The sequence below is a fragment of the Toxorhynchites rutilus genome, chromosome 3, assembly GCF_029784135.1.
Source record: "Toxorhynchites rutilus septentrionalis strain SRP chromosome 3, ASM2978413v1, whole genome shotgun sequence".
Lineage (NCBI taxonomy): Eukaryota > Metazoa > Arthropoda > Insecta > Diptera > Culicidae > Toxorhynchites > Toxorhynchites rutilus.
Window position 1 is genome coordinate 192,641,874 of NC_073746.1, and position 144,179 is coordinate 192,786,052.

Consider the following 144,179-nt stretch of genomic DNA (forward strand, 5'->3'; position numbering starts at 1 on the left):
CTAAAGAAATTTCTTCGACGAAAAATCCTCCGCCAAAACGGGAATCGAACCCGAACATCCGGCATGATAATGTGAGACCACTCGGTCACGGGTTCTCATCAAATATATTTGATACAAAAAACGACAAGCAAATATTCAGTTATTGAATGTCCAACATTTCTTCGATCGCTTCTTTATTTATTTTACTTTATCTGTCAAAACGTGTCAAATATTTGACCTCCAGGCAAACAGTGTATATCCACCTTAAGGGATGTTGTTTTTCTCCGGTACCTATTAAGAATCGAGCCCGGATTCCCTATTATTTGCTTGAGTGCAAAAAATTTTGTTTTGTACAAGCTGACTGGTACCAAAACGGGTCTGTGGTACTATGGGTCTACGAGCTTGGGCACAAGCGTATTGTGTTTTGTTTACAAACAAAACACAGTAGATTTCCAATATGGCTGAAGAGTGATTTTAGCAAGTTGGCCCACCTTAGGATATACTTCTACGCGCCTTGACTGGTACGTCAGCGTAGGCAAAAGTAACGCGATAACAGTTTTGCGATCACCCGTGATATAACCGCTTGTATTGCTTTCAGTTTTGAGCTTGTTGGTTTGATCGTACAATTAGTTTATTTTTCATACTTAGTCTAGTGAAAATTCAAATATCGGCAGCAGGTTAGTTATTCTATTGAGTTAATGTATAATAAATATTCGGTCAGATACCATCGAAAATTAAAAAATCGATTAGGCATACAGTTTAATAATACAAGAAAGGTTTGGTAGTTGAATTTGAAGCTGATGCGAATAGTTGAGAGACATGATGTAAATATTGGTGTGTGTGGCAGTTGTTTACACGCGGAAAGAAATAAAAATGGAAGTGCATAGAAGCGAATGGTATACTGCCTTTTTAGAACTACTGTATTGTAAATGATTCTGATGTGCTAGAAACAGCCGGAATAAATTGTAGCAAAACAAGCGAAATATAACACATTTACTTAATGATCAAAATGTCTAACAATTCATGCGGAGTCCTTTCGATTATGTTCCTATCCAAACTCTCATCACGGACTGTTCCAAGTGAGCATCGGCTGGGAAGATTCTATAATGATATTCACATTCTCCAAGTGTATTTTCCTTATATAAATTCTATTTTGAAATATAACCGATTTGAGAAATGTAAAAAAGTTACATTGAATTTTGTAATGACAATCTTTGTTGTGCAGCTGTTTTACTCATGACTGCATTGATCTTCGTGTTCTGTTGGCATGAAGCAAAAATGACAATGGATTTTTAGAAGTTCTCTATATCAAATATGTTTTTGTCTATGTAATAAACCAGTGTATTTTTTGCAGGTTTCGTCATTCGAACCGCCGCAAAAAATCTCCGTGGCATACAGTTCAATAGTTGTTCCATATTTGTTTTGCCGCAAATTTCCTATTGGGTTTACATACAACCTCTATAATTCTATAATCCCTTAAATATGATATACAATCAATCGCAAAATTAAGTATACACCCCGTGTTGGTTTGTGATTTTTGAGGTTAAAGAGTAAATAATTAAAAACGACTCATGTTCATAGTAAAATTAATCCTTTTCACACGTAATGACAGAGGCGACGCGTGACCAACTGAGCTACCTGTTCAAATCATTTACAACATTAAAACAACAGTATTGCGATGACAGATTTTAACATTTTTATATCTCAACATCTATCTATACAGTAAAACCAGTTTTTTGTGCGGTTTTTATGTGATTTTTGACGTAGAACTACGTCTTTCATTAAGGTTTTTTATGAAATAAAATTAACGTTAATAACTATTTTTGCCGCGAACGGACTTTAGCGATTTACATACCAAACGAATCGGAAATTCCCTAAGATTTGTTTGATATGCTATACATTACAATCCCATGGTGTGTGGTTGAAATTCATGAAATCTTTAAGCGTTCCCATTTTCTCATACGTTCGTTCTGTCCATTTGTGTGCTTTCCCGAACACAGCTATCTATAACGGGCAACTTATCAACGAGCAACGAAGGGGAAATCTACTAGAGGCGAATGAACTGAAAAGTTTAAACCCTCTTAAAGCCAAAAAGAAGAAGAAGGGGAAATCGTAAGATTTAATGTTTCCGTGAACAAAGGAAAAGAAGAAGAACGATGGAGAATATTTGCCTACAGTATAAACAGTGGATCTTGCTGAGGCAAACTTCATTCTTTGTGAAGACACCGACTGGACAACACTGTTGCTGGGCGAGCTGGACGGCGATGGATCGAATGGTTTTCACAAGGCGGGTGGGGTGGAGGAGTAATACGAGGAAAAAGTAACCAAATTACTGACTCGCTGACGTCTCTAGCATTGCAATCATTGCATCAAACTGACGCCACTCCCCTAAGGTTCTGAGCTACACAATTGTGTGGGAAATCATCAAACTAGGCTATCGTCAGCTCACCAAGAAAATAAATGTTCTGGAATTTTGTTTGGTTTCGCATGACGGTATCAAAACTCTCTCCACAAAGGATGGCAGCTACGCTGATCTAGACCGGCAATATTAACAAATACGGCTTCTGTTGAGAAGAGCGCAAAACGGAGATAAGTGTGTGTATATGTAATTGCTTCAAGCCATCGATATATGGATATTTGTGTACGTACGTGCGTGCGTTTTAACATATTGCGCTGTTGCGGGTGAACATGTCGATCTGAACGTGGTGACAAGGAAGGAAGATAGCGAGAGGGAAATATTTGCGCTAGGGTATTAGTAATGAATCTCTGGTGAGGCAAATATTCTGCATTTTTCGAAGCAATTGACATTGTTTGTTTTCCGTCATCATAAAGGCTTCGTTGGTGCCTTTGACATTTCATCAATGCATTGAACTGGCGCTATGGTGAAGCAGGTGTTAAGGTTGTGCACCAAAAAATTATTTGAGGAATACCAAGTTGTATAAGTTATAATAAGTTATTAATTTATTTGGGTTCGCGTGCCAGTTGCATAACTGCCATCAACTAGGATTGCATTTGCGCTAATCTTGATCATAAGAGCGGTGCTACTAATTTCGAGGTTGTTGAAATTAACAGAAAGAGTTTATTTCGTTTATTTAGTCACCAAGAAAGTAAATGTCGTCGAATTAGAAATTTTGTATGTGATTTGGTTTCGCTTGTCAGTAGCAAAACTTTTTCCACTAAGGATGATAACTGCGTTTACAAGAATGAATCATCAAACAATAATCGTCAATTGATTCCATAAGAAAAAAAAATATTTCAGGGCGACCAAACTGGTAGAATGAATTTCTATAATTTCGTAGTATTATAAAATAACATTCGCAGTTATAAACAAGCGACTTGAATTAAGCTACAGCGTAGATCTACGTCAACCATGCGATCGTGTCTTGGACACAACCTCCTATAATTTTCATCCCATCAGTTTTATTTCATTAGGCTCATTTAGCAATTCAGCTGTAACAGTACCGAATTAATTCGTGTACATTTTTTATCTTAACCCTCCTGTGCTCGCGTGCAAAATCATAGCACGTATACTCGCGCACGGTGTCACAGACCGAAAATTGAACTTCTCTGTAATGTTGCCATTGTATATTTTCCAGGCTTTATTGGCATTTATTTGACGGAGAGGATATGATTGAATGAAAAAACTCAAAAAAAATGTTTTCTTCGTCTTTATTATGTTTTAATAGTCATCCAATTCAGCCTCCTCAAGATAGAGTAGTTTTTGATACTCCAACACAAATAATGAAATTCGAATTTTTCACTGTTATTAATTAAAAGTAAGCAACTGAATATAATTCATGGAAGTATAAAGAGCTATAAAATAACATAAAAACGTATTAATCGATTATGGTTTCATTGAAGTAAGAATCTGAACATAGCATAACTGCATGCTCGAAACAAACAATTTGTTTTTCATTTCATGCAGTTGTTGCGTGTTTTTTGGGTCTTTTTCGAAGATAAGAATGTATAACGACCTTCTAGATAATTACCAGATGATAAAGGTTCTGGAATTTAAAGTTTGCATATTTCAATATTCTTGGTAATATTCTTGGTCTCTGTTTTCTTGGTAAACTAAGAATTAATGCCTTTTTTAGATGGGGCATGAAAAGATGATATAAAAGAAACTCTAGGAACTCTAGGAACTTCCTTTTCTTTTTCTTGTTTTCATGTCGATATTGTCCATTATAAAAAAATATCCCCGAAACTGTAACTGTTAAAAATTACCATAAGCTACCAGTTAGTATACAGTTTACAAGTGAATTTCTTTCACAAGTGTGTGTATATGTATGACCATTATATTTAGCGAATAACTATACGAAAGTCAAACATTTATATTTTGCTTTTGAACGTATGAATCTAACAATGAATATATCGACGAATAGTTAATATTAGGCTGTCAAAAAAGTCCTACGGTATTTTTTTTTTAATTTTCATTTGTTCATAAAATTAGTTACAATCATCTGTTTTATGTCAAATATGCCCCGTTTTGTTCGATGACTTGTTCCCAACGAGATGCCAACTTCATAATACCCCTGTTATAGAAGCTCGCTTCCTTATTTCGACGACAGGTCTTACGGAGCGTGGCGCATCTTCGACGACCTCTACACCAGAACGAAAACGTTGAAACCATCGTTGTGCGGTGGAAATGGAAACTGTATCGGGTCCATAAACTGCACAAATTTTATTGGCAGCTTGAGATGCATTTTTGCCTTTTTCATAGTAGTACTGTAAAATATGTCGGATTTTCTCTTTATTTTGCTCCATATTTGCGACACTATAACTCACGAACGACTTAACCAAACAAAACACTGTCAAGGACTATATTATAGCGCACAAATACCTTTCCAACAAGCTGTAGTATGACTCGATACAATGAATACAACTAGAACTACGCGCTTACAACGACACCTCGCGGAAATACCGCAGGACTTTTTTGACAGCCTAATATATAGATCCGTTCAATCCAGTTGCAAAAGGGACTGAAATCAAATATAAATAGTCCGGTAATGATCTTATGCATGATATTCAATTAATATTCCACACCACTAACGTTAATTTATACATTTCATTCAACAATATTCTAGAATATGAAAAAAGGTGCTTGTCCAAAAAAGTTACTCCTATACTCGCGTTGGTGTGTCAGACCGAAAGTGTTAAAAAAGTGGCACACGTCCCCTTTATACCAACACATGCGATACGCTAAACGATGACGATCGACAAATAACGAAGCTAGAGAGAATCGCAAAGTCGTAGTGTTGATATTTTCAGTGTTCTGATACACTGTTACCATTTTTAGGCGTAAGAGTATTCATATCCATCGATAAACATTTGTTTTATGATGATGATGATGTTGAATTAAAGAGGCTTTAAAATTTGTTTTATCTATTACACATTAGCCGTTCAGGCGGAAGAGAATTCCTATTCTATCGATACACAACACATGTCGCCTTTTCAGCGTAACAATATTTCTATTATTCGAATGTTCACAGTTGGACTGTTCACCGCGGGACTGTTGTGCCAATAACCGATGCAGCAGACCGAAAATGATGATGGTCAGTTGAGGAGCTCTGAGTTCACTTAGTAGCGGGCACGCAACCATTTAGGCTACTTCTGCACCCGCAAGTTTTTGACGTAGGACTACGTCTAACCGGAAGATATAGGGGGTGAAATGGAAATCTAGGCACTGAACAAGTAGGAAAAAATGCAAGATTTGGAACGCTTATAACTCGAGCATTTCTCAATAGATCGCAAAGGTTTTTGCATCAATTGATAGGAAATATATCTACGCATCTATCATAATGAATAACATTTCATTTTTCTTGAGATAAATAATTGAATAATTGTGAAATATCAAGCATTGTCAAAATGCACTATGTGCCCATTTTTGATTGGTCCATTTTGTGCTCCTCAAATCGTACCGACCAAAACGGGCAACCAGAGCAGCAGCGAAATAGAATGAAGCACGATTGGAAAGGAAAAAGAAAAAAAATGAACGAAACATTGGTCGCAGTCTCACACATGCGTAATTCTCGAGCCAGCCAGTCAGCTTAAAAATCCCCGCTCCGCTGCCGTAACGGTCATTCTCATTCAAACCGTACACCACATCGGTTCGCATCACAACACATCAACAAACCAACCCTAGCAGCCATGTCTGGACATGGTAAAGGAGGAAAATGAAGGGAAAGGCAAAATCCCGCTCGAACCTTGATCTGGAGTTCCCGCTCGTGTTGATCTGGAGTTCCCCGCAAGGGTAGCTAGGCCGAGCGCGTTAGTACCAGTGCACCAATCCACCTAGAAAAACCGCATTCAGAACAGAACACATTCAGTTCGGTGGACATCAAGACAACAACAGGCAGTTGCAGCGAGTGGCGAATGGCAAACGCAATCGCAAAACGGCAGCAGGTAGCAGAAGAACAAAGTTTGTTCTTTGTGTTTGTGTTTGTTCTGCTTTGGTGGCAAATCCAGAACAAGGCGGCATCGAGGGCGTTCGAAATGGTTTTTTTTCAAAATCACGAGTACAAAGTTTTCTAAATTGGAACCATTCCATAAAACAAGGCGCTTTTCAGGGCCATTAAACCTTCCAAAAAAGAGTTTAGGAAATACAGTTCAATGCTTTCTAAAACATTATCCAAAATAATAATAAAACACAAATTGATTTTTTCATAATTTGTTTGCCAGGATCTGATGAGTATGTGAATTTGGCATTTGTTCTGAGCTTATTGATAGTTGGGGACATTTAGTTCGATAGTTCGACATTTAGCTAATTGGACGGACATGTAATGCGACTTATTTAGTTGGACATTTTTGTAAACATAGAGATCCAAATTATGACCCCACATTGAAAGTCGACACTGTACCACTGTTATCGCAAATGTTCAATTACAGGTTAAAATCGCCTCCAATACGACACTGAGTGGCGCTTCGGCACGTCGCATTGAATGTAATTTACTGTACAACATGTCACAAAGCTGGATGGGAAGAAATTTTCCAACTGTGAAAGCTGTGGCGAGTGGCAACAAATCGCTAAACAGCAAGGTTTAGCCGAACAAGATGGGGATATCGAGTGATAACAAAACAATAAACTCTTTAGATTGAAAATAATTTTGTGATCCTGAAAAGGACCCTTTTTAGCCTGCATGTGAATCCAACGAGCGAACAAATCGTAATGAATGTATTTTTGACGTAGGACTACGTCTAACCGGAAGATATAGGGGGTGAAATGAAAATCTAGGCACTGAACAAGTAGGAAAAAATGCAAGATTTGGAACGCTTATAACTCGAGCATTTCTCAATAAATCGTAAAGGTGTTTGCATCAATTGATAGGAAATATATCTACGCATCTATCATAACGAATAACATTTCATTTTTCTTGAGATAAACAATTGAATAATTGTGAAATATCAAGCATTGTCCAAATGCACTATGTGCCCATTTTTGATTGGTCCATTTTGTGCTCCTCAAATCGTACCGACCAAAACGGGCAACCAGAGCAGCAGCGAAATAGAATGAAGCACGATTGGGAAGGAAAAAGAAAAAAAATGAACGAAACATTGGTCGCAGTCTCACACATGCGTAATTCTCGAGCCAGCCAGCTTCAAAATCCCCGCTCCGCTGCCGTAACGATCATTCTCATCCAAACCGTACACCACATCGTTTCGCATCACATCACATCAACAAACTAACACAAGCAGCCATGTCTGGACATGAGAAAGGAGGAAAAGTGAAGGGAAAGATAAAATCCCGCTCGAAACGTGTTGGTCTTTAGTTCCGCGTAGGTGTATTCGCCAATTGCTCCGCAAGGGTAGCTAGGCCGAGCGCGTTAGTACCAGTGCACCAGTCCACCTAGCCGCCGTTATATAGTTTCGGCCGCCGAAGTGATCGAGTTGGGTGGCAAAACAGTGAATGAGCTGATGACCACCTATGCATTCCCTATCACAGCCATCATTTTGATTGTACGATATGTACATACGCCAAAAGATGCCTGGCGTTGAACATTTAATAAGTACAAAGCCTTCAGAAAAAAAAAATCAAGAATCAACTATGAGATAGTGAGAAAAAATTGAGAAAGTTTGTAAAAAAAAGCAAAAACACAACAAAGGTTCTTTTCAGAACCCCCAACATGTTCATAAAGAGTAAACAGTAAACTAATCCATTTTTCAGGTAGATAGGTAGGTATTTACGTAGGAGAAGAAAAGAATACAATATATTTAAAATATATATTTAGCAAAAGCTGTCCCCTTTGTATAGTCCTACGTCACTCCGGTTATGTCCCCGACATTACCCACCTATCTTTTTTTGCACTCCGGAAAGTGTTTTCCTAACACGAATTACGAAGGCGGATACGAACGCTCGATTATTCAATATTGCATTGAAGGATATGCCTTCATATCTTCTGCTCACTGAATTTCTACGCGAACCATTTGATGATTAGGCAAAATGTTGATAACCATTGCTCGACGTACATGTTGCGATAACACCTATTTATTAAACAATATAAGTTCGACGTACATGTCAAAATCGAAACTGAGTGCCTGAAGTTCATCAAATCAAGAAAATTCGCGATTCGAGAAGTACGTTCATTTGAGAGATGCAAACTTTAGAGGGAAATGTGAAATACAATAATCGTTTGATAATTCTTCCGATCACATATTTTGTAAGTCCTAGGCATCATACCAAACGTAAATGGACAGTAAGATGGCAGCGGAAATGGTCATGTCAAATTTCAAAAACCGACCATGTACATTTTGTTCATTGGCCCAAAAAAATGATCTGTGCAAAGTTTCAGCTCAATCGGACATGATTTAGGGGTGCCTCAAAGCGCTCAAAGTTTTGATTTTTTGATCCTTGGAAATCTTCCAAGAAAATCGAAATTTTTTGACGTGGGACTACGTCTAACCGGAATATATGGAGGGTAAAATGAAAACCTAAACACAGAACATGCAGGAAAAAATGAAAGATTTCGAATGCTTATAGCTCGAACATTTCGTACTGGATAGGAGAGATGTTTGCATCACTTGATAGGGAATATTTCTACGCATCTATCGCAACTAACAAAATGTTGTTGACGTAGGACTACGTCTAACCGGAAGATATAGGGGGTGAAATGGAAATCTAGGCACTGAACAAGTAGGAAAAAATGCAAGATTTGGAACGCTTATAACTCGAGCATTTCTCAATAGATCGCAAAGGTTTTTGCATCAATTGATAGGAAATATATCTACGCATCTATCATAACGAATAACATTTCATTTTTCTTGAGATAAATAATTGAATAATTGTGAAATATCAAGCATTGTCCAAATACACTATGTGCCCATTTTTGATTGGTCCATTTTGTGCTCCTCAAATCGTTCCGACTAAAACGGGCAACCAGAGCAGCAGCGAAATAGAATGAAGCACGATTGGAAAGGAAAAAGAAAAAAATGAACAAAACATCGGTCGCAGTCTCACACATGCGTAATTCTCGAGCCAGCCAGTCAGCTTAAAAATCCCCGCTCCGCTGCCGTAACGATCATTCTCATCCGAACCGTACACCACATCGTTTCGCATCACCTCACATCAACAAACCAACACAAGCAGCCATGGTTGGATATGGCAAAGGAGGAAAAGTGAAGGGAAAGGCAAAATCCCGCTCGAACCTTGATCTGGAGTTCCCGCTCGTGTTGATCTGGAGTTCCCCGCAAGGGTAGCTGATCGAGCGCGTTAGTACCTGTGTACCAGTCCACCTAGCCGGCGTTATATAGTTTCGGCCGCCGGAGTGATCGAGTTAGCTGGCAAAGCTGCTCGCGACGATAAGAAAACCTGCATTCGGAACAGAACACATTCGGTTCGGCGGACATCAAGACAACAGGCAGTTGCAGCGAATGGCGAGTGGCAAACGCAATCGCAAAACGGCATCAGGTAGCAGAAGAAAAAAGTTTGTTCTTTATACAAACTGCTTTGGCGGCAAATCCAGAACAACGCGGCATCGAGGGCGTTCGAAATGGTTTTTTTCAAAACCACGAGTACTAAGTTTTCTAAATTGGAACCATTCCATAAAACAAGGCGCTTTTCAGGGCCATTAAACCTTCCAAAAAAGAGTTTAGGAAATAAAGTTCAATGCTTTCTAAAACATTATCCAAAATAATAATAAAACACAAATTGATGTTTTCATAATTTGTTTGCCAGGATTTGATGAGTATGTGAATTTAGCAGTTGTTCTGAGCTTATTGATAGTTGGGGACTTTCCTGATTATTCAATTTTCACCAATTCTTAAATTGTTTCCAGATTTAAAGTACAGTAATCTACAATTAGTTCGACATTTAGCTAATTGGACGGACATGTAATGTGACTTATTTAGTTGGACATTTTTGTAAACATAGAGATCCAAATTATGACCCCACATTGAAAGTCGACACTGTACCACTGTCATCGCAAATGTTCAATTACAGGTTAAAATTACCTCCAATCCGGCACTGAGTGGTGGTAATGCGACGTGCCATTGAATGTAATTTACTGTAAAATATGTCACAAGCTGGATGGGAAGAAATTTTCCAACTGTGAAAGTTGTGGCGAGTGACAACAAATCGCTAAACAGGAAGGTTTAGCCGAACAAGATGGGAATATCGAGTGATAACAAAAACACAACACCAAAGTTTCTTTTCAGAACCATCAACATATTCATAAAGAGTAAACAGTAAACAAATCCATTTTTCAGGTAGATAGGTAGGTATTCACGTAGGTGAAGAAAATAAAACAATATATTTAAAATATATATTTAACAAAAGCTGTCCCCTTTGTATAGTCCTACGTCACTCCGGTTATGTCCCCGACATTACCCACCCGTCTTTTTTTTTCATTAGATAAACAATTGAATAACTGTAAAATATTAGGCGTTATCTAAACGCCCTAACTGCATCGTTTTGATTGGCCCGATTTACGGTTTCCCTAACACAGCCATCAAAACCAAGCAGCCTTGGGGAAATCGGCATTGCAAATACATGAAAGTAGGGGGACTTTTGTTCTCATCGAAAAATGTTCCCTAACACAGACTTTAAAACCAAGCAGCGAAATCGGCATTGCAAGCACACGAAAGAGCCTAGAGGCGAGTGAACTGAAAAGTTTAAACCCTCTTAAAGCCAAAAAGAAGAAAAAGAACACACGAAAGTAGGCGGAGCTTTTGTTCCCACCGAAATGTGTTCCCTAATAGAGATTTCTAAAGCAAGGTGCCTGGAGAAATCGGTATTTCAAATTCATGCAAGTATTTTTGTTCCGACTGGAATGTGTTTCCCTAACACAGACTTCAAATCCATGAAGCGTGGGGAAATCGGCATTGCGAATTCATACAAATCGGGGGTATTTTTGTTCCGATTGAAATGTGTTTCCCTAACACAGACTTCAAAACCGAGGTTTCTGGGGAAATCGGCTCTGCAAATAAATGCAAACTGCGAGTACTTTTGTCCTCGCTTGCCTTTGTGCAGAGTGGAATATGTCTGTCCTAACATGATCTTCTAAACTTAGGAACCTGGGAAAATCGTGCAGCCACTAGAAGCGAATGAACTTCCCAGTTTCAAGCAAATTCGAGATTCGAGAAGTATGTACACTTTTGGGATGTAAACTTCAGAGGGAAATGTAAAATAAAATAATCGTTTGATAATTTTTTTTTTGTCTTTATTGGAAAGATTTTCAGCCTTAGGCTGGTTCATCAAACGTTTGATAATTCTTCCGTACATATATTTTGTTCTAGTCATCATACCAAACGTAAAAGGTCCGTCATTAAATTTACTTGTAACGAAGAACAATCAATCACAATAAATGAATTGACTTTACACGGCATTTGTTCATTATTTTCACTCACAGAGCAAATATATTGAACTCAATTGAATTTGGAAACTGTTTCATTCAATCAAGAATTTAATCAATACAAACGAATGATTGCTAAGCTAAGGTAGTTCCACGTGAACCTTGCGGTTATATCATAGATATAACCCACTATTTTTTTTTCAATGCTAAATGACTTAAAAATGCATGAAACGTCGAGATCTGGTGTCATATGGAAAAAAAATTTGACCGAAAATCGACCTTTTGGGACTTAACCTGAGAGGCAATGAAGTCCTGACAAAAAGACGGGTGGGTAATGTCGGGGACATAACCGGAGTGACGTAGGACTATACAAAGGGGACAGCTTTTGTTAAATATATATTTTAAATATATTGTTTTATTTTCTTCTCCTACGTGAATACCTACCTATCTACCTGAAAAATGGATTAGTTTACTGTTTACTCTTTATGAATATGTTGATGGTTCTGAAAAGAACCTTTGGTGTTGTGTTTTTGTTATCACTCGATATTCCCATCTTGTTCGGTTAAACCTTCCTGTTTAGCTATTGCGTTTGCCACTCGCCACTGCTTTCACAGTTGGAAAATTTCTTCCCATCCAGCTTGTGACATGTTGTTCAGTAAATTACATTTAATGCGACGTGCCGGAGAAACACTTTGTCACTCACTGAAACTAATTGTTGCCTTGATGAGCGCCGAACCGATGCTGCTCTGTTCTTGATGCGGGTTTTCTGATTGTCGTGAGCAGCTTTGTAAGCCAACTCGAGCACTCCGACTGCCGAAACTCTATAATCACTGTTTTTTTTTTTATAAATGATGATGGTCCCACCTCTTTCCCCTACATAGGTTTGAGCTGGACGAGTTATCTTGTGGATAATTATATGGAGGAGTTTCTTTGTAATATCAAATCAACCAGTAAGCTAGTTAAAAACAAAAAAAGACGGGTGGGTAATGTCGGGGACATAACCGGAGTGACGTAGGACTATACAAAGGGGACAGCTTTTATACTCTAGCAGTACACACTCACAGGATAGAGACAAATCGGCAGACTCAGCCAAAGGGGCGGGTCCAACGAGACGAACGAATGAGCGTTAAAAGGGAGCGATGGCAAAAAAAATACATTCATTACGATTTGTTCGCTCGTTGGATTCACATACAGACTAAAAAGGGTCCTTTTCAGGATCACAAAAAGTCTAAAGAGTTTATTGTTTTGTTATCACTCGATATCCCCATCTTGTTCGGCTAAACCTTCCTGTTTAGCGATTTGTTGTCACTCGCCACAGCTTTCACAGTTGGAAAATTTCTTCCCATCCAGCTTGTGACATATTTTACAGTAAATTACATTCAATGGCACGTCGCATTACCACCACTCAGTGCCGGATTGGAGGTAATTTTAACCTGTAATTGAACATTTGCGATGACAGTGGTACAGTGTCGACTTTCAATGTGGGGTCATAATTTGGATCTCTATGTTTACAAAAATGTCCAACTAAATAAGTCGCATTACATGTCCGTCCAATTAGCTAAATGTCGAACTAATTATAGATTACTGTACTTTAAATCTGGAAACAATTTAAGAATTGGTGAAAATTGAATAATCAGGAAAGTCCCTAACTATCAATTAGCTCAGAACAACTGCCAAATTCACATACTCATCAAATCCTGGCAAACAAATTATGAAAACATCAATTTGTGTTTTATTATTATTTTGGATAATGTTTTAGAAAGCATTGAACTTTATTTCCTAAACTCTTTTTTGGAAGGTTTAATGGCCCTGAAAAGCGCCTTGTTTTATGGAATGGTTCCAATTTAGAAAACTTAGCACTCGTGGTTTTGAAAAAAAACCATTTCGAACGCCCTCGATGCCGCCTTGTTCTGGATTTGCCGCCAAAGCAGTTTGTATAAAGAACAAACTTTTTTCTTCTGCTACCTGATGCCGTTTTGCGATTGCGTTTGCCACTCGCCATTCGCTGCAACTGCCTGTTGTCTTGATGTCCGCCGAACCGAATGTGTTCTGTTCCGAATGCAGGTTTTCTTATCGTCGCGAGCACCTAAGCCAGCTAACTCGATCACTCCGGCGGCCGAAACTATATAACGCCGGCTAGGTGGACTGGTACACAGGTACTAACGCGCTCGACCTAGCAACCTTTTCCGGTGCAATTGGCGGATACACCTACGGGAAATTGCAGACCACCACGGTTCGAGCGGGATTTTGCCTTTCCCTTCTCTTTTCCTCCTTTGTTGAGTACACGATGCCGATGCCGTACAACCACACGGGTTTACGGTTTGAAAGAAAAAAGATAGGTGGGTAATGTCGGGGACATAACTGGAGTGACGTAGGACTATACAAAGGGGACAGCTTTTGCTAAATATATATTTTAAATATATTGTATTCTTTTCTTCTCCTACGTAAATACCTACCTATCTACCTGAAAAATGGATTAGTTTACTGTTTACTCTTTATGAACATGTTGGGGGTTCTGAAAAGAACCTTTGTTGTGTTTTTGCTTTTTTTTACAAACTTTCTCAATTTTTTCTCACTATCTCATAGTTGATTCTTGATTTTTTTTTTCTGAAGGCTTTGTACTTATTAAATGTTCAACGCCAGGCATCTTTTGGCGTATGTACATATCGTACAATCAAAATGATGGCTGTGATAGGGAATGCATAGGTGGTCATCAGCTCATTCACTGTTTTGCCACCCAACTCGATCACTTCGGCGGCCGAAACTATATAACGGCGGCTAGGTGGACTGGTGCACTGGTACTAACGCGCTCGGCCTAGCTACCCTTGCGGAGCAATTGGCGAATACACCTACGCGGAACTAAAGACCAACACGTTTCGAGCGGGATTTTATCTTTCCCTTCACTTTTCCTCCTTTCTCATGTCCAGACATGGCTGCTTGTGTTAGTTTGTTGATGTGATGTGATGCGAAACGATGTGGTGTACGGTTTGGATGAGAATGATCGTTACGGCAGCGGAGCGGGGATTTTGAAGCTGGCTGGCTCGAGAATTACGCATGTGTGAGACTGCGACCAATGTTTCGTTCATTTTTTTTCTTTTTCCTTCCCAATCGTGCTTCATTCTATTTCGCTGCTGCTCTGGTTGCCCGTTTTGGTCGGTACGATTTGAGGAGCACAAAATGGACCAATCAAAAATGGGCACATAGTGCATTTGGACAATGCTTGATATTTCACAATTATTCAATTGTTTATCTCAAGAAAAATGAAATGTTATTCGTTATGATAGATGCGTAGATATATTTCCTATCAATTGATGCAAACACCTTTACGATTTATTGAGAAATGCTCGAGTTATAAGCGTTCCAAATCTTGCATTTTTTCCTACTTGTTCAGTGCCTAGATTTTCATTTCACCCCCTATATCTTCCGGTTAGACGTAGTCCTACGTCAAAAATACATTCATTACGATTTGTTCGCTCGTTGGATTCACATGCAGGCTAAAAAGGGTCCTTTTCAGGATCACAAAATTATTTTCAATCTAAAGAGTTTATTGTTTTGTTATCACTCGATATCCCCATCTTGTTCGGCTAAACCTTGCTGTTTAGCGATTTGTTGCCACTCGCCACAGCTTTCACAGTTGGAAAATTTCTTCCCATCCAGCTTTGTGACATGTTGTACAGTAAATTACATTCAATGCGACGTGCCGAAGCGCCACTCAGTGTCGTATTGGAGGCGATTTTAACCTGTAATTGAACATTTGCGATAACAGTGGTACAGTGTCGACTTTCAATGTGGGGTCATAATTTGGATCTCTATGTTTACAAAAATGTCCAACTAAATAAGTCGCATTACATGTCCGTCCAATTAGCTAAATGTCGAACTATCGAACTAAATGTCCCCAACTATCAATAAGCTCAGAACAAATGCCAAATTCACATACTCATCAGATCCTGGCAAACAAATTATGAAAAAATCAATTTGTGTTTTATTATTATTTTGGATAATGTTTTAGAAAGCATTGAACTGTATTTCCTAAACTCTTTTTTGGAAGGTTTAATGGCCCTGAAAAGCGCCTTGTTTTATGGAATGGTTCCAATTTAGAAAACTTTGTACTCGTGATTTTGAAAAAAAACCATTTCGAACGCCCTCGATGCCGCCTTGTTCTGGATTTGCCACCAAAGCAGAACAAACACAAACACAAAGAACAAACTTTGTTCTTCTGCTACCTGCTGCCGTTTTGCGATTGCGTTTGCCATTCGCCACTCGCTGCAACTGCCTGTTGTTGTCTTGATGTCCACCGAACTGAATGTGTTCTGTTCTGAATGCGGTTTTTCTAGGTGGATTGGTGCACTGGTACTAACGCGCTCGGCCTAGCTACCCTTGCGGGGAACTCCAGATCAACACGAGCGGGAACTCCAGATCAAGGTTCGAGCGGGATTTTGCCTTTCCCTTCATTTTCCTCCTTTACCATGTCCAGACATGGCTGCTAGGGTTGGTTTGTTGATGTGTTGTGATGCGAACCGATGTGGTGTACGGTTTGAATGAGAATGACCGTTACGGCAGCGGAGCGGGGATTTTTAAGCTGACTGGCTGGCTCGAGAATTACGCATGTGTGAGACTGCGACCAATGTTTCGTTCATTTTTTTTCTTTTTCCTTTCCAATCGTGCTTCATTCTATTTCGCTGCTGCTCTGGTTGCCCGTTTTGGTCGGTACGATTTGAGGAGCACAAAATGGACCAATCAAAAATGGGCACATAGTGCATTTTGACAATGCTTGATATTTCACAATTATTCAATTATTTATCTCAAGAAAAATGAAATGTTATTCATTATGATAGATGCGTAGATATATTTCCTATCAATTGATGCAAAAACCTTTGCGATCTATTGAGAAATGCTCGAGTTATAAGCGTTCCAAATCTTGCATTTTTTCCTACTTGTTCAGTGCCTAGATTTCCATTTCACCCCCTATATCTTCCGGTTAGACGTAGTCCTACGTCAATAAGATATTTTTTTGGGGTCCGCGTGTTTTATACTCTAGCGGTACACACTCACAGGATAGAGACAAATCGGCAGACTCAGCCAAAGGGGCGGGTCCAACGAGACGAACGAATGAGCGTTAAAAGGGAGTGATGGCAAAAAAATACATTCATTACGATTTGTTCGCTCGTTGGATTCACATACAGACTAAAAAGGGTCCTTTTCAGGATCACAAAAAGTCTAAAGAGTTTATTGTTTTGTTATCACTCGATATCCCCATCTTGTTCGGCTAAACCTTCCTGTTTAGCGATTTGTTGTCACTCGCCACAGCTTTCACAGTTGGAAAATTTCTTCCCATCCAGCTTGTGACATATTTTACAGTAAATTACATTCAATGGCACGTCGCATTACCACCACTCAGTGCCGGATTGGAGGTAATTTTAACCTGTAATTGAACATTTGCGATGACAGTGGTACAGTGTCGACTTTCAATGTGGGGTCATAATTTGGATCTCTATGTTTACAAAAATGTCCAACTAAATAAGTCGCATTACATGTCCGTCCAATTAGCTGAATGTCGAACTAATTGTAGATTACTGTACTTTAAATCTGGAAACAATATAAGAATTGGTGAAAATTGAATAATCAGGAAAGTCCGCAACTATCAATAAGCTCAGAACAACTGCCAAATTCACATACTCATCAGATCCTGGCAAACAAATTATGAAAACATCAATTTGTGTTTTATTATTATTTTGGATAATGTTTTAGAAAGCATTGAACTTTATTTCCTAAACTCTTTTTTGGAAGGTTTAATGGCCCTGAAAAGCGCCTTGTTTTATGGAATGGTTCCAATTTAGAAAACTTAGTACTCGTGGTTTTGAAAAAAACCATTTCGAACGCCCTCGAAGCCGCCTTGTTCTGGATTTGCCACCAAAGCAGTTTGTATAAAGAACAAACTTTTTTCTTCTGCTGCCTGATGCCGTTTTGCGATTGCGTTTGCCACTCGCTGCAACTGCCTGTTGTCTTGATGTCCACCGAACCGAATGTGTTCTGTTCCGAATGCAGGTTTTTTATCGTCGCGAGCAGCTTTGCCAGCTAACTCGATCACTTCGGCGGCCGAAGCTATATAACGCCGGCTAGGTGGACTGGTGCACCTAGCTACCTAGCTACCCTTGCGGGGAACTCCAGATCAACACGAGCGGGAACTCCAGATCAAGGTTCGAGCGGGATTTTGCCTTTCCCTTCACTTTTCCTCCGTTGCCATATCCAACCATGGCTGCTTGTGTTGGTTTGTTGATGTGAGGTGATGCGAAACGATGTGGTGTACGGTTCGGATGAGAATGATCGTTACGGCAGCGGAGAGGGGATTTTTAAGCTGACTGGCTGGCTCGAGAATTACGCATGTGTGAGACTGCGACCAATGTTTCCCTCATTTTTTTCTTTTTCCTTTCCAATCGTGCTTCATTCTATTTCGCTGCTGCTCTGGTTGCCCGTTTTGGTCGGTACGATTTGAGGAGCACAAAATGGACCAATCAAAAATGGGCACATAGTGTATTTGTACAATGCTTGATATTTCACAATTATTCAATTATTTATCTCAAGAAAAATGAAATGTTATTCGTTATGATAGATGCGTAGATATATTTCCTATCAATTGATGCAAAAACCTTTGCGATCTATTGAGAAATGCTCGAGTTATAAGCGTTCCAAATCTTGCATTTTTTCCTACTTGTTCAGTGCCTAGATTTCCATTTCACCCCCTATATCTTCCGGTTAGACGTAGTCCTACGTCAAAACGGTCCGGTTGTACCACTGGCATAGATTGTTTATCAAAAGAACAAGTAAGGGCATTATCTAAACGCTAAATATTCCATGGCATGTCAAGAGAATTTCCAATCCGGGAAGACACTTGACCGATCGGGAATCGAACCCAATGCCTATATCAGCATTAGCCATGAATTTACAAGGGATTTCCCGCTTTACTAGATTCCCGAGAACGATCTACTAATGCGATCGCTTTCGAGTCCAGACAGCTGAGCAACCCCGAGCCTAATTCTAGCCGACACTTCAGGCCCAGTAACTCTCCCAAGGCATGTCAAGAGAATTTCCAACCCGGGAAGACCCTTGACCGATCAGGAATTGAACCTAATACCTATGTCAGTACCAGCCTTGAATTTACAAAGGAAATCCCGCTTTACTGGATACCCGACAACGATCTGTTAATCGTTTTCGAGACCAGACAGCTGAGCAAACCTAAGCCTAATTCCAGCCGATACTTCAGGCCCTTCATTCAACCTGGGGTATAATCGCGTCAATCTGAATCTGCAATGAGATCTGCCACAACACAGAAAGATCTCGTCAATCATCTGTCAAAAGGATAAATTTACAAGTATTCCGGTTGAGCTATCCCTAGCTTCTTTTCAGTTTCCACTTTCAATCCCTTGGAATGGATCGATCTTATTAAACAAAACAAAAACAAAGAAAAAAATCACTTTTGCCAATGTTCAATTTCAAATTTTACTATGCCGGTTCACGCGCGCGATGCTCAAACTCTTGTAGACTTCACAATTATTTTTAAACTAATCTAATAACTAAAATTATTAAAAATTGAAGAAAAAAAAAATAATAAAAACAACATACCATCATCATCATAGTCTAAAAATAAAAAAAACACACACATGCACCTACACCTAAAACAGTACTCTATTCATTATGTAATAATGATGACGGTCCCACTTTATTTTCCTACAACGATTTGAGCTGGACGAATTTTCTTTGATAACTATATATATATATGGATTTCTTTTATAATACAAACAAAACCAGTATATTAGTTATCGAAAAATGTTCCCTAACACAGACTTTAAAACCAAGCAGCGAAATCGGCATTGCAAGCACACGAAAGAGCCTAGAGGCGAGTGAACTGAAAAGTTTAAACCCTCTTAAAGCCAAAAAGAAGAAAAAGAACACACGAAAGTAGGGGGAGCTTTTGTTCCCACCGAAATGTGTTCCCTAATAGAGATTTCTAAAGCAAGGTGCCTGGAGAAATCGGTATTTCAAATTCATGCAAGTCGGGGGTATTTTTGTTCCGACTGGAATGTGTTTCCCTAACACAGACTTCAAATCCATGAAGCGTGGGGAAATCGGCATTGCGAATTCATACAAATCGGGGGTATTTTTGTTCCGATTGAAATGTGTTTCCCTAACACAGACTTCAAAACCGAGGTTTCTGGGGAAATCGGCTCTGCAAATAAATGCAAACTGCGAGTACTTTTGTCCTCGCTTGCCTTTGTGCAGAGTGGAATATGTCTGTCCTAACATGATCTTCTAAACTTAGGAACCTGGGAAAATCGTGCAGCCACTAGAAGCGAATGAACTTCCCAGTTTCAAGCAAATTCGAGATTCGAGAAGTATGTACACTTTTGGGATGTAAACTTCAGAGGGAAATGTAAAATAAAATAATCGTTTGATAATTTTTTTTTGTCTTTATTGGAAAGATTTTCAGCCTTAGGCTGGTTCATCAAACGTTTGATAATTCTTCCGTACATATATTTTGTTCTAGTCATCATACCAAACGTAAAAGGTCCGTCATTAAATTTACTTGTAACGAAGAACAATCAATCACAATAAATGAATTGACTTTACACGGCATTTGTTCATTATTTTCACTCACAGAGCAAATATATTGAACTCAATTGAATTTGGAAACTGTTTCATTCAATCAAGAATTTAATCAATACAAACGAATGATTGCTAAGCTAAGGTAGTTCCACGTGAACCTTGCGGTTATATCATAGATATAACCCACTTTTTTTTTTTCAATGCTAAATGACTTAAAAATGCATGAAACGTCGAGATCTGGTGTCATATGGAAAAAAAATTTGACCGAAAATCGACCTTTTGGGACTTAACCTGAGAGGCAATGAAGTCCTGACAAAAAGACGGGTGGGTAATGTCGGGGACATAACCGGAGTGACGTAGGACTATACAAAGGGGACAGCTTTTGTTAAATATATATTTTAAATATATTGTTTTATTTTCTTCTCCTACGTGAGTACCTACCTATCTACCTGAAAAATGGATTAGTTTACTGTTTACTCTTTATGAATATGTTGATGGTTCTGAAAAGAACCTTTGGTGTTGTGTTTTTGTTATCACTCGATATTCCCATCTTGTTCGGTTAAACCTTCCTGTTTAGCTATTGCGTTTGCCACTCGCCACTGCTTTCACAGTTGGAAAATTTCTTCCCATCCAGCTTGTGACATGTTGTTCAGTAAATTACATTTAATGCGACGTGCCGGAGAAACACTTTGTCACTCACTGAAACTAATTGTTGCCTTGATGAGCGCCGAACCGATGCTGCTCTGTTCTTGATGCGGGTTTTCTGATTGTCGTGAGCAGCTTTGTAAGCCAACTCGAGCACTCCGACTGCCGAAACTCTATAATCACTGTTTTTTTTTTTATATAAATGATGATGGTCCCACCTCTTTCCCCTACATAGGTTTGAGCTGGACGAGTTATCTTGTGGATAATTATATGGAGGAGTTTCTTTGTAATATCAAATCAACCAGTAAGCTAGTTAAAAACAAAAAACGGTCCGGTTGTACCACTGGCATAGATTGTTTATCAAAAGAACAAGTAAGGGCATTATCTAAACGCTAAATATTCCATGGCATGTCAAGAGAATTTCCAATCCGGGAAGACACTTGACCGATCGGGAATCGAACCCAATGCCTATATCAGCATTAGCCATGAATTTACAAGGGATTTCCCGCTTTACTAGATTCCCGAGAACGATCTACTAATGCGATCGCTTTCGAGTCCAGACAGCTGAGCAACCCCGAGCCTAATTCTAGCCGACACTTCAGGCCCAGTAACTCTCCCAAGGCATGTCAAGAGAATTTCCAACCCGGGAAGACCCTTGACCGATCAGGAATTGAACCTAATACCTATGTCAGTACCAGCCTTGAATTTACAAAGGAAATCCCGCTTTACTGGATACCCGACAACGATCTGTTAATCGTTTTCGAGACCAGACAGCTGAGCAAACCTAAGCCTAATTCCAGCCGATACTTCAGGCCCTTCATTCAACCTAGGGTATAATCGCGTCAATCTGAATCTGCAATGAGATCTGCCACAACACAGAAAGATCTCGTCAATCATCTGTAAAAAAGAAAAATTTACAAGAATTCCGGTTGAGCTATCCCTAGCTTGTTCGCAATTTCCACTTTCAATCTCTTAGAATGTGATTTTCTTAAAAACAGAACCATTTTTTAGCCAATGCTCAATGTTAAGCTTCTCTATGCCGTTTCACGTGCACGATGCTCAAACTGTTGTAGACTACTCGAAATGTATAAAAAAAATAAATAAATTAAAAACGAGTACAAACAAATAAAATACCACCATCATCATAGTCTATAATCACTGTTAGGTATACTGGTAGGTAGGTAGTCTATAATCACTGTTAGGTATACTGGTGCTCCGGCACCAATCCGTTCGGCCTAGTTACCCTTGCGGAGCAATCAGTGAATGCGACCAACAGGGAACTGGAGACCTGCACGGTTCGAGTGAGACTTTGCCTTTCCCTGAACTTGTCCTCCCTTGTTACGTCCACGATGCCGATGCCGTACAACCACACGGGTTTACGGTTTGAAAGAAAATAAGATATTTTTTGGGGTCCGCGTGTTTTATACTCTAGCGGTACACACTCACAGGATAGAGACAAATCGGCAGACTCAGCCAGAGGGGCGAGTCCAACGAGACGAACGAATGAGCGTTAAAAGGGAGCGATGGCAAAAAAATACATTCATTACGGTTTGTTCGCTCGTTGGATTCACAGCCAAGCTAAAAAGGGTCCTTTTCAGGATCATAAAATTATCTTCAATCTAAAGAGTTTATTGTTTTGTTATCACTCGATATCCCCGTCTTGTTCGGCTAAACCTTTCTGTTTACCGATTGCGTTTGCCACTCGCCACAGCTTTCACAGTTGGAAAATTTCTTCTCATCCAGCTTTTTTTTTTTTTTCCAAAATATATATTTTTATTAAGGCTCATATGGCGTCAACCTGACGGGGCCGGGAGTTCAACATTGACGTGGGACTACGTCTAACCGGAATATATGGAGGGTAAAATGAAAACCTGAACACAGAACATGCAGGAAAAAATGAAAGATTTCGAATGCTTATAGCTCGAACATTTCGTACTGGATAGGAGAGATGTTTGCATCACTTGATAGGGAATATTTCTACGCATCTATCGCAACTAACAAAATTTTGTTTTTCATTAGATAAATAATTGAATAACTGTAAAATATTAGGCGTTATCTAAACGCCCTAACTGCATTGTTTTGATTGGCCCGATTTACGGTTTCCCTAACACAGCCATCAAAACCAAGCAGCCTTGGGGAAATCGGCATTGCAAATACATGAAAGTAGGGGGACTTTTGTTCTCATCGAAAAATGTTCCCTAACACAGACTTTAAAACCAAGCAGAAATCGGCATTGTAAGCACACGAAAGAGCCTAGAGGCGAGTGAACTGAAAAGTTTAAACCCTCTTAAAGCCAAAAAGAAGAAAAAGAACACACGAAAGTAGGGGGAGCTTTTGTTCCCACCGAAATGTGTTCCCTAATAGAGATTTCTAAACCAAGGTGCCTGGAGAAATCGGTATTTCAAATTCATGCAAGTCGGGGGTATTTTTGTTCCGACTGGAATGTGTTTCCCTAACACAGACTTCAAATCCATGAAGCGTGGGGAAATCGGCATTGCGAATTCATGCAAATCGGGGGTATTTTTGTTCCGATTGAAATGTGTTTCCCTAACACAGACTTCAAAACCGTGGTTTCTGGGGAAATCGGCTCTGCAAATAAATGCAAACTGCGAGTACTTTTGTCCTCGCTTGCCTTTGTGCAGAGTGGAATATGTCTGTCCTAACATGATCTTCTAAACTTAGGAACCTGGGAAGATCGTGCAGCCACTAGAAGCGAATGAACTTCCCAGTTTCAAGCAAATTCGAGATTCGAGAAGTATGTACACTTTTGGGATGTAAACTTCAGAGGGAAATGTAAAATAAAATAATCGTTTGATAATTTTTTTTTTGTCTTTATTGGAAAGATTTTCAGCCTTAGGCTGGTTCATCAAACGTTTGATAATTCTTCCGTACATATATTTTGTTCTAGTCATCATACCAAACGTAAAAGGTCCGTCATTAAATTTACTTGTAACGAAGAACAATCAATCACAATAAATGAATTGACTTTACACGGCATTTGTTCATTTTTTTCACTCACAGAGCAAATATATTGAACTCAATTGAATTTGGAAACTGTTTCATTCAATCAAGAATTTAATCAATACAAACGAATGATTGCTCAGCTAAGGTAGTTCCACGTGAACCTTGCGGTTATATCATAGATATAACCCACTAATTTTTTTTCGACAATGTTTGCCTTATAACTATGTTAGTAATATGTAACCGATTACTCGCGGTTGGCTCGTGGTTAGTATTACAAGTGTTTTCGTAATTGTGATGTTGCTGTCTCCAATGCTCTGTACCTGTGCTCGACACGGGATACTTCCTTTTGGGATGCAGCTGACCATTAATCAGCAACGCCCCCTAGTCTGTACCCCATATCTAGCGTGGTGCGTCTTCTCGACTCGAGGAATCCAGGATAGAATGGTCACTAGCCGGCGCAAACATCAGCTCGTGTAGAGTTGTCATGAGCGGTACAACCTTTGGCTCTTGTTGAATGATCATCCCATCCAGCTTTGTGACATATTGTACAGTAAACTACATTCAATGCGACGTGCCGAAGCGCCACTCAGTGTAGCATTGGAGGCGATTTTAACCTGTAATTGAACATTTGCGATGACAGTGGTACAGTGTCGACTTTCAATGTGGGGTCGTAATTTGGATCTCTATGTTTACAAAAATGTCCAACTAAATAAGTCGCATTACATTTCCGTCCAATTAGCTAAATGTCGAACTAATAATAAATTACTGTACTTTCAATCTGGAAACAATTTAAGAATTGGTGAAAATTGAATAATCAGGAAAGTCCCCAACTATCAATAAGCTCAGAACAACTGCCAAATTCACATACTCATCAGATCTTGGCAAACAAATTATGAAAAAATCAATTTGTGTTTTATTATTATTTTTGATATTATTTTAGAATGCATTGAACTGTATTTCGTAAACTCTTTTTTGAAAGGTTTAATGGCCCTGATAAGCGCCTTGTTTTATGGAATGGTTCCAATTTAGAAAACTTAGTACTCGTGGTTTTGAAAAAAACCATTTCGAACGCCCTCGATGCCGCCTTGTTCTGGATTTGCCACCAAAACAGTTTGTATAAAGAACAAACTTTTTTCTTCTGCTACCTGATGCCGTTTTGCGATTGCGTTTGCCACTCGCCACTCGCTGCAACTGCCTGTTGTCTTGATGTCCACCGAACCGAATGTGTTCTGTTCCGAATGCGGGTTTTCTTATCGTCGCGAGTAGCTTTACCAGCCAACTCGATCACTTCGGCGGCCGAAATTATATAACGCCGGCTAGGTGGACTGGTGCACTGGTACTAACGCGCTCGGCCTAGCTACCCTTGCGGGGAACTTCAGATCAACACGGTTCGAGCGGGATTTTGCCTTTCCCTTCACTTTTCCTCCTTTACCATGTCCAAGCATGGCTGCTTAGGTTGGTTTGTTGATGTGTTGTGATGCGAACCGATGTGGTGTACGGTTTGAATGAGAATGATCGTTACGGAAGGAAGGAAGGTCCTGTATTATAGAGACTTTAAACTTTTGCAGTTCATTCGTCTCTAGCCTTGAGAAAGGCCCTTTGAAAACTCTACTCTACTCTACTACTCTACTCCAGCGCTACCACCTCCGCTCTCTTGCCTTGAGAAAGGCACTCGATCCCTCGCCGTCCAGCTCGTCCAGCAACGATGTTGTCCAGTCGGTGTCCACACAAAGAATGATCGTTACGGCAGCGGAGCGGGGATTTTTAAGCTGACTGGCTGGCTCGAGAATTACGCATGTGTGAGACTGCGACCAATGTTTCGTTAATTTTTTTCTTTTTCCTTTCCAATCGTGCTTCATTCTATTTCGCTGCTGCTCTGGTTGCCCGTTTTGGTCGGTACGATTTGAGGAGCACAAAATGGACCAATCAAAAATGGGCACATAGTGCATTTTGACAATGCTTGATATTTCACAATTATTCAATTATTTATCTCAAGAAAAATGAAACGTTATTCGTTATGATAGATGCGTAGATATATTTCCTATCAATTGATGCAAAAACCTTTGCGATCTATTGAGGAATGCTCGAGTTATAAGCTTTCCAAATCTTGCATTTTTTCCTACTTGTTCAGTGCCTAGATTTCCATTTCACCCCCTATATCTTCCGGTTAGACGTAGTCCTACGTCAAAAATAATTATCGAATTTAAAGAACCGACCATGTACATTTTGTTTATTGACCCAAAAAATGACCTGTGCAAAATTTCAGCTCAGTCGGACATGATTTGGAGGTGCCTCAAAGCTCTCGAAGTTTTGATTTTTTGATCCTCGAAAATCTTTCAAGGTGGGGAGTAAAGAAAATTTAGAAAATGAAATTTTTTTTTCGATGCCAAATGACTTAAAATGCATAAAACGTCGAGATCTGGTGTTATCTTGAATAAAATTTTTTGGCCGAAAATCGACTTTTTGGAACTTAGCCTGAGTGGCTAAAAAATCAAAAATTTGAGTGCTTTGAGGCACCCCTAAATCATGTCCGATTGAGCTGAAATTATGCACAGGTCATTTTTTGGACCAATAAACAAAATGTTCATGGTCGGTTCTTTCAATTAGATAATTATTTTTTTCCATGTCTTCATTGCCTCTCAGTCTAAGTCCCAAAAGCTCGATTTTCGGTCAAAATTTTATTTTTAGGGATGACACCAGCTCTCGACGTTTCATGCATTTGTAAGTGATTTGCCATCGAAAAAAATTATAAGAGGTTGTGTCCAGGACACGACCGCATTGTTGACGTAGAACTATGCTGTTATTTTATTCAAGTCGCTTGTTTATAACTTCGGATATTATTTTATAATGCTGTGAAATTTTAGAAATAACTGTTTAGTAGAATGGTTTCATCGCCCTGAAATGGTATTTTAAATTGTAGAATCAGTTGTTGATATTTGATTGATGATTCATTCTTGCCTTCGCAGAACAATACCCTAGTCCTATCGTATGTCTCAATTTGTTTCATGTCAATGCATTGAAAATTTACCTCGAACGCTATTCCGGTGGCCTTTTTCGCAATTGACATAGACTCGGCTGCAGTCGATTATATACTTGTTGCACCAGTACCATTATTCCACATCATCTAAATATAGACACATTTATCTCCGTTTTGCGCTCTTCTCAACAGCCTTGTCTATTAATATTGCCTGTCTAGATTAGCTGTAAGCTATTTTAGCTTAGCTGCTAGCCTTTGTGGAAAGAGTTTTGCTACCGTCATGCGAAATCAAATCAAAGGCATAATTTCAGAACAATTATTTTTTTGGTGAGCCGACGATAGCCTAACTTTGATGATTCCCCACACAATTGTGTAGCTCGAAACATTAATGCAATGGCATCATTTTGATGCAATGATTGCAATGCCAGAGACATCAGCGAGTAAGTGACTTGGTCGCGTCCACCCCAATTGCTTTAAGAAAGGCACTCGATCCCTCGTCGTCCAGCTCGCCCAGCAACGGTGTTGTCCAGTCGGTGTCCTTACGAAGAATGAACGTTTGCCTCAGCGAGATCCACTGTTTATACTGAATATTGGGGGACTTCGAAAACGAGAGCGTTACGTTGGAGGCTCAAGGTTTTATGCATCCAATATTGGATTCAAAAAACATTGTTCTGAAGAATAATCTTCAGAAGCTCTCCCGCTAACTGCACTTGATTGACAAATCACAAAATACTAGCAACACTGCTCTGTGTTCACTGGTATTGATTTCGAGTCGTAATATTTTTCGTTATTTTTTGAGTTTTTCGGCCTAATTTAATTTGATTACCGAGCTGACGCTGTTTATTAGATTCCGTTGTTGAATATATGTGTTGATTCGTCGTACCGTTGTGTCATATTGTAGTATTTCGCGAGTGTTGTGTTTTCATTTGTGGAACAAATCAACAAAGGTGTATTACACTCCACGCCAATTTTTTTTTAATTGAAGCGACATCTACTGGGAAAAAGTCTAACTAATCACTCGCAAGCTTTGTTGTTAAAAAAAAAGCTTATAAGATTACGAGTCGATCTAAGTTTAGGCGCATCATCATGGCAAAACAGTGTAAAAAATGCTCTGAAGCAATTACTGGCATCGATATGGTTGTTTGCCGTGGTTACTGTGGAGCGTTCTTTCATATTATCACCTGCTCGGGGGTATCACGTGCGCTGCAGTCATATTTTACATCCAACGGTAAAAACTTGTTTTGGATGTGTGACGACTGTGCAGAATTGTTCCAAAATTCCCAATTTCGGGTTATCTCGAGCAAAACCGATAAGGAATCCCCATTGAATTTACTTTCGACGGCGATTTCCGAACTACGAACCGAGATCAAACAGATAAATTCAAAGTCTACTGCACTTCTCTCGCCACCAACAAGTTCTGCTTGGCCAGTCATAAATCAGCCAAGAGGTGCAAAACGTCCCCGCTTGTTGGAATCCACAGCACGACCCGAAACATGTCAAATTGGAAGCAAACCTACCCAGGATAATGTGCTTTCAGTTCCAATTTTTAAAAGCGACGAAGATAAAAAATTCTGGCTATATTTGTCTAGAATTAGACCAGACGTCACAGAGGAAGCTGTACGCGTCATGACGAAAGCTAACCTCGAAACTGAGTGTGATCCATCGGTATTCAAGCTAGTTCCGAAAGGAAAAGACACTAACACGCTTTCATTCGTCTCTTTCAAAATTGGATTGGATGAATCGCTTAAAAATAAAGCACTTGACCCTGCAACATGGCCTGAAGGATTGATGTTTAGAGAGTTTGAAGATACTGCCGCAAATTTTCGGTTCCCGCTGAGGAAAAAAATCACTTCGCTAGTTCTTCAAGAAGATTCATCTCCAAACAACCCAACCACGAATCTGAGGTGATTACTTCTACTCCGGGACGCAATAAATTGAGCATACTGGAAGCCCCTAATCCCCCCTCCACAGTCGAGACTCTCCTGCCAGCGATCTTCAGTCGTCCCGGTCCTGTGTTTGGGTGCGGAGATGGGGTCTTCTACTGTGCTTCCACAGGCAAGTACTCATTCGATTCGTTGACAGTACTCCCGATAATACCAGTCGCTTTCAGTGCTTCTACGTCAGAGGAATTTCTAAACCAACACCGAAATTTTATGATTTTTTCGGATCTGCCCAACCTTGCATCTGTATCTATCTCTTCAATGTTACCGGGATGCACGCCTGCAAATCTTATGGAAGTCCCGAATCCTCTCGTCACAGTCGAGTCACTCCAGCCAGCGATCAACAGTCATCCCGGTCCTGTGCACGATGTTGGTGAAGGGGTCTTCCAAGTCCCTAATTCAGGCAAATATACATTTAACTTGAACGTCTCCCTACCGGTAACGCACATTGCTTCCAGCCGATCGACGACAGGAGACTCTGATGTACCCAGTGCGACTATACCCGTATTCGAACCGAAAGTATGTTTGTCCCGCCGCATCTTTTCTGTGTATTATCAGAATGTAAGAGGAATACGTACCAAGATTGTGCAGCTACGCTTGCTGCTTTCCAGCTGCGATTACGATGTGATTGTGTTCACAGAAACTTGGCTTCAGGCAGATATCGACAGTGCTGAAATCTCATCGGATTATAAATTTTATCGTTGTGACCGTAGTGTGTTATCAAGTCAACACTCTCGTGGAGGTGGTGTACTTATCGCTGTTAAGGATCATCTCAGCTGCGAGGTAGTTACACTGTCAAACTGCGACCATCTGGAGCAAGAGACTGTTTGCGTACGTTTGCAACACAGATGCCTTTACATTATCGCTATCTACCTTCCACCTAACTCGTGTGCTGATTTTTATTGTGCACATGCAAACGCAGTGCAGGATGTTGCGAACCGTGCTTCTACTGAAGATATTATCGTATCTGTAGGTGACTTTAACCTCCCAAATTTACGCTGGCAGTTGGATGAGGATGTAAACGGCTTCATTCCCTCCAATGTTTCTTCGGAGCAAGAGCAGGCACTTATTGATACTATGTTTACCACCGGATTGCAACAGATTAATCGATATGCGAATGTGAACGCCAGATTACTCGATCTCATTTTTGTCAGTCACCCAGGTCAACTTGACCTAATAGAACCGACGGAACCTCTGCTGCCCATCGACAATCACCATGCGCCTGTTGTGTTGCTTTTGGACGAATGCAGCGATGATTTCACTACACAAATCGAGTCAGATGATAATTTTTTCTACGATTTTTATTCCTGTGATTTCGGACAAATTAAATTGGCATTGGCGGCCGTTGATTGGGATTCGTTACTACTATCTGGATCTGTGGATGGAATAGTAGCAATATTTTATGACAAGCTTTATTCGGTGCTTAATGACTATGTACCACGGAAAAGACGAACATTCTGCACTTCCAGTAAACCGTGGTGGACCTCAGAGCTACGACATCTTCGTAATGTCCTCAGGAAGTATCGTCGCCGTTTCTTTATTTCAAAATCTGAGAGCGACCGTGAAAATCTCCGTGAAATTGAAATGTCGTACAAATCAATGCTGTCGTCCGCCTACGACGACTATTTATCAAGGATCCAAGCCAGCATGAGGCAAAATCCATCGCGCTTTTGGAACTTCGTGAAGCAACGGCAAACTTCAACTCGCATCCCACGTAACGTCAACTTCAAAGATGTCCAGTCCCACACGAATACGGAAGCTGCTAATCTGTTTTCTATGTTTTTCGAGAGCGTGTTTAGCAAAGCGTCACCTGTACCAAGGAGGAATTGTTTTGCTCACATTCCTACGCACAACATAAATCTGCCCATCCTGCAATTTTCTATGAGTGAAGTACTGGAAGCCTTAGAGGATCTGGATATCAAAAAGGGATATGGCACAGATGGTATACCACCCTTGTTGTTGAAAAAATGTTCCAAAGAACTTGTGAATCCAATTGCTCGTCTACTCAATCGATCGCTTCAGGAACGAATTTTCCCAGCATACTGGAAATCTGCCGTTATCGTTCCTATTCATAAATCTGGGAATTTTAGTCAAGTAACAAACTATCGTGGAGTGTCTATACTTAGCTGTCTCAGCAAGGTGTTTGAAAGACTGGTGCATAATGTCCTATATAACGCTGCATCATCTGTTATCTACGAAGGGCAACATGGATTTATGAAACATCGCTCGACCACAACGAATCTCATGTGCTACGTCACCGCACTGTCCAGAGAAATTGAAGAGAGGCGGCAAGTTGACGCGGTTTATATTGACTTCGCGAAAGCCTTCGATACTATCCCGCACATTCTAATTGTTGAGAAACTGAAGTGCATAGGCTTTCCAGATTCAATAACAGAATGGATTTTTTCGTACCTTAGTGATCGCAGTGCATACGTTGTGGTCAACTCAGCTAGATCCCGAAGTTTCGACATCACATCTGATGTACCGCAGGGAAGCGTTTTCGGACCGCTATTATTTATCATATACATCAACGACTTGTGTCTCCGGCACTCATCGTCCAAACTTGCATTCGCTGATGACGTGAAAATCTACCGTGTGATCTCGTCTCCCTTGGATTGTTTGGTTTTACAAGAAGACATCGATAGGATGCTGGAATGGTGTGGCGACAACGGAATGAGGGTCAATGACAAAAAATGTAAAATTATTTCTTTTTGTCGCTCCAATAACTCCATCAATATTTGTTGGAATCGTCAGAACTGGAACGTACATCGACTATCAGCGATCTCGGAGTTACGATTGATTTAAAGCTCCGATTCAACGTACACGTGGGCATTATGACTGCCAAAGCTTTTACCGTGTTGGGATTCATCCGCCGTCACGCATATGAGTTCACAGACACTCGTGCCCTAAAGATGTTATACTGCTCATTGGTCCGCAGTATTCTGGAATACGCTGTTCCTGTTTGGTCCCCTTTCTATGTAGTTCATGCTTTGACGATAGAACGGGCGCAGAAAAAATTTTTACGTTTTGCCCTGAGACGGCTCCCGTGACCCATCTAATCTTCCTCCTTATTCCGACCGGTGCAAGCTGATAGGATTGGAAACATTATCAACCAGGCGCGTTACATTGCAAAGGATATTTATCTTCGACATACTGCAAGGCTCCATTGACTGCCCTGAACTTCTTGCACAGGTTCATTTGAACATTCCTCCCCGTCGTTTTCGGAATTCATCACTACTAGCTGTTCCATATCATAGAACAAACTACGGCTTCAACAATCCATTTGATTTTGATCTGTTTAATTGTGTATGTAATGAATTTGATTTCAATTTAAGCAAAAACGTTTTTAGAAATAGGATAATTAATTATACATAGTTTGTAAGTAAATAGTTCAGTCTGTGCGAGTAATCGAAGACGGTGGAAATAAATAAAAAAAAAACCAAATGTGTGTGGTCGCAATATTATATGGATAGAAAACATAAAAATAAACTCGCTTGAATGTAATTTTCAATTCCAAGGGGAACTGGCAGATTATTTTTCAGCGACGATCAATTCTTTCCAGGTTTCTTCTCGATAAAAGTTGCGCGCGTGTATGTGTGTGTGGCGGCTGCTTCGATGTCTTCCCGGGGAACCGTTTTGACGTAGGACTACGTCTTTCATTTCTATACCGGGGTGTAAAATCAAAGTTTCGAAAACGAAAGCGTTACGCCGGAGACCGAGATTTTGAGCGTTAATAGCTCCTAAACAACTGAACGAAATGGTATGATAAACACTTCATTCGAAAGATAAAATGTCTACGCGTTCTATACTTGTTACTTTCTGATCCAAAAATTTGTTTCAATAGTCTTAAAATTGCTTTCAAAACATGTTATTGAAATCACCAATCGGTATATAAGAGAGCGCCGCTCGGAAACCCACTCAGTTCAAATTGAACAGCGATTGGAGCATGTTGTCGCTGTTGTGGTGAAGCTCTTCGTTTATCATGAAAGCGCGGATGAACGGTGTCACCAAGAGCCTGTTTGTGCACCTTAGGCCAGAAGGAAATCCATCAGGAGGAGAGTGATGCCACAAACGGTTCCCCGGGAAGATCTCGAAGCAGCCGCTACACACACACACACACACACACATACACATTTACACGCGCGGAATTCTTTCCGTTTGGATGCCATTCAGCATCGAGAAAGATCCGGAAAATAATCTGCCAGTTTCCCTGGGAATTTAGAAATACATTCATGTGAAAGAGTTTATTTGAATGTTTTCTATCAAGCAAAAAACTTTTCTGAACTCTCATCCATCAAATTTGGAGCCCTGAAAAGGGCAGTTGATTATATAAAATCATAACCATAATATTATACTGTTTATACCAGCCGGGTGCTATGATTGATGCTAGGATCGTTAGCAAAATCTCAAACAGAACTGTCAGTGGGATACCCAATTCATATGAAAACAAGGGGAAAATGTCAGTGGGATACCCGATATGTTGGCTCCTGTCAGTTCAATGGGGGTTCTCTGAAGACGTCACCCGGCTGGTTTATACTATACTTTTTATTAATTTATAGTACGGATGGTTTGTAGTGCAGTTTTTTGCAAACTATACTATGACTTTGGCATGTGTTATTGTCATCAATTCGTCTTCAATTGAAAACAAACATTGCTAGATCATGTAAAAGTTATCTATAAACTAAGTTTGATCGTCATTTAATAATTAAACGTCACGTTGGGCGTTGAACGTGTTAACTCGACTGAAAATTTTTCAGTTCGGCCTGCAAAAACGAAAATAATTGGAAGAGTACAGCATAATGCATAGACGTGAGTATGAGCTTCCCCATCTCACATTTCAATAAGATTAATGTGTTTCCACGCTACATACGGATACGAATGATTTCAATAACCTGTTTTCGAAGCTATCATTAAGCTATTGAAACAATTTTTCGAGTCAACAAATAGCAATCATATAACTCTTGGACATTTTATCTTTTGTATGAAATGATTATCATACTGTTCCGTTGATCTGGAGCAGAGTGAATCACGCTTAAAGAAGGAATGGATTTTGACGTAGGACTACGTCTAACATTTCAATATAGGGGCCCCTTTCAATATTTCGGTGTGAAAAAGTGTTCAATTTTTGAACGCTAATACCTCCTCAATTTATGAATGGATTTTGGTTCCAAATACACACATTGATAGGAAATATCCACAGCAATTGTTTATATGCTACACATTATGGCTTTTCAGCTCATATAAAGTTCAAATTGATGAAAAATTGAAAGAAAAAATTCCCTACTTTCCCATACATTTTGTCTGCGCTCCCGCAGCAAACAGCTATTTATTACAAGCAACCACGGTACGGGCGAAACGTATGAACAAGGTGAAGGAGGGAGACAAAACAGAGATTATAAATAAATATAGGCGGTCGCTACAACGTTAACTATATGGCTATATAAAGTGAGCGATGGTGGGGCTTGGCCACATTCTATCATCGGACGTCAAGCAGGAAAGACGCTATCTTGAAATTGATTTTCAGCAGAGATATTGCTGCATTTGCCGGGGATGTGTGCGGTGCGATACCGCAAGAGTGAGAGACAGAAGTTTCAATGGGATGTGGAGCTGGAGAGCCTATCGAAGTGTGCTGAAAGCGGTGGAAGCGTCGCGCTGGGTGAATGAGCGACTAATCGCGCTCGATTTGATAGATTGCTGAAGTTTTTAAACGGTTGTTTAGCTGTGACATATTTGTATGTTTGTATGTAACATGTTTGTCTATGGCGCTGTACCACATTAATTGAAATTTGACCCCTTTCCTGTTGACCAGTTGATCTGAAATTTGGAACACACCTTTATCTCTGCAGTCATTATAAAACTGCGTATTTCATGATCTTGAAAATCCAAGATGGCGACCGCTACAAAATGGCGGATTACATATTTTCTCAAAGCCATATATGGGTAACAAATGAAAGGGATTGACTCATAGAATACAGTTATTCATGAAAAATGCAAATCCAAAATGGCGGATTACATATTTTCTCTAAACCCCATCAATGTGGTTATCAAAGGAAGGACTTGACTAGTAGAACACAGTTATTATGCGAAGCCTAATTATATCACGATACCAAACGGTAAATTTCTATTACGATATGCTTGCCATCAAGTGTGTGTTCGTTGCCGGCTGAACAATAAACCCCTACAACATTTGCACCGCACGATAAATTTTGATTTTTGACGTAGGACTACGTCTAACCGGAAGATATAGGGGATGAATTGAAAATCTAGGCACTGAACAAGTTGGAAAAAATGCAAGATTTAGAACGCTTATAACTCGGGCATTTCTCAATAGATCGTAAAGGTTTTTGTATCAATTGATAGGAAATATATCTACGCATCTATCATAACGAATAACATTTCATTTTTCTTGAGATAAACAATTGAATAATTGTGAAATATCAAGCACTGTCGAAATACACTATGTGCCCATTTTTGATTGGTCCATTTTGTGCTCCTCAAATCGTACCGACCAAGACGGGCAACCAGAGCAGCAGCGAAATACAATAAAGCTCGATTGGAAAGGAAAAAGAAAAAAATGAACGAAACATTGGTCGCAGTCTCACACATGCGTAATTCTCGAGTCAGCCAGTCAGCTTAAAAATCCCCGCTCCGCTGCCACAACGATCATTCTCATCCAAAACATACACCACATCATTTCGCATCACATCACATCAACAAACCAACACAAGCAGCCATGTCTGGCAAAGGAGCAAAGGAGCAAAGGAGGATCGCGACGATAAGAAAACTCGCATTCAGAACAGACCACAATCGGTTCGGTGGACACCAAGCCAACAACAGGCAGTTGCAGCGAGTGGCGAGTGGCAAACGCAATCGCAAAACGGCAGCAGGTAGTAGAAGAAAAAAGTTTGTTCTTTATACAAACTGCTTTGGTTGCAAATCTAGAACAAGGCGGCATCAAGGGCGTTCGAAATGGTTTTTTTTCAAGACCACGAGTACTAAGTTTGCTAAATTGGAATCATTCCATAAAACACGGCGCTTATCAGGGCCATTAAACCTTTCAAAAAAGAGTTTACGAGTTACAATTGTATAACATGCATTCTAAAATAATATCCAAAATAATAATAAAACACAAATTGATTTTTTCATAATTTGTTTGCCAGGATATGATGAGTATGTGAATTTGTCAGTTGTTCTGAGCTTATTGATGGTTGTGGACTTTCGCAATTATTCAATTTTCACCAATTCTTAAATTGCCTCCAGATTGAAAGTACAGTAATTTAAATTTATTTCGACATTTAGCTAATTGGACATTTTGGTTGGACATTTTTGTAAACATAGAAATCGGGGTCCAAGTTATGACCCCACATTGAAAGTCGACACTGTACCACTGTCATCGCAGATGTTCAATTACAGGTTAAAATCGCCTCCAATGCGACACTGAGTGGTGCTTCGGCACGTCGCATTAAGTGTAATTTACTGTACAACATGTCACAATCTGGATGGGAAGTAATTTTCTAACTGTGAAAGCTGTGGCGAGTGGCAAACGCAATCGCTAAACAGGAAGGTTTAACCGAACAAGATGGGGATATCGAGTGATAACAAAACAATAAACTCTTTAGATTAAAGATGATTTTGTGGTCCTGAAAAGGACCCTTTTTAGGGTTTGCTTCCGGATCAGCAGTCGGAAAACGCTCTTTACTTGGAGCAGGTATACTTCGTCACCGCTTTGGTACCTTCGGAAACCGCATGCAAGTTCACCGGGCAGCAATAGACTGATTGCGATCTGAATTTCCCACGCCGTAATGGTTGACCGCTTATTGTAGTGGGTCAGACGCGGAGCTTCCGCTACGATACGCTCATCGCCTTTGATGAGAAACCGGTGTCGGAATGATCCTGATTCAGCACCTTATGATGTAGATAGCATATGATTCCTTCTCCTTCTTCTTGTCGGTTTCCGAAATATTCTTCTGCGCCGTGCCGAACTTTTTGGCGGCTTTTCCACTATTCCACTAGTCTTCGGTGCCTTCGTGTTTGTTAGAAACAACTGCATGTGAATCCAACGAGCGAACAAATCGTAATGAATATATTTTTTTGCCATCGCTCCCTTTTAACGCTCATTCGTTTGTCTCGTTGGAATCGCCCCTTTGGCTGAGTCTGCCCATTTGTCTCTATCCTGTGAGTGTGTACCGCTAAAGTATAAAACGCGCGGAGCCCAAAAAAATATTTCATTTTCTTTCAAGTCGTAAACCAGTGTGGTTGTATGGCATCGTTTAACATCGCATCGCATCACATCATAAAAACAAAACACAACACCAATGGTTATTTTCAGAACCACCAACATGTTCATAAAGAGTAAACAGTAAACTAATCCATTTTTCAGGTAGATAGGTAGATATTCACGTAGGAGAACAAAATAAAACCATATATTTAAAATATATATTATATTTAACAAAAGCTGTCCCCTTTGTATAGTCATACGTCACTCCGGTTATGTCCCCGACATTACCCACCCGTCTTTTTCGTATTTGCATCTAAACGTTTGAGTGTTTGCTGAGTTTTTATTTTATTCTTTGATTTTTTCTGTAATTTTATGCATGAAAAGTTGGTCATTCTGGGATCTGTGCTCCATGATATTCGAATAATGAACACCCTTTGGTGTAGTCCTACGTCTCTCCGGTTATGTCCCCGACATTACCCACCTGTCTTTTTTCGTTGGAAGGACGATATTTTGACAGATTCGCATGATTTCGTAATTCAAAGTGACATACTTTATTGAAAACATTTCGCAAGAACCAATTTCGCACCTAAAAAATCCGCTCATTCTTCATTTTCTTCATTCATTCAAGCTTGATGCCGTCAATGCGAATAAAGTGAGATGCGACAAAGTCGGCGCACTCCGCTCAAGTTGTGAAGGACGCAATTTAAACCACTGTGAAATCAGGGTCCTGCATCCCTATTCCAACCAAGGTGCTTATATAAATATATAACAGGTAAAGCAACATCATCACTTCAATAAGAAGAAGATTACGGGTTGTGGAGCGGAGGTTGTTTGTTTTGTTATTGCCAAGACGGGTCTATGGTGCTAGGTGAGGCCGTTTCGTCACTAAGTTGGTTAGGGGAGCGGTATATGAAAACAGCACGGAAGAAAGCAGAAGGGGAATTATTTGCTTGTAGCGTGAAAGAGATAGACTAATCACGAGCGAGCTTCGGCAATAGCGTATTGTGTTTTGTTTACAAACAAAACACAGTAGACTTCCAAGATGGCTGAAGAGTGGTTTTAGCAAGTTGGCCCACCTTAGTATATACTTCTAGGCGCCTTGGTTATTGCTAGAATACGTCATTTTTGGATTTTCACATGCGAGAGTAGTGGATGAACTGGATGAGAATGAAAATCTACGAAATCTTTTTCACATAAATTCGCGAAAGCCGAACATAGTAGGCATCGTTCTAATAAGCGTCGTAGCAGTTTGTAGAGAGCCGCCGGCAGCGTTCTGATGATTTTCCTGTTCTTCCGACCGGGTAGAAATTTTCACCAGAGCTGTTTGTGAACAATACCGACAGCAATTCCAATATGGCTGAAAGTGCATTTCATATAATTGTTTCACCTGGTATATATTATAGGCGCCTTGATTCTAACCAATGCAAATTGAGAGTAGGCAGCAGTAGTGATCCCCGATTTTTGAAATTAATCGTTCATCCACTAATCGAATACTTTTAAGCAGTTTCTTATTCGATACGATTAATCGATCCAAATAATCGATTAATTGATTAATCGTCACACTGAGAGAAATAATTAGTTAGACTAATATTTCTCATTCGTTAGAAAGCCATCTGGAATCAAAAAAGTGTTCATTACGCCTGAAAATCTATTATTATCTTTTACGCTCCCCTAAACTCGTAAACGAAGCTCATCTCGCATCGACGGCATTGAGCTTCTTTTAGGAGTTTAGGAGAGCGTCAAAGATAATGATTGATTTTCAGGATAAAACTGCAGCGGCTGTACGGTTTTTTGCTCTGGGTTTGGATCGATTAATCGACGTAAATTATTCGTTCGCTTCGATTATTGGTTGTGCAGTATTCGTTCGATTAATAATCGATTTCTGTAGGAAGTATTCGATTAATCGATTAATCGAACGATTATCGGGGATCACTAGGCAGCAGAAGGCTAGGCTTACGCATTGTTTATTGTTCGGAGTCAATATTGATATATTTTTTGTTATTGTTTGTCGAAGCCTTTCTGTGGATCTCGATGGATTCCGGGTGTTTTGAGCATTGCCTTGTTCATTTGTGTGCATTTCCACAGTTGTCACACATAAGATCTTCTTCGTAATGCTTTCTTGTCTCCTCCAATTATGAGTAGTCAGTAGTCAGTTTGTAATTTTTGAAAAGAAGCTCCGGCTCTAACAGACATATTTATTTCGTCGATACATAAGGTAAACTACACACTAGTATCTTTGTAATATGATCATGGAAATTCTCAGCAGTACTTCCATTATGTGTAGTTGCTGCCATTTACATTCCATTCAATGCGTGCGTTATGCTTCATTCTTTTGGTCATTTTGCCTCACTACACGTGTAGGAAAAAAAGCTCTCGGAATGAAAAAAAAACATTTCTCATGGCACTTCCCTACTGTCACCTCAAGTTAATTACCTGAAGAAGAGAGGCATTATCGGAATATCTTTGGAAAAACGTTTAGTATGCGTGAAAGTACAGCAACGAACAATGTCTTTTATTCCTTTTTGTGGATTTCAAAGATAGAAATTTTCTCAATATTTGCGTTCCTATATTGGATAACATCCAAAAAAAGAACGCAAATGTAGGGAGCATCTGCGGATTGTACAGTATTTCTCATTCACTCAGCCAATGAACCCTCTTTTATATCTGCTAATTTAATAAATTATGTGTAAAATCGGGCTTTGTGCGAAAAAATAAACCACTAAGAGGGTACAGTTGCTCTATTATTGAAAATTTCTCTATGGTAAAGAAAAATTTTACGCTTTCGCGTGAGTTCTGTTCTTAGACTACCTTTATTTCTATTTTGCTAAAATATATATACACGTTTTTCTTACTCAAGAGAAGGAGAAAGAATTCTCCTTTACCTAAACTACAGGTACTAAAAAACTAAAAAGAGAAAAGAAAATATTTGTCGTCTGTTCATCAGGCCTAAAATTTATGTTATTGTTTTTCTTTCCCTATCCCTATCCGGAGACGTAAACAATCTTCTTGGGGAAAAAGTTTTTTCCCTTTTTCTATTTCCTTTGTTTCGTCCACAAGCGGCCGAAGCATCCTAGTTTATTACCCTTATCCGCAATAAATGAATCTCTTAATTTTATAATTTTATCGCTTCAATTTGCTCTTGTTTCCCTGCTCTTGTTTCCCTTTTTTTATTTGGGATTCCCTATCGGATTGTGATGTATATTTTCCGCCCGTAACACCAGACCCCGTAAATCTACCTCATAGATTTACCCCATTATAGGTCCTTGATTCACAGGAAGGTTCCTTGGTGTTAATCCTCCAGTATTACTTCATGTGTGTGAAGTTTACAATATTTGTTTTTTGATATTACTCATTCCTACATTGTTACATCTTTTTCTTATCTAATCTAATTCGTTACCTTTCAAATCAGTCTTTCCTACATTGTTACATCTCAAACCTTTTTCTTAAGTTAGAATGGAAGTTATGCTTTGATAGCCAATAATCAATTGATGCGTTAATCATATTTTCTCAGCAACTTGTTTAATTTTTTTCCTTCAGCATTTCACATGCTGTATAGTAATTTCATCTCTCGTTACCCGATTTTCAGTTGCTGTTTCATTTGCTGAGCTTTAAGCAACTAACTTGCTTCAAAATATTTCTATTGAATTTGAACCCTTCAGCAATTCACTTGCTTTTTTTTCAACCTTCAGCATTTCATATGCTTCCATCATCATTTTTCTTCCATCAACTAATTCGCAGTTGATATTACTCCTTCAGCAATTCACTTGCTGAGCTTTGAGCAAATCATTCGTATAAAGCTTGCTTCAGCATATCACATGCTGCTCCATCATTTTTTTTTAAAGGTTAATGTATATTTTTTCAGCAGAATACTTGCTGTACTTTTAATTCTTCAGAATCATATTTTGAGCATCTCAACTGCTTGACAACACAGTGTTTTTGGGCCTCTAACAGATATTTAGAATATCAAAACGGTTTGTTATCGTACCGACGTATCTGATTTCAAACGAATCATTTAAATCCTAAATTACGTTAATAATTTTTCAGCAACTCACATACTGAGCATTAAGCACATCACTTGCCTAAAATGTTTGGCTTATTAGTCCAATTAATAATTCTAATATATTTGAATTGGTTTTCTATACTACTAAGAGATATCAATTTTTACTACATGTGCAGTAAATGCACCGAAATATCAATATATTTTCAACGTTGAAAAATAGATTATAAATCCTTAAAGGGTTCATATTTTCACAATGATTCAATTGAGTAACTAACTCGTTACAATGTCGAAGCCGTTTGATACGACGTCGATGATATTGGTAAATCGGTGTACAATATTCATCGGGATTTTCGATAGCATAATTTACTATCGAATCAATTTTCCTATTTTGGCCTATTCTTTCAGCAAACTTTTCAGCCTCTATATTGGAGAGCTTATAGTTTTGATCGGCGGTAATAATTTCCATATCTGAGCCATAGTTTTTGCAAATCCTTTTTGGTTCGAATTCATAAGTTAGATGCTTTTCATTATTGGAACAAGTTTTCCTTGGTGGAACTAATGGTTTGTTTACAAACAAGTCTATCAGAATTACTCCTGGTACCACTTTCCTCAGAGGCTCCACCACATCAATTTCCATCTTTGGTGAGTATTCCATTTGTATGTTGGCTTCATGTGATGAATCATTCATCATGATCACATCGTTTTTACTTTTGCTCCCAACCTTCGATATCAATTTTGCATTGCTAAGGCTCTCCTTGAAACCTTTATAGCAAGCCTTTGTCCACACTTTAATTTTTGCTAATATTGCCCTATCATTTCTGAGGACTTTTTCCTCTCCTGCTATATTTGGTTCTATTCCATCAAACCGTTCCTCAATAGCGGATTTAATTTTCTGTTCATCAACAGAGTTTTCTTTTAGTCCAGAAGCTAATATTCCCAGCTCTGTCCTTTCAACATATATGGAAATATTTCCTATTTTCAAATTTTCTGCGTTTCCATCTTTGGATTCCGCTATATCTTGGTTGGCAGATATCACATCTGCCCTTACTTCATGCATCACGCATGACTTCTTCGTTTCATTGTTCTTTTCCGCCACAGTATCTCTATCCGCAGCGATCTTAATATTTCCATCTACCACATCTACATCTGTGGCGATGATTCCTTTAATGGGTTCCACCGATTCTGATACGGTGTCGCCAATCATATTGTCTCTTGAAGACAAGATTCCCTTGAATTCAGCTTCATATTTTGCGACTGACAGGGTTTTAAATGGCTTGTCCCTCACTCGGAATGAGCAATCATCTTCAAAGTTCTGGAGACTGACTTCTCCTAGCTGCTTATTAATTTCAACTTGTATCATATCAAGTTTATTTTCATCATCTGTGTCAGATGATTTATCGCATTCCCTCCTCCTAACCAAGTTAGGGTTCCAAGGAGGAGGTGTTATCAGTTTAGATTCTTCTGATGATCTAGAATTTTCGTCGCCTCTCCTCCTGCAATCAATTAAACTAGGATTCCAAGGAGGAGGCATTTTTCTTTGTTGACATTCTTCTGAGTCTCGAGACTCAGATTCGTAATTGTCATTTACTCGCCTGCGCAATTCAATAATCACCCTAAATGGAGGTGGTTTGGCCGGCATATCTTCCTTGTAATAATTTCCCCACCCACTAGGATATATGCTAATAATGGGTATCCCCAAGAAGACATTCATTTCGGCAATCTTTAAATACTTATTTTCTAGATCTGCGCATTTGCGACAGATCCACCGATCGCCCATAAGGGGAACCTTTTTAAGATCGGTACAATTCAAGTGGAACCATCGCTCGCACTCGCAACAATAAATCATTGGGTAATCCTCATCAGACTCGTAACACGAGCGACAATTACCCTTCATATTTCGAGTAAAAAGCCTAGCGTTAATCGCCTTATATACGTTTTCCATGTTTGTAAATGTTCCTACCAAATTTTTGTCTATGTTTCTAGATTGGCTCACTTGGCCATAAAAATTAACTCCTGTGGGTGGGTTTTCCTAAATTTCCTTGGCTCTCTTGGCCCCTAAGTCAACCTCTATGGGTTTATCTATTCATAGTCAGTTTCCTACTAACGACTTACTTGATTCAGCTGCTGGTTACGTATTTCTTCATGCCATAGTTGCCCTCGGCGGTGCTGCTTCTGCTGATATGGTACTGTTGCTGCTGCTGATGCTGATGAGTTCTCGCCCGATACCGACCGGATATCGGATTCCTTGGATCTTCTTATTGCCGCTAATTCCTTGGTCATTTGTTGCTACGCCCTACGCTGCGAACTGGTGATGCCGACTTTACTGGCTCTGTTTTCTGTGGTGCCTATTCTGCTGCTGCTAGTGCATTTTTAAACACTGTACGGGATTTTATCCTGGCCGTTCCGGGCTTCGACCTTCATGGTCCGAGTTTCTTGCTCATAACTTGAAAGCAAATCACTTGCTTTCCAAATTGTTGTTCTCAACCTCGCTTTGATTTATTGTTCGCGTGCAATTGACAATCACTGTCAATTTTTAATGAAACACTTGGCAATCACTGCCGTTCGCGCGCAATTGACAATCACTGTCAATTTTGACGTAGGACTACGTCTTTCATTTCCATACCGGGGTGTAAAATCAAAGTTTCGAAAACGAAAGCGTTACGCCGGAGACCGAGATTTTGAGCGTTAATAGCTCCTAAACAACTGAACGAAATGGTATGATAAACACTTCATTCGAAAGATAAAATGTCTACGCGTTATATACTTGTTACTTTTTGATCCAAAAACTTGTTTCAATAGTCTTGAAATTGCTTTCAAAACAGGCTATTGAAATCACCAATCGGTATATAAGCGAGCGGCGCTCGGAAATCCACTCAGTTCTAATTGAACAGCGATTGGAGCATGTTGTCGCTGTTGCGGTGAAGCTCTTTATTTATTATGAAAGCGCGGATGAACGGTGTCACCAAGAGCCTGTTTGTGCACCCTAGGCCAGAAGGGAATCTATCAGGAGGAGAGTGATGCCTCAAACGGTTCCCTGGGAAGACATCGCTACACACACATACACGCGCGGCTATTAACAGGTGGTTATCGAGTTGGCATTAACCATTGGTGGGCTTCCAGTATCGATGAAAATGTGGAAATATCTAATCGTTACTGAGAATAATCTGCCAGTTCCTCTGGGAATTTTCAAAATATATTCATGTGAAAGAGTTTAATTGAATGTTTTCTATCCATGTTACACTGTGACCAAATATGTTTCAATCAAGTGCTATTAACAGGTGGTTATCGAGTTGGTATTAACCACTGGTGGGCTTCCAGTATCGAGGAAAATGTGGAAATATCTAATCGTTACTTAAAATAATCTGCCAGTTCCTTTGGGAATTTTCAAAATATATTCATGTGAAAGAGTTTAATTGAATGTTTTCTATCCATGTAACACTGTGACCAAATATGTTTCAATCAAGTGCTATTAACAGGTGGTTATCGAGTTGACATTAACCACTGGTGGGCTTCCAGTATCGAGGAAAATGTGAAATATCTAATCGTTACTGAAAATAATCTGCCAGTTCCTTTGGGAATTTTCAAAATATATTCATGTGAAAGAGTTTAATTGAATGTTTTCTATCCATGTTACACTGTGACCAAATATGTTTCAATCAAGTGCTATTAACAGGTGGTTATCGAGTTGGCATTAACCAATGGTGGGCTTCCAGTATCGAGGAAAATGTGGAAATATCTAATCGTTACTGAAAATAATCTGCCAGTTCCTTTGGGAATTTTCAAAATATATTCATGTGAAAGAGTTTAATTGAATGTTTTCTATCCATGTAACACTGTGACCAAATACATTTGGTTTTGTGGTTTTTCAATCAATCGCAATTAACAGGATAGCTTCAGAAGATTATTCTTCCCCATCAGTAGGATATTTCCGTATCCAATATTGTATGCGCCCGCAATCGATTATTGCTCAGTCGCCGAAAGTTCCGAGCTCAGAGAGTTCATTCCCCTCTAGTTTGCCTTCCAAATTGCCATCGTAAACCACACCTTCTCTCGGTTCAATCACACACAAAAAGCATACTTAAGCGATATTCTGGTGGTGAGACACATTCATTTTTCGTGAGGACATCGACAAGACAACATCGTTGCCTAACGTGCTGGAGGAGGTGGACGGCGAAGGATCGACACATACACGCGCAGAACTCTTTCCGTTAGGATGCCATTCAGCATCGAGAAAGTTCCGGAAAGATCTAATCATTGCTGGAAAATAATCTGCCAGTTCCTTTGGGAATTTTCAAAATATATTCATGTGAAAGAGTTTAATTGAATGTTTTCTATCCATGTAACACTGTGACCAAATATGTTTCAATCAAGTGCTATTAACAGGTGGTTATCGAGTTGGCATTAACCACTGGTGGGCTTCCAGTATCGAGGAAAATGTGGAAATATCTAATCGTTACTTAAAATAATCTGCCAGTTCCTTTGGGAATTTTCAAAATATATTCATGTGAAAGAGTTTAATTGAATGTTTTCTATCCATGTAACACTGTGACCAAATATGTTTCAATCAAGTGCTATTAACAGGTGGTTATCGAGTTGGCATTAACCACTGGTGGGCTTCCAGTATCGAGGAAAATGTGGAAATATCTAATCGTTACTGAAAATAATCTGCCAGTTCCTTTGGGAATTTTCAAAATATATTCATGTGAAAGAATTTAATTGAATCCATGTTACACTGTGACCAAATATGTTTCAATCAAGTGCTATTAACAGGTGGTTATCGAGTTGGCATTAACCACTGGTGGGCTCCAGTATCGAGGAAAATGTGGAAATATCTAATCGTTACTGAAAATAATCTGCCAGTTCCTTTGGGAATTTTCAAAATATATTCATGTGAAAGAGTTTAATTGAATGTTTTCTATCCATGTAACACTGTGACCAAATACATTTGGTTTTGTGGTTTTTCAATCAATCGCAATTAACAGGATAGCTTCAGAAGATTATTCTTCCCCATCAGTAGGATATTTCCGTATCCAATATTGTATGCGCCCGCAATCGATTATTGCTCAGTCGCCGAAAGTTCCGAGCTCAGAGAGTTCATTCCCCTCTAGTTTGCCTTCCAAATTGCCATCGTAAACCACACCTTCTCTCGATTCAATCACACACAAAAAGCATACTTAAGCGATATTCTGGTGGTGAGACACATTCATTTTTCGTGAGGACATCGACAAGACAACATCGTTGCCTAACGTGCTGGAGGAGGTGGACGGCGAAGGATCGACACATACACGCGCAGAACTCTTTCCGTTAAGATGCCATTCAGCATCGAGAAAGTTCCGGAAAGATCTAATCATTGCTGGCAAATAATCTGCCAGTTCCTTTGGGAATTTTCAAAATATATTCATGTGAAAGAGTTTAATTGAATGTTTTCTATCAATGTTACAATGTGACCAAATATGTTTCAACCAAGTGCTATTAACAGGTGGTTATCGAGTTGGCATTAACCACTGGTGGGCTTCCAGTATCGAGGAAAATGTGGAAATATCTAATCGTTACTGAAAATAATCTGCCAGTTCCTCTGGGAATTTTCAAAATATATTCATGTGAAAGAGTTTAATTGAATGTTTTCTATCCATGTAACACTGTGACCAAATATGTTTCAATCAAGTGCTATTAACAGGTGGTTATCGAGTTGGCATTAACCACTGGTGGGCTTCCAGTATCGAGGAAAATGTGGAAATAACTAATCGTTACTGAAAATAATCTGCCAGTTCCTCTGGGAATTTTCAAAATATATTCATGTGAAAGAGTTTAATTGAATGTTTTCTATCCATGTAACACTGTGACCAAATATGTTTCAATCAAGTGCTATTAACAGGTGGTTATCGAGTTGGCATTAACCACTGGTGGGCTTCCAGTATCGAGGAAAATGTGGAAATAACTAATCGTTACTGAAAATAATCTGCCAGTTCCTCTGGGAATTTTCAAAATATATTCATGTGAAAGAGTTTAATTGAATGTTTTCTATCCATGTTACACTGTGACCAAATATATTTCAATCAAGTGCTATTAACAGGTGGTTATCGAGTTGGCATTAACCACTGGTGGGCTTCCAGTATCGAGGAAAATGTGGAAATATCTAATCGTTACTGAAAATAATCTGCCAGTTCCTTTGGGAATTTTCAAAATATATTCATGTGAAAGAGTTTAATTGAATGTTTTCTATCCATGTAACACTGTGACCAAATACATTTGGTTTTGTGGTTTTTCAATCAATCGCAATTAACAGGATAGCTTCAGAAGATTATTCTTCCCCATCAGTAGGATATTTCCGTATCCAATATTGTATGCGCCCGCAATCGATTATTGCTCAGTCGCCGAAAGTTCCGAGCTCAGAGAGTTCATTCCCCTCTAGTTTGCCTTCCAAATTGCCATTGTAAGCCACACCTTCTCTCGATTCAATCACACACAAAAAGCATACTTAAGCGATATTCTGGTGGTGAGACACATTCATTTTTCGTGAGGACATCGACAAGACAACATCGTTGCCTAACGTGCTGGAGGAGGTGGACGGCGAAGGAGAACACATACACGCGCAGAACTCTTTTCGTTAGGATGCCATTCAGCATCGAGAAAGTTCCGGAAAGATCTAATCATTGCTGGAAAATAATCTCGTTTTCGTTTTCGTTTTCGAAGTTCTCCAAATATTCATTCATTCAGAATGAATTCAACTTCATACAAATGATCTCTATATCAACGAGAGTCCTACGTCACCCTTGCGGTTATACCATAGATATAACCCACTTCCTGTTTTTTAATGAAACACTTGGCAATCACTGCCGTTTAATTGTTCGCGCGCAATTGACAATCACTGTCAATTTTTTAATGAAACACTTGGCAATCACTGCCGTTTAATTGTTCGCGCGCAATTGACAATCACTGTCAATTTTTTAATGAAACACTTGGCAATCACTGCCGTTTAATTGTTCGCGCGCAATTGACAATCACTGTCAATTTTTTAATGAAACACTTGGCAATTACTGCCGTTTAAAGTGCACTTTGACTACACAAGTTTACATGGCATACGCTGCCGTAAAAACTCGGCAGTCACTGCCGATTAGTCTATGCACTACATTTTTAATTTCAAAAACACTTGCTCCTCTCTGGAGCCACCATGAAAATTTCTCTATGGTAAAGAAAAATTTTACGCTTTCGCGTGAGTTCTGTTCTTAGACTACCTTTATTTCTATTTTGCTAAAATATATATACACGTTTTTCTTACTCAAGAGAAGGAGAAAGAATTCTCCTTTACCTAAACTATTTTGGGCAAAAAACGGATTTCACGAGTAAAATAATAAACGTATTTAACTACAGAAAACTACAGTTTATTCGCGTGTTACTACATCGAGTGATTGCTATATTTGAATTTGAATGATGAGAGAGAACAATGACACATGGGTGATGGTTGTTCCGTGCTATCAGGTAGTCCGACTCAAGGTAGTTGGAGTGGTGGAAGGTGATATCACAACACTCCTCCTCAACTGGAGCAGCTTCAACGATCCATCGGACAGTGATTCAGACCCAATAGACCTGAAAGTCTCTTAAATTTCGTTGTCCCCAGTGGCTTGGTGAAAATGTCAGCCACCATGATTTCCGTAGGGCAATAGCTGATCTGCAGTACTCTTTTGTCGCACAGTTCCTTGATGTATCGCTCTTTTGTCTCTACATGCTTTGAGCGACGTGATGTTCGTTCGTTTTGCACAAATTGGATGCAAGACTGATTGTCTTCCATGATGATGGTTGGGCAATCCAAATTCTCTCCAAGATCTGCCAAAAGTCTTCTTAACCATACAGCCTCCTGACTGGCCTCTCCGAGGGCCACGTATTCCGACTCCATAGAGGAAAGCGTTACGCAATTCTGCAATCTGCTTGCCCACGATACTGCTCCTCCTGCGTAAATAAATACGAACCCTGAAGTAGAACGACGAGTTGACAAGTTGCCGGCCCAGTCGGCATCGGAATATCCAACAAGACCTGTATCGTCGCCGAAATCCAGCCGCATGTGTTTGGTCGCCTTCAAAAATCGAAGCACTCTCTTGGCTGCTGTCCAATCGGCCATAGTTGGAGCACAAACCTTCCTTCCGAGAATCGAAGCACTTACAGCTATATCGGGTCGAGCACAGACGGCTATATATAACAATGCCCCGACGAGACTTCGGTATTCCTTGTTATCAGGAAATGTTGCGCTTGTATCGCTGGTCGACGCAAATCCCGTATCCATGGGACTCTTCGAGGCTTTGGCATCTTGAAGTCAAAAACGAGACACAATCTTCTCTATATATCCCGCCAATGAAATGCTGTAGCGCCCGTTACAGCGATGAATTTCCATTCCCAGGAATAAACTCGGTTCTCCCAAATCTGTGATGTCAAATTCTTGCTTCAGAGCATCGCTCACAAGATCGATCTTAGTTAAATCGCTGCTTCCGATGAGGATATCATCTACGTAGACTAGCAAGTAGATGTTGATCCCATTAGCTATCTTCACGTACAGACATTTATCCGAATCGCTTTGCTTGAATCCCAGGTGTAACAACACAGCATGCAGCCGTTGATTCCAGCATCTGGCCGACTGCTTGAGGCCATAAATGCTACGGTTCAGTTTGCAGACGAAGTCCTCCTTTCCGCTCTCTGGGAATCCTGGTGGCTGCCTCATATACAGCTCCTCCCTTACGTCACCGTACAGGTATGCGGTCTTCACATCTAAATGACGCAGAATGAGGTTCCGCCGTGATGCTACTGCCAGAAAGGTGCGCAACGTTGCTTGTGTAGTGACCGGAGCAAAAATTTCGTTGTAGTCCTCACCGTACTGTTGTGCAAAACCTTGCGCGACGAGTCGTGCTTTATGCTTCACCACTTTCCCGTTGGCATCCCGCTTAATTTTATATATCAACTTGCTTCCAATGGGTTTCTTACCATCCGGTAACCGCACCAGGTCCCAGGTGTTATTTTCAACATGAGATTTCAGCTCCTCCTGCATCGCTTGGAACCATTCCGACTTCTCAGAACACGTCAAGGCTTCCCTCAAGTTTCGTGGTTCTTCCGTTTCAGCTTTAGCGTAGTTGATCTCTTCCACCAGCCGCTGCGCCGGAACACCTTTCGTTGACCGCTCAGAACGACGAAGAAAATCCTCCGCCCGAAACCCCTCGAACACTTCACCATCGGAAGCACTGTCATATTCGCCAGAGTAATCCAATTGTTCTTCCACTTCTACCGGCAAATTGTCTACCGCCGCCGGTAAATGCTTGAACGATACGATGATTTCCTTTGGAGCTGCTACCACACCAGAAACAGATCCTCCTTCCTGCTCACCTTCAGCAACCAGCTCAAGGAAATGTGCGTCCCTGCTGATTGTCACCCGGTTCGTGGCTGGATCCAAGAATCTATACGCCTTCCGGCCCTCTGAGTAGCCCACGAAGATAAATTTCCTGGCTTTGTAATCAAGCTTCCGCCGTTTCTCATCCGGCACATGAACGTAAGCCGCTGATCCGAACACACGAAGAAAAGAATAGTTCGGCTTCTTGCCCCACCAAATTTCGTATGGCGTGACACTAACCGCCGACGTTGGAAGAAGATTCTGAAGGAAATTGGCTGTGGACACTGCTTCTCCCCAATACTGCTTGGCTAATCCTGCCTCAGACAAGAGACATCGCATCATTTCGCCCAGAGTGCGATTCTTCCTCTCGGCAGTACCGTTCTGTTGAGGACTGTACGGAGCTGTCTGCTGCAATAAAATTCCCTTCTCCGTCAGGAATTTTTTCAGACGAACACAAGAATACTCGCCCCCACCATCAGCACGAATTACTTTGGGTGATTTACCAAACTGAGTCTGCATCATATTGGTATATTCCACTATCTTCTCAGTTTCTTCCGACTTGCTGATCAACAAATACAACACACAGTAACGACTGAAATCGTCCACCATGGTCATAAAGTAACGCTTCCCACTTGGCGTCGCTTCTTCCAGCGGTCCACACAGGTCGGTGTGGATTAAATCTCCCACCGCACTATACCTTGATTCCGAGGCTTTTGGGAACGACGAACGGGCCATTTTCCCCTCACAGCATACTCCACATTTCGATTCGATAGCACACTCACGGAAGTCCAAACCAACGCCTAGATCGTTCTGCACAATCTTCTTCACAGCCTGGTAGTCTCTGTGGCCTAGGCGTCTATGCCACACGTGGAAGCAGTTACTATTATGTCCGCTTTCCGCCATCAGCGCTCGCTGTACACCAGGTTTTAGGTGATAAAGATTACCACTACGAAGTCCCGTAATTAAAACTTTACCATCTTTGTTTATTTGACAACCATTCTTTTCGAAAATAACACTGCATCCCTCATCACATAGTTTGCTCACTGAGAGTAGGCTTCCCGTCAGCGCAGGAACGTGGTATACCTGCTTCAACTTGACGACGACGTCCTTTCCATCTCCGTTTGTCGAATGGAATTTTGTGGAACCAAACCCTGCTGCATAGATCTTCTTTCCATCGGCCAGGCCGATGCTCGTGGTTGTCGGACTTACGTCCTCCAGAATGGATGCGTTGCTAGTCATTTGAGAGGTGGCCCCTGAGTCAAGGAACCATAACGTAGAACCACCTTCCTGTACAGGTCCAGCCGTCAAACACACCTCATTCGCTTCTTGTTTGTCTCCTGCAACAAATAAATGCGCCTTCTGATTAGAAGATCTTCTCGCAGCTTTGTTTTCCTCAGTCTTCTTTGCTTGTCGATCGTATTCCAGTTTGCGGCAGTCGCGCCGGAAATGTCCTTCCTAGCCGCAATAGTGGCAAACCTTTTCCTTCCTCTTTTCGGACTGTTTTGGCTTCATTCCAACCTTAAACGCTTGCTCCGCATCTCCGCACGAACTTCCTTTTTCTACTCGCTTTCTCCACTCGTCTAGTAGCTTCCCTTTGACAAACTCCAAGTTCAAGTCGTCCTCTGGTCGGCTTTCCAAGGCGGTTATCAACCCATCGTATGACTCGTGCAGGCTGGATAAAATAATTGCCACCAGCCAATAGTCCTTCAGTGGATCGCCCATACTCGAAAGACGATTCGAGAGCTTAGTGATTTCGGCGAGATGTTCAGCCATATTCCCATGCTCTGGCAGCTGCAACCGGATAAGTTTCCGCAAGACATGAATTTTTGATGAAAGCGTCGAACGAGCGTGATGTTTTCGCAACTCCTCCCACATTTCGCGTGCTGTTGTTGAACGGATGACGTGGCAAGTTTGGCTATCCTCAATGGACAACCCGATCAGAGCACGCGCCTTACCGTCGTTGGTAATCCAGGCAGCATCAGGCTCAGCGGGCTTCTCCTTCTTGACAACGTCCTTCAATCCTTCCTTCGTCAGTAACAGGTCAACACGAAATTTCCAGATTTCATAATTGAAATCGTTTAGCTTCTGCAACGAAAAATTCATATCCGCCATTTTCCTTCACGTGGTTTCACAATTTTCTCGAACACGAATACAACTCGATTTCTATCGACGAGAATACTTTTCGGCCGCGCGACACTGGGCCCATAACCTTTTGGGCAAAAAACGGATTTCACGAGTAAAATAATAAACGTATTTAACTACAGAAAAGGTTTATTCGCGTGTTACTACATCGAGTGATTGCTATATTTGAATTTGAATGATGAGAGAGAACAATGACACATGGGTGATGGTTGTTCCGTGCTATCAGGTAGTCCGACTCAAGGTAGTTGGAGCGGTGGAAGGTGATATCACAACAAACTACAGGTACTAAAAAACTAAAAAGAGAAAAGAAAATATTTGTCGTCTGTTCATCAGGCCTAAAATTTATGTTATTGTTTTTCTTTCCCTATCCCTATCCGGAGACGTAAACAATCTTCTTGGGGAAAACGTTTTTTCCCTTTTTCTATTTCCTTTGTTTCGTCCACAAGCGGCCGAAGCATCCTAGTTTATTACCCTTATCCGCAATAAATGAATCTCTCAATTTTATAATTTTATCGCTTCAATTTGCTCTTGTTTCCCTTTTTTTATTTGGGATTCCCTATCGGATTGTGATGTCTATTTTTCGTCCGTAACAATTATAATGTCGGATTAATTTCTTTTCTTACAGGAAATATTGTCAATTTAACCATGTCATCGAAACGCAAATCGGAGCCTGTGAAAAAAACAGCGAAACGAACTAAGAAAAAGGTTGACGAAGATTACAGTTCTGACTTGAGTGATGATTATAAGGCTGATGATGTTCAAGTAGCGGAAGTTATTATTCCATCTGATGATCTCAATCATAACGAACAACTGCCAGAGGAGTTATTAAAAACTTATGACAAAGAACCAGGAAGACTAATGATCGCTGGAATGATCACTTGGGACATGACTGGACGAAAGGCACCAGCAAAAGGAGTAACGAAAATTCGCCCGAATCTCTATACGTTTCAAAGATTTACTTCAGAAATGGTATTACTGTTATTTCATCTAGGTCAGTCGATATTTCAATAATTATTTTTAGTATCGTTCAGCTATTAGCGGCAGTAGTTCGGCTCATTCTGTGCTTATAAACATGGACAGGAAAGCTTTGACATTTGGTAAGTTTCGCATAAACTCAGTATCAATTGAAATTTATTCAAAATTATTCTCTTTTTTATAAGGCCGCAATCAATTCGGCCAGCTGGGTCAAGCAGATTTAAAAACATTAGAAAAGCCTACACTTGTACCAGGCTTAGAAAATATGAATATAATTCAGGCAGCATGTGGACGAAATCATACTTTATTTTTAACGGACACAGGAACAGTGTATGCTTGTGGTGATAATAAAAATGGTCAATGTGGTGTTGGTAATACTCAACCAATAATGTCAAAAGTTACACGTTTAAATTATTCTGGACCACAATTAATCAAAATTGGATGTGGAGCTGATTTTTCCATGGTACTTGACATCAAAGGAAATCTTTATTCGTTTGGACTACCGGAATATGGTCAACTTGGCCACAATACTGATGGAAAATATTTTGTAACATCGACTAAAATGTCATTCCATTTTGAAACATCACCGAAAAAGGTTATGCTTTACGTTGAAAAATCCAAGGAAGGACATGTTTTGCCACTCGATGACGTGAAGATAGTCGATTTCTCGTGCGGCTACAATCATACGGTATTTACACGATTGCATCAAAATGATTGAATCAGTAATATAATTTTTTTCTTTTGTAGGTGGCCATTGATGCGAAGAACCGAGCTTTTAGTTGGGGATTTGGTGGCATTGGGCGTCTCGGACACGCTGAACAAAAGGATGAAATGGTTCCAAGGTAAATCAACAACTTGACTTTATCCAGAGCAGTTCTGGTCGTTCGTGAGAACAAAATGGATGGACGATAGGCCACCAGTAAAAATTCACTTGAGAAACAGAAATGCCTGCATTTCATGTGAAAATGCAAACTTCTGGCTGAGCACATCAAAAGTATTATTGACGATTACTCCGCCTCCTCGTGGAGATGCGATAAGAGGCACTCCCAGAGATATCATCGATTTTGGTATCATTGCGATTTCATTAGTCTGTGTATAATCTGCCATCAAATAAACTGAAATTCTCCAAACAAAGGTCCCGATGGAATTCCCTTCTCTGTTCTGAAGTGTTGCTCTCCTGAGCTTATGATACCGCTGCAGAAATTGTTCGATACAGCAAAATGTGTTTCCAAACGTTGGAAATATACATTTATGTTCCCATCTCATGCTGAACATCGAAAATGACGGAATCACACAGCTTAACTCTTTATAACGGCGTGGCAACTATATTGCCATCCCCGGAAAATATTTTTTAGCGACACTTGGAATATTATTTCAACCAAAGACTTCTAAAGGTATTTGACAATACTAAAATTATGTAGGGCTGCTTAAAATGTACGATATTAATTTGGGAGTCATTTTTTATGTTAAAAAACCGCGATATTAGGGCACCGTGAGAAAATTCTATTTAAATTACACCTAGGTTTTTTTACGCGGGAGATACGTACCTACGTACTTGGAAAAACCGCGTAGAAAGAAACCACGTTAATTGGCCTAATGATAGATATCAAATAGGATCAAATGGATCTTTACGTAAAACGGAAGTAAAAATTTAAGAATTGCTCGCTTCCGAAAACCCGTAGCTTTTTCCTGCATTTCGTTGGTTACTGGTAGCTATAGTTCGGTTTTCCTCACGAATGAAGTCATCTTCTGTTGCTAGAAGATTCCCTTGTGATTTGTACACTGTACTGTCGATGCACGCGCAGTACCATTGTTGGACCGTCCAGGGCTAAGTAGACAAGGAAAGACGTTCACTAATCGCTGCCCGTAAAAACCCCGTCTCGTGGTACCGCCCGGTGAGCTCCCCGTTACCCAACATCTAAATTCCACGTAAGAATCGTGATAAGGTGCGGCACTAATTTCCTTCATAAGCGCCAAACTCCGTTACGAGCACTAATTACCTTAATATGCTCTGAGGGAGTATAAGAGACAAATGTGAGCAGTGGGAGAAATGTGTATGCATGGAAAAATCCGCGTAGAAAACCCGCGTTAATATTTCGTGAAAAAAAACCTCGTAAAAAAACCCCGGAAAAAAAACCGCGTAATAAAACCTGGGTGTATTGTTATTGTTCTGCGAGTGTATTGTGTATTGTTCTGCGAGGGCAAGAATGCATCATCATTCAAATATAGTCAACTGATACTACAATGAAAAAACCATTTCAAATATTATTCTACTAAGCAGTTGTTTGTAAAATTTTATAGCACTATAGAATAATATCCGAACCGAATAATATAGAATAACAGCGTAGTTCTACGTCAACAATGCGGTCGTATCTTGGACACAACCTCCTATAATTTTTTTTTCTCCGAAAGAGGTATTGTTGCTGTCTTCGCGTCAATCGGTATCGTTTCATATTTTGTCGAGTTGCTCGTTCTGCTGTCCACGTTATTCATACCCGATGAACTGCTGTGCTGGTTATTACTGCTTTCAGGGTGTTCCGGCATTCATCGAGGGGAGCAGCATGGTAATTCGTCTACCCCCGGTAACGCAGTTTCAATATGCTGCAAGTATTTTGCAGCATCCTTCGGCTCCTGTAATCGTCGCAGGTGGTACCGTGCTGAGCGCAGATGTCTTATGTCATTGACGACTGACAGTTTGTTTAGGATGCAATTTGACCATCATCAGGTATCGGGTGAATCGATGTTAGCGCCACGATATGTTCTGACGTCGATGATATCTGAGAAGTGCCGACCGTCGAACGAAATGTAACCAATTTGTGTTTCCGTTTGCTGGTGATATCTCCATGTGTAATGATATTGGCTGTGCTGGAAGGAAGGCGCTACGAATGGCCTTGGAGGCAGCGAAGTCGATAAGTCCTAGGCCGTTTTTGTGGGTTTGCTGATGAGCGCTGAGCCTACCAATTACCGGTCTGAACTCCTCCTCTTGGTCGACCTGAGCGTTCAAATCACCGATGACAATTTTGATGTCGTGTTTTGGGCAGCGATCATATTCACGCTGAGGATGCGTGTAGAATTCTTTATCGTCATCGATTCTAGCTACATGTTGAATGTTGAAGAAACATTATTTCGTAGATTGGCCACCAGCCAAGAAAGAAAGAAAGTTGAGAGACTTGCAGTTCCATGTTCCGAGATTCCAATCCGATTCCGATCTTCACTATGGTTACTCGTACTCCAGTCGGCACAGCGGGGTGGTAGGGATAGGATTTACTGCACAAAAAGCCAAGAACCACAAATGGGCTCTACGTGAAAATTTTATGATAAGAGAAGAATGGTAATCCAGGCAGTTTTTACAGTTTAAAAGCTGTTGGAAGAAATAGATAGTCTTGGTATTCTTGCGGATCTGAACATTCATGCACTCGAGAGAGTCCTTGGCTCAATAAACTTTCTCTATCTTGGACTCAGTTTGACAAATTACGGCTAACATGACCCAATGCGCTTCATGTCAGTACGATTCAATGCATTTTATGGACTCTTCGACTTCAACCAATCTGCTGAAGCTTCTCGTTCTCGCATTCGACGAGGATCACTGGATCACGGATGAAAACTGGATAGAGAAGCTTCCAACGATTGGCTATGCCAATTTTTTCATTAATCTTGTTGATGTTATTGATATTTAAATCACCAATATTGATTGTTTCATGTGTTTCACAATGTTTGACGTAAATATGTGGGGGTTTTACGCTGTGGCTGTTTTACGCCACTTCGAGAAGTAGCGATAATTTCATGTTTTGGATATGAATTTTAAATGCAGAATATATACCAACAAGTTGATTACTGTTCTACCTTTCTGTATCATGATTCATTCATTTCGGGCCTGATCCTCGAATACACTTCACGGTGGGAACAAAATAAACGGCACGCCATTGAGCTTCGTTTTACGAGTTACTGAAGTGTCGAAGATGATGAGTTTTCAGGCAGAATGATCACTTTTCAAATAAAAAAGTCACAGGAGGGTTGTGTCCTAGACACAACCGCATAGTTGACGTAGGATTCCGTTAGGCTATCTGTTGATTTTGGATATGTTTGAAGAATTACATCGTTCAACTCTTTGATAATGATTTGGTTTTAATGTCTCTGTTTGGGAACACATTTCGGTGGGAACAAAAGCTCCCCCTACTTTCATGTATTTGCAATGCCGATTTCCCCCAGGCAGCATGGTTTTGAAGTCTCTGTTAGGAAATACATTTCGGTGGGAACAACAGTTCCCCCTGCTTTCATTTCTGCAATGCTGGTTTCCCCCAGGCAGCTTGGTTTTGATGTCTCTGTTAGGGACTCGTCGCATGTGTCATCAATTTCGACCAATCAGAAGAGGGTATTTCCGTTAGGATAGGGGTTGAGATTTTTCAATTGTTCGATAGTTAGTTTTATGACATATATTATTTTCTTCAATATAAAAAATTGTTATGGAGTGCCGAAATCGATTGACGCAAAAAATTCATCAATCCATCATGAAATAACTGAGCAATAAGCGTTTGAAATTGGATAATTTTCACGATGTGCTCGATTTTCGATTTTTAATTTGTACCCCAATATGTTCCCGAAAGACGTAATCCTACGTCAAAATCATTAATGAAAATCAACTTCTTCGTATCAAACTGGTATTCAATGTGAATGGAAAACTTCGTTTTCTTCATGTGATATAATAATCTCATACAAAAAATCCATCTGAAGATAATTTGATATTATAATGATAAGTATAGTGGGAAACTAATCTCGTATCCAGATGTCGACACCGTACCGTTGTCATCGCGAATACGTTTCATTCCGTTTCCACCGTGAAGTGTATTCGTAGTGTATTCGAGAATCAGGCCCTTCTTTTCTCGGAGGAAATTGAATATCTGTGATTTCTTCTTAATGGAAACGCACCCTAACATAGGGCATGATTCTCGAATACACTGCACGGTGGAAACGGAATGAAACGTATCCGCGATGATAACGGTACGGTGTCGACATCTGGATGCGAGATTAGTTTCCCACTAAATTAATCATTATAATATAAAATTATCTTCAGATAAAATTTTTGTATGAGATTATTCTATCACATGAAGGAAACAAAGTTTTCCACTTACATTGAATACAAGTTTGATACGAAGAAGTTAATCTTCATTAATGATTTTTTATTTGAAAAGTGCTCATTCTGCCTGAAAACTCATTGGGCCTGATTCTCGAATACACTACGAATACACTTCACGGTGAAAACGGAGTGAAACGTATTCGCGATGACAACGGTACGGTGTCGACATCTGGATACGAGTTTCCACCGTGAAGTGTACTCGAGAATCAGGCCCATATTTTTAATATTAAAATGAGTAGTGTATATTTCCGATCCTGGATATGAAAGTATAAACGATTTTTAAACATTTAACCCAATACCAAGCGTTCGAAAAATCGAACAACAAATTTGATTTTTTTATGGCTTTGGAAAGCAACCATATAGTAACATTTTGGTATCGAATGATAGCTTAGTTTATTAGTTTTCACTTACAATTTTATTCGACTTTGTATGATTCTATTGGACAATACATTCGGTTTGAAGCAACAGAAAGTAGATAACCTCACATACCCTAACATAAAAAAAAACAAAACCTGATAAAATACAATACAAAAAACACCACAGAAAGGGAAGGAATGTTAGCATAATATTCGCAGTCAGAAGCGTCGCGATTATCATAATTGTTAGCGGGAATGAGTAAGAATACAGGATTCACTGTGGTGAGTAATGTGATTCTGAAAACTCGAATTCTCAAATATTCGGCGAAACGAGAATTCGGAAATAATATCCATTCTAATCGGACCGGTTATACATTTCGTTATTCATCTTCCGTAGTACGTAGGTATTTTACCTAACCTGAGAAGGTCACTAGGAAAATACCTTTCTAAACTCTCGAATTATATATTATTATTCATTACTTGTTTACATTTCATTTTCTTTCATTGTGGCAAACGGGATTATTTTTGGCAACCTGAGAAAATCACAGATGAAATTTCTGGCTTAAGGGTTTATCCATTTCTTCCTTCGCATAATAACCATAGACAACAGTTATTCCAACCATCCTCCTTAGGGGCTTTGGACCCTCTGCTCTGATTCTCGACAGTTTCAGGTTCTTTTTCGGACATGCTACTATAGAGATCCGTCATTCACAGGCAGAGTTAAAAACTACACCAATGACTTTCGTTGAAAATAAAAAAAATACGGCATGGTCGTTAATGGATTAAACTACTTATAGCATTTCAAAAACACAAATCAGAGCTAAAAAAAATTAAATGAAATTTGAATTATACTTTTGATGAAAAAATGTTTTTTGCAGGCTTATAAAATTCTTCGACATTCAAAATCGAAAAGTTTTGCGCGTATTCTGTGGCTGCTCCTACAGTCTTGCTGTTACAGATATTGGAACTTTATACATGTTTGGCCAAAACAAGAAAACTGGAGAGGCAAACATGTACCCTAAACCAGTTCAAGATCTAGCCGGATGGAACATAACCAGCATTGGTACTGGTAATACTTCAATAGTTATTTCCGCAGATGATTCGCTGATCGCATGGGGAGCATCTCCGACATACGGTGAATTGGTAAGTAATAACATTTACGAGATAAATACAAATATTAAATGAACAATTCTACGAAGATGCTGTGTAGAAATATGTATATTATTAGGGTTTGTTTATGGTTTCATTGTATATCTAATTATAAATTTCAAACTTTTTTCTTTCAGGGTTTGGGTGATTTACAAAAATCGTCATCAACTCCAAAAACGGTTTCGCGAATGGAAGGCATGAAGATACCGCAAGTTTCTATGGGCTATTCTCATACGTTGTTGCTTGCAAATGTGGAGCACGAGCTAACTAAGCAGAAGTACGATACATTCCAGGAATTCAATGTGGATTGAAATAGTTTAATTATATAAATTTAAAATAAGTGTCTGACTTATCATTCGTCATTATTTTCTAATAACAGTTTTAATTCATTTTATTGTGTATACACTTCATCCGCCTGACAGTATTTTATAATTCAATTTCACAAATCCCGAAAAAGTGTGTTTTTTTTATTTTCGCAGACCTCGTCCATGATTGTTAATTATATGGTTCTAGTTTTGCGGGAAGGCAGGTTAATACAGAGACATCGGTTTCATTCAATGGTTGCAAAAAATTTTCATGCATTATACTGCTCAGCATCGGAAAAACAGAGAAGTCACAGTGGATACTTTCGTGTAAATCAGATGAATGTGATAGGGTGAGAGTGATGTCCAAAGTTCGATCGCATTGTTGTCGTAGGATTACGAACTTATAATGGGCCTGATCACGAACATCACTGTCACAAACGCTTTCACGTCACTTACACTTCACTTAATCTTTTTGTGTCTATCATCATTGTCACGGACAGTTGCGTGTAAAAGTAAACTCTGTGAAGTGAAAGAGTTCATTCCCGTTTAGAAGAGACATATCAGTTGCATAATTTCTAGCGTCTATGTCGGTTGCATAATTTCGGACGTTTGAACGTTATGTAAGTAAAATTAATAAGTGTATAAGATAATATTCCATTTAATTGAACGTATGTTTTAGAATGACAAGTTTGCGATTATACCTCGATGATTCGTTATTTCAATCCCACTATTCGGACTCATTCCATGAATCATTTGCTTGGTGCGTTAGTTTGCTGAATCAAACGCTGGTTCAAAGATGAAGAGGAATACTTGGTTGCTCTTGAATAATGTAGTTGTTGAACATATGTGAATGAAATTTGATTTCCTTTTTCTATAAATTACTCTAGAGATAAAGCATGACTATCAAGAGTTTAATAATCGATATCTCGCATATTCTTGTACTCAGCTCTGTCTTACTCGTTTGAATAGTGAGAAGTATTTAGTATAGGTCAACGTTGAAATATTTTTTAAGAACCGTTTCTACAATTTTGATGAATAATTGGCGATCTAACGCAAAACGTAAACGATCGGTGAGACATCTGGATTTAGTTTTTGAACTAAGAAAATGATGATAAGGTAACCTAAAACTCAAAAACAAATCACGTATATTTTACTTCCGGTATTTCCAAGGTAGTTCTCACATGCAGGAACCATGCATTCTTCAACTTGTTTTTGATTGTGCTCTCGAATTTCCTTTTTTGATTCAACCATTGTCAACATTTATACAATTTTCACTACTGAAAGAGGTAATGAAATAACATGTTATATATAAAATTGCGTCAAGAGCCAAAGGTTGTACCGCTCATGACAACTCTACACGAACTGATGATTGCGCCGGCTAGTGGCCATTCTATCCTGGATTCCTCGAGTCGAGAAAGATGCACCACGCTAGATATGGGTTACAGACTAGGGGGGCGTTGCTGATTAGTGGTCAGCTGCATCCCAATAGGAAGTATCCCGTGTCGGGCACACGTACAGAGCATTGGAGACAACAACATCCCAATTACGAAAACACTTGTAATACTAACCTCGACCAACCGCGAGTAATCGGTTACATATTACTAACATAGATAATAAGAAAAATTGTCAAAGTATTGGACTCCCGGCCCCGTGAGGCTAACGCCATATGAGCCTTTATAAAAATATATATAAATATATAAAAATATAATATATAAAAAAATAAATAAAATTGCGCAGAATTAAATTTCTTAAAAACTCTGATTGTGATGATAATCTTTTATGTAATTTATGGATAGAACTACAAACCATTCATAAGCTCACATAGCAAAATTTAACACCATCGTCACTTTCACCGCAGCGCTGCCTAGGTGTAGATTTGTACGTTAGATCGCCAATTATATCTTCTATATCTCAGAATAAACCCGAATTCATCCATCTCATGATCAGTATAATCTGAGCTACTCCCATATGGGATTCTGGAGTTTAATCCTCTTATCCTCTGATTCGGGTCTTGTCCACCAATTGCAAATGTTTGAATTACAAAAAACGGCTCTGCAATGTTGGAAAAACATTACGGTTATTATTTTATATTTGAAATATCAATGAATCAATATTATACATAATCAATCATAATGATCATTTTGGGCCAGTGGCCTCCATTGCCATTTTATGGGGCTGCAAATCTCTGTTAGTCTAATCCTTAAAATAGAAACAAAAAATTTCTATTCATTCAGGACAATCGAAATTAGACCTTTCGCCAAGTTTCAATCGGTCTACGGGAGCTACATTTTTAGTCCTCAATTACATCCAATAGCGCATTTATCGAATACAAATAAACAAATTTACGTCCTCTGGATACGTAAGGATTTCGTTCTAAGAATGCCACCAAGCGGGTAAATTGCTGTTTGTTTATCTTTTCTTTCTTAAAAAAAGCAAGACAATATTCAAAATGTTAGCAAAAAAGCTAAATAAATCCGAAATCAAAATTACTCTATTCCGCGTGACTAGCTTTCACCATCTAAAACACAAGTGACAAATATACTTGTTTTCCCCGTGACGTGACAGTATCGTGGTATTCATAATAACATCGAGTTCATTAAAGTTGTCACGACGGATGAACTCTTCCGGATTCTAGACACACGGTGGCAGCCGTAATAACGTTGTATACAATTCACTTCGTTTTCACCGTGAACGGTGATCAGGCCCAATATCTCGTTCGTTGTTCTTTAATCACTTTGGATATTTTTTTATCCCATTTATTTATTTATCAGGCTCATTAGCATTTTATCTGTAACAGAGCCGGGTTTTTATCGTGTACATGTACATATGTTTATGTTTCTATAAATTGTAAATTACACAGTAGTAGTAGCCATTTAGGCGTTAGGTTTTCTGTTCCATTACATTATGGTAAATTACACTGTAGTAGCCATTTAGGCGTAAGGGTATTGCTGGGGCTTACCCGTTCCTGATCGAAGGGTTTTTCACCGTCAGTATGCGACGGCCCAAAAGAATTCTTGTTGTGGTGAATCCATCGTCGAGAATGGATTTGATGGCTGCGTATTGGATGGTTTTCCACAAACTTGAGAGATGTCGTCACAAAACGAAGAATTTCCAAATTTTCGATTTTCTTCTGGCTTCTTCACGGGAAAAGAAAAGACGTCTGACTTCTGTCGGTTTCCAAGCGAATATATATTTCTCATAGCCTCCTTGCAGTTACAATATTAAAAAAATGGAAAAAATTATGACATACTTCAACATTCCGGCTACCTTGAACTGGTTTAGCTAGTTCAATTCTATTACTTAACAATGTTGTCGTTGTTTTTAAACTAAATATCTAAAGATTCGAGACTCGTCTCAGTTGTTGTGAAGACGCAACAGAAGCACGTGATTTGCCGGCAACGATCGGTTTGTTATGGTTCGCCGGGCATTGAACTCGATGTAGATTGTTATAAGTAGCCCAGGGTATCGTCATCTGGGGATTGAAAAGACCAGGTAGACCTGACAAGATAAAGATACGTATTGGAACCGCAATTACCTGCTTGGTTCCCACGAAGGCATCGAGCAAATTTTGGCGTGCTCTACCAGGTCTCATTTTTCAGGATCCGGATGATGATTTTCTGCTGTTGGTAATAGCGCAATCTTCGCCACAGGTCTGACGATTGCTTCGGATGATGCAGTCTTCAGGGTGACGACACGTACCACTCCGTCTTTGCCCGGATGAACCTTAGTGATCCTTCCGAGCGGCCTGTGATCCAATCGCCGAGCGGCGATTGTCGTCTTTGATTACCACGACGGCCCCTGGTTTGATGGTTACTGGTGGCTTGGACCTTGTAACGCGTGACTGGAGTTGCTGGAGGAATTCTGGTGCCCATCTGGACCAGATTCGTTGGAATCGCTTCTGAGCGAGCTCAAAGTGCGTCAGACGATTATCCGGAATGTCGCACAAGTTGTTTTCCGGAACGGCTTGGAAACTGGCTCCAATCAGGAAATGTCCTGGAGTTAAGACTTCAAGGTCTGAAGGATCGGTTGGAATTGGAACCAGGGGCCTCGAATTCAGGCACATTTCAATTTGGGCCAATAAAGTGCACATGTCCTCGTAGCCAACGTTTACATTGCCGATTTCACGTAACAGTTGATGCTTAGCTGATTTAACGGCTGCTTCCCACAGCCCTCCAAAGTGTGGTGCTCGCGGAGGGATGAAACGCCAGATAATCTCGTTCTCTGCACACCAGTCGAGGATCTGCTTTCGTTCGGTTTGGTTGGATTTTAACATGGCGTAGAGTCTGTGCAGTTCGTTTGCTGCGCTCTTGAAGGCGGTGCCGTTGTCGCTGTGGATTTCCTTCATCTTTCCACGGCGGGCGACGAAACGGCGGAGAGCGGCCATAAAAGCCGGTGTTGACATATCAGATACAAGCTCGATATGGACGGCACGTGTAGCGAAGCATACAAATATTGCGATGTACGCTTTAGTAGGAGTCCGGTTACGCACCGGAGATTTGATATATACGGGGCCGCAGTAATCAATACCGCATACGGCGAATGGTCTGGTCGGAGTCACTCTTGTTGTAGGCAGGTCGGCGATACTCTGCTGCACCAGGGTGGGTTTGTTGCGGAAGCACGTGTGACATTGGTGGTACGTGCGGCGAACTAAGTTTCGGCCACCGATGATCCAGAATTTCTGGCGAATCGAAGAAAGCATCAACTGGGGACCGGCATGGAGCAGCATATGGTGGTAGTACTTGGCTAGCAGGACGGATAACCGGTGCTTAGACGAGAGGACAATTGGGAACTTTACATCTTCGGACACGGGGGCGTTGCCGAGTCTTCCACCAACTCGGATGACACCTGCCTTGCTGACTTTCGGTTGCAACCACTTCAATGCTGACGATGTAGGAATACGTTCCCCGGATATAAGATTGGACATTTCTTCTGGAAATGTTTCGTGCTGGGCTAGCCGAGAAAGGGCGATGTCTGCATCACGGAGGTCGTCAGTTGTTAAGGTCTCGAAAGGTTCGATGGTGGTCTTCTTGACGGCGGCTTTCAGGGCACGGAAATATCGCATCCAGCATGCAATAGATCGACGAAGTTTGCTGAAGCAGGAGTATCGGCTGAATTATTTATCGGAAAAGTTGGACTTGAGTGAGCTATCATGGTTACGTTGGTTTTGGCCTCCGACATCCAATGTGGGTCCAGGGATGGCATTTCGTTAACAGGCCAATCGGATGGTGGCAGGGATAACCAATTCGGACCGGTCCACTAAATGGGAAGTTGTTTGAGATCGATTGGATTGACGCCACGAGAGAGAGGATCAGCTGGATTGGATGTTCCGGAAACATGGTTCCAGTGGCAGGATTCTGTAGCTTCTTGAATCATAGCTACCCGATTAGCTACGAAAGTTTTCCATCGGGACGGCGAAGACTCCAACCAATGTAATACAGTTGACGAATCTGTCCAACAGAAGATTTCAGCAGGTTTCGGAATGGAATGGGCCACCTTCTTATAGAGATTGGATGCGAGTACAGCGTCACATAACTCCAGACGTGCGATGGTTTGTTGTTTGGCCAGCGGTGCAACTTTGGACTTAGACGTCAGCAATTGGACACGAACAACCCCAGCGGATTCTGAGCGGACATAACAACATGCTCCGTAAGCCTTCTGTGAGGCATCGGAAAAGAAATGGAGTTGGAATGAGGTTGCGTTTGCTACGGTTACACAGCGTGGAATTCGAAGAGATGTGATAGTATCTAACGTTTCGTGGAACTCCTTCCACTTGGATTGCAAACGTGGAGGAAGAGGACGATCCCACTCATATGAATCTCCAGCTTCGGTTTTCAATGCACATAGACGCTGCATGAAGAGTTTGGCGATGACTATGATTGGTCCCACAAGGCCAAGTGGGTCAAAAATCTGCGCCACGTACGACATAATCTTCCGCTTAGTTAAAACAGATGCTGGCAGTGGAAGTTGAACCTTGAAACTCATCATGTCGATTCTCGGTTCCCAAATGAGTCCGAGTGTGGAAACGGATTGATCGTCCTGGAGATCATGGTACGGTGCAAAGGCTAGGTCTTCTTCGGGAATATCAACTAGGACTTCTGGTGAGTTTGAAGCTCACTTCTTCAACGGGAAACCTGCTGCTGAAAGCATGGCAGTCATTTCTTGGCGTATTTGGATAGCGGATTCAACGGTGTCGGCACCAGACAGGAAATCATCCACGTAGAAATCCTTCTGGGCTACCGCGGCTGTGGCTGGATAGATATCACTTGCGTCCTGCGCGATTTTCTGAAGGGTGCGTGTAGCTATGTAACATAGGGCTTGCTACGCCCAGCTGCCTGCATGTACTCCTTCTTTTCCCTCCCAGGGTCGGCTCAATTCCAGTCAAATTAGGTTTCTCGGAAAAGGGAAAACACCACGTTATAGATTCCTAAAGAGACGGTCTTTATTCTATTTATTGTCTCCCCTAATTCCCTAACTCCTACTCAGATTTACAAATACTCACATGTGTGTATTGTGTCGTGTCAGGGCCCGCCGCTGGTTCTGCCGCGCTCCTGCGTTGCCTCGGCTTTCGACGTAGGTTCTGACCGCCGCTGATACTCCCTCGTTCCTGCGTTGGTTCTCCTGTTTGGCGGAGATTCGGATCGTCGCCGCCTTGTCCTCTCGTTCGTCGTTCAGGGTGCCGATACGGATCCTCGGCCACGCCACACCGCGCTCTTGGGTTTTGACGATAATGCCAACCCTCACGACTCAACCTCTTCGACACCACGGTGCGCCACTGTACGCGACCGCCACAAACCGCTAGTTTGGTTTAGGTTTGTGCGGAATGATACTTCCTTCTTTGTGAAAGGACTTCGTAGAAACTACAATTCCACCGAATCGTCGCGGATTTATTATTACACGTCTAGTCTCTATCGAGTGGTTCAGACAAGTCCCGACTCGCTCCAACCGGAACCTCTACGACCCGCCAAATTCGGGTTGGTTTTCATCGCCTTCAGCACTACCAACCGCAGCGATGTTTTAATGTGTCGTGTAATGTTGTTTGTGCTGTATATAATCCTTAATTCGTGTTGTGTATGACTATGTGCCGTCTTTCTTTTAACCCTTAAATAGCTATTTTTTAATCTGTCGTTTAAATTTTATTTTAGGTTTTATTTATTGAAATATAGTTCAAAGAATAGGTATATGTTTTTTTAATTTTATGCCAAGGACCCTATTTAGCTAATTTTTTTTTCTATAAATGTGTGTTTTCTCCTTTTTTTTGGTTCTTAATAAACCCCATGGGCGGGATAAGCTTCAACAAACAGCAAGACCCAACAAGTGACTTGTCACAGCTAAGAATGGTGATGACGCGAAACTGTACGTTACAGCGTTCAGTTCGTACGTAGCAATTGGCTGGTTTGGACTAGGACGCCAGAGGATGAGCTGATATCGACGAAACGGCTGACGCAATAGGATCTGTCGATACATTTTTTCGACGTCGGCGACGAATGCAATTTGGTGGATGCGGAATCGGATGTGGATCGATAGCAGATCATCTTGAACGACGGGTCTAACTAGCTGCAGGTCATTCACAGAGAATCCAGAAGACGTCTTGCAGGATGCATCGAACACAACTCGAACCTTCGTAGTGGTGCTGGATTCATTGAACACCGGGTGGTGTGGGAGAAAACAGTGTGGCTTGGTTTCGTCTACTGGATCCACGAGCTTCTTCATGTGGTTTAGGCGTTCGTATTCCTCCATGAAGCGGCAGTAGGCAGCTTTGGTGGTTGGATCTCGCTCAAGTCGTTTTTCAAGGTTCAAGAAGCGACGCTCGGCGATTGAACGTGATTCGCCGAGAGTGACGAGCGGATCGCGGGTGAGTGGCAAGGACACAACGTAACGACCCGACGAATCGCGAGTGGTGGTAGTGGCATACTGATCTTCACAGAAATTTTCTTCAGCGGATAACATGGGGCAGGGTTCAACAGCTTCTAGCTCCCAGAACTTCTGGAGGGCTATTTTCCAGGTTTCGGTCTACAGTGGTGAGGTGACAAACACGTGGAACATCGGGTGATTGGATGACTACTTTCCCAGAAACAGTCCATCCGAACGAGGTTTCGACGAATACAGGTTTTCCTTCGCCGCAGGAAATCTTACAACCGGTGTGCAGGTCATAATATACTTCTCCACCGACAATCATGTCAACGTCGGCTGGAATGTGGAATCGTGGGTCGGCTAATGGAACATCAGGGAACTGCCACGAGGAAATATCAATCGGCGTAGTTGGCAGGCATACTGTGGGTTTCTTCAAAATCGAGAGTTGTACTATACGAAAGCAACTTGGATTTAATCGTAGCAGTCAACTTGCGCTTGATCTGCTTCGATGCTTCACCGATTCCAGACACGGCGATGTCAACTTTCGTGCGGCGGAGGTTGAGCACATTGGATAATTTCATCGTAATAAACCTGCACATTGATCCCGAATCTAGGAGCGCGCGAGCAGGATGCTCTTTGCCATTCTGGTGTACGACAAGGAGGTGAACCGTTTCCAATAGGACAGTGGACTGATACGACTGTGCCGACAAACTCACTTGGGGATTCGGATTCGCTGATCCAGGGGATTCGACAACAGTCAACGTGGGTGGATTCGGTTGCTGGGATGACTGACCAGACATGACAACTGGAGTGGATTGTACTTTCGGGACTGCAGATTCGTGCAGCAGCGTGTGGTGTCTCTGGTGACAATTTCGGCAATCATACTTGGACGTACAATTCCTACTTTGGTGTCCAGAACGGAAACAATTCCAGCATAGGCGTTTTTGGGATACCAGTTCTCTGCGTTGACAAACGGACATCTTGGAAAATGCTGGACATTGGAATAACAAATGGTTTTCTGGACAAGCAATATAATGCGGAATGAAACTCTTAGTTTCGGTCGTGGCGGAATTGGATACCATCTTGAATGGCTTCTTCTGGTTTGGTGTGGAACCGGCCACCTTGACTTGGCCGACTTGATTGGAGCGTTGCTGCAGATCGGTGACGACGGACTTCAACATTCAGACCCGCTGGTACAAGAAATCAACCAACTCCTCGTAAGTGATGTCATCAGCGCTACTAGTCTTCTCCTCCCAGGCTCGGAGGGTTGTTGAATCCAGCTTGTAGCTTAGCAGGTTGATAAACGGTGTGTCCCAGTGGATGACTGGTTCGTTCAGCTTCGCTAAAGCCTTGACATGCCGTTGGTAGTCATCAACCAGGTCATGCAGCTCTTGGGGTGACTCTTTGTTGAGTGGCGGGAGGTCATACAAAGCTCGGAATAGCTGACGCTTCAAATAACGTTTATTGTCGTAACGCTTCAATAAAGCGTCCCAAGTTAATGCGTAATTATCCGCACTTATCGGTTGACTCGAATGGCTTATGAGCTTCTCATTCCAGTGATTGTAAGAGGTACTGCATCTTCGCTACTGTCGGAATATCCGCATTGGAATGGACCATGGATGTAAACGTATCACGGAAGGAAAGCCATCTAGACAAATCTCCGTCAAACTTTGGAAGGTCAATCTTGGGTAATCGCAGGTGGAAATTCGCTGGAGGATGATTGGCTGTAAAAGACGTGTTCAATGCTGGTTGGTTGTGATCTATGGAACGTTTCATCAATAAAAAACCTTTAGCCGAACAGTATCGCGCCTCGAACGTTGCTCGTTCTTGCATATGCTCCTCAAACTTCTCAGGATCATCATACTGTGGTGGATACGGCCCTTCCGAAAGAAGCAATAAGCATCATATTTATGCAAACATAATGATCAGCAATAACGCGATCACGCCACCCAGGCGATGAACGCGTGTGTGCTGAGTAAGCGTAAAGGGTCACGTAGCCACCACACGAGTTAGCCGTACGAAGAGAGAAGCGAAACAATATAATGGAGAATAACTCCAACTGCGGAGACGTGCAGTCGAGTCCTTTTAAATACAAAATATCACGTCCGTTACTCGGGACACCACATGGCGATCCTGCCAATTTTGTGATAAGTTAAAGTGATAGAAAAATGGGTTTTTTTAGTGCCGATGAGGTTGTAGCGGCAACCTCGTCGAGTAGTAGCGAGGCCCACCAAACAGCACAAACGGTGGCGCTATGTGTGTTGGCTCTATTCTTCGCCGGATATATTGTGCTAAGAGCAGTGATTAAAATGAATCGGCAACACACGGAAAGAGTAGCTGAACGAGCCGCTCGCCAACTATCAGCGCAAATATGAAAGTAGTGGGTGCCGGAAAAACGCGGAAAATTGTGGACTAAACGATGATATGAATTTAGAGCCAATAGTAAATCAGAAGATTTATGGACTAAGTGAAGTTATGGACAAAGCATGGATACAGAAATTGTGATTATGCAGTTATGGACAAAGCAAGGATACAGAAATTGTGATTTCCGTTTAGAAATTGTGCATACAGTGAGCGATTGATTGGAGATAGAAATAGTACGATTAAACGAGGGTAATTCAACAATAGTCAACAGACTCGTCACTTCAAGGAATTCCAAAAGATACTTCAACTGGAAGGAGAGGATGCAGCTATGAAAGTTTTTCACATCGGACTGGCATCGGAGGCTGGAATTGAAAAATTATGGAACATAAATTTTTGATACGTAGAGAGGTTGGTGAGTGGAATGGAACAATTTTTTATACTGTATGAAGAAGTTGTCAGATTGCACAGCAACTTGAAGAAATTCAACAAACACAAAAAAGAGACTAAAATTTTAAAGAGAAATCGACTAATTAAAATACGTGAAGATATTAATAAATTGATTTATAAGAACAAAGATCTAAGCAAAGACAAATTATTTATAGAGAAAATAAGATTTTTGGGTCATATTATAAAAGAGAGTTTTCAGTTATTAAAATTAGATAAAGACATTGACAACCAGATAGATGTAAATATTTCCGTTTTATTTGAAGATAATAATAAGATGGCGAATAAACTTGATTTAGTGCTAGCCCTTAAAGTAGTTAAACCACTCGATGGATCGGCAAACACTTTAGCAAGCTACATAGAGAGTGTTCAACTCTTAAAAGACTATTCCTCCGAAGTACCAGAGGCAGATATAATAAAATTCATGAAAATTACTTTATCTGGTGCTGCTCACGGTACCATAGACAATACAAAAACGGTAGATGAAGCTTTTTTAACATTAAAAAATAAATTTGCAGTAAAAATTACACCAAGAGCCGTGGAAAGTGAAATGCTTTCAAAAAAGCAACAGAATAAAAATATTACGGATTTCGGGACAGAGATAGAGAATTTGGCAACGAAATTAGCTTCGGCACATGTGTCGCAAGGCACATTTGTATCAGAAGCGGCTGCTACGAATATTGTTCAACCGATAGCAGTCAGAGCTTTTGTGGAAGGACTTAACGATCCGACTACGCAATTTCTGCTGAGGGCTAGAAACCCCACTAACCTAAACAAAGCTATCTCTGACGCCTTAGAGTGCAACCCAGGTACATCGAAACCAAGAAATGAAATGGCTTCATGGTGCAATTTTCAGCAATACACTAGAGGAGAACATAACAATAATTGGAGAGGAAATTACAATAATTGGAGAGGTCGCGCGTCTGGATTCAGGCGAGGCCGCGGATTTTTCAGGGGACGTGGAAATTTCCGCAGAGGAAATTTTCAGAATTATAATAACAATGGGAACAGAGGCAACAATTACAACAACAATAACAATAATAGTAACACTAACAACCGCAACAGACAAAATAATGCTCACGTGAATGTAGCAGAACAGAACAATACTAGGCAACAGCGGAATGAAGAAGAAGAAGTCAATGTGGTTGGCGAACTTTTTCGTGACTAACTCATGTAATGGATTACTACGAATACCGTTGAACTTACTAGATGATCCAATTAATTTTATTATTGATATTGGAGCAAGTTGTTCAATAATATCAAAAAGACTTGTGCCAGATAATATACCAATTTGTAAGGATAAGTCATTGAAAGTTAATGGCATAAATGGTACATCTTGTTCCATTGGAACAATTGATGTGAATTTAGGACACAAGAAATTTAAATTTCCTATTACGTTACATGTTATAGAGAAACTACCAGAAAGCGTTCCAGCTTTACTCGGTACAGATTTTCTACGACAAAATGACGCAATCATCAATTTCAACTCTTTAACTTTAGAATTGAGAAACAATCCCACTACAATAGTAATTCCCTTCATATCTAATAATCGTGCTTTTGTAACTATACCTCATCGTTCAGAAATAATCACATATGTAATGACTAAATATAAAGAAGACTGTTTGGTTTTAAATAAACAGATCACAACTTCAGTTTTTATAGCTAACTCACTAGCTACACCTAAACATGGTAAGATACCAGTAAGGTTAGTGATTATAGCGGACAAACCAACATGTATCAAATCATTAGACATTGAGGTCAAACCTTTGAAGAATTATAATCAAATCGAAAATATAAATTTTCCTAAGTATGACACAAATAGGGCAAGCGAATTGCTCAAGGAACTTAATATGACACATCTGCAAACTAAGGAGAAGCAGATGATAAGAAAAATTTGTATGAAGTACGCGGACATCTTTTGTTTAAAGGATGATAAGCTAACAAAAACAGATATATTTACGCCAACAATAACTCTAAAAAAAGATGCGAAGCCAATATATTCAAAACAATACAGGTTGCCGCAATCTCAAAAGAAGGAGATTGATAAACAAATTGGGAAAATGTTATCAGACGGGATTATTGAAAAAACTCGTTCTGAATGGAACTGCCCGATTTTACTTGTACCCAAAAAATCGGATGATGATTCTAAAAAATGGAGACTGGTTGTTGATTATCGAAAACTCAACAATATTCTCGAGAATGACAAGTTTCCACTTCCAAATATTGAAGAAGTGATCGACTCCTTAGCAGGAGCTAAATACTTTACGCACTTAGATTTGTCACAAGGATACTATCAATGTCAATTAAGAACAGAAGATAGACCTGTGACGGCATTTTCTACAGCAACTGGACAATACCAAATGACCAGATTGCCGATGGGATTGAAAACAAGCCCATCTACTTTTTCAAGACTCATGACGACTGCAATGTCAGGTCTCAATGGAACACAATGTTTAGTTTACCTTGATGATCTTATTATATTTGGTAATACATTTGAGGAACATAACAAGAACTTAATCACGATATTTGAAAGATTACGGGAAGTTAACTTAAAGCTAAACCCAGCGAAGTGTAACTTTCTACAAGAACAATTAGTCTATCTAGGACATTTTATTTCAGCGAACGGAATCAAACCAGATCCTGCTAAAGTGGACGCTATAAAAAATTGGCCTAGACCTGTCACTGCTGACGAAGTGAAAAGGTTTGTGGCATTTGCAAACTACTATAGAAAGCATATAAAGAATTTTGCTTTCTTGTGTGCACCTTTAAATCTTCTCACCAGGAAACATATGCAATTTGTCTGGACGAATGAGTGCGAAACATCTTTCATTGAACTTAGAAAAAGATTTATGAACCCACCGATATTAGATTTTCCGAATTTTTCAAATGACAATACATTCTCTCTGCACACTGATGCATCTGGTATTGCGATTGGAGCTGTTCTATCTAATAGTAATGACAGACCGGTTGCGTACGCCAGTAAAATGCTCAATCAAGCAGAGAAAAATTATCCTACTATTGAGAAAGAACTATTGGCTATGGTATGGGGTATACGACATTTTCGACCTTACCTATGGGGAAGGAAGTTTATAGTATATACTGACCATAGACCTTTAGTATATCTTTTTTCTCTTAATGACCCTTCAAGCCGATTAACAAAATTTAGATTGGCTTTAGAAGAATATGATTTCGAGGTGATTTACAAACGTGGAGCGGAAAATGTGATAGCGGACGCGTTATCGCGAATTTCGATCCAAGAACTTAAATCACTAAATAACAAGAATTGTCTAATAACAACACGTTCTATGGAACGATCAACGAAACAAAGTTCATCTGAAATGACGAGTGAAGAAAGGATTGATCACCCTTCACCATCCGTCATAGACAGTGTAGAACTTGAGATAGACCAAAAAACAAAGGACGTAAAGTTTTCCAAAAACAAAATAGTAATCCCTTTGATGACGACATCAATTCACCTACGGGGAATGATGAACCGAATCATTGAATTTACTGAAAAAGAAAGAATAGGAGCATTGATTGTAAAAAATAACGTTGCAACGATAAATGAATTAATAAAAAACATCAATGCATTAAAATTAAAAGGCATGCCGAAAATATATATAATTGGAAAACACATGAAAGAAGTCAAGGACGAAAATGAAAAATTACTTATTATGAATGATTTTCATTTATTGCCAACTGCAGGCCATGCAGGAATCAAAAGAACGCTCAACACTATCCAACAGAGATACTATTGGAGAGGTATGAGCAAAGATATAGAGGAATTTGTAAAACGTTGTAAACAATGTCAAATGAATAAACTAACCAATACAAAGATTCCTATGAAAATCACAACGACTGCAGAAACTGCATTTGAAAAAGTTTATCTGGACATAGTAGGTCCAATGATTAAATCAGAAGGATTTGAATACATTCTGACTACGCAGTGCGAATTATCAAAATTCATTACTGCAACACCAATACCTGACAAGAGCACTCAAACTGTTGCAAACGCTTTTGTAACTAATGTAATTTTGAAATACGGAGTACCAAAAGTGATTGCATCTGATAGAGGAACTGAGTTTATGTCGGAGCTATTCACTAATATTGCAAAGATACTTGAAATACAGAAAGTTAATTCAACGGCATATCACCATCAATCCATTGGAGCTTTAGAAAATTCCCATAAAACACTGAGTATATATCTGAGAATACAATGCGACGGGAAACTATTCACTTGGTCTGAATGGCTACCGTTCTATGAATTCTCATACAATAACACAGTACATTCTGCCACAGGATTTACACCCTTTTATCTGGTGTATGGAAAACTAGCAAATTTACCCACAAATTTAACGGAAATATCAGACAAACCTGACTACAATCTGGATGACTACTCTACATATTTGAGATTAAAGCTACGACATTCTCATGATGCTGCAAGGAAACAATTATTACACCAAAAATGCAAACGAAAAGCAAATTATGACGAAAATAAAAAACAAACTGATTTTAAAGTAGGAGAACTTGTTCTCATCAAGAACGAAAATTCCAAAAAACTGGAAGCGAAATATAGAGGCCCATTTAAAATACTTGATGATTTGGGTGAAAATGTAAAGATTCAATTAAATAAGAAATCAGATATTGTGCATAAAGACAGAATAAAAAGGTATAGAGTTGGTCGTGTGGTGGATACGGAACAGAAGTAAGAGATTGAAGAAATAAAATAATAAAAAATAGAATAAAACAAACGAATATATATATACTACATAATTAGTTATAGTTAATAATTATTCTGCAAACAAACAATATCATAAACACTTTTATTGTACAAGAACAAGATTATGAGGTAAAAAATTGTAAGCCTATCATTTAAATTTTTTATTTTACTAATTAGGGCGTGTGGTGGATACGGCCCTTCCGAAAGAAGCAATAAGCATCATATTTATGCAAACATAATGATCAGCAATAACGTGATCACGCCACCCAGGCGATGAACGCGTGTGTGCTGAGTAAGCGTAAAGGGTCACGTAGCCACCACACGAGTTAGCCGTACGAAGAGAGAAGCGAAACAATATAATGGAGAATAACTCCAACTGCGGAGACGTGCAGTCGAGTCCTTTTAAATACAAAATATCACGTCCGTTACTCGGGACACCACAATACTTTTAGATCTCCATTTGCAGGTCAAGGAATTCGTTGTAGACTCTGTCCAACGCTTCAACACGAATCGGAATCTGGAAAACGTCATTCTGGTTGTCAAAATTATTGATGAACACTTCAACGGAATCACGAACGACGAATAGTGCTTTGCGCTTCATAAAGCATTCGACCAGCTTCTTCTCTGGTCTGGACATCTTGGTTCACTACACTATCACCACTTCACTACCACCACAGATCGAATATACGGAATCAAAATTCGGAAGATTGGAACGTAAATTGTGCGTTTTAATGTCTTTTACACGACGCGGATATCGAAAAATGGTAAAAATCGAACGAATGTATCCTTCCCGTCACGGTTTACCACTTTTTAGGCGAACGAATAACTCGATGATGGTGCGCAAAAACGAACGTAAAAAATCCTTACTCGCGTGGGTGTACCACCCGCGCGAGTCTACTTGCCACCCAACACCACCAAATGAACTTGCAAACAAAATGGTGTACTCACCACACCTGCCCTTCTGGTCGGGGGAACCTTCGATCCGGTTCGAAGGACCAAATGCTGGAGCTTACCCGTTCCTGATCGAAGGGTTTTCCACCGTCAGTATGCGACGGCCCAAAAGAATTCTTGTTGTGGTGAATCACATCGTCGAGAATGGATTTGATGGCTGCGTATTGGATGGTTTTCCAGAAACTTGAGAGATGTCGTCACAAAACGAAGAATTTCCAAATTTTCGATTTTCTTCTGGCTTCTTCACGGGAAAAGAAAAGACGTCTGACTTCTGTCGGTTTCCAAGCGAATATATATTTCTCTTAGCCTCCTTGCAGTTACAATATTTAAAAAAATGGAAAAAATTATGACATACTTCAACAGGTATCTGTTCTTCCATTGTTCAGCAGACCGGACAGCGGAGACAGTTGATATTGATCATTGTTGGGTTATTTATAGAACAGCAGCCCGATGTTTCTTGCAGAGCAGAGCAGTTGTATGGATGAATCGATCTTTGTTCCACCGTGGATCGATCTCCATAGCTGATGATGGTTGCGTGGACGTAGTTATTCTATAACACAAAGATGGTCAATTGTGAGGGCCCTGAGTTTGAACTCACGATCGATCGCTTAGTAAGCGAACGCGTAACCAAGTGGCTACGAAGACCCCCATCACTTTGGATATTATTCTAGAACTATCTAACCCGATGGACTTCATTCCGCCCTCAATTGATTTTTGATCGAATTTATGGAACATTCATATTCTCTTACGTTACGTTGTTTCAATTTCAGAATTATTCTTCAATTTATTGTCTAGCTGGAGCAATAACGTATTTTACGAACTGTGAAGGCCACTTGTTGAAGGTCACTAGCAAACTTTCATGTCCTTTGAAAAGACGGATTGTTTCCACAAGCACGTTAACAGAATCACCTCGATCACAAGTGGACTGTAACACTTCCTTGGAACTTCCTTCTTGATGGTTACTGGTTCTCCGATGGAATAAGGATGATGTTCTACTGTTTAAAAAAAGACGGGTGGGTAATGTCGGGGACATAACCGGAGTGACGTAGGACTATACAAAAGGGACAGCTTTTGTTAAATATATATTTTAAATATATTGTTTTATTTTCTTCTCCTACGTGATCTACCTGAAAAATGGATTAGTTTACTGTTTACTCTTTATGAATATGTTGATGGTTCTAAAAAGAACCTTTGGTGTTGTGTTTTTGTTATCACTCGATATTCCCATCTTGTTCGGTTAAACCTTCCTGTTTAGCTATTGCGTTTGCCACTCGCCACAGCTTTCACAGTTGGAAAATTTCTTCCCATCCAGCTTGTGACATATTGTTCAGTAAATTACATTTAATGCGACTTTGCCACTCACTGAAACTAATTGTTGCCTTGCCGAACCGAAGCTGCTCTGTTCTTGATGCGTGTTTTCTGATTGTCGTGAGCAGCTTTGCAAGCCAACTCGAGCACTCCGACGGCCGAAACTCTATAATCGCTGTTAGGTATACTGGTGCTCCGACACCAATCCGTTCGGCCTAGTTACCCTTGCGGAGCAATCAGTGAATGCGGCCAACAGGGAACTGGAGACCTGCACGGTTCAAGTGAGACTTTGCCTTTCCTTAACTTGTCCTCCTTTGTTACGTCCACGATGCCGATGCCGTACAACCACATGGGTTTACGGTTTGAAAGAAAATAAGATATTTTTTTGGGGTCCGCGTGTTTTATACTCTAGCGCAATTTAAGAATTGGTGAAAATCAATAAGCTCAGAACAACTGCCAAATTCACATACTCATCATATCCTGGCAAACAAATTATGAAAAAATCAATTTGTGTTTTATTATTATTTTGGATAATGTTTTAGAAAGCATTGAACTGTATTTCCTAAACTCTTTTTTGGAAGGTTTAATGGCCCTGAAAAGCGCCTTGTTTTATGGAATGGTTCCAATTTAGAAAACTTAGTACTCGTGGTTTTGAAAAAAAAACATTTCGAACGCCCTCGATGCCGCCTTGTTCTGGATTTGCCACCAAAGCAGTTTGTATAACAAACTTTTTTCTTCTGCTACCTGATGCCGTTTTGCGATTGCGTTTGCCACTCGCCACTCGCTGCAACTGCCTGTTGTCTTGATGTCCACCGAACCGAATGTGTTCTGTTCCGAATGCGGGTTTTCTTATCGTCGTGAGCAGCTTTGCCAGCTAACTCGATCACTTCGGCGGCCGAAACTATATAACGCCGGCTAGGTGGACTGGTGCACTGGTACTAACGCGCTCGGCCTAGCTACCCTTGCTACACGGTCAACACGGTTCGAGCGGGATTTTGCCTTTCCCTTCACTTTTCCTCCTTTACCATGTCCAGACATGGCTGCTTGGGTTGGTTTGTTGATGTGTTGTGATGCGAACCGATGTGGTGTACGGTTTGAATGAGAATGATCGTTACGGAAGGAAGGAAGGTATTGTATTATAGAGACTTTAAACTTTTGCAGTTCATTCGTCTCTAGCCTTGAGAAAGGCCCTTTGAAAACTCTACTCTACTCTACTCCAGCGCTACCACCTCCGCCCTCTTGCCTTGAGAAAGGCACTCGATCCCTCGCCGTCCAGCTCGTCCAGCAACGGTGTTGTCCAGTCGGTGTCCACACAAAAAATGATCGTTACGGCAGCGGAGCGGGGATTTTTAAGCTGACTGGCTGGCTCGAGAATTACGCATGTGTGAGACTGCGACCAATGTTTCGTTCATTTTTTCTTTTTCCTTTCCAATCGTGCTTCATTCTATTTCGCTGCTGCTCTGGTTGCCCGTTTTGGTCGGTACGATATGAGGAGCACAAAATGGACCAATCAAAAATGGGCACATAGTGCATTTTGACAATGCTTGATATTTGACAATTATTCAATTATTTATCTCAAGAAAAATGAAATGTTATTCGTTATGATAGATGCGTAGATATATTTCCTATCAATTGATGCAAAAACCTTTGCGATCTATTGAGAAATGCTCGAGTTATAAGCGTTCCAAATCTTGCATTTTTTCCTACTTGTTCAGTGCCTAGATTTCCATTTCACCCCTATATCTCCCGGTTAGACATAGTCCTACGTCAAAAAACTAGCCAATGATTTTGGCTTTTATACAGTTTTTATTTAACACGATTAAAATACACGTTTCGGCGGATCACGGAAATCTGAATAAAACAGCCAAAATAGAAAAAAATACTACAGTTAAACGTTTATTGTTCTGAGTTCTATGACCTTGTGTAATATAATGAATATCAGCTCACTGGTCGTCGATCGACGGCGATGGATGACGAAGATACACAAACTTAACTGATAGCACAAGTAGTATAGGGTGGTGTTGATATCCCGAGCAAAAATTTACGTCTACTACAGCTGGGCCATCCAGCGCTGCTATCGCTCTCGATAGTTTGGTGTAAGAATCTAAATACTGTCCGATGACTTAAATAAAACGTGATCAATATAATGCTCGAAACAATCGTGTGATTTAATCATGGTTGAAGTATGCAATATTAAACATATTCGTCGATCTTGACTCTAGACACGTAACGGCAATACTACACTACAAGATTAGTCATTTTCGGAAAACCGTAAAAATCAGGTTCGTCTGAGGACCCTTTGGAACTAGAATCGTCGGATGAGTAGTGTGGTAATCAGTCTATTCCGTATCTGTGAACTATAAATGTAAAGAGTAAATGTGAGAACAGAGAAACATCAGATATACGGTTTATGAAGTAGAGTACACACGTGTTTATTTCGATCCTAAACCATCACAAAGTGGCGACGAGGATGGGATAGAATATTTTTTTGAAGTAGCTGTTTTGGTTGGTGGTTGGAAAAAAAAACTCTAAGTTGAGGAAATAAGGACTGCTTATTGCTGGAATTTGGAGGTAAAATAAAAGTTTCATTGGATGAAAACAACGCTATCTTGTGTGGGATTGCGTGCGAGAGGGACAGAAAATACTTCTTGTTGAAAATTCACAAGGTGGGCGCCAGTTAGCCTCGGATGATTTGCGACTTGATAGAAAAGCTACGCGGCGAGTGAGCGGATGGATTTGCGACTTGAAAGCAAAATAAAAGCTACGCGACGAGAGAGCGATTAGATTTGCGACTTGAAAGCAAAAGGAAAAGCTACGCGACGAGAGAGCGGTGAGATTTGCAGATTGAATGCAAAGGAAAAGCTACGCGGCGAGCTAGCGTTAATAAAATAGTCAGATTTCGTTAGTGAGATAAAAAAGAAGGGTGGGTAATGTCGGGGACATAACCGGAGTGACGTAGGACTATACAAAGGGGACAGCTTTTGTTAAATATATATTTTAAATATATTGTTTCATTTTCATCTCCTACGTGAATATCTACCTATCTACCTGGAAAATGGATTAGTTCACTGTTTACTCTTTATGAATATGTTGATGGTTCTGAAAAGAACCTTTGGTGTTGTGTTTTTGTTATCACTCGATATTCCCATCTTGTTCGGTTAAACCTTCCTGTTTAGCTATTGCGTTTGCCACTCGCCACAGCTTTCACAGTTGGAAAATTTCTTCCCATCCAGCTTGTGACATGTTGTTCAGTAAATTACATTTAATGCGACGTGCCGGAGAAACACTTTGCCACTCACTGAAACTAATTGTTGCCTTGATGAGCGCCGAACCGAAGCTGCTTTGTTCTTGATGCGGGTTTTCTGATTGTCGTGAGCAGCTTTGCAAGCCAACTCGAGCACTCCGACGGCCGAAACTCTATAATCGCTGTTAGGTATACTGGTGCTCCGACACCAATCCGTTCGGCCTAGTTACCCTTGCGGAGCAATCAGTGAATGCGACCAACAGGGAACTGGAGACCTGCACGGTTCGAGTGAGACTTTGCCTTTCCCTTAACTTGTCCTCCTTTGTTACGTCCACGATGCCAATGCCGTACAACCACACGGGTTTACGGTTTGAAAGAAAATAAGATATTTTTTTTTTTTTTTCACTTAAATTCTTTTTATTTCTTAATTTGGTTTACATTATAATAAAGTGGGGAGGCGATCTGGCGTAGTGGTAACATCCATGCCTCTCACGCTGAAGGTCACGAGTTCAATTCTCACTCCCGACATTCTTCCAAAAATGGAAGTAAAAGTGACGAACCAGCCAAATGAGTTGAAAGTCACTATAATACAGATAAAAAAAAAAAAAAATTATAATAAAGTACTACATATCAAGTGATCAACCTAGGGTTCTACATCTTTAAGTTGCAATGTCAAGTTTTGTAATGATTTGTATCATACACATTATTCGATTGTTTCATATTCCTATTGCAAAATCATGCCTAAACTTTTCTAGTTTTTTGTTACCTTTTTTTTACCTAAATCTAAGATACCCTCCCCCAAATTATTTACATTATCCCAACTTACACTACTTATCTTACTGGAAATAAATATATCTACCCAAACCCAAAGCCGTTACCTTGAAAGGTAACGACTATAAAGTCAGGTAGCATAATCATACAGATTTTGTATTATTCCGTGTGTTGAGAGAGCGCAACTCTGTTCAAACTTCATACAATTGTTATTGATAATTTCATCCAAGGTTTTAATCCCGGCCAGCTGATGTATCTCCGAATTTCGCGTTCTGGGAGGAGTGTTTAGAATCATACGAAGAATTTTGTTTTGTATGCGTTGAAGTTTTAATTTGTGTGTTGGAGCACAGCACTCCCAAACGGGCATCGCATATGCGATAACTGGAAATATTATTTGTTTGTATACTGCAAGTTTATTCGTTAGAGATAATCGAGAGTATCTATTGATCAGGGGATACAATGACCTGATTAAAATGTTGCATCTTGTGTCTGTTTTGTCAATGTGTGCTCTGAAGGTAAGCTTTCGATCGAAAGTTAGACCCAGATACACTACTTCTGAAGACCATTCAATACTATTGCCATTAAGACTGACTGTCATATTTTGAGGAGGTACAAGCTTTGGAGTGTTCTTGTGGGGAAACAATATAACTTGTGTCTTTGCGGCATTTATGCATATTTTCCAATTATTGAAATATCCAGACAAAGCGTCTAACCCTCTTTGAAGTTTAGATCTTAGTTCTGTGATACTTCTGCCCTTGTAAATGATGGCAGTGTCATCTGCAAATAGTGACAGTTTCCCATCAGATGGGAGTGCGGGAATATCTGAAGTGTAGATATTGAAAAGAATTGGTCCCAAGATGGATCCTTGAGGAACACCTGCATTCACAATGAATTTCTCCGATGAAATATTGTTTATAGAAACATTAAACGCTCTATCAGAAAGATAATTTTTGATAATTTTTATCAAGTATGTAGGAAAACCAAAGTTCTGAAGCTTGTAAATGAGACCATTATGCCAAACATTATCAAATGCATTTTCAACATCAAGAAGTGCCATGGCAGATGATTTTGAAACTGACTTGTTTCGTTTGATTATGTTGTATACTCTACGAAGCTGGTGAATGGTAGAGTGGCCTTTTCGGAATCCAAACTGCTCATCCAAAAATATATTGTGCTCATCTGCAAAAGCAAGAATGCGCGTTAATATAATTTTTTCGAATACTTTCGAAAATGCTGGGAGAAGGCTAATTGGTCGATAGCTCTTTGAAGAAGAAGGATCTTTTCCGGGTTTTAGTATCGGGATCACTTTTGCCAACTTCCAACTCGAGGGGAAGTAGCCAAGTGATAGAAATCTGTTGAAGACAGAAGTCATAATTTCATATAAGTTGTTACTAAGATGTTTCAACTCAATGTTAAATATACTATCGAAGCCGGGGGCCTTCATATTCTTCAACGAGCGTATAACCGAGATAACCTCTGCAGTCGAGATGATTTCATTCTCTTGAGGTACAGAATGAATATTGTCAATAGCCCTTACAGTATCATTCGCCGAAGCTTCAAATGGACTTGTAATGTTCTGGACAAGATTGTGTGAACTAGCGAAATGGTTGCCAATTGCATTAGCCTCTTCGGCAGGTGTTATCAATCGTTCTGAATTGTCAGGTTGTAGAAGAGGAGGAATAGGATTAGACTTGGTCTTGAGAATTTTAGCGAGCCTCCAAAATGGCTTGGAGTTATTCGGAAGTTTACTTATATCTTGTGCGAATTTTTTGTTACGGAGATCAATCATTCTGGTCTGGATAACCTTGGTTAACTGATTATACTGTCGTTTCCTCTCTCGAATACCAGTACGTTGGTACTGTCTTCGATAGAGGTTCCGAAGTCTAATCAAATGTTTAGTAATTGGATCAATTTGAACAGAGTCACTCACCTGAATCGTTTCTGGGATGTGGTTTTGGCGAGCCTCAATAACTGCAGTTTGAATATAGCTGACTGTTGTTTCGATATCTTCGGGAGATTCAAGAGGCTGATCGAGATCAATATTGTTGTCGATTAGCTACTGGAATTCCACCCAATTCGCACGATGATAGTCTCGTCTACATTGTGGCCTCCTGACTACGACATTCACTCCCAATTCAACCATCACTGGGAAGTGATCCGAACTCAACTCGTTAAGGGCAATAGGATCACCGATGTGGCGATCCATGTTGGTAATGAAGAAATCAATGATGGAATGTACTCCAGAACGAGAAATTCGAGTTGGGGTTGCTGGACTAAGAATCCTGTAGTGCCCACACTGTAGATCATCGTTTAGAGTCACTCCATTTTGATTCCTCCTTTGGTTTCCCCAGGACTGATGTCGAGCATTAATGTCCCCGCCGATAACGTATTTCGACTGCCTTCGTGTTAGCTTGATGATATCGTTTTTAAGAAGCAACGCCGAGCCATCTCTGATTGACGTCTGCTTGGGTTGTGATTTCCGCTCCTATAGCTTCGGTGATGTTGAGTTTCAGGCACGGCAAAAGTCGATATCTGATGTTATTTCTGATGGCTAGGGCAACACCTCCTCCACCAGAACTAGTACGATCCATTCTCAATAGACGATAATTCGGAACCCGAAGGTTAACATTCGGTTTAAGATGCGTCTCGGTAATGATAGCTACGTCGATGCTGTTTGTCACTAAGAAGTCAGTGAATTCGATGACCTTACTCTTGAGCGAGCATGCATTCCAATTAATTAGCCTGAGAGATGACCGATCCATGGTTATAATAAAAGTGTAGCATGACTTGCACTTGTTCCTGTTGGTTGCGACAACTTCTAGTCTGTCGATCTAGTTCAAGAAACAGGGTTGCAAGTTCCTGCATGCTATAAAGCTCCTCAGTAGAAGAGGAATGAGGTGAAGGTTTTGGTGTAGGTGGTAAACCAATAGCTGCAACCTTACTATAGCTCGGTTGCTCCTTTTTTGGCTCTTCGCTAGAAGAGGCCGTTTGGGGACGACCTGTAGGTAGTGGAAGAGGAGGAAGAACAGGAATCGTGCGAGAAACCATTGGAGGGAACTCCTTGTCAGTAAGTTCTGGAACCTTCTTCCTATTCTGTGTTTTATCAGTAGCTTGCTTCCGGATACGTTTAAAATCCGTACGTTTTGTGCAGCTACGGCTGGTGGCTTGGTGACTTTCGCCACAGTTAACGCACTTGCGAGGTTCTTCCTCTGGAAGGCTGCAAGTGCTTGTTAAGTGGTCAGCAGCACACTTGCCACAACGAGTTTTCATGTGACAGTTTCTTGTTCCGTGTCCAAAACCAAGGCAATTTGAACATTGCGTTACATCCCGATGTTGAGGTTTGTATCGGTCCCATTGTACCGAGATGTTGAAGATCTCACTGATTTCTCTTAGGCGAGTTATGTTGGCTGATCCTTTCTTGAAGTGGATCAGGTACAAAACATTGGAATACCCATTGTCTGGTGTCTTATGCCGAGTCATCCGATATACAGCCAACGGCTGAATATTGTATGATTGTTCCAGAACTTTTTTAATATCCTCCAACTCAATAGCAGGAATACCTCGCAACACCACCTTAAATGGTTTTTCAGACGGCGTATCGTGAGTGTAAAACTCATGATTTTTTGATTTCAGGTATGATCCAATTATTTTATATTGCTCCAGGTTGGGACTAGTGATTTTAATCCCGATGCTGCATATTTTAAAAACTGGCTGCAATTTCAGCGCCAGCAGTTCAGACCGCAAAGTTCCTATATCTCTCGATGTTGTAAAATAAGATGGTACTTTCACCTTTTTCTCAACATTTACTTTCCTGGTAGTTGGTTCCTCCTCGGTATGGCCATCCAATAAAGCATAGCGGTTCCTTTCTAATATTGGCTCCTTGCCGGTGTCCGATCGATGTCGTTTGTTGGTGCCATGTGGTATGCCTGGGTCGGTTGACCGGGTTTTCCCCATTGTTGTAGTCCTCAAGGGCAGACAGGTAGTTGATGAATCGCAGGTAGACAATCTGAAAAGAGAAATTAATAGCTTTTTTAAAAATCAGGTAATGAATGGAGCTCCAAACACGTCCGTCTCTGTCGACGGTCGGAGATATTTTTTTGGGTCCGCGTGTTTTATACTCTAGCGGTACACACTAACAGGATAGAGACAAATCGGCAGACTCAGCCAGAGGGGCGAGTCCAACGAGACGAACGAATGAGCGTTAAAAGGGAGCGATGGCAAAAAAATACATTCATTACGATTCGTTCGCTCGTTGGATTCACATGCAGGCTAAAAAGGGTCCTTTTCAGGATCACAAAATTATCTTCAATGTAAAGAGTTTATTGTTTTGTTATCACTCGATATTCCCATCTTGTTCGGCTAAACCTTCCTGTTTAGCGATTTGTTGCCACTCGCCACAGCTTTCACAGTTGGAAAATTTCTTCCCATCCAGCTTTGTGACATGTTGTACAGTAAATTACATTCAATGCGACGTGACGAAGCGCCACTCAGTGTCGCATTGGAGGCGATTTTAACCTGTAATTGAACATTTGCGATGACAGTGGTACAGTGTCGACTTACAATGTGGGGTCATAATTTGGATCTCTATGTTTACAAAAATGTCCAACTAAATAAGTCGCATTACATGTCCGTCCAATTAGCTAAATGTTGAACTAATTGTAAATTACTGTACTTCTGGAAACAATTTAAGAATTGGTGAAAATTGATTAATCAGGAAAGTCCCTGAGCTTATTGATAGTTAATAAGCTCAGAACAACTGCCAAATTCACATACTCATCAGATCCTGGCAAACAAATTATGAAAAAGACGGGTGGGTAATGTCGGGGACATAACCGGAGTGACGTACGACTATACAAAGGGGAAAGCTTTTGTTAAATATATATTTTAAATATATTGTTTTATTTTCTTCTCCTACGTGAATACCTACCTATCTACCTGAAAAATGGATTAGTTTACTGTTTACTCTTTATGAATATGTTGAGGGTTGAAAAGAACCTTTGGTGTTGTGTTTTTGTTATCACTCGATATTCCCATCTTGTTCGGTTAAACCTTCCTGTTTAGCTATTGCGTTTGCCACTCGCCACAGCTTTCACAGTTGGAAAATTTCTTCCCATCCAGCTTGTGACATATTGTTCAGTAAATTACATTTAATGCGACGTGCCGGAGAAGCACTTTGCCACTCACTGAAACTAATTGTTGCCTTGATGAGCGCCGAACCGAAGCTGTTCTGTTCTTGATGCGGGTTTTCTGATTGTCGTGAGCAGCTTTGCAAGCCAACTCGAGCACTCCGACGGCCGAAACTCTATAATCGCTGTTAGGTATACTGGTGCTCCGGCACCAATCCGTTCGGCCTAGTTACCCTTGCGGAGCAATCAGTGAATGCGACCAACAGAGAACTGGAGACCTGCACGGTTCGAGTGAGACTTTGCCTTTCCCTTAACTTGTCCTCCTTTGTTACGTCCACGATGCCGATGCCGTACAACCACACGGGTTTACGGTTTGAAAGAAAATAAGATATTTTTTGGGGGTCCGCGTGTTTTATACTCTAGCGGTACACACTCACAGGATAGAGACAAATCGGCAGACTCAGCCAGAGGGGCGAGTCCAACGAGACGAACGAATGAGCGTTAAAAGGGAGCGATGGCAAAAAAATACATTCATTACGATTTGTTCGCTCGTTGGATTCACATGCAGGCTAAAAAGGGTCCTTTTCAGGATCACAAAATTATCTTCAATCTAAAGAGTTTATTGTTTTGTTGTCACTCGATATCCCCATCTTGTTCGGCTAACCCTTTCTGTTTAGCGATTGCATTTGCCACTCGCCTCAGCTTTCACAGTTGGAAAATTTCTTCCCATCCAGCTTGTGACATATTTTACAGTAAATTACATTCAATGCAACGTACCGAAGCGCCACTCAGTGTCGCATTGGAGGCGATTTGAACCTGTAATTGAACATTTGCGATGACAGTGGTACAGTGTCGACTTTCAATGTGCGGTCATAATTTGGATCTCTATGTTTACAAAAATGTCCAACTAAATAAGTCGCATTACATGTCCGTCCAATTAGCTAAATGTCGAACTAATTGTAAATTACTGTACTTTCAATCTGGAAACAATTTAAGAGTTGGTGAAAATTGAATAATCTTGAAAGTCCCCAACTATCAATAAGCTCAGAACAACTGCCAAATTCACATACTAATCATATCCTGGCAAACAAATTATGAAAAAATCAATTTGTGTTTTATTATTATTTTGGATATTGTTTTAGAAAGCATTGAACTGTATTTCCTAAACTCTTTTTTGGAAGGTTTAATGGCCCTGAAAAGCGCCTTGCTTTATGGAATGGTTCCAATTTAGAAAACTTAGTACTCGTGGTTTTGAAAAAAGCCATTTCGAACGCCCTCGATGCCGCCTTGTTCTGGATTTGCCACCAAAGCAGATTGTAAAAAGAACAAACTTTTTTCTTCTGCTACCTGCTGCCGTTTTGCGATTGCGTTTGCCACTCGCCACTCGCTGCAACTGCCTGTTGTTGTCTTGATGTGTTCTGTTCTGAATGCGGTTTTTCTTATCGTCGCGAGCAGCTTTACCAGCCAACTCGATCACTTCGGCGGCCGAAACTATATAACGGCGGCTAGGTGGACTGGTGCACTGGTACTAACGCGCTCGGCCTAGCTACCCTTGCGGGGAACTCCATATCAACACGGTTCGAGCGGGATTTTGCCTTTCCCTTCACTTTTCCTCCTTTACCATGTCCAGACATGGGTGCTTGGGTTGGTTTGTTGATGTGGTGTGATGCGAACCGATGTGGTGTACGGTTTGAATGAGAATGATCGTTACGGCAGCGGAGCGGGGATTTTTAAGCTGACTGGCTGGCTCGTGAATTCCGCATGTGTGAGACTGCGACCAATGTTTCGTTCATTTTTTGACGTAGGATTACGTCTTTCGGGAACATATTGGGGTACAAATTGAAAAATGAAAATCGATCGCATCGTGAAAAATGTCCAATTTCAAACGCTTGTTACTCATTCATTTCATGATGGATTGATGAGATTTTTGGATCAATCGATTACGGCACTCCATAACAATTTTTCACATTGGATAAAATAGTATATATCATATAACTAACTATCGAACAATTGAAAAAATTCAACCCCTACCCAAACAGAGATACCCAGTCCTGATTGGTCGAAATTGACGTCATTTCTTTTTCGCGCCCGATTCGTTCTCTCACCGGCAAGCTGCATGGCAATCGAGTAGGAGGCGCCTACTTCACACATACCAAATGATATAAAAGGAAGGAGCATTCGTGGATCTCATTCATTCTTACAACGGACGTGGAACGGACAACAACAAGTGGAGAGCAGCAGCAGTGAAAGCGGCTAATATATAGGCGAGCATAGAAGTTGAGCGGTCTAAATGCGAGCTGTGTCTCGCATCGAGCTTCTATGGCAGCATAAGCAGCGACAAACAGTAGCAACGGTTGTTGAAACCGGTCTACTACTAGTGGCAGCAGCAAGCATCACGAGCGGATCGTTTCAGGCACGCTCTCTCCGTCAGAAATGCGAGAACGTTTCTTGGCATCGTGAAAGTGCAGTATCGAATCTGAGCGGCCAACAATTGAGCTGTGTCTCACATAAGTGGCAGTAGCAGCAGCAGCGGCGGTTAACATCAAGGTTGAACCTCAACAATCGAGCTGTATCTCGCATCGGTCCACTACTGTTGGCAACAACAAACATCATGAGTAGAGAGTTTCAGGCATGCTCTCTTTCTCTACTGCTGCTGTTGCTGCTGCTTCTCAGTCAGATTTCTCATTCTTGTTGGACGCTCAGATCGATAAACATATGTGTTTCTAGTAAGCATTGCTGGTACTCCTGTTCACATCAACCAATACAATTGGATGCGGTTATGGAGGTAAAGGAGACAAAGGATCCGGTTGAGGAAGAGTGTATCGCAAGGTTCCACATGACAACATCCAGTGTATCAAACCCGCTATCCGTTCTTTAGCTCACCGTGATGGTGTCAACGAAACCCTTGCAAACCGCCGCACAGAAGCTGAAGATGCCAAAGCCAAGGAAAGCAGCAGCGACTCCGAAAAAACTACCGCTGCCAAAAAGTTAACAACTGCTACATCCGACTGAAACCTCACATTAGCACGCAGCAGATTCCGTACAACCCATTTAACCATTCCAGTCCTTTTCAGGACTTTCGATATTGCTTTGAAACGAAAGAGTTTAATTTATTATTTTCCACTTATCATAAAAATGATATAAAACTACGATCAAAAATACTGTTTACTTTTATATTTTCTTTGATCTTTGATTGAAGATAACAGGAAACTTATCACGTCAGAAACATACTTTCCATCAACCAACCTGACTGGATGCGGTAAGGGAGGCGAATGACATATGTATGCATATATATATATAGCGAAACGGCTCCGGTCATGCCTCAAGGAATTTTCTAAAATAATATTTTGCCGATACTTTTGCGCGAACTACACGGGCGAGTAGCACCATAATAGCAAATCAAATGTCGAAGTTCGTGATATGGGTGCGTTCATCGCTATTCGGTTCGGCGTCGGTTTAACCCTTTCATTACGGCAGTGTGCTCCGCCGAAGTGCTACCCCTGTACGGAGCACTGCGCCGAAAAGTATGCACATCGTGCTGGTGTGATCGAAGAGCAGTATGAATTTCATGTCGTCTAAAGACGACGCTCGTACACACAGCTCGTCGCGCGGATGTCGTCTATAGACGACGCTCGTAACGGAAGGGTTAACCATCAATAACTACGCTTGGCAACATTGACATCTGGCAATTTTCATATAAGATGTTTCCCCCGCATGTTAAAAGTGGTTTTTCATGTACATAAAAGCGCAGCGTAGTATGTCAACTGCTTCCCGGTTAGAAAATAAATGAGCGACCCGTCCAATTTCAAACGCTTATTGCTCATTCATTTCATGATGGATTGATGAGATGTTTGCATCATACGTTGTCGGCACTCCATAATAATTTTTCACATTGAATAAAATAATATATATCATGTAACTAACAATCGAACAATTAAAAAATCTCAACCACTATCCAAACAGAAGATACCTAGGCCTGATTGATCGAAATTGACGTCATTTCTTTTTCGCGCCCGATGCGTTCGTTCACCGGCAAGCTGCATGACAATCGAGTAGGAGGCACCTACTTCACACATACCAAATGATATAAAAGGATGGAGCGTTCGTGGATTTTATTCATTTTTACAACGGACGTGGAACGGACAACAGTGGAGAGCAGCAGCAGTGGACGCGGCTAATATATAGACGAGCATCGAAGCTGTGTAGTCAATAGGCTAGCTGTGCCTCACATCAAGCTTCTATGGCAGTATAAGCAGCGGCAAACTACTACTACTACTACTACTAGTGGCAGCAGCAAGCATCGCGAGCGGAGCATTTCGGGCACGCTCTCAGAAGTGCGAGCACACGCATCTTGGAATCGTGAAAGTGCAGCAGTGAACTTCAAGACATCGAAGCATCGAATCTGAGCGGCCAACAATTGAGCTGTGTCTCATATCGAACTTAAGTGGCAGTAGCAGCAGCAGCGGCGGTAAACATCGAGGCCTAACATCAACAATCGAGCTGTGTCCCGCATCGGTCCAGTACTGATGGCAACAGCAAACATCATGAGCAGAAAGTTTCAGGCATGTTCTCTCTTTCTGCTGATGCTGCTGCTCAGTCAGATTTCTCATTTTGTTCGACGCTCAGATCGGTAAACATATATGTTTTTAGTGTTTTAAGTGTGGTCACTTCAGATCAACATCAACCAACATGACCTCATGCGGCAAGGAAGGCAAAGGAGGATCGAAGCGTATCGCAAGGTTCTACATGACAATATCCAGTGTATCAAACTCGCTATTCGCCGTTTAGCTCGACGTGATGGTGTCAACGAAAACCACCAAAATAAAAACAGAAATAAGCAGCAGCGGCTCCGAAAAAGCTACCGCTGCCAAAAATCAAAAAATACCCAACAACCAAACCAAACGGCCCTTTTCAGGGCCATCAGATCATTATCAAAGAGTTTAACAATATATTTTTTCAAACATCCAAAATCAACATGCGACAGATAGCCTAACGTAATCCTACGTCAACTATGCGGTCGTGTCTCGGACACAACCTTCTGTGACTTTTTCTTTTTCCTTTCCAATCGTGCTTCATTCTATTTCGCTGCTGCTCTGGTTGCCCGTTTTGGTCGGTACGATTTGAGGAGCACAAAATGGACCAATCAAAAATGGGCACATAGTGAATTTTGAGAATGCTTGATATTTCACAATTATTCAATTATTTATCTCAAGAAAAATGAAATGTTATTCGTTATGATAGATGCGTAGATATATTTCCTATCAATTGATGCAAAAACCTTTGCGATCTATTGAGAAATGCTCGAGTTATAAGCGTTCCAAATCTTGCATTTTTTCCTACTTGTTCAGTGCCTAGATTTCCATTTCACCCCCTATATCTTCCGGTTAGACGTAGTCCTACGTCAAAAATCAATTTATGTTTTATTATTATTTTGGATAATGTTTTAGAAAGCATTGAACTGTATTTCCTAAACTCTTTTTTGGAAGGTTTAAGACCTGAAAAGACCCTGAAAAGCGCCTTGTTTTATGGAATGGTTCCAATTTAGAAAACTTAGTACTCGTGGTTTTGAAAAAAAACATTTCGGACGCCCTCGATGCCGCCTTGTTCTGGATTTGCCACCAAAGCAGTTTGTATAAAGAACAAACATTTTTCTTCTGCTACCTGATGCCGTTTTGCGATTGCGTTTGCCACTCGCCACTCGCTGCAACTGCAAAACTGCAAAAACCTTTGCGATCTATTGAGAAATGCTCGAATTGTAAGCGTTCCAAATCTTGCATTTTTTCCTACTTGTTCAGTGCCTAGATTTCCATTTCACCCCCTATATCTTCCGGTTAGACGTAGTCCTACGTCAAAAAGTCAGTCCCGCAACAAGTAAGCGGTGAAATTTACAGTTTGAAATATAATAGCTTCTGAAAGCAATTCAGCTGATCGAAAGTAAACAAACATTGATTTTATTTAATTCATTTTTAATATTTATATATAGTTCTGTGTTCATTTCAAGCAGCATGGATAAATTCAAAGGTTTCTCGAACCTTATCACCATTTTCCTATGCGGATGTGCCATTAGCAGAACGTCGCAGTAAATGGTATACCTGGAAGAGAGCATTCGAAATTTATCTGTGTGCCTCAAAAGTGACGGATACCAGTGAGAAAAATGATCTGTTGCTCGCACAAGGGGGATTTGGACTACAAGAATTTTTTTTCAATATTCCTGGAGCGGATGTGGAAAAGGATATAAACAATGATATCGATCCATATGACGTAGCCATAAGAAAGCTGGATAATTACTTCGCTCCTCAGCGCCATGAAGCACATGAGCGATACCTTTTCTGGGCTATGCAACCAGAACCAGATGAAGGCTTGGAAAAGTTCTTGATGAGAATACTATTGGACTGTTATTTCCAGCGGAATTGAAAGGACAAGTTTAAACTAATCACGACAAACAAATAATCTTTATTCGAACGATGTTCACACTTTGAATAATTAAACACGAATGAAAAATGGTGTCGTCCACCGTTTTGCTTCCTCTTCACACAGGGCTGCCACCCGTTCAACCAACAATACCAACATGACAGCACGAAGAGCCAAGGTGTATCGAGAAATAGGTGGCACAGTAGTTGCAATCACAACACTCCTCCTCAACGTTTAGTGCCACCATTTGATGACAGGCCCAACATACTTGAGAACCTACGTTGCTTCGTTGTTCCCAAAGGCTTGGTAAGCACGTCCGCTACCATGTGCTCAGTTGGACAGTACTCCAACTTGAGGAGACCCTGCTCACACAGCTGCTTAACGAAACGCCCTCTTGTCTTAATGTGTTTAGACCGACGGTTGATCCTTTCGGAGTTCACGAAACTTATACAGCTCTGGTTGTCTTCCATGACCGTTATGGGATCATCAACGGGTGCCCCCATCTCCTTCATTAACCCTTGCAGCCAGATCAACTCTTGCATAGCCTCGCTGAGAGCTACATACTCTGACTCCATGGAAGACAAAGTAACACACGTCTGTTTACGACTGGCCCATGAAACAACCGCACCAGCATAGAAGAACGCATATTCGGTTGTTGATTTCCTCGTCATCGCGTCGCTTGCCCAATCAGCGTCAACAAAGCCCATCAGTCCACCTCCAGTTCCATTGTAAACTAATTTCCAATGCTTTGTTGCTTTCAAATAGCGAACCACTCGCTTTGCCGCAACCCAACAAGCCTCTGTCGGAGCACTCACTTTACGGCCAAGTATCGCTGTACTAACAGCTATGTCCGGTCTCGCACACACCGCGGCATACAGAAGACCACCAACGAGACTTCTGTATTTGGTTTCGTCATTGAAAACAGCGCTTCTATCTTCCACTTTCAAAAAACCTTCGTCCATTGGCGTCTTAGCAACTTTTGCGTCCTTCAAACCAAACTTGTCTATCAGTTTATCAATATAGCCTTCGAGGCTCACACTGTAGTCACCGTTCTGTCGTTCAATTTCTAGACCAAGAAAATAACTCAAATGTCCCAGATCAGTGACCTCAAAATGCTTCTTCAACGATTGGTACACTGCGTTGATTTTGTTCTCATCTTCACAAGCAACAGCTATATCGTCCACGTACACCAACAGGAAAACTCTCTTACCATCTTCCAACTTCTGGTACAGACACGGATCAGCACTACTCTGCTGGAAACCCATATTCACCAAAACACTTTGCAGTTTTTGATTCCAGCAACGCGCGGACTATTTGAGCCCGTAGATGCTCTTTTTCAAGCGACAAACCAAGTGCTCCTTGCCTTTTACCTCGTATCCAGGTGGTTGCCGCCTAAACAAATCTTGCTCGAGCTCTCCATATAAGTAGGTCGTTTTTATGTCGAAGTGCTTGAGTGTCATTTTATTCTTGGCAGCCACAGAAAGCAACACGCGAAGAGTTGTGTGGCTTGTAACGGGAGCGAAAACTTGGTCATAATCTTCACCAAATCTCTGCGAATAACCTTGAGCCACCAGATGCGCCTTATGTTTGATCACCAGACCAGTTGAGTTCCGCTTCAATTTGAAGACCCAGCGGCAACCAACTACTTTCCGTCCGGCAGGTAATTCCACCAACTCCCAGGTTCCATTTTCCGCGTGAGATTTCAACTCACTCGACATTGCTGCTCTCCATTTAGCATTTTCTTCACAGCTTAACGCTTCCTTCAGATTCCCGGGTTCAACTTCCCTTTGCATAATACCCGTTGCGTATGCCTCCTCAATCAATCGGACAGGCGCAATTCCCTTGCTCGGACGTGACGATCTACGAGCTGTTTCATTCATGGGAAAACCTCGAAACGACGGCTCATCATCGGTCGCACTATCGTAATTCGACTCATCAAGATCGGGTTCACTTCCATTAGAATTATTAGTACCGGCATCGCTTACATCTGCGTTTGCTTCATCTGGATATGGAGTAGGCTCAAGTGACACCACTACTACTCCTCCTGTCTTCGAAGGCTCCTTCTCGGAAATATCATCATTACGTTGTTCCAAAAACTTTGCGTCTCTGCTTATAGTTATTCCTTTCGTTTCCAGGTTCACGAAGCGATAGGCCTTCTGCCCCTCGGCGTAACCAACGAACACTAGTTTATCGGCCTTTTTATCAAGCTTCCGACGCTCCTCCTTTGGAACATGCACATAGGCTTCCGATCCAAACACACGAAGATATCCGTACGAAGGTTTCTTCCTATACCACAGCTCGTACGGTGTAGATTCCACTGAAGATGTAGGCAAGCGATTCTGCAGATAGTTCGCAGTCGAAATCGCCTCCCCCCAGAACAGCTTATCCATTTGCGAATCTGCCAACAAACACCGCATCATCTCAACAAGGTACCGATTTTTGCGCTCAGCTACCCCATTTTGCTGTGGGGAATACGGTGCAGTTCGTTGGTGCACGATTCCACGATCCGTCAAATATTGTAGGAGAGACTGACTGCCAAACTATCCACCGCCATCCGATCGTATTACTTTCGGATAACGTCCAAACTGGGTATGCATCAGTGCACAATATTCTCGAATCTTATCTTCAGCCTCCTACTTCTTTTGAAGCAGGTAGATGACTGTATAGCGACTGTAATCATCCACCATAGTCATGAAGAATCGACTACCACGCACTGCGGACACCTCCATCGGACCTCCCAAATCGGTGTGCACCAAATTCCCAACGGCGGTAGCCCTCGACGATGACACTTTCGGAAACGATTCACGGCTCAACTTGCCTTCACAACAGGGACCACAAACAGATTTCACGTCGCATCGATCCACTTTCAAACCGTGTCCCAAATCGTTCCAAACAATCTTTAACAATGCCTCCGTATCACGGTGCCCAAGACGACGATGCCACAGATGTATACACGAAGCTCTGTGATTAAAATCTGCTAACTTGGCTTGCTCTTGAAACTGCGTCAGATGATATAGGCCGCCCTTACGTTGGCCTACCAGAAGCACATTTTCGCCTTTCAGGACTCTGCACTCGTTCTTCTCAAACAAAACCTGAAACCCCAAATCGGTAATTCTACTTACAGAAAGCAGGTTTGTTGCTAGCGATGGTACGTGGTACACGTTGTCCAGCGAAACGTTCATCCGGCCACCCTTTCCGTTCACGGACACAAGTTTGCTGCTACCTACGCCAAGTGACTTAATGCACTGACCGTCAGCCAGCGAGATTCCTGTCTGTTTCGATTTGTCCAGGTTCTTCAGGGGAGACGCGTCGTTTGTCATGTGGGAAGTAGCACCTGAGTCGAAATACCACAACCCAGCGTCTTCAGCTTTCCCAACAAACAAACACAGATCCACTGTTTCTTCAGCCTCTACGGCCACGTTCGCCTTTTCACCAGGCCTTTCTTTCCTGTCCGCTATCAATTTTCTGCAGTCCCACCGAAAATGGCCTTCTTTCCCACAGTAATGACAAACTTTTTCTTTCTTGCCATTTTTCTTTTTTTTATCCCATTTATTTATTTTAAGGCTCATTAGCATTTTAGCTGTAACAGAGCCGAATTTTAATCGTGTACATGTCACATGGTTATCATATATATAATTAGCACATTACACAGTTGCCATTCGCCAGTATTCCTTCTATACCATTACATATGTTACATTCACACAGTAGCCATTTAGGCGTAAGAGTTATTCTTTCTGTTCTTCCATTATCCAGTTGGACCACCGGACAGCGGAGACAGTTGATTGATCATTGTTGAGTTATTTATAGAACAGTAGCCCGATGTGTCTGGCAGAGCAGAGCAGTTGTATGGATGAATCGATCTTATTTCGACCGTGGATTGATCTCCATCGCTGATGATTGTTGCGTGGACGTAGCTATTCTGTAACAACACAAAGATGGTCAATGAGGGCCCTGAGTTATGAACTCACGATCGATCGCTTACTAAGCGAACGCGCAACCAATGTGGCTACGGAGACCCCCACCATTTTTCTTGTCACTTTTAAAATTTTAAATCACTAGCACCACTGGACACCAATGCTTTCTCCGATTTCACACTATCTTGTGCTTGACGTCGACCTTCATCCAAAAGTTTCCCTTTAACGAAGTCAACCGTAAGGTCCACATCAGGCCTACTCTCCAGTGCCATTATCAAACCGTCAAACGATTTAGGCAAGCTGGATAGCATCAAGGCCACAAACGATGGATCCTTCATCTCTTCACCAAGTGCAATCAAACGAAGCCGCAATGACGTAAGCTGTTTCAGGTGTTCTCCAATGTTACCAGCCTCCGGCAACCGGGCAGCAAACATCTGGCGCATGATGTGAATTTTGCTCGAAAGAGATGACCGCTCATGGTAACCTTTGAGGGCATCCCACATCTTCTTCGACGTACGTGTCTGCATAACGTGAATTAACTGGCTATCGTCCAGTGCCAGACCAATCAGCGCCCTCGCCTTCTCGCCGTTCGCAAACCACGTAGCATCAGCGTTCTCGGGTTTTGGATCGGACACAACTTTGAGCACTTTCTCACGTGATAACAGAAGCTGCATCTTAAACTTCCAAATGGTGTAGTTCTGGTCACTCAGCTTCTCAATTGAAACGTGTGTTTCCGCCATCTTGTTTTCGACCCGCACGGACACGTTCACTCTTGACACGCAATCTCACGATAAACACTTTTTCGCGACGAAGAACTGCAAAACTTGAACCTTTCCGCAATCAACTGGGCCCATAACCTATTGGACTGTTATTTCCAGCGGAATTGAAAGGACAAGTTTAAACTAATCACGACAAACAAATAATCTTTATTCGAACGATGTTCACACTTTGAATAATTAAACACGAATGAAAAATGGTGTCGTCCACCGTTTTGCTTCCTCTTCACACAGGGCTGCCACCCGTTCAACCAACAATACCAACATGACAGCACGAAGAGCCAAGGTGTATCGAGAAATAGGTGGCACAGTAGTTGCAATCACAACAAATACAAGGTCATGCGACCAAATGCAATTTTGGAACAACGGTTATGGAGAGTGCTGGTATCGCAGTTGTCGATAAGGTGTTACAGTTTGTGGCTGTGCCGTTACGGGATAAACTTCTTCAGGAAACAAATTTGACAATCGATGAAATGATCAGGCAAGTGAACGCATACGAGACCTCAATGCCAGTGACCAGATCAGCGGAAAGAATATATCACAACATATGCCTAGAACAACTGAAATAATGCAAAGCATTCGAACATCTTGTAAGTATTGCGGTCGCTCTCATGGGACAGATCAACGATGTCCAACGTGGAACAAAACCTGTGGTCACTGCGGAATGAGAGGACATTTTCGTGTAACTTGTTTCAATCGTACTGGCAGAGGGTCAAGATGTTTTCCATCGTCATCAAACCCCGTGACGTCATCATTTCACACGTCGTCATCAAATAAACACTTATTCCAAGACAGGTCTATGGTACTAGGTGAGGCCGTTTCGTCACTAAGTTGGTTAGGGAAGCAGTATATGAAAACAGCACGGAAGAAAGTAGAAGGGGAATTATTTGCTTGTAGCGTGAAAGAGACAGACTGATCACGAGCGAGCTTCGGCAATAGCGTATTGTGTTTTGTTTACAAACAAAACACAGTAGATTTCCAAGATGGCTGAAGAGTGGTTTTAGCAAGTTGGCCCACCTTAAGATATACTACTACGCGCCTCGACTTATTCAAAAGAAATCATATGCAAGCTTTTCCTACCGCTGATTTATCGACTGGTAGGCCACCACAGAACAAGGTGAGTAAATATACACGGAAACCACATGCAATTGACGACACTGAAGCCGACAACGAAGAAATAGAACTTGTTGAGATGGTATCATCCGTTCATGATTCGGAGGAGCTGGTATGGGCCAATGTTGGCGGAGTATTGATCGAAATGCAGATCGATTCAGGAGTGCAATCAAATATAATAGATGATAAAACTTGGGAAATAATGGTCCGTAATGGAGTACAGACAATTGGTGGAAATCTGCAGTCAGATTGTAATTTTAAAGCATACGCTCAGAAAGATTGTGTCGATAGCAAAGAAGAGCAGGATCACTGGGCAGCAATCTTCAGGAAAATACGCAGTACACGTGGTGAGTTTTCTCCCAGGTAACACTCTCCAGAACGGCGACGCGATAGATAAGAGTTCTTCGATTCAGGTAAGTATACACATGTTTATTCTATTTGTATTTCGTTGCAGGTAAGTATAACTATTTTTATTTCTCCATAATTTCACCATTTAACAATTCACAGAGTATTTCAATAAAACTATTTCACGAATTATTTTTCACTGAACTTCGAGCAGCTGGTCTTCATCGGTCAAAACCGAGCGGTAAAAAGAGACCCCGCATACGATTCAACAGCCTTTTATAGATGTTGGTTGGCGGAAGTGAAAATTTTAATTTCCTGGTTACTTCGATTGATTTTGTCATGTTTTTTGTAGCTTGAAGGTAATAAATTTTCTTGCAAACAATGTCGATCATTTCATACAGATGGCTCTGCATTCGTTCATCGAACATACTGGCCCCTCTGAAATCCCATTTCAGAAACTTCAAAATGTCGATTGCTCGTTGATGGCTGGTTGTGATGATGACCTCTTGCCCTTTTAGAAAAACTGGATGAGCTTACGGATTTATAATTCTGCTGTCTTCGTTGGTTCTTCTGATGGTGTTGCTGGTTGTGTTGTCGCGATGGGTAGCAAGCATATCTTCGATACGGGCCGCACAAATTTTCCGCTGGGTGTTTGAAGAGTTACCACTCGAGTGATCCCGTCTGCTCCGGGGTGCAGTTCGATGATTCGTCCTGTCGGCCAGTGCACAGGAGGAGTGTTCTCGTCCTTTATAACCACCAGGCGACCTTTCTCGATGACTACAGGTGGATTGCACCACTTCGATCGTGGTTGAAGCGTCGAAAGATATTCGTTGTGCCATCGCTGCCACAGATGTTGGAAAAGTTTCTGCGTGTGCTCCCAGTGTCGAAGTCGATTGGAGGGAATTTTCGTGAGGTCCATGTCCGGAATTGCTTTCATCGCAGAACCAATCAAAAAGTGTCCGGGAGTGAGTGGTTGGAAATCGGTGTGGTCGTCGCTGAGAGGAACGAGTGGCCTAGAGTTCAGGCAACACTCGATCTGCTTGAGTAGAGTTTGCATGTCGTCGTCAGCTAGTTTGTTGGGTCCGAGAATACGGTAGAAATGCTTCTGTGCTGACGCGATAGCAGCCTCCCACAAGCCCCCGAAGTTAGAAGCCTTAGGAGGATTGAAGCACCAGCGTATTCCATTCTTCATGCATTCTTGTTCAACTGCCTGCTGGTGATGCTCGTTGCGGAATAGACGACGAAGCTCGTTTGCTGCGCCCACAAAATTTCTCCCGTTGTCGCTGTGGATTTCGGAGCAGATTCCTCGTTGTGAGACGAACCTGCGAAGTGCCTGGATAAATTTTGCTGTGCTCAAATCAGGAACGAGCTCCAGATGTACTGCTTTTGTGCTGAAGCAAATAAAAACAGCTACGTAAGCCTTTCGTGGAGCTGCCTTTCGACTGACTGGCTTGAGTAGAATTGGACCCCAGTAGTCCACTCCTGAGACGGAAAATGGCCGCGCCGCGGTGACCCGTGATGCAGGAAGCTCGGACATAAATTGCTCCACGTGTTGTGGACGAACTCTATAGCAAGTCGTGCAGTTGTGAATCACAGCTTTCGCAAGCTTTCTGGCTCCTGTGATCCAGAAGCGGAGACGAATAATGGTGAGCAATAGTTGTGTAGCTGCGTGAAGATGTTTGTGGTGATAACCTCGAACCAACAGTAGGGAAAAGCGATGTGACGACGGTAGAAGAATTGGATGTTTGACTTCGAAAGGCTTTTGCGATCGTTCCAATCTGCCTCCAATGTGTATCAGGCCATCTGGTGCTAGGAAAGGATGAAACCATCGTAGAGGTGATTTGGCGGAAATGGGTTTTCCCTGCTGAAGCTTAGTCCAGTCGCTGTTGAAGCATTGTTGTTGAACTAATGAGATCAGCGTTTTCTCGGCCTTGGAGACTTCATCAGAGCTGAGACTAGACCTTTTTGGACGTGGCCTGGCGAGACAGTTGTGACGAAATCGTTGACAATAAGCGAGTACACGCAGCATGCGATCGTAGCTGGAAAATTTCTCCACGAATAAGTCCAGGAACGTGGGTTCGGCTATGGCGGGAACTGAGGCAACTGGTGTTTTTCTGATTTCTAGTTGGGCATCCGAAGGTTCCAGTTCGTTGTGCAGCTGGATTGGCCAACTGCTGGAATGTTGTTGCAACAAAAAGGGTCCGCTCCACCAAAGTTCATTCAGGAATAGCAGCTCTGCTGTTGTCCCACGCGAGATGCAGTCTGCAGGGTTCTGTTGTCCTGCCACATGATGAAAATGACATCCAACCGTGGCGAGTTGAATTTTTGAAACACGGTTCGCCACGAAAGTTGTCCATGTTGATGGGGTGGAATTCAACCAGCTGAGTACCACCGTCGAATCGACCCAAAAGAATGTTTCGGCTGACAGTTCAAGAGACGCAGTAATTTTCTCGTACAATTGTGACGCAATCTGGGAGAGAGCTATGCGTTTGGTAAGCCTCTCCTCGCAAACATTTGGCAGTTCGATCTTGTAGCGCAGGTTGTCCGTCGATGGTTCCCAATGTAAGCCTAGGGTTTTGATGCATGAATCTCGATCGAAGTCCACGGATGCCTGAAGAGCTCGGTTGTCCAACGAAACTTCCTCTAATACGGATGGCTCATTCGAAGCCCATTTACGGAGTTGGAATCCTCCCTTGTTGAGAAGGGACTCAAGCTGCTGCCGAAGTGTGATGGCTTCTTGCACGGAATCCGCGCCTGAGAACAAGTCGTCCACATAGAAATCCCTTTTCAGGACCGTCGCAGCTTGTGGATACTCGTACCGCTCGTCTTCGGCCAATTGTTGAAGGACACGTGTCGCTAGAAATGGAGCACTAGCCGTCCCATAGGTAACCGTCCTCAATTCGTAGGCCTCGAGAGGATCGTCCGGGGAGAATCGCCACACAATTCTCTGAAGCGGAATATCCTTTTCGTCCACCAGTATCTGTCGGTACATCTGTTTGATGTCAGCGATTATCATTATAGGTCGGATCCGGGATCGCATGATGATTGACCTGATGTCCTCTTGGGTGACTGCACCTACCATGAGTGCGTCGTTTAGGGAGGGACCGGACGGTGTTTTACAAGACGCGTCGAAGACTACGCGTAACTTTGTTGTAGAGCTGTCATCACGAACAACGCAGTGGTGAGGAAGATGATAGGACGGAGATGGTGCTGTCTCATGGTCGTACACTCGATGCATATGTCCGAGGGCACGGTATTCTTCCAGAAAGTCGCAGTATTGTTTCCGGAGATTTTCATTATGCCACAGACGGTTTTCCGGAAGACGAAAACGGCGAATAGCAGTACGACGATTGTCTTCCAGCTTGGAGAGAATGTCGTTTCTGACTGGTAGACGAACTATATAGCGTCCTTCTGAATTTCTACATACGTTGCGTTGAAAGTGTTCTTCACCGAGTAGTTTGCAGAGCCGCTATCTTCCTCGACAGTCCAGAATTTTTCCATTTGCTGATGAAGATCTACGACGGTGGCAATATTAACCGATGCTGGAGCTGATGATTGGCCAGTCGATTTTCTTCCGGAAACGATCCAGCCAAAGACGGATTTCACGAACAGTGGACCATTGGAATCAAGCTGAATTCTGCCAGAGGCTTTGAACAGGTCAAAGAATAGTTCGGCACCTAATATGATGTCGATGGGAGCAGTTTGGTGAAACAATGGGTCCGCGAGTTGGATCCCGGTAGGAATTTTCCAAGATGAAACGTCAAATGAATTAGACGGTAGATCGACAGTCACTCGTGGTAGGATAACGAAGTCAACCGGAGCAGAGTATTACTAGAGAACGCACCGTAGAAACAATTTTGAAGCGAGCATGTGTCGAACGTTGTCCTATTCCAGCGATCGGGAGATTAATTTTCTGACGTTTGATTTTGAGCCGCCGTATGAATGACTCTGTTGCAAAGCAGCACTCACTGCCGGAATCCAAAAGTGCTCTGGCATGGTGTCCAATACCATTGTCGTCAACCACCAATACAATCGCTGTTGCCAGAACAACGCTTTTCACTCCACGACCTGATGAAGCGTTGACAGACGTTTCAACGATGGCTGCTGACATTGACATCGGCGGTTTATTATCCGTTGATTGTGCTCGAATTTTCAATGGTTGTGTTGATTCTGGAACATTGGCGCTAGGAAATGTGGACGAAGAATGGGAGCAGAGTTGAGTGTGGTGGTGACCATGGCACTTGCGACACGTGCTGGAAGAGGGACAATCATCTGCTCGGTGGCCTTTGCGGAGACAGTTCCGGCACAGCTGATGACGACGAACTTCTTTGTCTTTGTCGTTGATACTTAGTTTGGAGAAGACTCCGCACAAATATAGAGGATGGTGATTCGAACACAGGATACACTCTCTCGAGTTCATGGTGTTTGCTCCGTGGCTAGAAACAGGGCGCGTAAGTGGCCTTTTCACAGGTTGAGGTTGGGAAACATCGCTGGTTCGTCCAATCGATTGAAGTACTGAGACACGACGTTGAATGAAAGATGTTAGATCGCTGAATTTTATGGCATCCTTCGTTGAAGCGCAGTCCTCCCAGTCTCTCCTTGTTGTGGGATCAAGCGAATGCTCAAGATTCTGATGAGAATGATGTCCCAGTATTCGGTTTTCTCTCCGAGTTGTTTGAGAATTTTCACATTAGCTTCGAACTTCTCTACCAGCGAATGCAACTCGGAAGCGGATTCCCGCTTGAGTGTGGGAAACTCAAAAAGCGAGTCAATGTACGACTGCTTTAGTCTTATGGTGTTCTGGTAATGCTCCAACAACAAATTCCAGGCTACGAGATAGTTGTTGGCGCTGATTGCTATTGTCTGCACTAGTTTTAATGCTTCCCCAGCCAAAGACGAACGAAGGTAATAAAATTTCTGCACACTAGAGAGTTCGTGCGACGAATGAACTAGTGAGACGAACAGATCGTGGAAATTGAGCCAATGATCGATGTTTCCCGAAAAGACAGGCAGCTTGATGTCCGGTAGACGGATGTGTGATGCCGTAGGGAAATGCTGGTTTGAATGGTTGGCTGGAGACGCAGGGTTAACCGGAGTTGATGGAGCTTTATGCAGCGACAGCAGAAATCCTTTTACACGGAAGTAAACAGTTTCGAATTCAATGCGGGTTTTCAGATTAATTTCGGTGCCGGCCTCGTCCAGCGTTTCCAAATCGCTTTGTACGGTGTTGAAGTCATTCCAGATCGTGACAAGATGCTCGGTTTCATCATCGTAGTTGTCGACGAACGTTGCGATGAGGTTGAATGATGATAAGAGGCTCTTTTGTCTCGTTTTCAGTGATTTGAATCGCCTTTCGCTGGACATGATGAAGCGGGATCTGGAAAGCGAAAGACCGCGCAGCACAAACAGATAAATGTGAGAGAATGGAACGCTAATTACCTTCTCAAGGCAATTTTCAATGCCTTGTATGAGTTATAACAACGTAGTAACCAGCGGTGATGTAAGTTGTCTTATGAAGAGATCGAAGCCCGTTCTGAAGGGAATTGTACCAGGTAGCTAACCTCAACTGCGCACAGCCACGTGGTTAGGATTCCACAAGCGATAGAGATGTCGGATCAACGGAGTTCGACGTTAATCCGGTTCGAAGGACCACTTTGTCGATAGCAAAGAAGAGCAGGATCACTGGGCAGCAATCTTCAGGAAAATACGCAGTACACGTGGTGAGTTTTATCCCAGGTAACACTCTCCAGAACGGCGACGCGATAGATAAGAGTTCTTTGATTCAGGTAAGTATACACATGTTTATTCTATTTGTATTTCGTTGCAGGTAAGTATAACTATTTTTATTTCTCCATAATTTCACCATTTAACAATTCACAGAGTATTTCAATGAAACTATTTCACGAATTATTTTTCACTGAACTTCGAGCAGCTGGTCTTCATCGGTCAAAACCGAGCGGTAAAAAGAGACCCCGCATACGATTCAACAGCCTTTTATAGATGTTGGTTGGCGGAAGTGAAAATTTTAATTTCCTGGTTACTTCGATTGATTTTGTCATGTTTTTTGTAGCTTGAAGGTAATAAATTTTCTTGCAAACAATGTCGATCATTTCATACAGATGGCTCTGCATTCGTTCATCGAACAGATTGTTTGATAGTAACCAATATGTTCGACGCGGAAATTCCCATCAATGATAGCCCGAAACAGTTGAAAACTGTAGCACGCTTCTATTTCGTAAATGATGGTCCTCAACCTCTTCTGGGGAAGAACACGGCGATGTTTTTGGGGGTTTTGATTGTAGGGCTCCCAAGTAAGCAAGAATCTGTACAGCAAGTAGATATTTCCAGTAGACCATTTCCCAGCATTCATGGTGTGAAAATACACATTCCGATCGACAAGTCAGTGGAACCTGTAGCGCAAAGATTTCGTCGATTGCCTTTTTCAACATTACAACGGGTGGATGAAAAGTTAAAAGAATTACTGACCAAAGACATCATTGAACGTGTATCGGAACCCAGTCAATGGGTTTCGCCGATGGTAGTTGTTGTGAAAGGTAATGGGGATATACGGCTGTGCATCGACATGCGAAAAGTAAACAGAGCAATTTTGTGTGAAACTCATCCTCTTCCAACTGTTGAAGACGTCCGTTGGAAATTGAATGGTACGCGTTTCTTTTCGAGATTGGACATCAAGGATGCCTTTTATCAGCTTGAGTTAGACGATGAGAGTAAACCATTGACTACATTTATTACTCACAAAGGTCTATTTAGATACAAAAGACTTGTTTTTGGAATATCGTGTGCTCCGGAGATGTTCCAAAAAGTAATGGAGCAAATCTTATCTGATTGTTCAAATGTTATCAATTTCATCGATGACATAATCGTAGCAGGAAAGACAGAAAAAGATCACGATGAATCGCTTCAGTTGGTCTTAAATAAGCTGCGGTCCTTCGGTGTTCTTTTGAATAAGTCGAAATGCGTTTTTAAACTGACTGAAATTGGTTCTTGGTCATCATTTCGATGGAAAAGGCATGACTCCGTCACAAGATAAAGTTAAAGCTATTAAAAGCTTCAGGACTCTAGTTAATTCGGAGGAGGTGCGTAGCTTCTTGGGTTTGATCAATTATGTTGGAGCATTTATTCCGGATCTGGCCACAAGTTCCGGACGGCTACGGGAGCTCACAAAGAACAAAGCTGGTTTCAAATGGGGTAACGAAGAACAGGCAGCGTTTGACCACCTTTCACAAGCTATAGGAAAAGTAGATAGCTTATCTTATTTCGACCCTAAACTGAAAACGAGAGTAGTTGCAAATGCTTCTCCGGTCGGGTTAGGGGCAGTTCTCTTACAGTTTTACGAAGGAGAGCCGAGAGTGATATCTTACGCTAGTACAAGCCTTACTGAAACTGAACGTCGATACGCACAAACAGAGAAGGAGGCTCTGGCTCTGGTGTGGGCGGTCGAAAGGTTTCAAATTTATCTAATTGGGGTCCGATTTGAATTGGAGACTGACCATAAGCCTTTAGAAGCGATATTCTCCCCCAATTCATCGTCTTGCCTCCGTATTGAACGTTGGGTTCTTAGACTACAGTCATTCAGTTATGAGGTGGTTTACCGAAAAGGCAAATCGAACATCGCGGATCCATTGTCTCGCCTTTCGCAGCCATCAGAAATGGAACCATTTGATCCAGATTCAGAGGTGTACATTCGTAATATTTTAGAATTAGCTGCCGTCGACTTAAACGAACTTGAAGCTGTATCTTCTAGTGACCCAGAGTTAACTCAGTTGCGGGAGTGTTTAGACCGTGGGCTGTGGAACCACACATCTGAAGGAATAAAACCATATTTTGCTTTTCGGAACGAGCTAGGCAAAGTTGGAGATCTGGTAGTCAGAGGATCACGGCTATTAATTCCACGAGATCTAAGACAACGTATGTTACAACTAGGACATGAGGGTCATCCAGGTCGTACGAAGATGCAGCAACGACTGAGATATACATGTTGGTGGCCAGGAATGGACGAGGCTATCGCTCGCACAGTGGACTCGTGCACAGGTTGTCAACTAGTGAGCCTGCCTGATCGCCCAGAACCTATGGGAAGGAGGAAATTACCTAGTACGCCGGGGACGGATGTCGCTATAGACTTTTTACCGTTACCATCGGGGGATTACTTGTTAGTAATTGTAGATTACTTTAGCCGTTACAAAGAAATATAAGTTCTTCGTAAGATAACGGCAAGTGAAACATCTGAACGTTTAGAGCGGATTTTTGTTAGATTGGGATATCCACAAACCATCACACTGGACAACGGTCGTCAGTTCATAAGCACCGAGTTTGAAACATACTGTAAGCGCCGAGGCATACATCTTAATAAGACCACACCATACTGGCCACAAGAAAACGGCTGAGTAGAGCGCCAGAATCGGTCACTAGTCAAAAGACTCAAGATCAGTCAGGCTTTGAAACGTGATTGGAGACAGGATATGCTTACGTACTTATTTATGTACTACTCAACACCTCATAGTACTACGGGAAAAACTCCAAGCAAGCTCATGTTTGGGCGAAATATTCGGACGAAAATACCTTCTCTACAAGATGTCTGCACAACTGTACCATCTACCGACTACCGAGATCGTGATCACATTACGAAGGAATAAGGGAAAGAAAAAGAAAATGAACGGCGTAAGGCGAAGCTTTCAAGCCCTTGGGACAAGTATACATGAAGAATGTTCTGCATGGAAACAAGTTGACTCCGACATTCAATTCTACTGTTATGACAGCAGAGGCAAAACAGGGAACACGAGTAACGATTCGGAATCAAGAAACTGGAAAGCTTTACGATAGGAACTCCTGCCATCTGAAAAAAATAATTCATCCAGAAGCAGGCGCTTCTGAGAGAAGTATATCGTTCGAATGTATTATTTCATTATCAAAAATATTTCAATGTTGCTATTTTCAGGCTCTAATCTAACTACTACGGATCCTACAGTGACAGATACCCCAATGGAATCCACATGGAATCAGAAACTCCATCAGAGGATAATTCACAACAGCAAGATGGGATAGCAGATGTTATACAGCAGCCGTTATCTACAGATGGTTTCACTACTAGTGGAAGATCCAAACGTACCATAAAAATGCCGAGCCGCTTCAATGAGTGTTTGATGAATTATTAAATATTATAAAAAAGGGGAGGTGTGGTAATCAGTCTATTCTGTATCTGTGAACGATAAATGTAAAGAGTAAATGTGAGAACAGAGAAACATCAGATATACGGTTTATGAAGTAGAGTACACACGTGTTTTATTTCGATCCTAAACCATCACAAGTAGCTAGTTGAATAATCTTAAGGCTGATTTAGACGATGCCAGTCAGCGCTCCAGTTGAAGTATCCAGTGAATAGAGAACAGACACTCTGTTCAAGTTAGAGGCCAATTACTTGTTCGATACTGGTACAAGTAACTTGGACAGAGTGTCTGTTCTCTGTTCACTGGATACCTCAACTAGAGCGCTGACTGGCATCGTCTAAATCAGCCTTTAGGCACCCCGAGTGGCAACTTTTTTGTATAGTCTAATGTTTAGTGGATCAAAAGTTCCGTCAAAGTGAGTGCTTGTCACCTGGTACCCTTCCATGTCAGTAACTATGTAGCGGTTGTTATATAGAACCTTTTTAATCTGTTATGATCCCCTGTATTTAGCTTTAATCATACTATTCTCACCAGAAACTTTAACTGTTTTAATAACAACTAGCTCACCTCGTTTGTAAACTGTATTTCGTTTACATTTAGTGTCATATTTGTTCTTATTATATTCCTGTACCGGTTTATTTCTTTTGGCAGTATCATTTCTAATTTCTTCTTCTTCTTTTTGGCTTTAAAAGGTTTTAAACTTTTCAGTTTATTCGCCTCTAGTTATTTCTAATTTTCTACATATCACGATCGTCATCTTGATTAAGATTCTATAAGAAACGCTCTAACTTTGGTTCAACGTGAATCCTCTGTTTCACACCGAACAATAATACTGCGGGGCAGTTATCGATAGAACGATTGTGACTATTATTTAAAAGGTATTCGGCTTCAAAAAGAACATTGTCCCACGACATATTCCTTTCCTCTGCTAATTTTGATAGCAAACGCACTAGTGTCCTGTTGTAACGCTCTATTTGTCCATTCGCTTTTTGACAACCAGTCGCAATCAGTACATGTTCTTTTCCGCGAGCTGTCCTAAACAATTTGAACTCCTTCGAAGTTAGGACAGTTCCGTGATCGGAGATAATTCTTCTCGGTTTTGAATAATACGAGATGTACGATCGCAACGATTTCAAGACTTTGCATGTCTTCGTTGACCGCGTCGCTAGTAGTTTGATAAACTTACTGAATCCGTCAATCAAAGCAAAAATATGAACGTTCTCATTCTTTGTCGTTTCTAGCGGGCCCAAGTGATCAACATGAACGGTATCGAAAGGCACAGTTCCTTTATCAATATTTTGCAAACAACCATCATACTGCTTTTCGCGAGGGTTGAAAGTGACACACGTGATGCATGACTTTCCATGATCGAGGGCTTTTTTCTACATTTCAGGGAACCAAAATATACGTCGTATCTCAGCACAGACTTTGTCTGCATCAAAATGACCCATATCTTTGTGGTATCGAAAAATCGCAGACGGTTCCATCTTATTCGGTACGCATAACAAAAGTTTATTCTTCTTATCCTTTTTGTAGACTATATTATCCCTGACTTCATAATCTTTTTGACTTCCTGCGAGAATTGCGGTTTTTAGCTTCTGGATATCCACGTCCTGAACTTGCGCGTAAATAGATTTATTGTACACATCGGTCGGGTCTTCTCCCGGTTCTACCAGCAGTATGTTAACACGACTGAGCGCATCAACCTCACACATACGATCTCCTGGTCTATGAATGATAATCGAACTTTTCAAGAAAAAGAGTCCATCGGCAAATCTTCGCGATAATGTCCTTCTTCTCTAAGGTCTTTCATAGTCTCACAATCTGACAATCGCGAACTGTATCCCAAATAAATAAATACGATAGCGTTGAAGGGTGTACACGACGGCTAGAGGCTCTAACTCGAAACTATGAAGTTTGGATTCCGCGGCGGTCGTTTTACCACTGCAAAACAAAACCGGATGAAACCTCTTATTATCCTCTTGACGTTGCAACAAGATACCTCCAAATCCGGCACTACAGGCATCTGTGTTAACCACTGTTTCGAGATACGGTGAAAAGATGGCAAGCTCAGACTTCTGGATTAAACAAGATTTCAGATCATTGAACGCGGCATCGTGTTTTGCCTCAAACCGAAACGGGACATCCTTCCTCAACAATTCGTACAACGGGTGAGCTAACTTATTAAATTTTCTTATTAACTTCCGGAAGTAGCGAACCAGCCCAACGAAACGATGGAGCGCGTGAACGTTTACCGGAATCGGTATAAATTGAACAAAATCTATATGACGGTCGTTTGGGCGTATCGAGTTGTTCGTTATGTTGTAACCGAGGTAGTCAATCGTGGTCTTAAGAAAAGAGCATTCCTGCAACTGAAGCTTGACGTGATTATCACTTAAGGTCTCTGTACTAATAAGAATATCATCGATGAATACAGTTATTTTGCCCGATTTAATCAACTCTCCTAGGACTTTGTTGATGTACCGAACAAACGCGGCGGGTGAATTCGCATATCCAAAAGGTAATTTATTGAATTCGTATTGACCATCATCAACGATATATGAAGTAAGGTACACCGGGGCAAGTTGAAATTCGGGGTAAGTTGAAACGAAAATCATAATTTTTACTACGAATGATGGATTGTCGTTATAAAAATATGTATAGTAAACATTATCTTTCAATCCACCTTATGGCAGCCATTACCAGAATATGGAAATGCTTTAACGCATTTCTCGCCTTTGTTTACTTTTTCTTGTTCCGTAAAATCAAAACAAACATTTTTGCGCGCTAACTCAATCGGTCCGAAAACACTGTTTTTTTTCAAAAATATCGCCGAAATCCCACGTCAGGTAATCAAACAGGGATAATCAAGTGTAGTGGTTTTGAAAACTAAACTGATTTTTTTTTCCGTATAGCTCTGAGCATTTAAACTTAGGGTAAGTTGAAACCAGTGGAAATCGACTATTTTTAAAACATTGCTGCAGATGAAGGATGTTATTTGTCGATGATTGCTGTATGAATGAATGATGATAAATTAAAAAATAATAATCATTCATAATTCATTCCTCGCTAACAACTTGATGGAGCTGGATGTGCTATTCATCACTCCTCAAGCAATGTTCTCGAAGTTTTTTTTTCTCTTCTCCCCAACGAGTTGGTTTTTTTTTCTCGTGTGTTCTGTGGTGAATTAGTGTCCAAAGTGCCCAAAGCAGCCAGAACCGAGGAAGCAGCGCCTCTGCAGTGGTCTGGATCGGCGTCTGTAGTGGATCAATAACCATAACGGCATCGTCAACACGTGGTTGACGCTCAGTTGAGTACAACAATAACTTCTGCTATTGTGTTGTCTCCGTAGCGCGTGACTTTTGTGTCTCCCTTAATAGGGTAACAGAGCGCATATCGGAACAACAAATTTATGTGATTAATTTTATTTTATTTAAGTTTTTTTATTTTTTTTTTTACAAGTGAGATAAAAAAATTTTAAAGCTAATAATCGTTCGTTCAAAGAATGGAGGAGGGTGGGGGTCTAGACATGGACATTTCAGACTCCCCCTCGCTTGCTCAAGCTGGGTGTAGTAAGTCCCTTAAACGGACTCCTATGCCCGAAGATTCTTCTCCTGGGGACGAGTCAACTCACACTACCAAGCCCCCCCCCTCCAAAAAAAAAGATTGCAAACCTTTCCCTCCAATACTTCCACCCAATCATCGACATCCCTTCCACCTCTGATGTTACTGTCCCACTCAAACCTTGTCCTCGAATTCCTCTCCTATTGTATCCGCTCCCCGTGTCAGGGTTTATCCGGACGATGCGCCTGGCGCTGGTCCTTGGGTTGTTTTTTTCCGGCCCAAACCTAATGGTAAAGCCTTGAGGGTCGTACAGATTATGACAGATCTGAAAAGATACACCTCTGTTTCCGAAATTTGCAAAGTAAGACCGAACAAACTGCGAGTTGTCGTAATTAACCGAAAGGACGCGAACGATATTGTTGCTGATAAGCATTTCATCCTCGAATATCGAGTTTTTATTCCCTCGCATAACGTAGAAATTGGGGGCGTTATATCTGAAACGGGTCTGACGTGCAAAACTATAGAAAGTATGGGAGTTGGCAGGTTCAAGAGGCTTCCTTCGATGGAAGTCAAAATCTTGGAATGTCGCCAACTTGGAAAAGTTACCCAGGAAGGAGTAGAAAAGAAATTTACGCCGTACGACTCGTTTCGAGTCACTTTTGCTGGTGCCGTCCTCCCTGACTACGTTATGGTGGACAAATTGAGGCTGCCGGTGCGACTCTTCGTGCCAAAGCCCATGACTTGCAACAAATGCAAGTCAGTTGGTCATACAGCAGCTTATTGCGCCAACAAGGAGCGCTGTGCCACTTGCGGAGAGCAACATGAGGGGAAATCCTGCAGTGCGACTGAGCATAAGTGTCCATATTGCGGGGGATCCCCACACGTGCTCTCAGCTTGTGAAACTTACAAGAGTCGCTGGGATAAACAAAAGCGCTCTTTGAAGGAACGCTCGAAACGCACTTTCGCGGATATTTTAAAGGGCGCATCCCCACTGGCTCAACAACAACCATTACCAACAAACAATGTCTTTGCTTCACTGCCAGTTGACGAATTGGAAGCGGATACAGCTAACGAGGGCACACCGTTTATTTTCAAAGGGAATTCCCGGCGCAAAAATGTGTCCACTCCCAAAGTTCAACGACAAGTCCCATCGGTGGTACCCCATGTTAGCTTGCCTAAAATATCGAGTGCAGCGGACAAGCAAAATCAGGTTCCTCCTGGCTTCCGTGGGAATAGTTCACCTTCGAACGACCCAGCACTCGAGGGGACATCAAAAACCCCAACTGTACCTTTTTTTGCGTCCAGCTCAACTTCCCAATCGGGATTATGAAGTTGACCTTGTGGATCAAATTTTCACGTGTTTTAATGTTTCCGATTCCATAAGAACCATTGTCATCTCAATGCTTCTAGTACTAAAGACAATTTTGCAGCAATTGATGCAAACATGGCCCCTCCTTGCAATGATCATCTCTCTTGATGTCTAATTCAAATAGAGAGGTCAGAGATATCACTATTTTACAGTGGAATTGTCGTAGTCTTATCCCTAAATTGGATACATTCAAATTTTTAATTCATAACTTCAATTGTGATGTTTTTGCTCTGTCCGAAACTTGGCTTTCTTCGCGAGATGATCTCTCTTTCCACGATTTTAATATTATACGCTTGGACCGTGATGACAGATACGGAGGGGTGCTATTGGGGATCAATAAGTGCCACTCATTTTTTCGAATTGACCTTCCACCTATTGGAGGGATCGAAGCTGTTGCTTGTCATGCAAACATCAGAGGCAAAGACCTCTGTATTGTCAGCTTGTATTTGCCTCCGAGAGCTACAGTTAGCCGCAAGCAACTTATTGACATGTGCTCACTCCTTCCTGAGCCACGATTGATCTTGGGAGACTTCAACTCTCATGGAACTGCCTGGGGGGAACCGTACGATGACAATCGTTCATTGTTGATATATGACCTTTGTAACAGCTTCAATATGACCGTTTTGAACACTGGGGAAACAACACGTGTGCCTAAACCTCCTGCTAACCCAAGTGCTCTTGACCTCTCGCTTTGCTCGAATTCACTATCGTTAGATTGCAAGTGGAATGTAATCCAGGATCCCAACGGTAGTGATCACTTGCCAATCAAAATTTCCATCACCATTGGGTCGAATTCTTCTGAATCTATAAACATGGGATATGACCTCACAAGACACATTGACTGGAAAAAATATGCGGACGCGATTACTCTAGCCATCAATTCCAGAGATGGTTCACCTCCATTGGAGGAGTATAACTTCCTTTCTCGTTTGATCCATGACAGCGCGGTTCGCGCTCAAACGAAACCCATCCCAGGTTCCACCATTCACCGAAGGCCTCCCAATCCATGGTGGGATAGCCAATGTTCAAAGCTTTATGTAGAAAAATCGAATGCATTTAAAGCTTTTCGGAAACGAGGAACCATTGACAATTTTCAAACGTATTTAGACCTTGAAAATCAATTTAAAAACAGGAAGTGGGTTATATCTATTGTATAACCGCAAGGGTGACGTAGGACTATCGTTGATTTAGAGATCATTTGTATGAAGTTGAATCTGAATTCATTCTGAATGAATGAATATTTGGAGAACTTCGAAAACGAGAGCGTTACGTTGGAGGCACAAGGTTTTATGCATCCAATATTGGATACGGAAATATCCTACTGATGGGGAAGAATAATCTTCAGAGGCTATTCTGTTGATTGCGATTGATTAAAAAACCACAAAACCAAATGTATTTGGTCACAGTGTTACATGGATAGAAAACATTCAATTAAACTCTTTCACATGAATATATTTTGAAAATTCCCAAAGGAACTGGCAGATTATTTTCAGTAACGATTAGATATTTCCACATTTTCCTCGATACTGGAAGCCCACCAGTGGTTAATGCCAACTCGATAACCACCTGTTAATAGCACTTGATTGAAACATATTTGGTCACAGTGTAACATGGATAGAAAACATTCAATTAAACTCTTTCACATGAATATATTTTGAAAATTCCCAGAGGAACTGGCAGATTATTTTCAGTAACGATTAGATATTTCCACATTTTCCTCGATACTGGAAGCCCACCAGTGGTTAATGCCAACTCGATAACCACCTGTTAATAGCCGCGCGTGTATGTGTGTGTAGCGATGTCTTCCCAGGGAACCGTTTGTGGGATCACTCTCCTCCTGATAGATTCCCTTCTGGCCTAGGGTGCACAAACAGGCTCTTGGTGACACCGTTCATCCGCGCTTTCATGATAAATAAAGAGCTTCACCGCAACAGCGACAACATGCTCCAATCGCTGTTCAATTAGAACTGAGTGGATTTCCGAGCGCCGCTCGCTTATATACCGATTGGTGATTTCAATAGCCTGTTTTGAAAGCAATTTTAAGACTATTGAAACAAGTTTTTGGATCAAAAAGTAACAAGTATATAACGCGTAGACATTTTATCTTTCGAATGAAGTGTTTATTATACCATTTCGTTCAGTTGTTTAGGAGCTATTAACGCTCAAAATCTCGGTCTCCGGCGTAACGCTTTCGTTTTCGAAACTTTGATTTTACACCCCGGTATAGAAATGAAAGACGTAGTCCTACGTCAAAACTTTTTTTTTTATCTGTATTATAGTGACTTTCAACTCATTTGGCTGGTTCGTCACTTCAACTTCCATTTTTGGAAGAATGTCGGGAGTGAGAATTGAACTCGTGACCTTTAGCGTGAGAGGCATAGATGTTACCACTACGCCAGATCGCCTCCCATTTAAAAACTTGATCAAAGGTAAAAAACGTGCTTATTGGCGAAATTTCGTGGGAGGTTTGTCACGAGAAACGTCAATGAAAAAATTATGGAAAGTGGCTCGAAACATGAGAAATCGCTCTTCATCGAATGAAAGCGAGGAACATTCACATCGATGGATTTTTAATTTTGCGCGAAAGGTTTGTCCCGATTTCGCTCCCGTGCAAAGAATTGTTCAAGATATACCACAAGATAGGTGCGATCTTGATTCCGAGTTTTCGATGGTAGAATTCTCTCTTGCTCTCCTTTCAAGTAACAATTCGGCTCCAGGATCGGATAGAATTAAGTTCAACTTGTTGAAAAACCTCCCCGATGTGGCCAAACATCGCTTGTTGAATTTATTCAATAAGTTTCTGGAGCATAATGTTGTTCCGGATGATTGGAGACAAGTACGAGTTATAGCTATTCAAAAACCCGGAAAACCCGCGTCCGACTTCAATTCGTACCGCCCAATAGCAATGTTGTCTTGTATACGGAAATTGTTGGAGAAAATGATCTTGTTTCGCCTTGATCGTTGGGTTGAAACGAATGCCTTACTCTCAGATACACAATATGGGTTCCGCAGGGGCAAGGGGACGAATGATTGTCTTGCATTGCTTTCTTCAGAAATTCAAATGGCTTACGCCGAAAAAAAACAAATGGCTTCAGTATTCTTGGACATAAAGGGGGCCTTTGATTCTGTTTCAATAGAGGTTTTGTCAGACAAATTACACTCTCGGGGTCTGCCGCCTCTATTGAATAATATGTTATATAACTTGCTTTGTGAGAAACATTTGAACTTTTTCTCACGGAGATTCGGCAGTAAGTCGGGTCTCTTACATGGGCCTCCCCCAGGGCTCATGTTTAAGTCCCCTTTTGTACAACTTCTACGTAAGCGACATTGACAATTGCCTTATACAAAATTGCAGCCTAAGACAACTTGCAGATGATGGAGTGGTGTCTGTCGTAGGATCAAACGAATCCGACCTGCAAGAACCCTTACAAGATACGTTGAACAATTTTTAAACCTGGGCCATTGGGCTAGGGATAGAATTCTCCACGGAGAAAACAGAGATGGTGGTTTTTTCTAGGAAGCATAGACCAGCAAAACCAAAGCTTCAACTTTTGGGTAAACCGATCACTCATGCTATGTCATTCAAGTATCTTGGGGTCTGGTTCGACTCCAAATGTACTTGGGGGGCCCATATTAGGTATCTGAGTAAAAAATGTCAGCAAAGAATAAACTTTCTCCGTACAATTACCGGCACCTGGTGGGGAGCCCATTCCGAAGATCTTATAATGTTGTATAGAACAACTATTCTCTCAGTGATGGAGTATGGCAGTTTCTGTTTTCAATCAGCTGCCAAAACACACCTCATTAAACTCGAGCGAATTCAGTATCTTTGTCTCCGTATTGCGTTGGGATGTATGCCCTCAACGCATACCATGAGTCTCGAGGTTTTGGCAGGCGTACTCCCACTAAAAGATCGCTTCAAATTATTATCTCTTCGGTTCTTCATCCGGTGTAAGGTTATGAACCCATTGGTGATCGGAAATTTTGAGCAGCTGATCGAGCTAAATTTTCACTCCGGATTCATGAGTTCTTATCATGAATTCATCTCCATGCAGGTTGATCCTTCTTCGTATATTCCCAACCGTGTTTGTTTTCCTGACTACATCAATTCCTCTGTGCATTTTGATCTGTCCATGAAGCAGGATATCCATGGATATTCAGATTATCAACGATCGAGGATCGCTCCAACGATCTTCGATGAAAAGTATGAGGGTATCAATTGTGATAATATGTACTTTACTGATGGGTCCACTATAAACGAGTCCACAGGATTTGGAGTGTTCAACGAATTTTTTAGCACCTCCCACAGTCTTCAGAATCCTTGCTCAGTGTATATTGCTGAATTGGCAGCGATATACTGGGCGCTGGACAGCGTCGCCTCACGACCTGTTGAACACTATTACATTGTAACGGATAGTCTTAGCTCTGTCGAAGCTATCCGTTCAGTGAGGCCGGAAAAGCACTCGCCGTACTTCCTTGAGAGAATACGAGAAATTTTGAGTGCTTTATCCAGACGCTGTTATGTCATTACCTTTGTCTGGGTCCCTTCACATTGCTCAATTCCGGGTAATGAGAGGGCTGACTCATTAGCAAAGGTAGGTGCGATTGAAGGCGACATTTACCAGCGTCAAATCGCCTTCAATGATTTTTATTCTTTAGTCCGTAAAAATACCATCGCTAACTGGCAACGCAAATGGAACGAAGATGAATTGGGCCGGTGGTTTCACTCGATTATCCCTAAGGTTAGCCTCAAACCGTGGTTCAAAAGTCTGGACTTGAGTCGGGACTTTATTCGCACCTTCTCCCGACTCATGTCCAATCACTGTTCGTTAGATGCGCTTCTCTTTCATTTCAATCTTGCCAGCAACAATCTCTGCGTCTGTGGTCAAGGTTATCACGACATCGAGCATGTCGTGCGAGGTGTATCTTGTCGCCAGATCGAATTTAGAAAACTCCCTTTGGGCCCGAGGAAGACAACCCTATGTGCCGGTGAGAGATGTGTTGGCTCGGTTAGACCTTGATTCTTCTCTTCTTCTTCTTCAATGGCACTAACGTTCCTAGAGGAACTTCGCCGTCTCAACGTAGTATTACTTGCGTCATTTTTTATTAGTACTTAGTTGAGATTTCTATGCCAAATAACACGCCTTGAATGCATTCTAAGTGGCAAGCTCTAGAATACGCGTGATCACAGTGCAAGTCGGAGGAAATTTCTTTGACGAAAAATTCCCCCGACCAGAACGGGAATCGAACCCGAACACCCGGCATGTTAGTTATGACGCTAACCACTCGGCCAAGGGAGCACCCCTAGACCTTGATTACATGACCCAAATATATGTTTTCCTTAAAGCTATCGATCTTCGTGTGTGATTGAACCTATGTCCTTATACCCTCCTTTTCATCCATTGCGAGCGATTGGCCCCCTTGGTATAAACAGTAAAATAAGTTGAAATGTAAATATACAATAGATATACGAATAGATTTAAGAATCGAGTGTGATCATCAACATTGTAACAATTCCCTTATATCCCATCCCTTTCCTGAAAGAATGTGTCACCCTCTAAACTCGAGTAAACCGCGAGTAATCGGTTTTCCACCTTACTAACCATAGTGTTAGGAAAATTATTTATGTATAGTTTTAAAACATATATTTAAGAATTCGGCTCCTTTAAACTAATTTTACTAACTGAGCCTGTAAAAATAAACGATTTATATAAAAAAAAAATAATAAAAAAAATCATTCATATTTCGTTTATCAGTATGTCCTACATAATTTATGAATGCACAGACATGATGTTACGTAAATAAAAAAAACAGGAAGTGGGTTATATCTATGGTATAACCGCAAGGGTGACGTAGGACTATCGTTGATTTAGAGATCATTTGTTCGAAGTTGAATCAAAATCCATTCTGAATGAATGAATAAATGAATATTTGGGGGTCTTCGAAAACGAGAGCGTTACGTTTAAGGCACAAGGTTTTATGCATCCAATATAGGATACGAAAAACCTTGTTCTGAAGAATAATCTTCAGAAGCTAACCTGCTAACTGTACTTGATTGACAAATCACAAACCCAAATGTATTATATGGATATTTTATGGATAGAAAACAATAAAATAAACTCTTTCGCTTGAATGTAATTTTCAATTCCAAGGGGAACTGGCAGATTATTTTCCAGCAACGATTAGATATTAGATACTGGAAGCCCACCAGTGGTTAATACTAACTCGATAACCACCTGTTAATAGTACTTGATTGAAAAATATTTGATCACAGTGTTACACGGATAGAAAACATTCAAATAAACTCTTTCACATGAATGTATTTTTAAATTCCCAGAGGAACTGGCAGATTATTTTCCAGCAATGATTAGATCTTTCCGGAACTTTCTCGATGCTGAATGGCATCCAAACGGAAAGAATTCTGCGCGTGTATGTGACGATCCTTCGCCGTCCACCTCCTCCAGCACGTTAGGCAACGATGTTGTCTTGTCGATGACCTCACGAAAAATGAATGTGTCTCACCACCAGAATATCGCTTAAGTATGCTTTTTGTGTGTGATTGAATCGAGAGAAGGTGTGGTTTACGATGGCAATTTGGAAGGCAAACTAGAGGGGAATGAACTCTCTGAGCTCGGAACTTTCGGCGACTGAGCAATAATCGATTGCGGGCGCATACAATATTGGATACGGAAATATCCTACTGATGGGGAAGAATAATCTTCTGAAGCTATCCTGTTAATTGCGATTGATTGAAAAATCACAAAACCAAATGTATTTGGTCATTTTTTTTTGTCATTTTGTTTCAGTAACGATTAGATATTTCCACATTTTCCTCGATACTGGAAGCCCACCAGTGGTTAATACTAACTCGATAACCACCTGTTAGTAGTACTTGATTGAAAAATATTTGGTCACAATGTTACATGGATAGAAAACATTCAAATAAACTCTTTCACATGAATGTATTTTTTAATTCCCAGAGGAACTGGCAGATTATTTTCCAGAAAAGATTAGATCTTTCCGGAACTTTCTCAATGCTGAATGGCATCCAAACGGAAAGAATTCCGCGCGTGTATGTGTGTGTAGCGATGTCTTCCCGGGGAACCGTTTGTGGCATCACTCTCCTCCTGATGGATTCCCTTCTGGCCTAGGGTGCACAAACAGGCTCTTGGTGACACCGTTCATCCGCGCTTTCATGATAAACGAAGAGCTTCACCACAACAGCGACAACATGCTCCAATCGCTGTTCAATTAGAACTGAGTGGATTTCCGAGCGGCGCTCGCTTATATACCGATTGGTGATTTCAATAGCCTGTTTTGAAAGCAATTTTAAGACTATTGAAACAAGTTTTTGGATCAGAAAGTAACAAGTATAGAACGCGTAGACATTTTATCTTTAGAATGAAGTGTTTGTCATACCATTTCGTTCAGTTGTTTAGGAGCTATTAACGCTCAAAATCTCGGTCTCCGGCGTAACGCTTTCGTTTTCGAAACTTTGATTTTACACCCTGGTATAGAAATGAAAGACGTAGTCCTACGTCAAAAATTGCGTTCAAATATTACGTAACTCAATGTTTTTACTATTTTAAACTCTCTTTCTCTACATAACATGTAACAAACGGTCATTTGCATAAAAATGTTTAGATTTTGTTGGATTCATTTCTAAACAAGAAGCCAGAAGCCATCCCCCTCCTTTTTTGAGTGCGTTACGTTATGTTTGAATATTTGAATGATACCATAAACCTCATTAGTAGCCGTTTCGAGTGGTTCTACTCTACCATGAAAGCGTCCAAAACAGTATTCTTGATATTTTTGTTTCGTATATTAATTCTTAGTATGTAATGTCCATTTTGTGTGTATTAGACTACTCCCTCACGTCTCACGTATACCAAAACCCTTTTTTCCAAATGTTTATATGTAATTCCTTCAATTTAGTGTTTCGTAAATCAGTTGTAGATAGTTCGAGAAGCAAAACCGCACATTTAACTCTTCATAGTTCCGCGTTTCAACTCACCCCGCTCTACGGACATGTTGAAACAATGCATGTGAAAACTAAACATTTTCAAAAATGATATTTTTCAAAACATCCTCTGTGAATCCTTATTTTTTATCGAAAGTCATCTGTTATACTTTGTATATGCTGCAGGCAGATTTCAATTTATTGGTTTAGTGATTTTTTAAGATAACTTTCAAGTTGAACTTCGAAAAAATCGTTTCAACTTGCCACGGTGTACATTATATTTTTAAGAGTTTTCGGCAATATCAACGTGGTAGAATCCGTTTTTGAGATCAAGGCTACTATAGTAACGTTTATCGCGAAGCTTGATCACAAGATATTTGATTATGGGCATTGGAAGATTATCGCACTCAAGTAACTTATTAAATGGCTTGGCTTCGGATCGTGTTGCTTCTCTTCTTGACAAATACAACGCGGCAGTTATCGTTAGATTGGCTCTTCCTGATAATTCCCTTGTCCAACATATCATCAATAATCTTATTTAATTCCTGCTTTTAAAAGTTACTCAATCTAGCCGGCGTTAGCGTAAAAGGTTTATGATCTTTGAGCTTAACTTCCACTTCCATCTTTACTGAGAGTTTCACTGGTTTTGGTCGGTATACATAACAGTTTCTAAACATATTTCCACTGTGGTTTTCAAACGCATGGTATCGTCTGGGTCGCCTGCGTCCGAGTCAACATTGTTTTTACTTTCTATTATACAAAGTCGGTCATCAAAATCATCAAAAGTTTCCATCATGAGCTGTGGTCAAACTTATCGGGGATCCTAGATCGACTAGAGAGTTGAAAACCTGACAGGATTTCTTGAACACGATCGGCACTGGTGTTCGGCTTTCTTCCTCATCTTCTAAATAGTATGGCTTCGTTTCGGATCTGGCACCTTCTCTTTGGTTTTCGCTCTGCATATACCGGATCTGGTTTGACCCGACCACTGGTTTCTGTGCGCTGCCAACAAAATGTAAACATTTTTCTTCAGGATGACCAACCTTTCCGCATTTGGTACATCGGGGTTTCCTCTGCGGCAATGGACACTTCGTTGATAGATGACCTCTCTCGTTACAATTGAAACTGGCGATTGCTTATCGTCATCTTCGACAACAGTATGCTCCTTACGATCGTTGTCCCGAGACATTGAATGTTTCACGGCATCCTTCATGACGTATTTCGTTTCGTATTTAGAACAGCTCTCATTCGACGATATCTTTGTAGACAATGAATGAGTTCCCTGACCTGATCCTTCGACATCAGGGGCTCCTGTAGCTTGTCGTCGTTTACGTTCCTCATAATGTAGGCGATTAAAGCTTCTTCTGACAACCTACCTTCGCTCGCAATCCTCTGCATCTCATATACATAACTCTCCTCATCTTCATCCCTGCCACGAAATCGGTTCGCTAATTTGAAATGTACATTCGCTTCAATCATTCTACTGGGAAAAGCTTCACAAATTGACGTCTTGAAACATTCCCAATTCAACGTGGCTTCTTCTGTGCATCGAACCACTTCTGGGGCGTACATATCAATCTGGTGTGCGCGTAATGCAAACATATTCGCGCGACCAATGATAAACGGTGGCGTTACCTTCGATCTTTCTTAACCATCGAGTGCAACCTCCTTTCTTACCGTTGAATGACGGTTTCAGGCGTTCGACCTCGACCGGATGAAGAAAAGTTTCACGAGGTGGATGACCCAATAGCGGATGAAGGATGTTGCTGTTAATTAGGTTTCGGCGGATCTACCAGTATGAACACCGACGTGATCACGCGATCAGGCGGATTTCGGAAATCAAAATAAAACAGACCGAATAGAAAAAACACTACAGTTAAACTTATATTGTTCTGAATACTATGACCGTGTGTAATATAATGAAGTTCAGCTCACTGGTCGTCGATCGACGGCGATGGATGACGAAGATACACGAACTTAACTGACAGCACAAGTAGTATAGGGTGGTAGTGATATCCCGAGCAAAAATTTCCATCTGCTATACACGGAATTGACCTTTACTCAATGGTGGTTGGAAATGGAGTCAGTATGAAATTGGACTAATGGATAATATTTACACACCTTCTCTATATACTAGTTGTATGGTACCCGCAATGTTTTTGGTGCCACCAGCTCAAACGTCAAAAGTATTTGTTTTCTTCAAAACAGCGATCCGCGTTGACGGCATTGAGCTTCGTTTACTAGTTTAGGGAAGCGTCAAAGAATAGCTGATTCTCAGTCGGAATGAACGTTTTCAAGATTAAAATTATGAATTAAAATTAGTTTTTCCATATCAAATTAGTATTCTGTTTAAATTAAAAACATTTTTGATTGCAGGTGGTGAAAAAGTCTCATAGGAAAATTGTTTATGAAGACAACTTTATATTATAATGAAAAAAGACGGGTGGGAAATGTCGGGGACATAACCGGAGTGACGTAGGACTATACAAAGGGGACAGCTTTTGTTAAATATATATTTTAAATATATTGTCTTCTCCTACGTGAATACCTACCTATCTACTTGAAAAATGGATTAGTTTTCTGTTTACTCTTTATGAATATGTTGATGGTTCTGAAAAGAACCTTTGGTGTTGTGTTTTTGTTATCACTCGATATTCCCATCTTGTTCGGTTAAACCTTTCTGTTTAGCTATTGCGTTTGCCACTCGCCACAGCTTTCACAGTTGGAAAATTTCTTCCCATCCAGCTTGTGACATGTTGTTCAGTAAATTACATTTAATGCGACGTGCCGGAGAAACACTTTGCCACTCACTGAAACTAATTGTTACCTTGATGAGCGCCGAACCGAAGCTGCTCTGTTCTTGATGCGGGTTTTCTGATTGTCGTGAGCAGCTTTGCAAGCCAACTCGAGCACTCCGACGGCCGAAACTCTATAATCGCTGTTAAGTATACTGGTGCTCCGGCACCAATCCGTTCGGCCTAGTTACCCTTGCGGAGCAATCAGTGAATGCGACCAACAGGGAACTGGAGACCTGCACGGTTCGAGTGAGACTTTGCCTTTCCCTTAACTTGAACTCCTTTGTTACGTCCACGATGCCGATGCCGTACAACCACACGGGTTTACGGTTTGAAAGAAAATAAGATATTTTTTTGGGGTCCGCGTGTTTTATACTCTAGCGGTACACACTCACAGGATAGAGACAAATCGGCAGACTCAGCCAGAGGGGCGAGTCCAACGAGACGAACGAATGGGCGTTAAAAGGGAGCGATGGCAAAAAATACATTCATTACGATTTGTTCGCTCGTTGGATTCACATGCAGGCTAAAAAGGGTCCTTTTCAGGATCACAAAATTATCTTCAATCTAAAGAGTTTATTGTTTTGTTATCACTCGATATCCCCATCTTGTTCGGCTAAACCTTTCTGTTTAGCGAATGCATTTGCCACTCGCCACAGCTTTCACAGTTGGAAAATTTCTTCCCATCCAGCTTGTGACATATTTTACAGTAAATTACATTCAATGGCACGTCGCATTACCACCACTCAGTATCGGATTAGAGGTAATTTTAACCTGTAATTGAACATTTGCGATGACAGCGGTACAGTGTCGACTTTCAATGTGGGGTCATAATTTGGACCCCGAACTCTATGTTTACAAAAATGTCCAACTAAATATGTCACATTACAGGTCCGTCCAATTAGCTAAATGTCGAGATAAGTGTAAATTACTGTACTTTCAATCTAGAAGCAATTTAAGAATTGATGAAAATCAATAATCTCAGAACAACTGCCAAATTCACATACTCATCATATCCTGACAAACAAATTATGAAAAAATCAATTTGTGTTTTATTATTATTTTGGATAATGTTTTAAAAAGCATTGAACTATATTTCCTAAACTCTTTTTTGGAAGGTTTAATGGCCCTGAAAAGCGCCTTGTTTTATGGAATGGTTCCAATTTAGAAAACTTAGTACTCGTGGTTTTTTTTTTTTTTATCCAAAATATATATTTTATTAAGGCTCATATGGCGTCAGCCTAACGGGGCCGGGAGTTCAATATTTTGACAATGTTTGCTTAGACTATGTTAGTAATATGTAACCGATTACTCGCGGTTGACTCAAAGTTAGTATTACAAGTGTTCTCATAATTGGTATGTCGCAGTCTTCGATGCTCTGTACGTGTGCCCGACACGGGATACTTCCTATTGGGATGCAGCTGACCATTAATCAGCAACGCCCCCCTAGTCCTAGACCCCATATCTAGCGTGGTGCGTCTTTCTCGACTCGAGGAATCCAGGATAGAATGGCGGCGCAATCATCAGCTCGTGTAGAGTTGTCATGAGCGGTACAACCTTTGGCTCTTGTTGAATAATCAGTGGACTGCACAACCTTCGGCCCGTGCATCTGTAAAGAGTGTGTGTATGTATTGCCGCGACTAAGTAAAAGTTTATCGATCGGATAGGAGGGATATGAAACGGGGACACAACGAAGGAAATCATTAAACGTTGACATCGGCGTTTCTGAGGAACAGGTATAGATGAAGCAGAAGATCAGGATCCCGGCTACCTAAGATATCCCGGACGGGGATATCCGATTGTCTGCCTTGTGCTCTCAGTGCTCTAGAGAGCTGAGAGCGAGCAGCATGGAACCGGATACACGACCAGACAACATGCTCGATGTCGTGGTAGCCATCGCCACAATCACAAAGATTGTTTGCTGCGAGCCCAATGCGATAGAGATGCGCGTTTAGGTTGTAGTGATTGCACATAAGCCGAGATATCACGCGAATGAAATCACGACGTACATTCAATCCCTTGAACCATGCACTCGTCGAGACCTTAGGGATAATCGTGTGTAACCAACGACCGAACTCATCACCACTCCACATGCGCTGCCAACTTACGAGCGTATACTGACGAGGAATGTGGAAAAATTCATTATAAGCAATTTGCCTTTCAAAAAGTGTGCCTTCTAAAGCGCCCACCTTAGCTAGCGAGTCCGCTTTCTCATTCCCCGGAATCGAGCAATGAGAGGGATCCCATACTAAGGTAATCTTGAATAATTTTTCGACCAAAACACTCAATAGTTGTCTTATTCTAGTTAGGAAATAAGATGAGCGTTTATCAACCTTCATTGAGCAGATTGCCTCTATTGAGCTGAGACTGTCTGAAAAAATAAAATAGTGGTCGATGGGCAATGTTTCAATGATCCCTAATGCGTAATATATCGCACCCAGTTCAGCGACATACACGGAACAAGGATCTTCGAGTTTGAAAGAGGCACTGGAATTTTCATTGAAGATGCCGAAGCCAGTGGACTCGTTTATGAATGAACCGTCAGTAAAGAACATTTTATCAGATCAAACTTTCGCATATTCTGCCGAAAATATCGGCGGAATAGAATCGGAGCGTAGGTGATCTGGGATTCCATGGATTTTTTGTCGCATGGACAGATCAAAAATGACAGAGGAATTGCAGAAGTATGGGAAGCAAACTTGGTTGGAGATGCCTGGTGAAGGGTGCACGTCGTGGGTAAGGTACTCATGGTATATAGACATAAAACTTGACTGAGGAGTCAGTTGGAGTAGATTTTCGAAGTTATCAATCACCAATGGATTCATGATCTTGCAACGGATGAGAAATCTGTAGGATAATTCTGTGAACCGAAGAGTAAGCGGGGGTACTCCTGCCAAAACTTCGAGACTCATCGTATGTGTCGAATGCAAACACCCCATGGCTATACGCAAGCAACGATATTGTATTCTCTCCAGCTTGAGAATATGAATCCTGGCAGCTGATCTTGCTTCCGATCACTGCCATATTCTAACAATGATAATATTGTTGTTTTGTACAACTGAATGAGGTCTCCTGGATGGGCACCCCACCATGTTCCGGTAATTGTTTGGAGAAAATTGATTCTTTGCTGGCATTTCTGTTTCAAATACGCAATGTGTCTCCCCCAGGTACACTTAGAATCAAAATATACACCCAGGTATTTGAAAAACATAGAGTGTTGGATCGTTTTGCCGGATAGGTGAAGCTGGAATTGTGCGGGTTCGTGCTTCCTAGAAAAAACGACCATTTCAGTTTTCTCCGTAGAGAATTCGATACCCAGCTTGAGGGCCCACGTGAACAGATTGTTCAGGGTATCTTGCAACGACTTTTGCAGAACGACGGGATTAGTACCCGTGATGGAAATAACTCCATCGTCTGCAAGTTGTCTCAGCGTGCAGTCTCTAGTTAGACAATCATCCATATCATTGACGTAAAAACTGTACAAGAGGGGGCTTAGGCAGGAGCCTTGTGGTAGGCCCATAAAACTGTAACGAGAAGATTTCGAGCTGCCATGAGAGAAAATCATGTGCTTTTCTGACTTTTTTTGTTAAGAATTGGTGAAAGTCCACGATTATGAAGCTTCTCTGAGAGAATTTCCATGGAAACTGAATCAAATGCCCCTTTGATATCGAGAAAAACGGAAGCCATTTGTTCTTTGCGAGCAAATGCGATTTGGATTTCAGGAGATAGCAGCGCGAGACAATCATTTGTCCCTCTACCTCGGCGGAAGCCAAACTGCGTATTTGACAGCAAATTGTTCGTTTCGACCCACTTGTCCAAACGAAGTAGAATCATTTTCTCTAACAATTTACGAATACAGGATAACATTGCAATCGGCCTATACGAGTTGTGATCGCAAGCCGGCTTGTTGGGTTTCCGTATGGCTATCACTCTCACTTGTCTCCAGTCATGCGGGACAATATTCAGCTCCAGAAACTTGTTGAACAAGTTCAGCAAACGCTGTTTTGCCAAGTCGGGAAGATTCTTCAACAAGTTAAATTTAATCTTGTCCGACCCCGGAGCTGAATTGTTACATGAGAGAAGGGCAATTGAGAATTCCACCATCGAAAAATTCTCATAATCGCTTTGAAGTGGAATGTCGCGTACGACGTTTTGTGCAGGAACGGTGTCGGGGCAAACCTTCCTTGCAAAGTTAAAAATCCAACGGTCAGAGTATTCCTCACTTTCGTTTGTATGGTTCCAGCCACGCATTTTCCTAGCCGTATTCCAAAGAGTGCTCATAGCGGTCTCCCTTGACAAACCATTGACGAACTTCCGCCAATATCCACGCTTTTTTGCTTTAATCAAACCTTTTAGTTTGGCTTCTAGAGCTTGGTACTTTAGAAACCATTCCACTAATCCAGTTTTCCTGAATTTTTTGAAAGCGGATGATTTTTCAAGGTAGACCTTTGAACACTCCTTGTCCCACCAAAGTGATGGAGGACGACGTCGGAAAGTGGTAGCCGGTACACGTTTCTTTTGAGCTTGAAGTGCGCTTTCGTAAATCAAACTCGATATAAAGTTATACTCTTCGAGTGGAGGAAGTTCATGCATTGAAACAATTGCTTCAGATATTATTTCCGCAAATGTTCTCCAGTCAATATTCTTCGTGAGGTCATACGAAATATTGACTGACTCACGAGAGCTTGATTCATTAGCGATCGATAAAATTATTGGTAGGTGATCACTACCGTAGGGATCTTGGATTACCTTCCACATGCTATCCAGGGATAACGAAGAAGAGCATAGAGATATGTCTAGCATGCTTGCCCGTGCAGGAGGGATGGCTATTCTGGTTGCTTCCCCAGTATTCAAAACTGTCAGTTTGAAGTTGTCGCACAGATCATAAATCAAAGTGGCACGGTTGTCATCGTAGAGTGATCCCCATGCTGTTCCATGGGAGTTAAAATCACCTAAGATTACCCGCGGCTCCGGCATTGCCTCGATAGTATCAAAGAACTGATGGCGGCCTACCGTAGTTCTGGGAGGGATATATATCGAAGCAATGCAGAGGTCTTTGCCATTGATTTGTGTCTGGCAAGCAACAACTTCAATGCCTGTCATCGATGGGAGAGTGACTCTATAGAAGGAGTGACATTTTTTAATCCCCAATAGTACGCCACCAAACGAGTCATTTCGATTGAGGCGAATAATGTTGAAATCGTGGAAATTCAGCTCATCGGCTGAAGAAAGCCATTAGAGCTGTGAACTAAAAATTTAAACTGATCTAGTTTAGGAATAATGCTTCTGCAATTCCACTGTATTACAGTGGTCAAATCCTTGACCTCTTGCACTGAATCAGGCATCGAGGGAAATGAACGCTGCTGAGGACCCCTGGTGCGTAGAAGAACCGCTTAAACCAGGAGGTACTTGCTTCGGTCTATTCTCAGCACGTTCGATTCGAGTTTTCATTCCAACTTGGGAAGTTTCGGTTTTCTTTCTTGGGAGTGAAGGAAAAGAAGTAATTTTTGTTTTCCTGATGGCACCCTGCGATGTACCGGAACTTCCTGCATTGGGAGCGTCAGCAACAGGCTCGTCGTTCTGCAGAATGGAGTAGGGATTGTCCTGAGTCGTTGGAACGGGACTCTTAAGCATTTCTGCATAAGTTCGCTTGGAACGTTCTTTTAAGGAACGCTTGATTTTTTCCCCTCGTTGTATGTACACCGGGCATTGAGTAAGATCATGAGGAGTCCCGCCGCAATGAAGACACTTGCGCTCTTTCGGGCAAGGATTCTCATCATGGCTCTCTCCACAATCTGCGCAACGTTTTTTGTTGCAACAATAGGCGGCCGTGTGACCGAGTTACATACATTTGTTGCATTTCATTACCCGGGGTACAAACAACCGAACAGGTAAACGAAGTGCACCTATTGCAACGTAGTTAGGAAGGGCGGAACCCTCAAATGTCACACGAAAAGAGTTTGTCCGATTGAGGACTCGTTTGTCATTTTTAAGTGACACAGATTTCAGTCGATCGCATGCAAGAATCTTCACACTTTTAAGTGAAGAGTTCTTGAAGCGACCGACACCATCGAGTATCTCTTTTCGAGTCAAACCCTTTTCGTTTATTACACCGTCTATTTCAACGTTGCAACAGGGTACGTATACGCGATACTCGATCGCAAATTGATCACAGCGCGTTATTTCATTCGCTTGGGTTCTGCTGGAGACGACAACTCGTAATTTGTCTGGCCCCATCCGAGTAATCTCGGTAACTTCGGAAAATTTCTGTGTCAAATCTTTTGAGATGCGAATGACGTTAAGAGGTTTGGATTTTCGTCTAAAGTATACGATAAATGGGCCTTTGGCGCCATCAGGGTATTCTTTTAGACGAAAATCCTGCTTCTCGTCTTTTTCTTCATCTTCAGAGCTTTCTATCTCGTAAACAGAATTTTTCTCCTCATCTTCTGTTTCATCCTCCTGCTCTTCAGGAGGAGGTTCATTATCTGATATATTCTTTGGCGTGGATGGGGGATCCTCCCCGCCCTCTGTCATATTAATAAAAACGAAGAAGTAGACAACTGTTCGATATGAACAGAATATAATAATTTGGAAAATATAAATTAGTAAAAGAAATTATATTACTATATTAGTTATTGTTGAAAATTTTATTTATTTCAATTTTTGTTATTATGTGTAATTTGAAAATGAAAAAAGTTCCATAAATAGTTCAACGGTGATGTATCAAAATGGACACCCCTAATGCCAACGCTTGCCGATTTGGTAAACACAAAGTTTAAACAATGGTGTAAATCGTGCACAGAAGCTATTCAGAATGATGGAAGAAGAAAGAGGAAAATAAACTTCTACTTGCCGCCGCTGTGTAGCGTGTGTGATGATGTGTCTGGCTGCCGGATTGTCTCGATAGCGCACCACTTTTTATGAGCTTTACTTCGCTCGCAGCGCACCAGATGAAAAAATACACACTAGAAACGGATGTAAAAAAAAACACCTGTATCGGATCAAATATAGGTTCGACCGATCTGCTTGCGAGTTGTCGAAGCAATTTCGTGGTTTTGAAAAAAACCATTTTGAACGCCCTCGATGCCGCCTTGTTCTGGATTTGCCACCAAAGCAGTTTGTATAAAGAACAAACTTTTTCTTCTGCTACCTGATGCCGTTTTGCGATTGCGTTTGCCACTCGCCACTCGCTGCAACTGCCTGTTGTCTTGATGTCCACCGAACCGAATGTGTTCTGTTCCGAATGCGGGTTTTCTTATCGTCACGAGCAGCTTTGCTAACTCGATCACTTCGGCGGCCGAAACTATATAACGCCGGCTAGGTGGACTGGTGCACTGGTACTAACGCGCTCGGCCTAGCTACACTTGCGGGGAACTCCAGATCAACACGGTTCGAGCGGGATTTTGCCTTTCCCTTCACTTTTCCTCCTTTACCATGTCCAGACATGGCTGCTTGGGTTGGTTTGTTGATGTGTTGTGATGCCAACCGATGTGGTGTACGGTTTGAATGAGAATGATCGTTACGGCAGCGGAGCGGAGATTTTAAAGCTGACTGGCTGGCTCGAGAATTACGCATGTGTGAGACTGCGACCAATGTTTCGTTAATTTTTTTCTTTTTCCTTTCCAATCGTGCTTCATTGTATTTCGCTGCTGCTCTGGTTGTCCGTTTTGTCCGTACGATTTGAGAAGCACAAAATGGACCAATCAAAAATGGGCACATAGTGCATTTTGACAATGCTTGATATTTCACAATTATTCAATTATTTATCTCAAGAAAAATGAAATGTTATTCGTAATGATAGATGCGTGGATATATTTCCTATCAATTGGTGCAAAAACCTTTGCGATCTATTGAGAAATGCTCGAGTTATAAGCGTTCCAAATCTTGCATTTTTTCCTACTTGTTCAGTGCCTAGATTTCCATTTCACCCCCTATATCTTCCGGTTAGACGTAGTCCTACGTCAAAAATCAGCAACAATTTTGGAATTGTATAGCCATATGGTTGAATGAAAGTCAGAAATACGTGTTTCAAGTAATTAATTAACATGATGTGAAAATTTTCATTCAAATTTTAAAATTTAAAAACCGGCTTCGTGTCTTCTAATCTGATAGAGATAACACTAACTAGTTTGGGACACAAATTATGGCCCTAATTTGAAGGCGCCACCAGACGTCGACACCTTGCCACTGTCATTGCGAATTACCAATTTACCACCATCTGACATATCGTGATGTCGATGATGGACTTTTACAGCAGAGGGATAGTGAGATATGCGATGACGGTAGGTAGAGTGAGATAGTGATAATCGTGCCATACACCTGAATTTACCACCATCTGATGAACTTTTACATCAGAGGGATAGTTAGATAGGCGGTGACGGTAGGTAGAGTGAGATAGCGAAAATCGTGCCATACACCTGCTATATACACATAAGACGTTGGGATATTTCTTCTCTTTCTCCCCGTTGCATTGGATGTCGGTGATGTCGAGCGGGCGGGACATACGTTTCTGCTTTGTTCGCGTCACAATCCCAAAACTTGCCGCTTAAGCTTGTTTTTTAATTCTTCACAATGAAGAAAAATTCATGCGAATGTTTGCGAACTTTTGTCGCCAACCAATCAGAACGAAGCGCGGGATCACTTGCGAAAGAGCGAAAAAAGATAGAACAAAAAAAGATGCAACAAGATTTGAAAAATTTTGCTCAGCTTCGCATCGATGGAACGATGCAAGCAATATTCAATCTTGCGGCAGGATAGTAAATAATTTTCCGAATTTCTATTCATACTTCACTGAATTTTCTTACATTCAATTGTATGAAGTTCAAGATATACTTGAACTTACATTTGTGAGTAATATGAATTTGATTCACCAATCTCGTACAACTTGTTTTCGTTTTAAGGACGATATTTTGACAGATTCGCATGATTTCGTAATTCAATGTGAATGACTTTAGCGAAAACAAGGACAAATTTCTCAAGTGAAAAATTCGCTTTCGCTTTAGCGCGGAAAGCAGACATGTCAGAACCAAGACGGGTCTATGGTACTAGGTGAGGCCGTTTCGTCACTAAGTTGGTTAGGGGAGCGGTATATGAAAACAGTACGGAAGAAAACAGAAGGGGAATTATTTGTTTGTAGCGTGAAAGAGACAGACTGATCACGAGCGAGCTTCGGCACTAGCGTATTGTGTTTTGTTTACAAACAAAACACAGTAGACTTCGAAGATGGCTGAACGGTGGTTTTAGCAAGTTGGCCCACCTCAGGATATACTTCTAGGCGCCTTGGTCAGAACATGTCGGGGTGTGACTCCGATATAAAAGAAACGTAGTGTTCTGTTTGATTGATTCATGGAAACTTAAGCTTGCTTCAGAATGAGCGAATTTTTCACTTGAGAAATTCGTCCTTGCGAAATGTTTTCGCTAAAGTCATTCACATTGAATCTCTACAGTGCTTATCAAGACCGTCTGCAGAGACGCCTTAAGGTAAATCCTAAAGGATTTTGGCGTTACGTCAAAGACCAACGTAAGGAATCCGGTCTACCATCTACGTTGACCAACGGTTTATTGGAAGCTGATACGACTACCGACATCGCTGACCTGTTTCGCTCTCAGTTCAGTAATGTGTTTGTCAATGAACACATCGATCCGCAGGATGTTGCTGCTTCTACCAGAAACGTACCTCGACTTCTTGCTTCTGAGCTGGATTTTGTTATCACTAACGATATGGTAATTGCAGCAACTAAGAACATGAAAACCTCCACAGGATGTGGTCCGGACGGCATTCCATCACTCGTCTTGAAAGGTTGTGTAGACACACTTGCGTCACCTCTAGCGACACTGTTCAATCTGTCCTTATCTTCCGGTGTATTCCCAAGATGCTGGAAAGAGTCGTATGTTTTTCCAGTATATAAGAAAGGATGCAAACGGAGCGTTTCGAACTATCGAGGTATTGCTGCATTATGTGCCACCTCGAAGTTGTTTGAGCTGATCGTGCTTCAGGCGTTAATGCAAAGGTGTTCACAGTATATCTCATTGGAACAACACGGATTTATGCCTAAGCGTTCCACGACCACTAACTTGACGTGCTTCACCTCGTTCGTGATACATCAAATTGAGAATGGACTACAAGTAGACGCTATCTACACCGACTTATCCGCAGCGTTTGATAAGATGAATCATCGAATAGCAGTAGCTAAATTTGACAAACTTGGAATGAGTAACCAAATGGTCATCTGGATCCGATCGTATCTCACTGGTCGTAGCATGGCAGTCAAAATTGGAGATCGTGTTTCATCACCGTTTCCGGTTTGGTCTGGTGTTCCGCAGGGCAGTCACCTAGGACCATTTTTGTTCCTGCTGTACATGAACGATGTCAACTTCACTATGAAATGTCTGAAACTCTCGTATGCCGATGACCTGAAGCTCTACTACGTGATACAGCAACCGCGAGACGCATTATTCCTGCAACAACAATTGGAAGCTTTTGCCGAATGGTGTCTAACGAACCGTATATCGCTTAACGTGTCAAAGTGCTCCGTTATTTCATTCGGGCGTAAACACACACTCTTCTGCTTTGACTACACATTGGCAGGCGTACAACTCAAACGCGAATCAACAGTCAAGGACTTGGGGATTCTGATCGACGCTAAAATGAGTTTTAAAGATCACGTCACATATGCTGTATCTAAAGCCACTTCGTAATTGGGGTTTCTTTTTCGCTTTGCCAAAAAATTTAAGGACGTTTACTGCCTAAAAGCCTTATATTGTTCAATTACTCATCCATTGCTTGGTCACCGCACTACCAAAATGGAACACAACGCATTGAATCTGTTCAAAGGAAATTCATCAGGTTTGCACTTCGTCACCTCAGCTGGAGGGATCCTTTGAATTTGCCAAGCTACACAAGCCGATGTAAGCTCATCAACCTGGAACTATTGGACGCGAGACGCAAGGTAACGAAAGCATGCTTCGTTGCAAATCTCTTGCAGGGCAATATCGATTGTCCTATACTGCTCAGTATGCTGCACATTAATACCCGTCGTCGTCATCTACGATCACACTCATTTCTCATCATACCTCATGCTAGAACGAACTATGGCCTACATGAACCAGTGCGGAGTATGTGTCGTGTTTTCAATAAGTGTTACTTTGTGTTTGATTTCAATGTGTCACAAGAATCGAATAAGCGCGAATTTAGACGATTTTTTTGTTAGTTTACGGTGTTGTCAGTTTTAAAATTTGTGTTGTTAGTTTAAGTTAGTTTAAGTACTAATGTCATTGGGATGGAAATCATCTGTTGGCAAATACAAAGAAATACCATCTTGAAAGAAAATGTAAGTTCAAGTATATCTTGAACTTCATACAATTGAATGTAAGAAAATTCAGTAAAGTATGAATAGAAATTCGGAAAATTATTTACTATCCTGCCGCAAGATTGAATATTGCTTGCATCGTTCCATCGATGTGAAGCTGAGCAAAATTTTTCAAATCTTGTTGCATCTTTTTTTGTTCTATCTTTTTTCGCTCTTTCGCAAGTGATCCCGCGCTTCGTTCGGATTGGTTGGCGAAAAAAGTTCGCGAACATTCGCATGAATTTGTCTTCATTGTGAAGGATTGAAAAACCGGCTTTACAGCTTTATTCTTGATACACGGTTAATACAAAATACGTGAGCGTGAATATAATCCCACTTCGATTCAATCCCCCCCCCCTTTTCTATACTGCGAATAATGATATCTCGCGTAACTTTTGAAAAGGTCCAATGTAACATTTTCGTCAACTCGAGAAAAATGAAGTTGAAGACCCGAACATTATTCCGCGAATTGTCTTAAAAGGTATCGATCTTTATCACTACTTTTACCACTAGCAGTCAATAATAACTCTGAAAAACCAATCGTAATAGTTGTTCCGTGATTTGAGCTTAAATTTGAAGCCTCGGAGCGAAAAATGTTACATTGGACGTTTTGACTGCCCCTGTTTGCACATTGGACATATTACGTTTCACGATAATAATTTGAAACTAACTACTGAAGAACAATCGAAACATCAGCATTTCATTCTAAAGACAGATTATTATTGTCATCACTCGTTGAATTGCACTGACATAGATAACAACACCTGAAAGAAACAAAAACTCAAAACGACCGAAGTACGACTTCGTGTTGTTTTGATTGCTTTGTTACTTCGGACGTTTCGAGCGTCGGAGGAAAGAGGCGTCTGAAGTAACAGCCGAGTGCTTAAAATTAAAAGATGAAGAAGATAGATACGTGAACGATTGTTTTTATAATGCATTCAATGATTGAAAACTAATAGCGTGCATCCATTAACTCGATTTGTTTACATTTGTTACATAGGACCTTTTCAAAAGTTACGCGAGATATAGAAAATGAAGAAAATACATTTCAATAAAAGAATGGATCAAAACATAAAGGGTTACATTAGGAAAAGATAAAGTAAACATCTCACAAATCCAGTCTCTCGGGTGGTTTGATTACACGACCAAATCGTGTCTTATACGGTTCAAAAGAACTGTCCGACAGCGCTGGAGTTATCTTTGGCATAGCTCGCGGTGATGTTGAACTCGTTACTGATACATCGATTTCGGGAGTTTTTATTGAGCTCGTCGCCTCACTTATGGATTTAGCTTGTCCCAACGGTGGACCAACAGAATCAATTCCAGATTAAAGTCTTGCGTATGCTTGTGGGACAATTGGCTCTTTCACTCTTGTAGGTTGAATGAAGTGACTGTTGCGCCAGGGTTAACAACCGTCGTCCAAATTTATCAAATATGATCTATCCCCTTTATTATTCCGGAAGACCACACACCGTCTGGATTCTGAACACCCTCTCTGCTGTCTATGGGAATTTCCTTAATGCACTGCAAGCCTTTATTCGCATACCGCATAATTTTGTCTTTCTCGATTCAGCCGTAGTTTTTCACTTATCCGTTCAGTCGACTTGATTTATCATGCTTGAAGCATCACTTTTTAGAGATTCGTGTAGACAATTTAACCCTCTTCAATCCAACCCCACCGCTAGACGGGCTTCACGGATTTTCTTATCGAATTATTCAGACATTATTTTCAATATTCACCCCCACTAGACGTCTTTAGAATATTTTCATCTATCACACATACACATTGGTTTTATGCTGGCAGCTTTCTGCTAGGAGTATTTTATGTTGAAAGTCGGAAATTCGAGATAAAATGGAATGGGTTTTTTAGACGAATAAAAAAAATGGGTCTTAGAGGGTTAAATGAATACCATGGACCTCCATCACTATGAATATCTGGGCAACCACAACATGCAAGCTTCTCTTTCAGAAAATTTAATCACTTCTTCTGACGACGATTCTTTGAGTTTTCGAAACTCGAAAAACACTAAAGGAGTCCACTAGAAGCACAAATTCTTGACCGTCAAAATGAAAGAGATCTCCTATCGTCGAAAACATGTAAATGACAACACAACCGAAAGGAGTTCGGCTCCTTTAAACCTATGTAACTGAGCCTGTAAAAATAAACGATTTAAATAAAAAAAAACAACCGATGCACATCGAAGCAAAACTTTTGCTTTGAAGCCAATGAACTAGTCTTCTTTGAAAAAATACTACACGTTCTAGAAAATTTGATTTTGTTTTCGTAATTATTGATTGTGTTGGTTTTTCATGATTTATATGTTCTCGGGACCAAGGGCGCTATAATTTTTTATATTTATTTTAGAAAGCTGAGGGTTTTGACGTAGGACTACGTCTTTCATTTCTATACCGGGGTGTAAAATCAAAGTTTCGAAAACGAAAGCGTTACGCCGGAGACCGAGATTTTGAGCGTTAATAGCTCCTAAACAACTGAACGAACCGGTATGATAAACATTTCATTCGAAAGATAAAATGTCTACGCGTTCTATACTTGTTACTTTTTGATCCAAAAACTTGTTTCAATAGTCTTAAAATTGCTTTCAAAACAGGCTATTGAAATCATCAATCGGTATATAAGCTAGCGCCGCTTGGAAGTCCACTCAGTTAAAATTGAACAGCGATTGGAGCATGTTGCCGCTATTGTGGTGAAGCTCTTCGTTTATCATGAAAGCGCGGATGAACGGTGTCACCAAGAGCCTGTTTGTGCACCTTAGGCCAGAAGAGAATCCATCAGGAGGAGAGTGATGCCACAAACGGTTCCCCGGGAAGAGATCGGAGCAGCCGCCACACACACACACACAGACATGTGCGGAACTCTTCGTTTGGATGCCATTCAGCATCGAGAAAATTCCGGAAAGATCCAATCGTTACTGTAAAATACATTCATGCACAAGAGTTCATTTTAATGTTTTCTTTCCATGTAACACTGCGACTAAATATTTTTCAATCAAGTGCTATTAACAGGTGGTTATCGAGTTAGAATTAACCACTGGTGGGCTTCGAGTATCGAGGAAAATCAGGAAAGAACTAATCGTTGCTGAAAAATACTCTACCAGTTCCCCTGGGAATTGAAAAATACATTGATGCGAAAGAGTTTATTCTAATGTTTTCTATCCATATAATACTGCAACCAAATACATTTGGTTTTGTGGTTTTCAATCAATCGCAATTAACAGGAATGCTTCTGAAAATTATTCCTCCCCATAAGTAGAAAATTTTCGTATCCAATATTGTATGCGCACGCAACGGAAAATGTTTCGCATCGTGAAAATTATATAATTTTCAATCGATTAATACTCAGTTGCCGAAAGTTTCAAACTCAGAGAGTCATCGTAAACCACACCTTCTCTTCATTCAATCACGCACAAAAAGCATGCTTAAGCGATATTCTGGTGGTGAAACGCATTTATTTTTCGTGAGGACATCGATAAGACAACATCGTAATTGAACGAGCTGAACGTGCTGGATGAGCTGGACGGCGAGGGATCGAGGGATTCATTACCTGGCCTGACCTGACCTGAAAGACATGTAGTTTGTTTGGAACTGTGAGGGAGGGCAGAAAAGCCGATCGATCAGAAGGAGAAGAGAAGGTGACCAAGAGAGTATCAGCGTCGAGAAACTGTTCCCCGGGAAGACATCGAAGCAGCCGCCACACACACACATACATGCGCGAAATTATTTTCGTTTGGATGCCATTCAGCATCGAGAAAATTCCGAAAAGATCCAATCGTTGCTGAAAAATAATCTGCCAGTTCCCCTGGGAATTGAAAATACATTCATGCGAAAGAGTTTATTTCAATGTTTTTCAACCGTATAACCAAATACCAAATATTTTTCAATCAAGTGCTATTAACACGTGGTTATCGAGTTAGGATTAATCACTGGTGGGCTTCGAGTATCGAGGAAAAGCTGGAAAAATCTAATCGTTGCTGAACATTAATCTGCCAGTTGCCTGGGAATTGAAAAATACATTCATGCGAATGAGTTTATTTTAATGTTTTCTAACCATATAACACAGCGACCAAATACATTTGATTTTGTAATTTTTCAATTAAGTGTAATTAGCAGGAGAGCTTCTGAAAATTATTCTCCCCCATAAGTAGAAAATTTTCGTATCCAATATTGTATGCGCGCGCAACGGATATTGCCATCGTAAACCACACCTTCTCTCGATTCAATCACGCACAAAAAGCATACTTAAGCGATATTCTGGTGGTGAAACGTATTCATTTTTCGTGAGAACATCAACAAGACAACATCGTAATTGAACGAGCTGAACGTGCTGGACGAGCTGGACGGCGAGGGATCGAGGGATTCATTACCTGGCCTGACCTGACCTGAAAAACATGCAGTTTGTTTGGAACTGTGAGTGAGGGCAGAAATGCCGATCCATCAGAAGGAGAAGAGAAGACGATCGAGAGAGTACCAGCATCGAAAATTGGTTCCGCTTGAGGTATCGAAGCAACTGCCACACGCATACACGCATGCAACTCTTTACGTTCGCTGGTTATCGAGAAGAATCCGGAATGAAGTGATCGTTGCTGTAAAATAATCTGCCAGTCCCACTTGGACTTGATAATTACATTCAAGCGGAAGAGTTTATTGTAATGTTTTCTATCCTTTTAATACTGCGACCGAATACAATTAATTGTGTGATTTTTCAATCAAGTACAATCAACAGGTGGTTATCGAGTTAGCATTAACCACTGGTGGATTTCGAGAAGAATCGAGGAGAATCCGGAAAGATGTCGTTGCTGCAAAATAATCAACCAGTTCCCCTTGGAATTGAAAATTACATGCAAGAGAACGAATTTATTTTAATGTTTTCTCTACATATAATACTGCGACCAAATACATTTAGTTCTGTGATTTTTCAATCAAGTGCAATTAGCAGGAAAGCTTCTGAAGATTATTCTTCCCCATCAGTAGGACATTTTCGTATCCAATATTGGATGCATAAAACCTTGTACCTCCAACGTAACGCTCTCGTTTTCGAAGTCCCCCAAATATTCATTTATTCATTCATTCAGAATGAACTCAGATTCAACTTCAAACAAATGATCACTAAATCAACGATAGTCCTACGTCACCATTGCGGTTATACCATAGATATAACCCACTTCCTGTTTTTTGCATAACATATCCAATATTCAGAGAGGCATTATTTCTTGTTCTAGAGCTATGATTTTTCAAAGATAACCGGTGGTCCGAAAGTTCAATTTCCTCCTTTTTTTTGAAAAATCTTTTTTTTTTCAAAAATGCTTAACTTTTAAACTACTGGGACGATTTTGATGATCGATATATCAATTTAAAGCCTATGAGTTGACTTACAAAGTTCGAGAAAATACCACACTTATGTAAAAATTGAATTCTAGTCGTCCAAATGTGGTATAGTTATATAGAAATATTGAAGGAAAAATGAAAACATGTTAACTTTGGAATATCATAACTCAAAAACGGAAAAATACCTCTCTGATATTCGGATATGTTATGTGAAAAAAACCTCAGCTTCCAAAAAATATATAAAAATACTAGCTGACCCGGCAAACTTCGTCCCGCCCAAAATTTGATTTTTGTTATCAATACCTTCAAACATTCACGTTTTTTTACTATGAGCAAGTTCATGGGTCCAATAGCAGAACTGTCCATCGATAGATCTTCTAATCGACCCCGTTGAATATACCTTTTACTATAAAATTCCTAGTATTTCAAACAAAACTCATCATTATAATATCAGATTATTTTCAGACACAATTCTCGTTCAAGAGTTTTCAACCACTTGCAAATAACATATTTCTCTTCATATAATTTGTGTTTCATTTTTATGACAGCCCCCCCCTTAGAGAGGGGCGGAGAGTCTAACTACCATAGAAACATTTATTGCACCTTATAACTTCAATGTGCCTAATTTGGTTTCATTTGCTTGATTAACTCTCGTGTAATGCAGAAATTTATGTTTCATTTGTATGGCAGCCCCCCTTTAGAGAGGGGGTGGAAAGCCTAACTACCATAGAAACATTTATTGCTATAACTTCAATGTGCCTAATTTGGTTTCATTTGCTTGATTAATTCTCGAGTAATGCAGAAATTTGTATTTCATTTGTATGACAGCCCCCCCTTAGAGAGGGGGGTGGTGAGTCTAACTACCATAGAAACATTCATTGCACCCTATAACTTCAATGTGCCTAATTTGGTTTCATTTGCTTGATTAATTCTCGGGTAATGCAGAAAGTTGTGTTTCATTTGTGTGGCAGTCGCCCCTTAAAGAGGGGGGTGGACTGTCTGACCATCATAGAATCATTTATTGCACCCTGAAACCTCCACATGATAAATTTCGTTTCATTTGCTTGATTAATTTCCGAGTAATGCAGAAATTTGCGTTTTATTTGTATGGCAGCTCCTACTTTGATAGGGGGAAGAGGTCTCAAACTATCACGAAAACCTTCCCCAGCCCCAAAAAGCCCTATATACCAATTTTCATGTTAATCGGTTCAGTATCTTCCGAGTCCATAAAAATCAGACAGACAGACAGACAGACAGAAATCCATATATATATATATATATATATATATATATATATATATATATATATATATATATATATATATAAGTTATCGCCAGGCCCATATAATATATATAAGTTATCGCCAGGCCCATATAATCAAACCAGCAACCATACTCACGGCATAAGACGTGCTGTGACTGTAAACAACGGAACCGGATCGCAGCAGAGACCAACCGCGGAGGCATCAAATTATGCCGATTCAACATCTCTCCAAGTAATAATGATTTCCAACTCGTATTGTACCAAAAGAAATTGAATAAAGATTCAGATTAAATTAGTGAGCCGACGAGAACAGTCGCGTTTTCCTTTTTAGCTTTAGCTTAGTTTAGTTAGACTTTTTTTAAAAACTCCACTTCCTCACATGGGAAGTTAAGTGGCGCAGTCGGTAGGATTAGTTAGCGCCCCGTGTTGAGTGTTTAGTGAAAGTGTTCCCTGAGTGCATATCAGATACAAAACGCAGCAGCTGACACATCACGGAGCTAACGACCTGCTTCTACATAAAAAGAACCCAAAGGATATGGGACCATTTCTTTTTCTAAGGTAACAATTTTATTTATTCTACTAAATAATAAGAAAAATAAAAAGTGAAATAAAACAATACATACCAATCACTCAATTACGATTTAACTATCTATCAAGTGCCAAAATAATTAAAGAGTTTATTCTATTAAATAAATAAGAGATATAAGTGAAATAAAATACTTTCAAAAGAACAATAAGTACACCGTAAAATAGTGATTTGATTATTTACTTTTATCAAGTGCGGAATTAATTAAAGTAAAAATGGATGCGCATATTGCAGAATTGCAACAAGCCATCATGGACCGAGATGATCAAATTCAACAGCTTCAGCTTGAGATACAAGGCGCCGTTGAAGCAGTACGCGCTGCTCAACATGCCGCCCCACAAATTGTTGCTCCGCAAGCAGCACAAATTATTCAACATCAACCTGAACCTGTGAACGTTCAAAACGATGTTGCCAACAATTTTGCCAGAACAGAAACAATCATAAAATCTTTGCAAACACCACAAATCATAAGGGACATCGCTTGTTTCGATGGAAATCCAGTAAAACTGTACAGTTTCATCAAATGCATCGACAATTTAATTCCACTTCTGGCCGAAGCTAGAAATTCCCCTATATTTCAAGTCTGGATGCAAGCTATCCGTAGCAAAATAATAGGAGATGCCGATACCGTTCTGGAAATTTACGGCACCTCGACAGATTGGGACGATATTAAAAACACATTGATTACACATTATAGCGATAAGCGTGACAAAATTTCCCTCACGCGGGATTTATTTAAATCGAACCAGAGCACTACCGTAGAAGAATTTTATAGTTGGATTTCTCATTCAATTTCACTGCTAGTGAATCTTCTCAATTTGAACGAAAATAATGCTGACGTGAAAGCAGCGAAAAATTCATTTTATCAAGAATTAGGTCTAAAAGTATT

General features: G+C 40.9%; 4 protein-coding genes across 6 annotated transcripts; 1 reads left to right on the top strand and 3 right to left on the bottom strand.

Moving 5' to 3' along the window:
- The first annotated feature begins 521 nt into the window (after positions 1-521).
- Positions 522-60,643, top strand: LOC129780410 (protein RCC2 homolog). Of its 3 annotated transcripts, XM_055788673.1 has the most exons (8): positions 558-656; positions 37,736-37,879; positions 53,245-53,588; positions 53,641-53,716; positions 53,780-54,282; positions 54,342-54,436; positions 59,963-60,227; positions 60,371-60,643. In XM_055788673.1, exons 3-8 carry the CDS (start codon positions 53,265-53,267, stop codon positions 60,542-60,544), a joined length of 1,437 nt encoding a protein of 478 aa, XP_055644648.1. In that variant the 5' UTR covers positions 558-656; positions 37,736-37,879; positions 53,245-53,264; the 3' UTR covers positions 60,545-60,643. The 3 variants fall into 3 exon arrangements, with proteins under 3 accessions (XP_055644647.1, XP_055644648.1, XP_055644649.1); XM_055788672.1 differs by lacking the exon at positions 37,736-37,879 and having other exon boundaries at positions 522-656; XM_055788674.1 differs by lacking the exons at positions 558-656; positions 37,736-37,879 and adding an exon at positions 738-875.
- A 3,619-nt stretch (positions 60,644-64,262) lies between these two features.
- LOC129773770 (uncharacterized) lies at positions 64,263-65,600 on the bottom strand. Its single transcript, XM_055777414.1, has one exon. It carries the CDS (start codon positions 65,598-65,600, stop codon positions 64,263-64,265), a length of 1,338 nt encoding a protein of 445 aa, XP_055633389.1.
- Positions 65,601-65,794: 194 nt separating this feature from the next.
- LOC129773771 (uncharacterized) lies at positions 65,795-66,520 on the bottom strand. Its single transcript, XM_055777415.1, has one exon. It carries the CDS (start codon positions 66,518-66,520, stop codon positions 65,795-65,797), a length of 726 nt encoding a protein of 241 aa, XP_055633390.1.
- A 33,897-nt stretch (positions 66,521-100,417) lies between these two features.
- On the bottom strand, positions 100,418-103,114 carry LOC129773772 (uncharacterized). The gene has a single exon (XM_055777417.1). The coding sequence runs from the start codon at positions 103,112-103,114 to the stop codon at positions 100,418-100,420; it is 2,697 nt and encodes an 898-aa protein (XP_055633392.1).
- Positions 103,115-144,179: the final 41,065 nt, after the last annotated feature.

What these genes read in the sequence shown, in the direction of transcription:
- LOC129773770 (XM_055777414.1), bottom strand. Translation starts at nt 65,600, where the DNA reads ATGCGATATTTCCGTGCCCTGAAAGCCGCCGTCAAGAAGACCACCATC.
- LOC129780410 (XM_055788672.1), top strand. Translation starts at nt 53,265, where the DNA reads ATGTCATCGAAACGCAAATCGGAGCCTGTGAAAAAAACAGCGAAACGA. An exon ending in CAGGAAAGCTTTGACATTTG is followed by an intron (nt 53,717 to 53,779) that starts GTAAGTTTCGCA and finishes CTTTTTTATAAG; the next exon opens with GCCGCAATCAATTCGGCCAG. An exon ending in CGTGCGGCTACAATCATACG is followed by an intron (nt 54,283 to 54,341) that starts GTATTTACACGA and finishes TTTCTTTTGTAG; the next exon opens with GTGGCCATTGATGCGAAGAA.
- LOC129773771 (XM_055777415.1), bottom strand. Translation starts at nt 66,520, where the DNA reads ATGAGTTTCAAGGTTCAACTTCCACTGCCAGCATCTGTTTTAACTAAG.
- LOC129773772 (XM_055777417.1), bottom strand. Translation starts at nt 103,114, where the DNA reads ATGCATCGAGTGTACGACCATGAGACAGCACCATCTCCGTCCTATCAT.